Below are 121,423 nucleotides of genomic sequence, written 5' to 3' on the forward strand. Positions count from 1 at the left end.
GGGGTATTGATGGATTGATCCCTGGTGTACTCTCTCTCTCTCTCTCTCTCTCTCTCTCTCTCTCTCTCTCTCTCCCTCTCCCCTCTCTCTCTCTTCCCTCTCTCTCTCTCTCACACACACACACAAGAAATGTTGCAAATGTCACAGAGTCATCTGTTGGAATGCACAATTACATCTTCTTGTCATCAACTCCAATAACTTAAGTAAAAAAAAAAAAAGTTGGTATGGCAGCTCAAGCCTGTAACACTAGCTATTTAGTATGGTAAAGATGGAGGCTTAAGATTCAAGGCCAGCCCTGGGCAAAGGAAGTTCCACAGACTACCTCCACCAGTGGCTGGGCCTGGTGGCACGTGAGCCTATTGTTTCAGCACAGTGGCTGAGTGCAGCGGTGTGTGCCTGCATTCCCAGTGACATGGGGCGGCACAAGTACAAGGATACCGTCTCAGTCTGGCCTGGGCATAAAGCAAGAGCCTACCTCAGCAAACAGGACTGGGAGTGTGGCTCAAGTGGTGGAACACTTACCTTTAAGCATGAGGCTCTGAATTCAATCCCTATCACCACAAAAAAGAAGAAAGAAAAAGAAGGAAGGGAGGGAAGGAGGGAGGGGGGAAGGAAGGAGGGAAGGAAGGAAGAAAGGGAGGGAGGGAGGAAGGGAAGGATAAGGGAGGGAAAGAGGGAGGGAGGGAGGGATGAAGTAAGTGAGTAAGTAAGTAAGTGTTGGTAGCTCATGCCTATAATACTAGCTATTCAGGAGACTGAGATCTAAGGACCACAGTTTGAAGCCAGCCCAGGCAAGAAAGTCCTTGAGATGCTCAACTTCAATTAACCACCCAAAAGGCCAAATGTAGAGCCGTGGCACAAGTGGTTGAGTGCTAGCCTTGGGCCAAAAAAACTGAAGGACAGTGCCAAGGCCCTGAGTTGAAGCCTCAGTATCGACACAAGAAAAGTATATGTATTTTAGGTAAATGTGAAACAAAAAGAGGGGACCTATAGTTCCAAGGAATGGAGAGGCTGGAAAACCAGCCAGAAAGGTTGCGGAGCTGTGCTGTGTGGCTGTGCAGGCAAGGCGGGTATGAGGAGGGCTGTAGGTAAGAGGGCTTCATCTCTTCCTGGAGGACCTCTAGGCAGCTGAGCAGCAGGGATGCCCTCTTTGCTCTCCCACAAGCCTATCCTGGGAGACTGTGGGGCATGCTCTAATGCTTGCCCATACCAGTTCACACATGTACACACACACGTTTACATTAACACATGCAACCACGTATGCATGCACACACAAGAACACACACCCTCCAGCTGACATTCAAATGCAAATGTAAGATGTCATACATGTGCGTGCAGTCATATAACGCAGCTATACACATGTGCACATGCATGCATATATATATGCATGCTTAGGAGCAGCTGTGGCTCCTCATCAAGTTCCTGGGGGAAATGTCTTCCACTCCCTCCCTCCCTCCCACCCTCCCTTTTCTTTTCCCTCCCTCCCCCTCTCTTTCTTAGTTCCCACCTGCTCGCTTGAGCCACACCCCGGTCTTACTTCTTTTCTTCATCATTGAGAGTATGCACTAAGCTTGCCTCCTCCAAAATCAATCAGGCTTTTCGGAAGTGATGAGTTCATGAGCATGGAGCTTCATGAGTGGGATTATTGTCCTTGTGAAAAGAACAGAGAGCTCTGTGGCTCTCTTTCTGCCAATGAAGACACAAGATATTGGTCAAACGCACCCTGGCAGAGGGTCCTCAGCACAAGCTGGGGTGCTAGCAATGACAATGGCACCCTGGAACTGTTTCAGAAATAAGGGTGGAGACTGCAGGTGCAGAGCAGCCTCAGCCCGGCACCTGGGGCTCCTCCCTGTCTTCCTCCAGCTCAGTTCTCTGGCCCCTGGGCCATCCTCCCATGCCCTGCTCTGGCTAACGACTTCCCTGGCTCCCCTGGTGCTGGTAGTTGGGGAAGAGCTCTGTGGAAAAGATGCCCCAGAATATGGGCTGCAGGGCACTTGCCTCGGCTCCACCCGCCTCAGTGGGCGCCTGTGGGGAGAGCTGCGTGTCCCTTCAGACCTGGGCTTCTGGTGGCCCTGCTGCCAGCCCGCCCTCCACGTCAGATGCACATGTCCAGGTCCCTTGGCCTGACCAGTCTGGGTTTTCTCGGCGGCCGAGCCTTGTTTGAAGATGGCTGAGCACAGCGGGCAGGATCAGCGTGGCCCTGGTCACAGGTATGTTTAGGGTGCAGTAGGCAGGGTCCAGGGATCTGGGTGTGGCTCCTGGATACCCCCTCCTTCTGCTAGGTTCAGGTGACTGAGCAGCCACCCAGGTGTTCCAGGGCGTTTGGGGCTGGTCCTGGGCCCCTGGGTACCCTCCTCAAGGCTGTTCACTTGACCCCTCAGAGTCATTCTGAGCCCCACGCTCCTTCCCCGACCTGGCCCGAGGTGGACAGGCTCAGCTGCGCACACCCCCAACCCCAGCCCCACAGGAGGCCGCAGGCGTCTTCCTGTCCCTGACCATCTGCCCTTTGCTTCCCTGGGGCCGAGGGTGAAATCAAATCCTGGTGACACCCAGGCTATTTTGGAGATGGGCTGGGCTGGCCAGCGGTGGGGGTGGGGCGGGGCCAGCCTTCCTCAGCCGAGGGTGTTTGCCTGTCCTTTCGTCCCTGTCCAGTCTGAGGACCAGCCGGAGTGTGGGCTGCCGGGGGGAACCACACCGTCCTGGGCCCTAGAAGGGAGGTGCGACCCGGCAGCCCCTCATCTGCCATCAGTGGCCCAGCCTGGGCGCTGCCTGAGCCCCCGCAGAGACAGGTGAGGGGCAGAGCTGCAGTGTGTTGTGGGGGTCAGGCTGGGCGCGTGGGGAGGAGCTGAGCTGAAGGTCATGGTCATTCCGCGGAACTATGGAGCTTTTAGGGGTCCACCCCCTGGGCAAAGAGGGGGCCAGGTTCCCACTTCTCATCCAGGGATGAAGAGTTGGGAAGGGACAGTCTGTCCTGCTGGGGTCTGGAAAGGCTGGGACTGCCATCTGTACCCACCGCGTCACTGGGCTGTCCCTCACTCTGAGAGTGGCTTGGGGGTCTTGCCAGCCCTGCCCCCAGCTCAGATAGATGCCTGCTGACAGCTGGGGCTATTTTGGGCCTGTTGGCTCAGTGGAGGGGACAGCCAGAGGGGCACTGACACTTGACTCCAGGAAAGAATTTCCTCTGGAGTGGGGGAAGCCGCAGGCCCAGGGGTCTAAGGTGAGGGGCAGATTGCCCTTGGAAATCCCTTCTGGAAGGGCATTGGGGGCACAGGCCTGTGAGGATGTCGTTGGGTTGGTGGCAGCAGGAGAGGGAGGGCTGGTAAGGTGGACATCACTCTCAGGCTGGGCTCCTCCTGAAAGCGTTTCACCCTAGGAGGAGCCAAGACGGTGAAGTTCTGTTAAAGCTGGTGGAGGGGCGGAGGGGTGGAGGGGTGAGGCGGGTGGAGTGGTAGGTGTGCATTGGTAGAGTAAGTCCGGGTCCTGATCCTGCTAGGCTAGACAAGGCCTCCAAAGGGCAGAGGACCCAAGCGTGGCAAGAGGCAGACCTCTCCCCAGGTAGACATCTGCAGGAGAAGGGAGCTTCTGGACAGCTTGAGGGGTGGGGCCTCAGTTTCCCTTGGTGGGAGAGCTTACCATCCAGAATGCATATCTAGAAGCCTCCGAAGGGAGAGCAAGAAGCTTCTGAAGTTATCCTTGTCTGGTTTTCTGGAAGCCGCTGAGGTAGCCTTTCTTTCCTTGTTTGTAGCGGAGTACCCAGGCAGGAGGGCAGCTCTCCAGTCGTGAAATGTGTGTTTCACGAGCCTCTATCCGGCCTGAAGCTGCGGAGTGGGGGTGCCTGTGTGGTGGGTGACTGAGAGGCTCCAAGACACGGCCCCCTTAGGCTCCGTGAACAGTAGGCAGTGCCTGGGCATGCCACTGGCTGGCCAACGTGCTTGTGGTGGGCACACAGGCACAGAACCGGCAGCAGGGCCATGGTGACACTGTCCCTGAAGGCCCCATGAGGCCAGGGGCTTGGGTTGACTTATGTACCTGCCAAAGCCTGGAGCCAGCTTCTCTGAAACATATAGGCGTCATACTGTCTATACACTCTTGCTCCTGTGTCTGGCAGAGTCAGTGTAGGCTCTTCATGTGGTAACAGAGGAAGAAGAGAGTTAAAGTAGAGATGTCCTGTCCTGCCTCGGGGACCTCACAGACTGATGCGTTAATTGGGGGGTGCTGGAAAGACCTCAGTGCTCAGAGCTCCTGGATAGATGATCTCAAAGCAGCCTTCCATGGAACAGATGCCGAAAGCCCAGGAAATCTTGAGCCCTGGTCTGGGCTGCAGGTGGCTCCTGCCTAAGCTCTCCTGAAGCACAGGGAGATGTGGCCTGGCTGTGGAGAGAGTATGTTGCCCAGAGGAGAGGGTGCTGACTGCACAGTGAGTCAGCAAACCAGCGAGCGCAGCACAGCTTGGTCTAGGCTCAGCCTCCTGGAAGGGATTACAGGGATTAGGTACTTGACTCACCGGACCGAGAGCCGGAGGGCCGGCGGGACATGGACCCCACTCATCCCACGGAGGCCAGCTCAGGCCCAGAGACTGGGTGCTTCAGTGGGAGAGAGTGCTGTGGTGCAAGCCTCTTTTCACCAGGATGATCATGTCTGCACAGGAGTGGAGGGAGTTAAAGTACGTTGTGCCAGCAGCACAGGGTGCTCGTGTCCTTACATAAGGCTGTGCAGGCAGACAGTCTCATCTCATCCCATTCTAACAGGAGCTGGCGAGAGCTCAGCTCTGGGTGAGCCTTTGGAAGACAGAGACATGCAATCCCCGGCAGGGGGCAGAGCTAGCAAGGCCATGGAGTGCTGCGGATCAGGCCGCTCAGCCCCGGGCTCCCTCAGCCCAGCCGGTCTTGACCTGGAGCTCCTAGCTCTTCTCAGGAGGCTGAGATGTTGCTCAACTCCAGCGTACAGCATCCTCTAGCTGTCCTTCCCAGTCACTTCACTGTATGCACTGTCCCCCACCCCACTGGCCTAGGCCCACAGGGGGCAGAGCAGTAGGTGGGCGGCAGGGATGGGTAGGACATCAGAGTGAGTTGGGATGCCAGCCTATGGGCTGTTGGAGCCCCTGTGGTTGGAGATTGCCTTTCCTTTCCTTTCCTGCTGGTTAAGGAAGAACATACCCTCCCTGGGGGAGAGGGGAGGGGAGGGGCCCTATGGAAGAGGGGAGGCCTGCTCCGGTCCAGGGTGGCTGCAGGCAGGGTAACCTTCTTGGTGGGAGAGGGGGTCTGGGAAAGGAGGAGGAAGATGATGTGGCACACACTGAGGGAGGCGCAGAGAAGGGCAGGCTGCGGTAGAGAACCCCTCACCTACGGTGTACCATAGAGACAGGAAAAAGATGGCTGACCACTAGAACCTCAGTCCTGGTGGGTTCGGCACATCCCCACCTCTGCATGGCCAACACTTAGCCAAACACGCAGCTGCAGACGCTGTGGCACCATGGTGTGGGAGGAGGAGGCCAGGCACCCGCAGGAAGAGATGCAGAGCTGCGTGGGGAGTTGCATGGCGTGGGAGGAGGCGGCCGGGCACCCGCATGCAGAGCTGCGCGGGGAGGAGGCGGCGGGACACCCGCAGGCAGGGCTGCAGAGCTGCATCGCTTGGGAGGAGGCGGCGGGACACCCGCAGGCAGGGCTGCGGAGCTGCATCGCGTGGGAGGAGGCAGCCGGGCACCTGCAGGCAGAGCTGCAGAGCGCGGGGAGTTGCATGGTGTGGGAGGATGCGGCCACAGGCATTGCTGCATGGGGAGTTGCATGGCGTGGGAGGAGGCGGCCGCAGGCATTGCTGCGTGAGGAGTTGCATGGCGTGGGAGGAGGCGGCCGGGCACCCGCAGGCAGAGCTGCAGAGCTGCGTGAGGAGTTGCATGGTGTGGGAGGAGGCGGCCGCAGGCATTGCTGCGTGAGGAGTTGCATGGTGTGGGAGGAGGCGGCCGCAGGCATTGCTGCGTGAGGAGTTGCATGGTGTGGGAGGAGGCGGCCGGGCACCCGCAGGCAGGGCTGCAGAGCTCCATTGCGTGGGAGGAGGCGGCCGCAGGCATTGCTGTGTGGGGAGTTGCATGGTGTGGGAGGAGGCGGCCGGGCACCCGCATGCAGAGCTGCGCGGGGAGGAGGCGGCGGGACACCCGCAGGCAGGGCTGCAGAGCTGCATCGCTTGGGAGGAGGCGGCGGGACACCCGCAGGCAGGGCTGCGGAGCTGCATCGCGTGGGAGGAGGCAGCCGGGCACCTGCAGGCAGAGCTGCAGAGCGCGGGGAGTTGCATGGTGTGGGAGGATGCGGCCACAGGCATTGCTGCATGGGGAGTTGCATGGCGTGGGAGGAGGCGGCCGCAGGCATTGCTGCGTGAGGAGTTGCATGGCGTGGGAGGAGGCGGCCGGGCACCCGCAGGCAGAGCTGCAGAGCTGCGTGAGGAGTTGCATGGTGTGGGAGGAGGCGGCCGCAGGCATTGCTGCGTGAGGAGTTGCATGGTGTGGGAGGAGGCGGCCGCAGGCATTGCTGCGTGAGGAGTTGCATGGTGTGGGAGGAGGCGGCCGGGCACCCGCAGGCAGGGCTGCAGAGCTCCATTGCGTGGGAGGAGGCGGCCGCAGGCATTGCTGTGTGGGGAGTTGCATGGTGTGGGAGGAGGCGGCCGGGCACCCGCAGGAAAAGATGCAGAGCTGCGCGGGGAGTTGCATGGCGTGGGAGGAGGCGGCCGGGCACCCGCAGGCAGAGCTGCGGAGCTGCGCGGGGAGTTGCATGGCGTGGGAGGAGGCGGCGGGACACCCGCAGGCAGGGCTGCGCGGGGAGGAGGCGGCGGGACACCCGCAGGCAGAGCTGCGGAGCTGCGCGGGGGCTGCCAATGGACGGGAGGAGGCGTCCGACAGGAGGGCGCCCTTCGGCCAAAGGGGCGCACCTGGCTGCCGGAGGGCGCCGGGGCGGGCGGGGTCCCAAGAGGGATTTTCGCGGGCGGTGAGGCCGCCTGGGCGCGGGGTGGGCGCCGTCCTGGCTGGAGGGCTCGCTGAGGGGTGGGACCGCGCCCCGCGGGCCGCGGCGCTGGCGGTGCTGCGGTGGCGGCGTGGGGAGGCTCTGAGGCGCGCCGAGGCCTCGCCCGCGGACGGGAGTCCACGCGGGAGCGGCGGGCGGCGGGCACAGGCCGGCTCCTCCTTCCCTCCGCAGGTGCCCAGCCCCGCCGGCGCCATGGAGCGCGCCTCCAGCGGCGCGCCCCGCTTCCTGACCAGGCCCAAGGCCTTCGTGGTGTCCGTGGGCAAGGACGCCACGCTGAGCTGCCAGATCGTGGGCAACCCCGCGCCGCACGTGAGCTGGGAGAAGGACCGGCGGCCGGTGGAGGCGGGCGCGCGCTTCCGGCTGGCGCAGGACGGCGACGTGTACCGGCTCACCATCCTGGACCTGGCGCTGGGCGACGGCGGGCAGTACGTGTGCCGCGCGCGCAACGCCGTGGGCGAGGCCTTCGCGGCCGTGGGGCTGCGCGTGGACGCCGAGGCGGCCGGCGCCGAGCAGGCGCCCCACTTCCTGCTGCGCCCCACCTCCATCCGCGTGCGCGAGGGCGCCGACGCCACCTTCCGCTGCCGCGTGCAGGGCTCGCCGCGGCCGGCCGTGACCTGGTCCAAGGACGGGCGGCGCCTGGGCGCCCCCGACGCGCCCCGCGTGCGCGTGGAGGAGCGCGGCGAGGCCAGCGCGCTGTGCATCCGCTCGGCGCGGCCGCGCGACGGCGGCACCTACGAGGTGCGCGCCGAGAACCGGCTGGGCGAGGCGCGCGCGGCCGCGGCGCTGGCGGTGGACGCCGAGCCCGAGGCCGCGGGCCCGCCGGGCGCCTCCACCGCCGCGCTGCTGGAGCACCTGCAGCGGCGGCGCGAGGCCATGCGCGCCCCCGGCGCCCCGCCCGACCCCGCGTCGCCGCCCGGCGCCGGCACGCGCACCTGCACCGTGACCGAGGGCAAGCACGCGCGCCTCAGCTGCTTCGTGACCGGCGAGCCCAAGCCGCAGACGGTGTGGAAGAAGGACGGGCGGCCGCTGGCCGAGGGCCGGCGGCACGTGGTGTACGAGGACGCGCAGGAGAACTTCGTGCTGAAGATCCTGTTCTGCCGGCCGTCCGACCGCGGGCTCTACACCTGCACGGCCTCCAACCTGGTGGGCCAGACCTACAGCTCCGTGCTGGTCGTCGTGCGCGGTGAGCCGGCGGGCGGGGCCGCGGGGCGGGCCGCGGGGTGCGGGCGGGGGGGGGGGTGCGGGCCGGAGGAGGAGGGTGCGGGCCGCGGGGTGCGGGCCGGAGGGTGTGGTCAGTGAAGGGTCGAGGCGGGGAGGTGGGCGCGGCCCGCGGCGGAGGGGAGCGGGCGCGGAGGGCCCGGGCGGGCGGGCGGGGGCGAGGCCGGGCGTCCGGGCGGAGCGGCTGCGGCCCCGGCGGCCCTCGGCCCTGGCCAGGCCGGGCGCTCCGGCCGCCGCGGCGAAGTTGGAGGGCGCGCGGTGGTCCCGGGGCTCCACACAGTGCGGCGCCGCCGCGGCCTTGTTCCGGGGCCACTCGACGTCGTTCTCGGTGAACCCCCGCGCTGCCTCCCCACGCCCGCCCGGCCCAGGGCGCCGCGCTCTCCTCATGCTCCCCCCGTCTGCCTCTCCCCCTCTATCTCCCCCTCGCCATCTCTCCCCCTCTCCATCTCTCCCCCTCTCCATCTCTCCATCTCCCTCTCTACCTCTTCATCTCTCCATCTCTCCATCTCTCCCCCTCTCCATCTCTCCATCTCTCCCCCTCTCCCCCTCTCCATCTCTCCATCTCTCTCCATCTCTCCCCCTCTCCATCTCTCTATCTCTCCATCTCTCCTCCCCCTCTCCATCTCTCCTCCCCCTCTCCATCTCTCTGCTCCCCCTCTCCATCTCTCTCCATCTCTCCATCTCTCTATCTCTCCATCTCTCTCCATCTCTCCATCTCTCCCCCTCTCTATCTCTCCATCTCTCTGCTCCCCCTCTCCATCTCTCCATCTCTCCCCCTCTCCATCTCTCCCCCTCTCCATCTCTCTGCTCCCCCTCTCCATCTCTCTCCTCCCCCTCTCCATCTCTCTGCTCCCCCTCTCCATCTCTGAGGACTCCAGCCGGGCCGCCGCTTCTGCGCTTCACCCCGCAGCCGCCTCAGCTCTTGTGCGCGGCCAGGCAGGGGCCGTGCCGTCGCCTCCCCGGCGCCTCGCCCACCCCCCTCCCCTCCCTGTCCTACCAGCGGCTCCTCCGTGTCCTCCCCCACCTCCTCCCCTCCCCAGCTGCACGCCTACCGCCCGGGGGTCCTTCCCACCTACCCTTCCTGCCCCTCACTTCCCAGCCCCATCCCAGCCCTGCCCCCAGCCCAGCCCTGTCCCCAGCCCCGCCCTCCCCCAGCCCCCATCCTAGCCCTGCCCCCAGCCCCTCCCTCCCCCTGCCCCCAGCCCTGCCCCCAGCCCCTCACTCCCTCTGTCCCCAGCCCTGCCCCTAGCCCCGCCCTCCCCCAGCCCCCATCCTAGCCCTGCCCCCAGCCCCTCCCTCCCCCTGCCCCCAGCCCTGCCCCCAGCCCCTCACTCCCTCTGTCCCCAGCCCTGCCCCCAGCCCTGCCCCCAGCCCCTCCCTCCCCCTGCCCCCAGCCCCTCCCTCCCCCTGCCCCCAGCCCCTCCCTCCCTCTGTCCCCAGCCCCTCCCTCCCTCTGTCCCCAGCCCCTCCCTCCCCCTGCCCCCAGCCCCTCCCTCCCCCTGCCCTCATCCCAGCCCTGCCCCCAGCCCCTCCCTCCCCCTGCCCCCAGCCCCTCCCTCCCCCTGCCCCCAGCCCTACCCCCAGCCCCTCCCTCCCCCCTGCCCCCAGCCCCTCCCTCCCCCTGCCCCCAGCCCCTCCCTCCCCCTGCCCCCAGCCCCTCCCTCCCCCTGCCCCCAGCCCCTCCCTCCCCCTGCCCCCAGCCCTGCCCCCAGCCCCTCCCTCCCCCCTGCCCCCAGCCCCTCCCTCCCCCTGCCCCCAGCCCCTCCCTCCCCCTGCCCCCAGCCCCGCCCTCCCCCTGCCCCCAGCCCCTCCCTCCCCCTGCCCCCAGCCCCTCCCTCCCCCTGTCCCCAGCCCCTCCCTCCCCCTGCCCCCAGCCCCTCCCTCCCCCTGCCCCCAGCCCTGCCCCCAGTCCTGTCCCCAGCCCCGCCCTCCCCCTGTCCCCACCCAGCCCTGCCCCCAGCCCCTCCCTCCCCCTGTCCCCACCCAGCCCTGCCCCCAGCCCCTCCCTCCCCCTGCCCCCAGCCCCTCCCTCCCCCTGCCCCCAGCCCCTCCCTCCCCCTGTCCCCACCCAGCCCTGCCCCCAGCCCCTCCCTCCCCCTGTCCCCACCCAGCCCTGCCCCCAGCCCCTCCCTCCCCCTGCCCTCATCCCAGCCCTGCCCCCAGCCCCTCCCTCCCCCTGCCCCCAGCCCTGCCCCCAGCCCCTCCCTCCCCTGCCCCCAGCCCCTCCCTCCCCCTGCCCCCAGCCCTGCCCCCAGCCCCTCCCTCCCCCTGCCCCCAGCCCTGCCCCCAGCCCCTCCCTCCCCCTGCCCCCAGCCCTGCCCCCAGCCCCTCACTCCCCCTGTCCCCGCAGAGCCTGCTGTGCCCTTCAGAACGCGGCTGCAGGACGTGGAGGTGCGGGAGAAGGAGTCGGCCACGTTCCGGTGCGAGGTAGCGGAGCCAGCGGTGGAGGCCGCGTGGTTCAAGGAGGAGACGCGGCTGTGGGCGAGCGACAAGTACGGCATCGAGGCGGAGGGCGCCGAGCGCCGGCTGACCGTGCGCCACGTCTGTGCCGACGACGACGCCGTGTATGTCTGCGAGACCGCCGAGGGCAGCCGCACCGTGGCCGAGCTCGCCGTCCAAGGCATGCGGGCGAGGGTGTCCTGTGTGTGTGTGTGTGTGTTTGGGACGGGGTGGGGGTGCTGGTGGGGGAGCAGAAGGATGGAGGTGAGGGAGGAGTGTCAGGGGAGGGTGGAGGAGGGAGGAGTGAGAGTTGTTGGGGGGGGAGGGTGGAGTGGGGAAGGTGGTGCGGGGAGGAGCAGGTTGCTGGAAACTTGGTGCTGAGGCCTTTGGAGGCCTGGGCAGGGAGATGGGGCAGACAGGAGTTGGCAGGAGGGAGGTGGGACCCAGTGCAGGGGAGGGCAGGCCGGGGCCGGGGAGGTGAGGCAGGAGGTGGGACAGGGATGAGGGAGGGGAGCAGTGAGGCGTGCATGTGAGACCAAGTCTGATGGGCTCTGGGGTCCCTCCACCCCAGGGAACTTGACCCGAAAGCTACCTCGGAAGACAGCGGTGCGAGTGGGGGACACAGCCGTGTTCTGGGTGGAGCTGGCGGTCCCGGAGGGTCCTGTCCGTTGGCTTCGAAACCAAGAAGAGATGGCGGCCGGGGGCCGGGTGGCCATCACCGCGGAAGGCACCTGCCACACGCTGACCATCTTCCAGTGCAGTCTGGAGGATGCTGGGGAGGTGGCCTTCGTGGCTGGCCACTGCCGAACGTCTACCCAGTTCTGTGTGTCTGGTAAGGGCCTCAGGAGCAGTCTTCAGGCGGATCTCTCCCCTAGGGCGCCACCTTTCAGTCCATGGGCAAGGCCGGCCTTGTCCTCCACAAGGGCTGTGGGCTCCAGCCTGTGGCGGGGTGGGTGGCAGGAAGACACAGATGGCTCATCATCTCTGAACTCCTCTGTCAGGCTGGGGCATTTCCACATCAGCCAATTGTCTATAAGTCTGGGGTGGGGGCTGCTGAGCCCACAGTCTCTCTGATGCCACTAGAGCAGTATCCCCAGGAAGGAAGAGGTTCTGTGACTCACTTTCAGTCTAGGGCTTGGGCGGGGATGCTCAGTGATTTCCACCCATTGCCTTTCTTGGTGATCTCTATCCATCCTCCTTCCAGCCCCCAGAAGGCCACCCTTGTACCCCCCTGCTGACCCTGTGGTGAAGGCCAGGACGGAGAGTTCTGTGACCCTCAGCTGGTCCCCGCCATCCCAGGGGGACCGCCCTGTCACCATCGATGGTTACCTGGTGGAGAAGAGGCGGCTTGGTGCTTATGCCTGGAGTCGATGCCACCAGACCGAGTGGGTGGCCCTGCTGGAGTTTACTGTCACTGGTGTGGCTGAAGAGGGGGACTTCCAGTTCCGAGTGTCAGCCATCAACAACTTTGGCCAGAGTCCCTACCTGGAGTTTCCAGGGACCATCCACCTGGGTGAGCAGGGCTGCCTGATAATTCCACAGGTGTTGTCGCCATGCACAGAAGCAAGGCCTGACCGCCAGCGAGGCCAGGATGATCTTACATGACTTTTTTGGGGTGGCGCACTGGGACCGCCCCAGTCAGAAAGATAATTTTAAGACAGGATCAAGTCCCTCTGAAGCTGTTTCTCTCCATAAGCCCTACGGGGTGGGTAAGGCTTCGGCTGCCTCACCCAGGAAGTGGTGGGACTGGCAGGGGCTGTGCAGTAGCTGACCCTGTCTGTCATGAGCCTGACTTGTGCTCATGGTCCTTGTGTGCATGCGGGCGGGGCTTTTTGGAGTAGGGGACATTTGGGTTCCATAGGAAGAGGACAAAAAGGCAGAGACTGCCCCGTGTCCTGGCCCCGTTCTTAAAGCCACCCACCTTACAGTCCCTCATCTGGCTGTGAGGACACCGCTGAAGGCCCTGGAAGCAGTGGAGGGTGGCGAGGTCACCTTCTCCGTGGACCTCACAGTGGCCTCTTCCGGTGAGTGGTTCCTGGATGGGAAGGCCGTGAAGGCCAGTAGCGTGTACGTTATCCGCCGTGACCGCACCCAGCACACGCTGACCATCCGAGAGGTGCCTGCCAGCCTGCATGGGGCGCAGCTGAAGTTTGTGGCCGATGGCATTGAGAGCAGCGTTCGGATGGAGGTCCGAGGTAGGCCGCGACCCCGAGCACCCCTTCCTCTGAAGGGGGTGGAGATCTGGTGGGTGTCTTGGGGGAGGGTTGGGCCTCCAGTGGAAGGATAAAGGGGCAGGATGATGGCAGGGTGCTGGAGGCTCACCCAGGCTGCCGGTGTGGTCAGGCAGGGGGAGGGTGAACAAGGAGCCCTGTGGCTGGGCCCTCATCTCTCTTTTTCCCCTCCTTTTTCTGTCTCCCCACCATGATTCTTCATGCCCATCTTTCCCCATCTGTTTCTTTCTGTCTCTTTCCATTCTCCTTTGTTTTCCTGATGTATTGTTTCTTCCTCACTTCCCCTACTTGTCTCTCCCTGTGATCTCTCCTTTCCTCTTGGGGTCTCTCCATGCCTTTGTGTTCTTCTTCCATCCTGCATCTCCATCTCTGCATTTGTCTCCTCCACTCTACCCCTCACTCCTCCATCTCCCTGTCCTGGTTCCTCTGCACCTCTTGTGTCTCACCACTTCGGGGCTGCAGCTGCCTCAGGACTGACCGCAAGCAAGCCACCAGCCTCAGCTGCCCGGGAGGTGCTAGCCCGGCTGCATGAGGAGGCACAGCTGCTGGCGGAGCTATCGGACCAGGCTGCGGCTGTGACCTGGCTGAAAGATGGCCGTGTGCTGCCCCTAGGCCCCAAGTATGAGGTGCAGGCATCTGCTGGGCAGCGGGCACTGTTGGTACGAGATGTGGTGCAGGCTGATGCTGGCCTCTACGAGTGCATTAGCCGAGGAAGCCATATTACCTACCAGTTGTTGGTTCAAGGTGAGAGCTACGGGCAGGAAAGAGGGATTGTAGGTTCAGTATTGGGGAGTAGTGGCCTCCGTCTCAGAGAGGACAAGGCCCCTGCTTCTGTCATCCAGGTGAGCTCTGGACTTCCAGCTTCGGGATTCCTATGAGTGTGTTTGTGTGCCTGGGCTCTTGGAGGGTGGAGAGCAGGTCTAGCTGTATCTAGCAAAACATAGTGACTTTCTAGATTCTTTTTTTCAGTGAACATTTGGGCAGGAAATAGTTAAAACTAATGTTTAGGTAGGTAAAAGATAGTAAAGGAAATCAGATAATAAAGAAATTTAGGACCATTGAATAGTCAGTTTTAGCCAATTTGGGGAGCATATTTTCTCTATTTCTGTCCATTCTTTTTTTTTTTTTTAATTTATTTTGTGTTTCATCCCTGCAACTGGGTTATTTATTTATTTATTTTTTGCTGGTCATGGGGCCTGAACTCTGGTTTGGGCGCTGTCCCTCAGCTCTTCAGCTCAAGGCTAGCGCTCTACCACTGGAGCCACAGCGCCACTTCCGGCTTTTTCTGTTTTATGTGGTGCTGAGGAATCGAACCCAGGGCCTCATGCTTGCAAGGCATGCACTCTACCACTGAGCCACCTTCCCAGCCCGCAACTGGGTTATTTTACAGTGCTGAGAACCTTCCTGTTTACTATATGTTTGTGGCGAGGCTCAGGGTCAGGAAAAAAAGCTCTTCTTTGTCTTTGAAAGTTGAGGGAACTCAGGTGGAGAGGAGGTGTACATTGTTTGAAGTATCTTAAGATGGTTGAGATTGGAAGTGGTGCTGTGGCTCAAGCGATAGAGTGCTTGCCTTGAGCTGAAGAGCACAGGGATAGCGCCCAGACCCAGAGTTCAAGCCCCACGACCGACAAAAAAAAAAAAAAAGATGGTTGAGATTTGAGCCTAGGTGAGTCTGGCCAAATGACTGGTCTTTCTATAGGTCTAGGGCTCAGACATATTACTACATGGGGGTTAGTGAGGAGGGAGTATTCTCCTAGGAGCATGGCTCCAGCTCACAGGCCTAAGGATGGGAAGGCTCCGTTCTGCCAGGATGCATGGAAAACTTGTATGAAGACATTATACCCACGAACAACACACTTTCACCAGCAGAGCATGAATATTAGTTGATGGTTTCAAAGCTTCTTGGTATATCAGAAGTGGGGCAGGCTGGGGCTATGTTCAGGAGTCTAAGCTTCTCCCACTTTATAGATAGATGGGAGGGAATGCCCCCTACATCTGCCAGAGGTGCCATAGCAATTTCTAGAATGTCTGTCAAGCTGCTCTGCTGGTGTCAGCAGACATCAGGGCAGGCGTCACATCTCTTGAACCCAGAAAGAGCCACATCAGACCCTTTGGGCCATGGGGAAGGAAGGATCAGGGTCAGGAAAAAAGCCCTTCTTTTCCTTTGAAAGTTGTGGAAACTCAGGTGGAGAGGAGGTATACATTGTTTGAAGTATCTTTTTTTTTTTTTTTTTTTTTGGGTCCGGTCATGGGGCCTGAACTCTGGGCCTGGGCGCTGTCCTTCAGCTCAAGGCTAGTGCATTACCACTTGAGTCACAGTGCCACTTCTGGCTTTTTTTTCTTTTTGCTTATGTGCTGGGGAATCGAACCCAGGGCCTCATGCATGCAAGGCAAGTGCTCTACCACTGAGCCACCTTCCCAGCCCCTGTTTGAAGTATCTTAAGATGGTTGAGATTTAAGCCTAGGAGAGTCTGGACAAATGACTGGTCTTTCTAGAGTTCTAGGACTCAGACACAGGGACCCCCGTAGAAGGAACCAGAACCCGTTAAACAGAAACCCAGGTGTGGTACTTGACTTCGGTGGACCATTTTACTGTGTTCCTCCCATGTGTCCCCAGAGCCCAAGGTGGTGTTTGCCAAGGAGCAGCAGGCAAAAAGCGAGGTGAAGGCCGAGGCAGGGGCCAGCGCCACACTGAGCTGTGAGGTGGCCCAGGCGCAGACGGAGGTGACCTGGTACAAGGACGGGAAGAAGCTGAGCTCCAGCTCGAAGGTGCGCGTGGAGGCGTCGGGCTGCACGCGGAGGCTGGTGGTGCAGCAGGCGGGCAAGGCGGATGCCGGGGAGTACAGCTGCGAGGCCGGGGGCCAGAAGGTCTCCTTCCACCTGGATGTCACAGGTGGGTGTCTTGAGATTTTTTAATTTTCCTTAGGATAAGGAACTGGTAATTGTTTATATTATTATTATATTTGAATTGCTTAGATTTTGTAAAGTGCTTCTAGTCTTTTTACTTAACCTTTGGTAACCTGCCAGGATTTGACTCAGCCAGGAAGTTGTAGAGGCAGCCAGGGTTTGGGCTCAGTATTGCTGCTGCCTCCTCTGCTCCTGCTCTGCTCCTGCTCTGCTCCTGCTCTGCTCCTCCTCTGCTCCTCCTCCTCCCCTCTGCTCCTCCTCTCCTCCTCTACTCTTCTTCTCCTCTTCCTCCTCTTCTCTTCTTCCTCCTCTCCTCCTCCTCTCTTCATTTCCTCTTCCTCCTCTCCTCTTCCTCCTCTCCTCTTCCTCCTCTTCCTTGTACTCCTCTTCCTCCTCCTCTTCCTCCTCTTCCCTCTCCTCCTCTTCCTCCTCCTCCCTCTCCTCTTCCCTATCCTCTCTTCCTTTTCCTTCTCCTCTCCTTCTCCTTCTTTTCCTTCCCTCTTTCTCCCTTTTTCCCCCTCCTCCTCCTTCTCCTCCTCCTCCTCCTCTCTTCTTTCTCTTCCCTCTCTTCCTCCTCTCCTCCTCTTCCTCCTTGTGTTCCTCTTCCTCCCCCTCTCTCCTCTTCCCTCTCTTCCTCTTCCTCCTTCTCCTCTTCCCCCTCCTCTCCTCCTTTTCCTTCTCTCCTCCTTCTTTCCTCCTCTTCCTCCCTTTCTCCTCCTCCTCCTTTCCTCTTCCTCCTCTCCTCCTCCTTTCCTCTTCCTCCTCTCCTCCTCCTTTCCTCTTCCTCCTCTCTTCCTGCTCCTCTTCCTCTCCCTTTCTCCCCTCCCCCTCCTCTCTCTTCCTCCTCCTCCCCTTCTTCTTTCTCCTCCTCACCTTCCTATTTCTCCTTACCCCTCTTCCCCCTTCTTACTCCCCCTTTTCTATTTGAAGATCACTGGCTTCAGTATTTTAGCAGTTCTGCTACTGGTCCACATCCTCTTGATTTCTGCTTGTTTGAAAACATTTATCTCATTTTTAATGTCAAGTGCTATTTTCTCTAGGAATTAACTTATAGTTTAGCAGCTTTAATTTTATATTTTGAAATATCAACTATTGACTTGTTATGGTTCCTTTAAGAGTTACATCTTTTCTTCATCATGTTGCTTTTAACTGTTTTCCCTAAAGTTGGCTTTCAGCAGTGCTACTGTGGTGACTTTGTGTGGCTTGTTTCATGTTCATTCTGGTTGGAGTCTAGAGCATCTTGAGTTGTTGTGATTATGACATTTTATTAGTTGTGGACAGTCTTGACTTTTGTTTCTTCTGTCTGGTCAATCTTCTTTTGGGACTTCCATTGCGCTGTTAGACATTTTCATATTTTCTCACCTGTATTATATAGCCCTTTTTCTGCTTCAGAATCCTTTTTCTCTCTGCTTTAATTTTGTATTTTCTTTTGACCTGTCTTCCAGTTCATCAGTCTTATGTTCTACTACATCTAATACAATGCTAATCTCCTTGAAGTTGGGTTTAATTTCAGTTACTGCATTTTCAAGTTAAAATTTCTGATTTTATACTTTATACTGAGAATGACACTGCTCATTCAATGGATATCCTGACTCTAGCCATTGCATTTAATTCTGATCACAGTCCTCCAGGGATTGGTTCTGACCACAGCCCTCCAAGGATCCCTCAGAGCCTTGGGGTGTTGTGTGGCTCCTTCTTAGACAGCCTTCACCTTTCTTGTCTCTTCAGTCATGTGAGGTTTGCTTGACTTCTGCTGTGGTTTGGTTTGGATGAGTGTCCCCGTTGAGGTTTATATGGTTGAGCTTGGTCCCTGGTGTTTTTTTTTTTTGTTGGTTGTAGGGCTTGAGGGTCAGTGTGCTGTCCCTCAGCTCTTCAGCTCAAGGTGAGCACTCTACCCCTTGAGCCACAGCGCCAGTCCCAGTTTTCTGGTGGTTTATTGGGGATAAGAGTTCTGCAGACTTTCCTGCCTGGGCTGGCTTTGAACCATGATCCTCAGATCTCATCTCCTGAGTAGCTAGGACTACAGAGGTGAGCCACCAGCGCCCAGCTTGGCGGGGTGGTTTTGGGGAATGGGAACTCTACCTCATGAGTAGATTAATAGGGGGGATTAGCTCTTGAGGGACTAAATTGGTTCCCAAGACACTGGGTTGTCATTAGTAAGTCTGGCACCTCTGGAGCCTCTCTTCCACACATGTTCTTCCCACTGTGGTGCCACTTGCTGTGGCATCCTTGCCGGAGCTGAGCCTCTGTGAGGGCTGTCCTCTTCAACTTCTGAAACGGTGAGCTAAATGTATACATTTTCTGAGGTGCTCAGCCTCAGGGACTTTATTACAATAACACAAAACAGACATAGACATCTTTGTAGCCTCCTGCCCCATGCAGCTTCACAGCCCATCAAAGGTCTGGGAAGGGAAATGCCCACGCTTGGGATTCAGTGTCACACTATCCCAGTCCATTGGTGATTTGGCTCCTCAATCTCAACTTTCATCTCTGTCTACAGCATAGTGTCAACAGTGATCTGTGTGTAACACCGTTTCCCTTGTTTCTATGTCTGGATCTCACTGTCCTGCCATATTCAGCAAAGATGAGAAGATGCCTGGTGTGGGCCCCACCTGTGAGTGGCCCTTAGCTGTGACTTTCCCTCCTTGAAGCCAGGAAGTCTGACATTCTTCCAGAAATCTTTCTGCTGCGAGGCACATGGCTCTTCCCCAGGCCTGTCCATACAGGAGACCCTTGTCTCTGTTAGACTTTCCTTCGGTGTTTATCACACTGACTGTTTCTTTACCATCACCCATGCTCTCCCTGTCCACTGAGTCTAAGGTGCCAGTCGACTCCTCATGCTGCTCTGCATTCTGTCTTGAAAGCATTGCTTTCTCATTTTCATTGTACACACATGTTGGCTTGTAGCTACCAGCTTCAGCCGTGGTTGTCTGTACCTAGGAGGCCCTTCATTGATGTTGGTTGTTAGACTTAGAATCTGTCATTGACTGGCATATCACTATGCAATGTGTGACTAGTTTCATTTATGTGAAGTCATAAGACCAAGCAAAAGTGGTTGTGGATGATAGAGGTCAGAATAGTGGCTGCTTTGGGGGCTGTTCCATATGGGCAGGACCTAGGGATATTCTTTTTGTTGACACATTTTGTTTAATTAAAGAGGTTCATGGACTGTGCATTTGCATACTTTATGTGCTAGTTATACCAAGGTAATACATAGGATACTGTGTGGAATCTATATTGTGTGCCAGCTGTAGAGAAACAGTTTTACATAACTAGGACCTGACATGCAGAGCTGACAGTCATGTGGCAGAAACAGAAAACTCATAGGTACAGTTGCTAGGCTATCACTAGGCTCCTCCCGCCAGCCTCCGAATTCTTCTCAAGTCAGAATATCCTCAAGATATACACCTGAGTCTCTGAGACAGGAAACACTGTGTTTGTGAACACACATCCATGTCTGTGAACACAAACTGGGGCACACAATGTCATTGACCTCAGGGATACAATTTATGGGACCCTGAAGTTTCGATCTCTGTTGATACCAACGTTGTGTCTGATAATATGACCCTCCTATCCCCAGAGCCCAAGGTGATATTCACCAAGCAGCAGCAGGCACATAATGAGGTGAAGGCTGAGGTGGGGGCCAGCGCCACACTGAGCTGCGAGGTGGCCCAGGCGCAGACGGAGGTGACCTGGTACAAGGACGGGAAGAAGCTGAGCTCCAGCTCGAAGGTGCGCGTGGAGGCGTCGGGCTGCACGCGGAGGCTGGTGGTGCAGCAGGCGGGCAAGGCGGACGCCGGGGAGTACAGCTGCGAGGCCGGGGGCCAGAAGGTCTCCTTCCATCTGGATGTTGCAGGTGAGTTCCTTGTGGCATTTTTTTGAAGGTGATAAAGATGTGGACTGATTGCCATGATGATAGGCTTTCTGCTCTTTCTGTTAGACTTCATCTCTAATCTCCTAGTTTCCAACTCTCATTTTCCTGATGTGTTAGACCAAGGGAAACTGATGGGAGAGGGAGAAAAACATTTTTTTTTGGTTGGTAATAGGTTTTGAACTCAGGGGCTGGGCACTGCCCCTGAGATGTTTTTTTTCCCCCCTTAAGTCTAGCACTCTACCACTTTGAGCCACAGCTCCACATTTTGGGTGGTTAATTGGAGAGAAGAGTCTCACAGACTTTCCTGCCTGGGCTGGCTTTGAACCTCAATCCTTAGATTTCAGCCTTCTGAATAGCTAGGATGACAGGCATGAGCCATTGGTGCCCTGTGAGAAAGACTCGTTCTGTTCTGTGGACCCCAGTGGTGTTTGCAGTCACACAATCTCACCAGCTGCCCAGCATCTTTCTGGTTTGACTGTCTGTGTCTAACTCTGACTCCTTCAGACTCTGTGGTGTGAGGTGGCCTGGCCGTCTCACCTCGTGGAGGTCAGTTTCTTTCTGCTGGAGGCTGGTGTCATCCTCTTCCCCTTGCACAGCTCTACCCGGCTCTACCTCACTTGTGGGAGATGTTTGAATTTCATTTGATTGGGATTAAGGAAGATTTCAGCCACCAAATACATGGAGTTGCCTCAAGACTTATCTATGGATTTTTAGGGTTGTCGGTCTTCTTCAGTATTCTTCCCTTCTCTTGGGTGGGTATAGATGTTTTCTAGACCCATGCTTGTGTTATGTCAGTGCTCAGTAAACTAACAGCAGAAATGTTTAGTTTTGAGGCTTAGAATTGTCCTTTTAAGGAAGGTCTTACTTTTCTTTTTTAACTTCAGTTAGAATGTTTTGTGTTGGAATTTCCCTGGACATTTGATTTATAAACTTACTCCTAGGAAGGAATCAGCAGGTTAGTGCTGGTAGTAGGGCTTTAACTCAGGGCCTGGATGCTACCCTTAGATAGTTCACTCAAAGATGGCTCAAAGATGCTGTTTCTTTCTTTTCTTTTTCTTTTTTTTTTTTTTTGTCTGTCTTAGGGCTTGAACTCTGAGCACTTGAGCTACAGTGCCACTTCTGGTTTTCTGGTGGTTTATTGGACATAAGAGTTTCACAGACTTTCCTGTCCAGGCTGGCTTTGAACTGTGATCCTCAGATCTCAACCTGCTGAGTAGCTAGGATTATAGGCATGAGCCACCAGCACCCAGCTATATGATGCTGGTTCTTTGGAGAAAAGAATTTCAGATGTTTCTACTTGGGCTAGCATCAAACCTTGGTGTTCAGATCTCAGTCTCTTGAGCAGCCAGGATTACAAGTATGAGCCACCAGCACTTAGTTTTTTATACTTTTTATTAGCAAGTGTGTGTGTGTGTGTGTGTGTGTGTGAGAGAGAGAGACAGAGAGAGAGGGAGGGAGGGGGGGAGAGAGAGAAAGAGAGAGAGAGAGAGAGAGAGAGAGAGAGAGAGAGAGAGAGAGAGAGAGAGAGAGAGAGAGATTTGGACATATCCATTTGTAAATGTACCTTGCCCAGTCTTACCTCTGTCATCTTCCCTCCAAGTCAATCTCAACATGCTGCTTCATTTTCACATGTGGATGTAAACTATTTTGATTATATTTACTCTCCTCTCATTATCCTCACCTTTCTTGTCCCTCTAACACCCTAAACTCCAAACATCTCCCCTTTTACATTTCTGCCATTTTTTAGTTCATGATATTCAAAGGAGTTTCATCTTGGGATTTCACACATACATATACTACCCTTTAATCAAACTGACTTCTTTTACACCTTCCCCTATTTTTCAACAGCTTTCAGTGAGTTTTATTTTAGTATCTGTATTAATAGATACAATGTATTTTGGTATTATTCACTCTACTGAATGTTAGAACATTTAGTATCCTAGCATTCTCTCCATGCTTGCCCTCCCCCCATACTGTATATAGTGCTAACATGGCAGTGTTTACTTTGTGACATTCCCCAGTAATTATTTGTGCCTGTACCTTCCTAGATGGTTCCTTGGGGAGTATGAAACTAAATGTATTTTTTAAAAGAGAGTCTTATTAGTTTGTTTTTCAAAATACTGGGCACTGAATACTTGATAAGGAAAAGATTTTTTTTTTTTTTTTTTTTGGGTCCGGTCATGGGGCCTGAACTCTGGGCCTGGGCGCTGTCCCTCAGTTCTTCAGCTCAAGGCTAGCGCTCTACCACTTGAGCCACAGCGCCACTTCCAGCTTTTTTCTTTTTGCTTATGTGGTGCTGAGGAATCGAACCCATGGCCTCAGGCATGCAAGGCAAGCGCTCTACCACTGAGCCACCTTCCCAGCCCCAGGAAAAGATGTTTTATTCAGCTCTAGATGCATGCTCTAGTTCTAGATGCTGAAAGCCCAAAGAATGTAGACTCGGTTCTGCCTGAACCACACCATGGCAGATGGCATTACATATGAGAGGAATTCAGATGGCATGCAAGGAACATATATATATATATATATAATATAAAATGTATGTAAATACATATATTTATAAAATATATAGTATATAAAAACATATATATGTTTACATTATTACATATGAGAGGAATTCAGATGGCATGCAAGGACCATATATATATAAAATCTATGTAAATACATATATTTATAAAATATATAGTATATAAAAACATATATATGTTTACATATATACACACACTGGAGCTTGAATTCTGGGCCTGGGCACTGTTCTTGAGCTTCTTTGGCTCAAGGCTAGTGATCTACCACTTGAGCCACAGTGCCACTTCTGCCTTTTTCTGAATAGTGTATTGGAGATAAGAGTCTCAAGGACTTTCCTGCCTGAGCTGGCTTTAAACTATGATCCTCAGATCTTAGCTTCCTGAGTAGCTAGGATTATAGCCGTGAGCTACTGGTACACAGCTTTAAAATATATTTTAAATGGACACATAGTAATTGTACATACTTTTGGAGTATCATGTGACATTCTAGTACATGTATACAGTACATAATGATCAGATCAGACAAGGAGTATTTCTATCACCCTCAGACATTTGTGATTTCTTTGAGTGGGGAATATTCAAAATCCTCTTCACTAGCTATTTTGAATATGCAATCAATTGTTGTTAATTGTAATTATCTTACTGTGCTATATATAGACTTTTAGAAGTTACTTTTTCCCACTCAATACAGGTTCCACCTTGTAAAAGTCCCATTATCTGGGAATATTCGTGCAGTGGGCCTTGAGCTTGCAGAGTGTGAATCTTGGTGCACAATCTACACCCACAGCAAGAGTCTTACATACACTCCTCATGCTAGCAGTAAATGCGCTGGTACTGTATCATTGCAATGAGGAGGTTTGCAGATGCTAAAATCCCATGTGTATTTTTAATTAAAATGTTTCATATGTGTGTGTGTGTGTGTGTGTGTGTGTGTGTGTGTGTGTGTTATTTAAAGAAAATGTGACAAATTATTTTATAGTGCTAGATATGAAAAGATTAGATTACTTAGTCAAGTTCTTCAAAGTGTTTGTAAAAAATAATACAAAGCCAGGCACTGGTGGCTCACACCTGTAATCCTAACTACTCAGGGGGTTGAGATCTAGAGAGTCATGGTTTAGGAGCAGCCTGGACAAGAGTTTGCTAAACAACTTTTCCAAAAATAACTTTCCTAATACAGAGCTGGAGATGTGGCTCAAGTGACATAGTGCTAGCCTAGCATTAGACCCTGAGTTTAAATCCCAGTATTGATTTTTTAAAAAGTACTGTTAAAAATTGAACCAAACGCCGGGCGCTGGTGGCTCACGCCTGTAATCCTAGCTACTCAGGAGGCTGAGATCTGAGGATCGCGGTTCAAAGCCAGCCCGGGCAGGAGAGACTGTGAGACTCCTATCTCCAATAAACCACAAGAAAACCGGAAGTGGCACTGTAGCTCAAGTGGTAGAGCGCTCGCCTTGAGCTGAAGAGCTGAGGGACAGCGCCCAGGCCCAGAGTTCAAGTCCCACTACCGACCAAAAAAAAAAAAAAAAAATTGAACCAAACTCTTGACTAGTAACATCAAAAAAGAACAAAGGAAAATGTCATAATGGAATCCGATATTTTTGTACATTCAATATAAGCTAATACAAAAAGAAAAAGAAAAAAAACTCCACCATGGAACGAACCATGGCAAGATGTGTTAGCAATCATGTTTACTGTCATCCTCCTTATTCAGTTTCATGTTCCATGGTTTGCTTCCATGCTAGAAATGATCCAAAAATATTTCATGGAAAATTCCAGAAATGAATAAGCAATTCATCAGTTCTAAATAGCATGTGGTTCTGAGTAGTGTGATAAACTCTCAGGCCATCTTGTTCCATCTGCCAGAGTAGCCACCTGCTCATATTTCATTACATAGTCATGCACTTCAGTGACTCACTCCAGGTAATCCTTTTTATTTTTCTTTCTTTCTTCTTTTTTCTTTTTTTTTTTTTTGTTGGTCATGGGGCTTGAACTTTGGGCATGAGTGCTATCCCTCAGCTCTTCAGCTCAAGGCAAGCATTCTACTGCTTGAGCCACAGGAGATAGGAGTCTCACGGACTTTCCTGCCTGGGCTGGCTTGAACCATGATCCTCAGCTCTCAGCCTGCTGAGTAGCTGGGATTATAGGCGTGAGCCACTGGCGCCTGGCTTATTTTTCTTTCTAAAATTTTTTCTTAATTTTTTAAGTTATTGCAAAGGTGATATATGGAGTAGTTACAGTTTAATAAATCAGGTAATAAGTATATTTCATTTTGGACAACATAACCCTTTCCCTCGCTCTCCTAGTTTTTCCTCTTGTCTCCACCCACAAGTTGTATAGTTCATTTTCAACATGGTGTCTAGTGTGTACCACTGCTACGTTTGTCTACCCTTTGTCCTTCCATTTTTGTGTTCCCCCTTACCCTCTCAAAGTTGGATAAATGAACAAGCAAGACAAAAAGAAAAGAAAACAAAAACAACAACAAAGAAAAAAACTTCTTGTTCTCATTTCCTAGAGTTTATTTTGATAAATATTATTTATCAGAGGCTCATGGGCATTGTGCCTCCCTAAGAGTATACTCCTGTGGGCCTTATTTTTTTTTTATTAAATTTAAATTTTTATTTTTTGTGAACATATTGTACAGAGGGGTTACAATTACATGGGCAAGATAAATTTTTTTGTAGACTTTCATTAATGAATACTGTTGTAATTGTTCTGTTCCAGTTGTAATTGTTCTACTCCTTATTATTGTTGTAATTCCTTACTGTGTCTGATTTATACATCAAACTTTATCATAGGTGTGTATATATAGGGAAAGACAGCATATATAGGGTTTGGGGTTACTTGCTTTTTAGGCATCTATTGGGGTCAGGGAATGTATATTATTAGGTGGATAAGGAAGGTGCTGAGCAGTATTAGGACTTAACCTGGGCACACAGCTGGTGCGGAGCTAGGTTCTATCTAGAGCCACAAGACTGTCCAAATATTTCCCCCCTCTACTTGGCCACCCTAATTTAAACTTACATGTCTCTAGAGCCCAAGGTGATGTTTGCCAAGGAGCAGCCAGCTCGAAGCCAGGTGAAGGCCGAGGCGGGGGCCAGCGCCACACTGAGCTGCGAGGTGGCCCAGGCGCAGACGGAGGTGACCTGGTACAAGGACGGGAAGAAGCTGAGCTCCAGCTCGAAGGTGTGCGTGGAGGCGTCGGGCTGCACACGGCGGCTGGTGGTGCAGCAGGTGGGCAAGGCGGACGCCGGGGAGTACAGCTGCGAGGCCGGGGGCCAGAAGGTCTCCTTCCACCTGGATGTTGCGGGTCAGTGTTTTGGATACAAGGTTAGCCTTGTTTGGAGATAATGACTTGCCTTCTACTCATTGGCTGATTTGTGGTCTTTCCATTAGGCTTTGTCTCTTAATCGCTCTCCTTCCCTCTCCTGCCCTTTCATACTGGCAGCTGGGTTCACTAAGGATAAGTGGCAGCGGCAGGTCCTCCAGTCCATCTTGGGTGTTGTTTCTTTCCTTTTCTGCTTCTGGGGCTTGAATTCAGGGCCTGGGCACTGTCCCTGAGATTTTTTTTTCATCCTCGAGGCTAGTACTTTACCACTTGAGCCACTTCTGGTTACGGTAACTGGAGATCAGAGTCTCACAGACTTCAAATCATGATAGTCAGATCTCAGCCTCCTAAGTTGCTAGGGTTACGGATGTGAGCCATGGATGCCGGCTAGGAGTAGTCCTTTTTACAGATCCTTAGTTATACGTTCCCAGAACCTGCGTGTTGCACTGTGTTGTTGGGCTCTGGGTTCTAAAGTAGCCCTGAGACTCTCGCCTGGGTGATGTGCTCACGCTCCCAGGTTCTCTCTCAGAGCCACACCCAGTCCTTACAGTTATTTATTTCTTTGGGTCCAGTCGTGGGGCCTGAACTCTGGGCCTGGGCGCTGTCCCTCAGCTCTTCAGCTCAAGGCTAGCGCTCTACCACTTGAGCCACAGCGCCACTTCCGGCTTTTTTCTTTTTGCTTATGTGGTGCTGAGGAATCGAACCCAGGGCCTCATGCATGCAAAGCAAGCGCTCTACCACTGAGCCACCTTCCCAGCCCACAGCTATTGATGAGAAATTTCAACTATTTAGTCACGCTTTTAAGTATGTCAGTCAGCCCTTGTGTGCTTTTTTTTTTTTTTTTTTTTTTTTTACAGCTTTAGGTGTACTAGGATCCATTTCTTACCTTTCCGGTGTAGTGGACAGAAGTTACCTGCATGTCCAACTGTAAAAAAGTCCTACCTCTGCTTCGTTGCAGTGTCTGTGCAAAGTGTATAGAGCAGAGATTGGTTAATATGTGATATGTGATATACACTTGTGAGAGTGGAAAGATCTTTTTAAAGCGCATCATGTGTTCCTTTTGTCTTCCAACATTCTCTGTCAGAAGTGCCCTTGGAGACTGATGTATAAAATCAGAGTGAAGGCAGCTGAAGATAGTGAGCCAGTGCTGAGTGAAGGCGGTTGCTGTGGGGTAGGCGTTGGCTGCTGGACAGCACATACCACTTGGCATTTCCCTTGTGATTAGGCGTTCTTTTGGCTGGCTTCTAAAGAAAGCCAAGAAATTCATGAATTTTCCTTTTGCTAAAAGAGATTTAGCATGGCTATGTACCCATGTTTTACTGTTAGGTAGCACCACAAGTCAGTTGGATGTTGTGTATGTAAACACTTGTCTCTTTCTGTCTTTGGGAGATTGGTTTCAAGACCCTGTGGATCACAAAATTTAATCTTTAGGGAACAATTTCAAGAAAAGAGGTACTGTGGAGATGCTGGTGGATGGATCTATGGGATATAGAAGGCTCGCTGTATAATCAGTTATGAATTTGGTTCCCCAAAGAACTGCTATTGTTTTTGTGAAACATTATTTGGAGAAGATGTGTAACAAACCATTTTATAGCAAAAATTGACAAGTTATGTCAATTCCTATGTAATTATGCCAACACTGACAAAGAAGTGATAGAAAACTTGAACTGTTGTCCCATAACCTTCAAATAAGTGGAAGCAGTATTTTAGAAAATGCTTTTCATAGAGAAAAGATAAGCACAGTGATTCTGCTGGTAAATTATTCCAAAAGTCCCATGCGGATGGTGAATAAGACAAAGGAGATATGGTTTCCAATTCATCTTATGTAGACAGTATGGGATGATTTTCAAAATCTTACCAAGAATTAGGCAGAACTAAAGTTACAGGCTAAGCTAGAATACAGGCTAAGCACAATGTTGACACTTAACACATAAGGACCATATACTACAGTGAAAGCCATAGCTTATGAAGGTGTAGTTGACTTAACATTAGAAACACAGAAGATCACAGTGATGTCTGTTGATGGATTATAAGAGAAGTACACAGCTATTTCAATAAAGGCAGGAAAAGGCTTGATATAATTTAAGATTAGTATCCTGGAAAATATCTGACAAAATTTAGCATCAATTCATGACACACTAAAAAGCTTTGCAAAGTATCAACAGTGGTTGCTATTTTGGGAAACTGGTTGACAGTCTGCCTTACATGAGGGATTTGCCTCAGATAGGGACAGGAAGAGGAGCCCTCTGTCACTGCCCCTGCCTGGTGTACAACACAGTTATATGAGTAACATAGAGGTGTAAGATTGAGAATACCAAGAGTGAGGTTTATAGATCATAAGTTTAACAGTTTAAAAATCCAAAAGATTACTTATTAAACTTGAAGGTCTCAGGAAAGATCACCTTATATATAAATCTCACCTAGAGTTTCAGATATGAGCTACCTACCCCTAGCCTATACTATGACATTTTATATGAAGAAATTGAGAACCCAAAGTGGCTTCTGAGGGTGCATTGGAGCCCATCTTCCTCCCCTTTAGATACTGAGGGCTGACTATATACCTAGTAGGGGCGTTGATGGATTGACTCATTGGTATGACTCACTGTATGACTCACACTCACACACACACACTCACACACTCACACACACACACACACACTCACACTCACACACACTCACACACACACTCACACTCACACACACACTCACACACACTCACACACACTCACTCACACACACACTCACACTCCACACACACACACACTCTCTCACACACACACACACACTCACACACACTCACACACACACTCCCCACACCCACACACACACTCACACATACACACACACACACTCACACACTCACACACACACACACTCACACTCACTCCCACACACACTCACACTCACACACACACACACTCACACACACACACTCACACACACACTCACACACACACACACACTCACACACACACACACAATATGTTTATCCATATACTAACAGTAAACACTGAAAAATAAAAATTTTAAAGATTTACAGAAGCTTGAAAAGCATTGTTTTTCATATTCTAGGTCCAACAAATGATAGCCCAGTGGAGGAAATTATTAAAATGTTTTGAGATAAATGGATGGAAGTTTGAAGGAATTAGAAACCATAGAAGATTTAATTTTATCCCAAGTCAGAATTAAAACATACGATTTTGGATCAGTGTGTGGCTATGGGAGGAAAAAGAGGGTGGTCTTCATTGAGCAGTGCTAAGGTCATCACTGATATGTAAAAAAAAATAGCCTTCTATATCTTTCTTAGGCCCTAGGTGAGAGTCAGTAACACTTGCATCAGCCACTTCAGTAAAGAAAGTAGGTCTTAACTAGTTATACAGATTATTTAGGCACTTCCTTATAATGAATGGTTTCATAACCAGAACAAAAAGGCACTGCTCACCCTGAATCAGTTAATATGATTTCCTAAGTAAAAAACCAAAAATACCTCCCTCCTCAAATTTATTTCATCAAAGACACCATAACAGAGTAAAAGATTAAGGCACATAGAGAGGGAGAGTGTTAAATGCATGTAACTGGCAAGACGCTGGTATTGAAATGAAGAAGGACCTAAAACCCAGACATTACTAGTGAAATGAAGGTCATCTTGAACAGTGATATATGAGGAGTAAACACTATGGCAATAAATGGCCGAAGTTCTCAACCCTGTGCATCATCAAGACAGATCACTGGAGAGCCACTGTAGGCATCAGTGCACAGACATGGTGTCACAGTGTTCCCCAGCACAGAGCCACTGAGCAGGGACAGGATATGTGGATAAACTGTGGAGGCTTGTGCCAAGGAGCACTGGGGCATACAGCAGATGCAGGACCTGGAGAAAGCCTGAGCTACTCAGCATCTCTGACCATGTGTTTCTCCCATGTGTCCCCAGAGCCCAAGGTGGTGTTTGCCAAGGAGCAGCAGGCAAAAAGCGAGGTGAAGGCCGAGGCGGGGGCCAGCGCCACACTGAGCTGCGAGGTGGCCCAGGCGCAGACGGAGGTGACCTGGTACAAGGACGGGAAGAAGCTGAGCTCCAGCTCGAAGGTGCGCGTGGAGGCGTCGGGCTGCACGCGGAGGCTGGTGGTGCAGCAGGCGGGCAAGGCGGATGCCGGGGAGTACAGCTGTGAGGCCGGGGGCCAGAAGGTCTCCTTCCATCTGGCTGTCACAGGTCAGTGTTTGGCACACAAAGTTCACTTTGTTTCAAGGTGATGTGAGCCTGGGTGATGGTCCAGATAGACGAGTATGCTTTACGTTAGACTTCCTTTTATAGTCTCCTTTCCTTTGTCTCTCATTTTTATTCCTGTGGCTGATCCCAGGGAGGCTCTTCTCATGCAGTTGGAGTGATGTTTCTATGTAATTGTGATTAGCCATTCATCATGAACACCTGCTGAGAACCCTCCTAGTGTTAATTTGTTGTCTAAGACTTCTGCTGCTTTTGGCCTTGTGACCTAAGTGTCCCAGAACCACATGGGATGCTCATTTGAGGAAGATCCTTGAATTTGTTTCAGTCAGAGGAGGAAGACATTTTGGCCTCATAATCATCCTTGGAATTATACAAAGGATGAACTGTGGGTTGTCAAAGTTAAGGTTTTGGGCTGTTCTTCTGTCTTTTCCTGGAGAGATGGAAGTTCTCTCAGTGCATTCACTACATAGAGAAAAATCTAGATCCATGATTTCTTTGATGTTTGTGCAAAGCAAACCAAGAGTTGGTATGATGTGTACCTGTGCTCACCTGGGGATTGGAAACTGTAGCTTTAAGGAAAATCTCATTTTTCTTTTGCCTTTAGTTAAAGCATAGTCAGAAATTCCTCAAATAAGTTTATACATTTTGAGCTGGAAAGAAGTAAGTAGTTCAAACTCTTCAAGATGAGTTAGTACAGTAGTAGCCGTTAACTGGTCAAACCATCCATTCATAAAGATTCCTAGTTAGTTGTGTGTGTCTGTGCATCTGATGTGATTCACAGAGCCCGAGGTCTGAGAACTAAATTTGGAGAGTATATATATGTAATATGTGGAGACAGAGAGAGAGAGAGAGAGAGAGAGAGAGAGAGAGAGAGAGAGAGAGAGAGAGGCGCCTCCCAAGTACCAGCACAGAGCTAGGTGTGGCATCTATATGAATGGTGTGTGGTTGTGTAGGATTCCAGCCTACTAGGCATCTTTCTAAAATGTTATTTTGAGATTGACAAAATTTTTGACAAATTGAGCAGTTTCTTAAACTAAGAAGAAATAGACAAATAGTCCTATAACATCTAAAGAAATGTAACCAGAAATTAAAAAAGAAAACCTTCTTTATAGAGAAAGTTCAGTGGCTCTATTGATAAGTTACACCAAATATACTGGAAAGAAAGTACCCACATTGGTGGAAATACTAAGAGTAGAACAAAAAGATACACTCACAAATATGTTTTATGTGGAGAGTACACAACATGGATACAACATGGAAACAAAAAGCTATATATAGAGGTTAATTCCAGGTGAATTAGAGATCTCAGCACCCCAGGTACACCATAATACTCTTAGTTGATGACATGGGTTGCTGAATAAGGCAAGATTTCTTATGGGGAACAAGCAGACTAATTACAGTGTATCCAGAGTACACGTCTGACTACATTATAATGAATAGCAGCTAAATTAGAAGACATGTGTTTTAATCTGCTTTGTGTTGCAATAACAAAAGGCTGGCTGAATGAGAAAGAAGTAAATTTGGCTAATTGTTCTGGTGACTGGAAGATTGTAGGTAGCATGGTGCTGGGGTGCTGGTGGGGATCTTAGCTCCACACCATGGTGAAAAAGCAGAGAGGGAGCCTGCCAAATGCATGGAAGTTTATAGCAATCTGCTCTTGAAAGAACACATTACTCCTGCAAGGCCCAGTGCACTCTGCAAGACCCAGTCCACTTTTGGGGACCGGCGTTAACTCACGAGGGCAGAGCCCCAGTTGGTGTTCGATGGCTGTGGAGCCTTGGGTGGTCTAGGCTTTCCCCAGAGACAGCAGCTGATGGTGCCTAGAGCATCAGTGTGGGGCCTTGGAGACTGTGAGCCCTGTAGTGAGGATGTGCCTCTGGGAGACTCTACGTTGCTGTGGAGGGACAAGAACACATGCATCCTGACCTTAGTGTCTCATTGGAGGAGCCTGTGTACAGAGACTGGGCCAGTGTTCTCTCTGAACAGCCCCACAGAACAGTGGCAAGATATATGGATATACTATACACTTTGCACTGAGAGGTGTTGGCACTTGTCTGACCACAACAGCTGGTGCAGTACCTAGAAAATATTCTGTCCCCTAGCCATGGTCATACATAGTCAGTATCTCTGACCATGTGTTCCTCCTGTGTGTCCTCAGAGCCCAAGGTGGTGTTTGTCAAGGAGCAGCAGGCAAAAAGCGAGGTGAAGGCCAAGGCGGGGGCCAGCGCCACACTGAGCTGCGAGGTGGCCCAGGCACAGACAGAGGTGACCTGGTACAAGGACGGGAAGAAGCTGAGCTCCAGCTCGAAGATGCGCGTGGAGGCGTCGGGCTGCACGCGGAGGCTGGTGGTGCAGCAGGCGGGCAAGGCGGACGCTGGGGAGTACAGCTGCGAGGCCGGGGGCCAGAAGGTCTCCTTCCATCTGGATGTCACAGGTAGGTGTCAGGGTTGGATTGAATAAGGGGGCACCCTCAGTGGCAGGTACAAAAAACTAAGGGCATGCCAGGCAGCTTGGGCAGCCAAAAGGTCCCAGTGTTCCTGGGTCTTAGCATCCATGCCTCCAGCACTGCTTAGAGGCTTCCTGGCCTGGACCATTGTCAGTAGACCAGAGCAAGTGAACAGGCTGAGCTCACTGTGGTGTGCACTCTGATAACACCAATGTGGTGGTCATGTGGATTGTATGATAACCACAGGCAGTTTTGAGGCTTGGTCCCCAGAGTTCTATAAGCCCCAGTTTGAGCCTGTGGTGTTCCTACAAGACCACCTGTGTGCACCTGCCATTCTACCCTATCCCTTGGCCTGGGGAAAGGAGCCACCAGGGCTTAGCCAACTGTCTCCTGACCAGGGGTGGCATTCTGTTCCCTTGATCCCTCTCTGTAGCTTTGATCAAGAAAGATATATGCTGCTGGTTTGTGCTGAGGGTAGTCGTCCCTCCCAACTTGAGTCCTGCTGTCTGTGGCCTTAAGTGGTGGGATAGAGGAGGGGGGCAGTGGTGGTCTGGTGGGGAGGGTCAGGATCCTGTTCATACAGATCAGGAAGCTGGTGTTCTCAGGAGGCTGGACTGCTGCAGTGTGCTCTCATGCTGTAACAGCTTACATGCACAGGCTTGGGTGGGCTTGGGATTCTCAAGGTTGTCTTGAGGACTGGCTATCTCCACCTTGTCTGTACACGGATGCAGAGCGTACAGCATGGGTCATATAGAGTTTGGAATTCTGTGTACTCTCACAAAACAATTCTGTGTACTCTCACAAAACACTCTGCAAATCATGGATAGTGCTGCCTTGGCTAGGTCTAGTGTGTATTCTCTGATGCTCTTGTCTATGTCCAGAGCCCAAGGTGGTGTTTGCCAAGGAGCAGCAGGCAAAAAGTGAGGTGAAGGCCGAGGCGGGGGCCAGCGCCACACTGAGCTGTGAGGTGGCCCAGGCGCAGACGGAGGTGACCTGGTACAAGGACGGGAAGAAGCTGAGCTCCAGCTCGAAGGTGCGCGTGGAGGCGTCGGGCTGCACGCGGAGGCTGGTGGTGCAGCAGGCGGGCAAGGCGGATGCCGGGGAGTACAGCTGCGAGGCCGGGGGCCAGAAGGTCTCCTTCCATCTGGGTGTCACAGGTGGGTGACAGGGTAAGGTTGAATGGGGAGGAGCTCTTAGTGCTGGGTATAAAATAGGCCATGTTAGGCAGCAAAGGCCACTTAGGTCCTTGGGTCTCATCATCCATGTCTTCAGCTTTGCTCAGTGGCTCCAGGCCATTGTGCCATTGTCAGGAAACCAGAGCAGGCTGATGGTCCAAGCTCACCATGGTATGCACCTTGTTGTCTCTAACGCTGAGGTCATGGGGCATTGTGTAGTGGGGTGACATGCAGGTGGCCAAAGCTCACTATGCCCTTTTACCCCAGCTCCAGATATCTGCAAGCCTTTGCTTGGGTCTGTGTTGTTCCCACACATCCATCTCTGTATGTCTGCCTCCTCTACCTCCTCTCTGCCTGGGGAAAGGAGCCACCATAGTTCAGTCTTCTTCCCTCTTGGCCCAGGATGGGTCTCTGCTCTCTGATATTCCTTTTATAGCCTTGGCCAAGAAAGATATGTGCTGCTTGTTGGTGCTGAGGATAGACATTCCTTTATCCTTTTGCCGGGGCCCCTGAATGGTGGGAAAGAGTTGGTAGGTCATTGGTGGTCTGTGGGCTGTGGGAAATCTGAGGCAAGGAAGAGTCAGGATCCTGTCTGCAAAGATCAGGAAGGTGGCATTGTCAGGGGCAGGCCAGGCTTCAGTGACCACCCAGGCAGCAGCAGGTCGTCTGGGCTGGGGAGTCTGGGGTGCTCGGGGGTAATGAGGGCTGAGTACCCCAGGCCTCTCCATACACAGCTATGAAACATCACAGTGGGCCACACATAGCTTAGAACCATGTGCATTGTCATGCAGTGCTCTGCTAATCAGGACTAGCCTGATTGGGCTCAGGTGAGTGCTAGACACTGAAGAATTTGGATCTATTCTATAGTTTCTCTCTGATATCTCTGTCTCTGTTTCTTTCTTGTCTCTGTGCCAGTACTGGGGCTTGAGCTTTGGGTCTGAGAACCGTCTTTGAGTTGTTTTTGTTCAAGGCTCGAGCCAGTTGTACTTCTGGATTTTTGTGGGTAATTGGAGTTAAACATCTCATAGACTGGGGCTAGGAAGGTGGCTCAGTGTTAGAGTGCTTGCCTTGCATGCATGAGGCTCTGGGTTCGATTCCTCAGCACCACATAAGCAAAAAGAAAAGCTGGAAGTGGCACTGTGGTTCAAGTGGTAGAGCGCTAGCCTTGAGCTGAAGAGCTGAAGGACAGCGCCCAGGCCCAGAGTCCAGGCCCCATGACCAGACCCCCCCAAAAAAATAAAAAAATAAATCTCATAGACTTTTGCTATCCAAGCTGGCCTTGAATTATTATCCTCATTTCTCAGCCACCTGAGTAGCTAGGATTACTGCCTTGTTCTCTTGTCTGTATCCAGAGCCCAAGATGGTGTTTGCTAAGGAGCAGCAGGCAAAAAGCGAGGTGAAGGCCGAGGCGGGGGCCAGCGCCACACTGAGCTGCGAGGTGGCCCAGGCGCAGACGGAGGTGACCTGGTACAAGGATGGGAAGAAGCTGAGCTCCAGCTCGAAGGTGCGCGTGGAGGCGTCGGGCTGCAAGCGGCGGCTGGTGGTGCAGCAGGCGGGCAAGGCGGATGCTGGGGAGTACAGCTGCGAGGCCGGAGGCCAGAAGGTCTCCTTCCACCTGGGTGTCACAGGTCAGTTTTTTTTTTCCACAAAGGAAAGGCCCTGTTGGCTTTGTGACATCTCATCTTTCACACTGTGTTGCTTGACTGAGCACTGGAGTGGGAAGGGTGTAAGTAGGAGGGGCCATCACTCTGCACCTGGAACACTGCTTCCTTGTGGTAATGCCTTGTTATGCATTTCCAGCAGTCCTGGCAGCCTTGTGCTGGTTCTTGCTTTCCAGAGATGTATGTGGCTCTGTCTAGTGCATGGGACTCGGGCCAAGTGTGCCTGGGTACGAGAATGTTCTGTTGCGTGTCTGGCAGCACCTGCATTCTCTGATTAGGCAACACACGAAGTTTCCTGCTAGGGCCACTTGTTTCATTTCAATGAAATTAAATGAGGGGAGTTTTGGCTATACCATTGTACTTAAATTACCTTGAGACAAAAATTTGGCTTAGTAATAGTTTCATGTGTCTGGATTCTTCCTTCCTTTCCATGCATAGACGCTGACGTGCCATGGCATTGACGTCCTATTGTCGGCTCTGTGTGTAGGCTGTGCACTGTCAGAGTGCTGGTGGGACTGCTCCGAGGGGATTGCAGTGCTCTCTGATTTCCAAAGGCAATTTAGAACATTCTCTGCTAGTATTCTCTTTGGAGTTTGATTTATAATAGCCAAAGTGCAAGTGGCTTTGTGAGCTTTCTCCATCCTTGAAAAATGAGGTGACTTCCTTTAGAGGCAGCAGTTGTCCACAAGGTAGCGTTTATGTTACAGAATTCCTATTGTTCATCTCAGCTGTCATACAGCAGTCCCCGAAATACATTCCCTTCCCTTCACTAAGCCACCTAATGTCAGGTTGCAGTAGTTGTGACTTTCTATTGACCTGAGTGTCAATGGATGACATTTTTTTTTCCTTTTTTTTTTTTTTTTTGGTCGGTCCTGGGGCTTGAACTCTTCTGTGCCTGGGCGCTGTCCCTCAGCTCTTCAGCTCAAGGCGAGTGCTCTACCACTTGAGCTACAGCACCACTTCCATGGATGACATTTTCATATAGCTCCATTCTGCATTGAAATGTGAGAGCGTGTAGATTTTAAAAAATGTTTGCCGACTTTTAAGAGAATATGGCTAATTATTTTATGATAATAAGTTTGCAAAATTATGAACATTTTGCATTTCCTAGATAGTTATCAAAATGACACAGGGGAAAGAGGAAATTGAACGGCCTTCTTGAAGGAAATTATTAGTGTTTTATTGCATAGTAAGATGACATAATTGATAATGTGTAGTATAGTTCAAAGTAGTTATGAAGAATATATAAAATATAGTATTTAATAGTATACAAAGAATATATGAAATATTCTCACCATCTAGAAATAATAACTATTTTAGGTAATAATCTAACTATCCTGATTTGATCATTCTATGTACATATGTATGGGAATGTCTCGTTTGCCCTATAAATACATGTGATTATTTGTTGGTAAAAATAAAAATATTTCAAGGGCTGGGAAGGTGGCTGAGTGGTAGAGCGCTTGCCTTGCATGCCTGAGGCCTCAGCACCACATAAGCAAAAGAAAAAAGCCAGAGGTGGCGCTGTGGCTCCAGTGGTAGAGCGCTAGCCTTGAGCTGAAGAGCTGAGGGACAATGCCCAGGCCCAGAGTTCAGGCCCCACGACCGGACCCAAAAAAAAAAAAAACAACAACATTCCACATTCATGTATATTATTCTAACCAGGAGAGGAAAATAAATACACTCTCTAAATTATTTTCTGTTGCACACAATCTGTCCAGTGACTCAAATACAAATTATAATCCTGTTTTTAATATCAAAGGATAAAAAAGCAAACAGAACTCACTATGCCTGCAGAGGAATACATTGTGCCACAGGTCATAGATTGCATGTACATGATATCTTTAGGTTCAGACACACAAGCACATCTACAGAAAGAATGACATGGTTAGAATGAGTGAGTGAATCATGGGATTGTCTCAACTGATACAGAATAACAATTTTCAATTACATTTAACATTATGAAACCGGTTAGGTTTGATAAAATTTAGCCTCAGTTTATCCCGCACAGTTCTCAAGACATTGTATATATTTTGTTAATTGCTATGGAAAGCATCAAGTAATACCACATTTGAGAGAACCATGAAAGATTTGTCACTGAGATGAGAGAACAGCACATAAAGCCTGTTGTCATCTTCCCTCCAACACTGGATTGTAAATGAGGAGGCACAAAAAGGTGTATGGGTTGGAAGAAACATACATAGACTCACACATCAATCGAAGACTATTTGAGAATCTAAAATAGTAATATTAGGCTTAGCAAGATAAATGAGAAAGATGATTGGACTTGGCATATTTCACTTAGTCTTATATCCTTCAGGCTCATCTGAGTTGAAAACATGGCACTGCACCAGGGACTCCAGTGAGGAGCTTATGTTGCATAGTGACAACATCACAACGGAAGACCTGTAGAAGTAGTAGAAGTGCAGTGGGAGTGACAGCATGATGAGACAGCAGCCTAGTCTTGCTGCTTTATAATATTAGCTGAATATTAGCTAAGTGCAGATAAGAACTCAGACTTGGAGATGAGATTGAGGACTCAGAAACTTTCAGCTTTGTAGTGAGGATGTGTCCCATACTGTTATGTGAGAGACTTTTATTTTATTCTAGAGGCAGGGGCACATATATCATAAAGCTAATGGCTCCTTAGAGGAGTCTGTGCACAGAGACTGTGTCACAGTGTCCTCTCTGGAACAACCCCATCATGCAGGAAAGGTGGGTGAACTGTGGTATGCCAAGAGAGACTTGTTCTGGGCATACAGAAAGTTCTGCCCAGGGTGGCTCAGTGGAAGAGTGCTTGCCTAGCATGAATGAGGCCCTGGTTTCAATTCCTCAGCATTCCATAAGCAGAAAAGCTGGAAGTGGCGCTGTGGCACAAGTGGTAGAGCGCTAGCCTTGAGCTGAAGAGCTGAGGGACAGTGCCCAGGCCAGGCCCCAAAACTGACCAAAAAAAAAAAATAAAGAAAGTAAGTTCGACCCTCCAACTACCAGGTCTAGGTCTTCTTCTACTGTGGGCTTCCTGACCTTGATGTATGTAACTTTGTGTATTCAGAGCCCAAGCTGATGTTTGCCAAGGAGCAGCAGGCAAAAAGTGAGGTGAAGGCTGAGGTGGGAGCCAGCGCCACACTGAGCTGCGAGGTGGCCCAGGCGCAGACAGAGGTGACCTGGTACAAGGACGGGAAGAAGCTGAGCTCCAGCTCGAAGATGCGCGTGGAGGCGTCGGGCTGCACGCGGCGGCTGGTGGTGCAGCAGGCGGGCAAGGCGGACGCTGGGGAGTTCAGCTGCGAGGCCGGGGGCCAGAAGGTCTCCTTCTGCCTGGATGTTGCAGGTCAGTCCTTTGGGGGGATTACCAAGTTGCCTTTGTTTTGAGGGAATGTAAACATTGCTAATAAGCAGGACAGACCCTGGAGCTCTTTCCTAGGTTTCATTTCTGCAAAACTTTTATCCCCCCTCTGCACATCTTCATTCTCATGGTTGAGCCAATAGGCTTGGTGTGTGTATGTGTTTAGTAGAGTCTAGGCTCTTAGATTTCTCAGGCAGAATCTATACACTGTAATGTTCAATCTTATATCCCCTGAATTTGTCCAGAATGTACCGCTGTTTCTTAGTGTTCTGGAATCTAATCATACCTGATTCATATTGCTGAGGTAGACTAGATGTCTACCTCAGGGCTTCTCCCCATAACTCCCATGAATTCTGCTAGACCTACACAAAACTATTTCCAAACTAGTGAGGTTGAAGATATCTAATTTTTAGCACAGAGTAAGGGTAAATTCATCATATCTAGAATGATGCTGACACTAAATATGGGAGTGTCAATGTTAAGTGTTGCAGAATACTCTTCCCCTCTTTCTCATGGATACAGAGCCCTGTTTTATGGCGTACTCTACATCCATGTTTGGTGGCATGTCTATGCAGATCAGAAGAAGCAGTGGAGCGGTAGACATTCCTGTGCTACCATTGTGGGAATTTGCAGCTCTGTTTTAAAAAAACATAGAGATACACTTTTTAATTCTGTATACACACACATACACACAGAGCATAAAATCAATGCTAAAATCTTAAAAGAAAATAAGAATTCGTATTTTAGGCCAATCTGTAATAGTATCAAGATTAATTTGAGACACAAAATACATTTTCCCTATTTTTTCTTACTATCTTTAAATACTTGTACAAAGTGTTTTCAATTTCATATGACCATTTATGTGTGCATCTTAATCTGTGTCAGCCCTTCCATCATTTACAAGTCCCTCCCATCCATCTCATTTCTACCTTTATTCTCAAGCTTCCTAGAAGTTCTACTTATTCATTAAATATTATGACTTATTTTCTCACCATTCCTCTATCCATTCATCCACTGGTTTTCCCTTAACTTTCTTTCTCTTCCCCAGACAAGACATGTTTCAGTTCCCTGGTTTTCATTTTGGTAAACTGTTAGTTGTTCAAATGGGTTACACTTTGAAAACCTGTTTCTGTGTATACCATATTTCAATCAGCCCCTGGGTGGCCTCTGTGATTTAGTATTTCTGACCATGTATTCTTCTCTGTGTGTCCTCAGAGCCCAAGGTGGTGTTTGCCAAGGAGCAGCAGGCAAAAAGCGAGGTGAAGGCTGAGATGGGGGCCAGCGCCACACTGAGCTGCGAGGTGGCCCAGGCGCAGACGGAGGTGACCTGGTACAAGGACGGGAAGAAGCTGAGCTCCAGCTCGAAGGTGCGCGTGGAGGCGTCGGGCTGCATGCGGAGGCTGGTGGTGCAGCAGGCGGGCAAGGCGGACGCTGGGGAGTACAGCTGCGAGGCCGGGGGCCAGAAGGTCTCCTTCCACCTGGCTGTCACAGGTAGGTGTCAGGGTTGGATTGAATAAGGGGGCACCCTCAGTGGCAGGTACAAAAAAACTAAGGGCATGCCAGGCAGCTTGGGCAGCCAAAAGGTCCCAGTGTTCCTGGGTCTTAGCATCCATGCCTCCAGCTCTGCTTAGAGGCTTCCTGGCCTGGACCATTGTCAGTAGACCAGAGCAAGTAGACAGGCTGAGCTCACTGTGGTGTGTACTTTGGTAACACCAATGTGGTGGTCATGTGGATTGTATGATAACCACAGGCAGTTTTGAGGCTTGGTCCCCAGAGTTCTATAAGCCCCTGTTTGAGCCTGTGGTGTTCCTACAAGACCACCTGTGTGCACCTGCCTCTCTACCCTATCCCTTGGCCTGGGGAAAGGAGCCACCAGGGCTTAGCCAACTGTCTCCTGACCAGGGGTGGCATTCTGTTCCCTTGATCCCTCTCTGTAGCTTTGATCAAGAAAGATATATGCTGCTGGTTTGTGCTGAGGGTAGTCGTCCCTCCCAACTTGAGTCCTGCTGTCTGTGGCCTTAAGTGGTGGGATAGAGGAGGGGGCAGTGGTGTTCTGGTGGGGAGGGTCAGGATCCTGTTCATACAGATCAGGAAGCTGGTGTTCTCAGGAGGCTGGACTGCTGCAGTGTGCTCTCATGCTGTAACAGCTTACATGCACAGGCTTGGGTGGGCTTGGGATTCTCAAGGTTGTCTTGAGGACTGGCTATCTCCACCTTGTCTGTACACAGATGCAGAGCGTACAGCATGGGTCATATAGAGTTTGGAATTCTGTGTACTCTCACAAAACACTCTGCAAATCATGGATAGTGCTGCCTTGGCTAGGTCTAGTGTGTATTCTCTGATGCTCTTGTCTATGTCCAGAGCCCAAGGTGGTGTTTGCCAAGGAGCAGCAGGCAAAAAGTGAGGTGAAGGCCGAGGCGGGGGCCAGCGCCACACTGAGCTGCGAGGTGGCCCAGGCGCAGACGGAGGTGACCTGGTACAAGGACGGGAAGAAGCTGAGCTCCAGCTCGAAGGTGCGCGTGGAGGCGTTGGGCTGCACGCGGAGGCTGGTGGTGCAGCAGGCGGGCAAGGCGGATGCCGGGGAGTACAGCTGTGAGGCCGGGGGCCAGAAGGTCTCCTTCCATCTGGGTGTCACAGGTGGGTGACAGGGTAAGGTTGAATGGGGAGGAGCTCTTAGTGCTGGGTATAAAATAGGCCATGTTAGGCAGCAAAGGCCACTTAGGTCCTTGGGTCTCATCATCCATGTCTTCAGCTTTGCTCAGTGGCTCCAGGCCATTGTGCCATTGTCAGGAAACCAGAGCAGGCTGATGGTCCAAGCTCACCATGGTATGCACCTTGTTGTCTCTAACGCTGAGGTCATGGGGCATTGTGTAGTGGGGTGACATGCAGGTGGCCAAAGCTCACTATGCCCTTTTACCCCAGCTCCAGATATCTGCAAGCCTTTGCTTGGGTCTGTGTTGTTCCCGCACATCCATCTCTGTATGTCTGCCTCCTCTACCTCCTCTCTGCCTGGGGAAAGGAGCCACCATAGTTCAGTCTTCTTCCCTCTTGGCCCAGGATGGGTCTCTGCTCTCTGATATTCCTTTTATAGCCTTGGCCAAGAAAGATATGTGCTGCTTGTTGGTGCTGAGGATAGACATTCCTTTATCCTTTTGCCGGGGCCCCTGAATGGTGGGAAAGAGTTGGTAGGTCATTGGTGGTCTGTGGGCTGTGGGAAATCTGAGGCAAGGAAGAGTCAGGATCCTGTCTGCAAAGATCAGGAAGGTGGCATTGTCAGGGGCAGGCCAGGCTTCAGTGACCACCCAGGCAGCAGCAGGTCGTCTGGGCTGGGGAGTCTGGGGTGCTCGGGGGTAATGAGGGCTGAGTACCCCAGGCCTCTCCATACACAGCTATGAAACATCACAGTGGGCCACACATAGCTTAGAACCATGTGCATTGTCATGCAGTGCTCTGCTAATCAGGACTAGCCTGATTGGGCTCAGGTGAGTGCTAGACACTGAAGAATTTGGATCTATTCTATAGTTTCTCTCTGATATCTCTGTCTCTGTTTCTTTCTTGTCTCTGTGCCAGTACTGGGGCTTGAGCTTTGGGTCTGAGAACCATCTTTGAGTTGTTTTTGTTCAAGGCTCGAGCCAGTTGTACTTCTGGATTTTTGTGGGTAATTGGAGTTAAACATCTCATAGACTGGGGCTAGGAAGGTGGCTCAGTGTTAGAGTGCTTGCCTTGCATGCATGAGGCTCTGGGTTCGATTCCTCAGCACCACATAAGCAAAAAGAAAAAAGCCGGAAGTGGCACAGTGGCTAAAGTGGTAGAGTGCTAGCCTTGAGCTGAAGAGCTGAAGGACAGCGCCCAGGCCCAGAGTCCAGGCCCCATGACCGGACCCCCCCCAAAAAATAAAAAATAAATCTCATAGACTTTTGCTATCCAATCTGGCTTTGAATCATTATCCTCATTTCTCAGCCACCTGAGTAGCTAGGATTACTGCCTTGTTCTCTTGTCTGTGTCCAGAGCCCAAGATGGTGTTTGCTAAGGAGCAGCAGGCAAAAAGCGAGGTGAAGGCCGAGGCGGGGGCCAGTGCCACACTGAGCTGCGAGGTGGCCCAGGCGCAGACGGAGGTGACCTGGTACAAGGACGGGAAGAAGCTGAGCTCCAGCTCGAAGGTGCGCGTGGAGGCGTCGGGCTGCACGCGGAGGCTGGTGGTGCAGCAGGCGGGCAAGGCAGATGCTGGGGAGTACAGCTGCGAGGCCGGAGGCCAGAAGGTCTCCTTCCACCTGGGTGTCACAGGTCAGTGTTGGGAATCTGTTCTCTTCTTTTGTAGCCTTTTAGTCATTAGATATCATCTCTTCAGGTCATCCATCTCTCACCTCCTGTCTGTATGCCCATGCTGAACCAGGGAACAGGAAACGGGAAGCACGTGGTTGGGAGGTCTGGTGCCTTACCTGTGCACCTGAAGAAGTGTTCTAGAAAGGAGAACTCAGTCCTCATCAGTTGCCTGTCTCTGCCTAATTAGTCCTGATGTTCCTCAGACTCAGCACTCTAGCTTTATCTTGCCATCTGAGCTAGGTCATATATCCTCACCTGGGATCTGTTTCTTTGGTGCTTTTGGGCAACTCCCAATGCACTCATCTAGAATCCCACAAAGGCTGTCCAAAGTCAGAGGTCTTTTATTTTTCCTGAAACTAATAAGAGGAAGTTCCTGCTTCCCAGGGTTAAATATCAGATCATCAAATTCATTCTTGCCTTTCACACTAAGCACTGTGTGCTCCTCACTGGGGCACAGTCTAAAACCATGTTTTGGTGGCAATGCCTGAGCAATCAAGACCAAGAGTCCAGGGTAGGTTGTAGATATGATCCTGTGATACAACGTCTCTGTATTTTGGAGTTCTCTTTTTAAAGCAAATCTTGTTCTTTTGTCTTCAGTTAGAACATTTTGCATTAGCAAACCTCCAGGAGTTTGAGTTATACATATAGAAGTGAAAAGGACTCTAACCTCATGGCACATCATACACTCCGTTAATGATGTGTGGCAGCCTGTATTGGCAAGATGGATTACTTCTGTAGAATTTCCCAAGTGATTTGAGTGCATATGTGACACCCAGCCAGGGCCATAAGGCGTCTGTGAGGTAACACAACCTTCCGTGTGGTGGGTCATGGTTTTACATGACCCCTAAGTGCTCACTTACATGGCAGTTTGGTATTGCATCTGGACACGACAGTTCGTTGATAGATGTACCAAAGAAAAAACCCACCAGGTACCTTTCTGACAAAGTAGGGAATAAAGCATGATATTGTTTTATGCCTGTAAATTGAAGAAGTTTCAACAATTTTACCAATTTGTGGAAAGCTACATCAAAATGTATATAAAAATAGTGCAATAACCAGCGTGGCCCTGTGGCCAAGCCCGCTGGAGGGGCAGGCATCAAGAGGCTGAAGTTACCACCCCAAGGAATGTGCAACCCAGGGCCGTGCCATGCTGCCGAAGGGGTGGGCCAAGCCGCAGAAAGGAGAGGGGCACAGATTATGTGAAGGCTGCATGTTCCAAGTCCTGAGGGGAGTCCAGAGGAGACCAGGAATCCTGAGGGTTGTCCTGAGGAGAGTCTGGATGAGAGAAGAGCATGGGAAAGACTGGGAGTCCTGAGGAGAGTCCTGAGGGGTCCTGAGGAGAGACCTGAGGAGAGTCCTGAGGGGAGTCCTGATGAGTCCTGAGGGGAGTCCTGAGGGGAGTCCTGAGGAGAGTCCTGAGGAGTCCTGAGGAGAGTCCTGAGGGGAGTCCTGAGGAGTCCTGAGGGGAGTCCTGAGGGGAGTCCTGAGGGGAGTCCTGAGGAGAGTCCTGAGGGGAGTCCTGAGGGGAGTCCTGAGGGGTCCTGAGGGGAGTCCTGAGGAGAGTCCTGAGGGTTGTCCTGAGGAGAGTCTGGATGAGAGAAGAGCATGGGAAAGACTGGGAGTCCTGAGGAGAGTCCTGAGGAGAGTCCTGAGGAGAGTCCTGAGGGGAGTCCTGAGGGGAGTCCTGAGGAGAGTCCTGAGGGGAGTCCTGAGGAGAGTCCTGAGGGGAGTCCTGAGGGGAGTCCTGAGGAGAGTCCTGAGGGGAGTCCTGAGGAGAGTCCTGAGGAGAGTCCTGAGGGGAGTCCTGAGGGGAGTCCTGAGGAGAGTCCTGATGAGTCCTGAGGGGAGTCCTGAGGGGAGTCCTGAGGAGTCCTGAGGGGAGTCCTGAGGAGAGTCCTGAGGAGAGTCCTGAGGGGAGTCCTGAGGGGAGTCCTGAGGAGAGTCCTGAGGGGAGTCCTGAGGGGAGTCCTGAGGGGAGTCCTGAGGGGAGTCCTGAGGAGTCCTGAGGAGAGTCCTGAGGAGAGTCCTGAGGGGAGTCCTGAGGGGAGTCCTGAGGAGAGTCCTGAGGAGTCCTGAGGGGAGTCCTGAGGGGAGTCCTGAGGAGAGTCCTGAGGGGAGTCCTGAGGGGAGAGAGCAACAAAGAAGTAGAGCTACAGACAGGGGAGACAGAGTGGGGAGAGAAACAGCAAGAGGGGAAAGCCTACTGGAGTAGAGCAGGACAGGCCTGAGGAGGGAAGGGCAGGCCTCCAGAGGTCATTTGGGGCTTCCTCAAGAAGCTATTTGGGGCCTCCTCGAGGGGCCATTTGGGACCTTTTCCAGAGGTCAGTTGGGGCCTCCTCAAGAGGAGGACCTCCTCCAGAGATCATTTGGGGACTCCTCGAGGGGCCATTTGGGACCTCCCCCTAGAGAGGCCTCTGGAGAGATGCCTCCCGGAGCAGAGCAGAGCAGGCCTGTGAAGAGTGGAGAGGCGTGCAGAGAAGGAGGAAGGGAAGAAAGGAAAAGCCTTCCCTTTCGGAGGTTTGGAGCTTTGGAGCTTTGGAGGTCTGAGCTTTGGAGATTTGCAGGCTGACTAATTTCAGATCAACTAATAAAGGTCGGGGCTGCCCATTGGAGGCTTGGAGGTTTGGTGGTCGAGGCTGCTCTGGGTTCTGGGTATCTAGCCCAGGACAAGGTAGTTGTAGGCCCCCTTTAGTGTAAATAAATTTGTTATCTTTAACCATAACTCAGTGGATTGACTCACTCTTCTGAGGTCATAAGTATAGGATACTCATATCATTTGATAACTTTTAAAGAAACAGAACCAAGGTACTAAGGATCCTGAGATCTGAGGATCCCAGTTCATATCCAGCCTGGGTAGACAAGTCTGAGAGACTCCTACCTCCAGTTAACCAGCAGAAAAGTGGAAGTAGACATATGTCTCAAGTGAGAGCACTGTCCTTGAGCAAAAAAGCTAAGTATGAGTGTAAGGCCCTGAGTTCCTCCCCAGTGCTGACACAGTAAAATAAAATAAGATAGAGGAACCATACTTAACAAAAACTCACATAAGAAGGGTTAAATCCAGTTGTTTGGGAGACTGCTAAGAGCAGGAGAGAGCCTACCCCTAGGATGAGATTTGAATTTCCGGGACTCTCGTTCCTGTGGTGAGGACATGCTCTTTATGGTCCTGCGGGAGACAATCTCTATGTCACTCGCATCACCACTTCAGCACCTCCCTGAAGAAGCTTGTGCACAGAGGCTGTGCAGAGAGCCCCTGGAACTGCGCAGTGGGGCACTTGCAGGATGTGTGTATAAACCTGGATTATACCGACCAGAACTGGGACTTGTCCTGGCCACACAGAGCCCAGAGAGGCTAGCCCCTAGCTTGGCACCTCATCCAGATTTTCTTTCCCCTGGGTGGCCACCCTGGTCTAGATCTAGTGTGTCTCTTCCTATGTGTTCTCAGAGCCCAAGGTGGTGTTTGCCAAGGAGCAGCAGGCAAAAAGCGAGGTGAAGGCCAAGGCGGGGGCCAGTGCCACACTGAGCTGCGAGGTGGCTCAGGCGCAGACGGAGGTGACCTGGTACAAGGACGGGAAGAAGCTGGGCTCCAGCTCGAAGGTGCGCGTGGAGATGTCTGGCTGCACACGGCGGCTGGTGGTGCAGCAGGCGGGCAAGGCGGATGCTGGGGAGTACAGCTGCGAGGCCGGGGGCCAGAAGGTCTCCTTCCATTTGGATGTCACAGGTCAGTGTTAGGATAGTTCAGGGTTGGGCTATGGGTCTTGTCATGGGAATGCAAGGCTGGGACGGGCCTGGGTTTGGGTCAGTGCTGGGTTCCTTTCTGTGCTCCTGGGCTGCTGGACTCTCTCCTCTGCTACCCAAGGTACATGATGAGAATGTAGCACTCCTTTCCTTATTCCAGGCAACTTCTGCCCAACCTTGCCTGTCATGAGTTCTGGTGTTGTGTCTTCCTATGGTGGAGCTTTTAAAGTTCCAGGACTGTGGAAAGAGCCACAATCTTGCTGGTGTTTGGCCCTTTCTGTTATTCTTAGGCAGAATGGTCTGTTCTAGGCAAGCTCTGAACTCAAAGCCCTTAGTCTGAGGGGCCCTTCCCTTGGATGTTCTTCCCTGTGTAGGTGTGGGATCCCTAAGTTGGCCTTAGGGTTCTGACAGTCAGCTCTGGGTTGGCACTGTGGGACGACTCCGTTCAGGCCTGCCTCGGAGCCAAGCTGGCCTGCCGCTCACTTCTCTCTCCCACTCTCCCTCCCAACCCTCCCCTCCACAGCTGTCCCTGTGCCCTCTCAGCACTCCTGTGGGTGCAGCCCCACTCCCAGGAAAGTTATTGGGAGAGCCCTGGCAGCCTTACAGTTGAACACCATCCAGTAAAATCAGATGGCATCCTCCAGTGTCTTGCTGGAGACATCGATCCTGAGCTGGCTGATGCTGTGCTTTTCTAGCTATCCCTATCCTTACCTGGACCCCTTAACCACTGATCTGCCATTTCCCCCTCATCGCCCACTGCTCAGTCAGTGTGGTCTAAGGGTCCTGCTGGATGAGGCAGGCACCACCCTTCTTGGCCCTCTCCCGCTCAACCTTTGCTTCCCATGTTTAACTCTCAGCTTTTGCTTAGTGGGGTTTGCACACGCATGCTGTCTTTCCTGGCTGTCCCCATGGACTGCCAGCCTCAGCCCCTCGTGGCAAGATTTTACTGTGGTACTATATCTGGCACCACATTTGTCTGTGGAGTCAACCTTCTTTGGAAGACAAGGCCCTGGGCTTCAGCAATTGGTTGAGAAGAGCTGGTGATCCTCAAGCCTGATGTCCTTTGTAGCCATCTTTCACGGCTCCTGGGTACCTAAATGGTGGCCAATAGGTGGCACCTGTCCCTCTGGCTCCACAGAGAGGCAGCAGTGAGGGCTGTGGTTGGAAAATGATATACTCAGGTCCCCACCCTCATGCCAGTTTTCCTCCTCTCCCCCAGAGCCAGAGCTTGAGCCTCTGGTCCCAGAGAGACCCAGCCGCAGGGAGCCTCTGGTGGTCAGGGAACATGAAGACATCGTCCTGACTGCTACGATTACTGCATCCTCCGTGGCCACAGTGACCTGGCTCAAGGATGGAGTTGAGATCCGTCGCAGCAAGCGGCATGAGACCACTAGCTCAGGGGTCTCGCACACCTTGACTGTGCGTGGGGCCCAGGTGCTAGACAGTGCCGTGTACAGCTGCCGTGTGGGCACTGAGGTTCAGGACTTCCCTGTGCAGGTGGAAGGTAAGCAGGTGGAAGGGTCTCCTCGGCTCCCCCCCCCCCCCGTCTGCCATGAAGACTAGCAGGTGTGGGGATTACAGGGGATCCATGCAGGGCGCAGACTGATATCCCCATTGTGCCTGCAGAGGTGGTTACCAAGTTCTCCAGGCCCCTGGAACCTGTCACCGGGGAGTTAGGGGGCACGGTGAGGCTGGTCTGTGAGCTGATCCCGGAGCAGGCGGAGGTGGTGTGGCGCTGTGGGAGCACACAGCTGCGGGCAGGCAAGCGCTTCCAGATGGCTGCGGAGGGGCCCCTGCGCTCGCTGACAGTGTCAGGCCTGCGTGAAGAGGATGCAGGAGAGTATGTGTGTGAGAGCCGCAATGACCGCACCAGCACACAGCTCACCGTTAATGGTATGTGTGGGACAGTGGGGGAAGCAGGCGGCTCCTTAGGGGAGGTGACCCTACTCCTGACTACAAGAGGGATCTTGGCAGAGCCCTTCCCGTGGTCTCTCAAGCAGAGCTTTCCTCTGCAGTTCCCAGAGTAGTCAAGTTCACATCAGGGCTGAGTGCTGTGGTTGCAGAAGAAGGCCGTGAGGCTACCTTCCAGTGCGTGGTGTCCCCCAGTGATGTGGCAGTCATCTGGTTTCGGGATGGTTCCCAGCTGCAGCCAAGCGAGAAGTTTCTGATATCCCAGAGTGGTGCCAGCCACAGCCTGACCATCTCAGCCCTGGCGCTGGAGGATGCTGGCCAGATCACAGTGGAGGCTGAGGGTATCTCCTCTTCTGCAGCCCTGCGAGTCAGAGGTGAGGCCGGGGGTGAGCAGGGCTTTCAGGGTGGACTAATGGCTGATGGCACAGCATTGCCTACCTGTGTCCTGCTGGTCTGGCTGACCTTTACGTGACATGAAAACTGTCAGCTACAGAAAGATGACCCAGGACCTGAGGGAATGGATTCCTAGTCTGTAGGATAGAAGATGCAATTCTGCAGTTGTGCCTAGTAGGGAATGGTCTTAGGTTGAAGCACTTTAGGAGACTTCTGGAAGAGGTGGGCGTCTGATTCATCTGATGAAGAGAATAAGCATGTCAGCCTGCGTGCCCAGAAGCATGAAGTGTGTCTGAGCTTATCAAGGCCCAGATTTCATTTGAAAGAAAGTGGTAGCCAAAACGAATTCATGTGAGGATGCGATCTGGACATGTGCACCTCCTGAGGAGATCCTGGGGCAGTAGTCTAAAGCCTGTTTGTTTCTTTTGGTTCAGATACTAGGGCTTGGGTGCTGCTGTCCCTTTGTTTTTTTTTTTTTTTGTTTTGTTTTTTGTTTTGTTTTTTTTGCTTAAGGCTAGAGCTCTACCATTTGAGCCACAGTTCTACTTCTGGCTTTTTGGTGGTTGATTGGAGTCTCCTGGACTTGCCTGCCCAGTTGGCTTTGAACCTCAATCTTCAGCTCTCAGTCTCTCCAGTAGCTAGAATTACAGGTGTGAGCCAATAGTGACACTACTTTTTAATTTTTTTCCCCCTTAACATGAGCAAGCAAGCATCCTTGCACCTTGTTACGCACAAATGATGGTGCGGCTGTTCTGGGGGCTGCAAACTCAGCCCACTCAGTCCCTAGAAGTACGATGCTGCTGGCTGCAGTAGACATTTCAGGCACTGGGGCATGGCACAATTTTTTTAGAAGAGGGGAGCAGACTTGGGAGGAGCAGTGGAAGGAGCAACTGATCTTACTTCATAAAATGTGCAAATGTGTAGCTGAGGCCTTGAAATGGAATTTTGGGACCCTGGTTCCCAAGCATGGAGGTTGGGAGTGAATCCCCCACTCCAGGGAGATCCTTGCCTTCCTGTCCCCCAGAGGCTCCAGTGCTCTTTAAAAAGAAGCTGGAACCACAGACGGTGGAGGAGCAGAGTTCTGTAACACTGGAGGTGGAGCTGACAAGGCCATGGCCCGAGGTGAAGTGGACACGGAATGCTGTGGCCCTGGTACCCGGTGAGAACGTGGAGATCTGTGCTGAGGGCACGCGGCACCGCCTGGTGCTGCGCAGTGTGGGCTTCGTGGACAGAGGCTTCTTCGGCTGTGAGACGCCAGATGACAAGACACAGGCCAAGCTCAATGTGGAGAGTGAGCCTGGGGCCCTGGGGCTGGGGGGAAGAGAGATCGGTGGGTCTCTCTCTGGGGTGGGGGGCCTGGAAGGGTGGGCCGGAGGGAGAGCTCCAGGAGTGAGGGTAGCCACCAGAGCTAGGAATGTTGCCTTAAATTGGGGTGAGGATTAATGAGCAGGTTTTTCTCTTGGAGGGTTCTGAGGAAATTGGATTGGGAGAGAAGGGAAGGGGAGCAAGTTGCAGACCTGAGTCTGCAAATCCTGGGGTGGGCAGGTGGAGGGAAGGTGCTGACACAGAGTCAGAGTTCTGGTTGGTGGGATGGGAGGGCTTCACTGCAGCATCTAATCAGTGCTCCCCACCATGTACCCCAGTGCGCCAGGTCCGGCTGGCCAGAGGCTTGCAAGCTGTGGAGGTGAAGGAGCAGGGCACTGCCACCATGGAGGTGGAATTGTCACACGCAGACGTGGAAGGCAGCTGGACCAAGGATGGCCTGCGGCTCCAACCCGGGCCCACATGCCACCTGGCAGTGCAGGGCCCCGTCCACATGCTAAAGCTCTCTGAACTACGGCCACAGGACAGTGGGCTGGTGGCCTTCAGGGCTGAGGGTGTGCATACATCAGCCCGGCTGGTAGTCACCGGTGAGTGGACTCTAGAATCTAGAGCCTGCCATCTCCTTTCCCCGCGTGGCCTAGGCAAGCGTACAGCCATAATTGGGGACAGGCTGTGTAATCTGCCTTGTGTAATCTGCCACCCCAACACCACCCTAGCCTAGAAGTTAGTTACCGCATAGCTTTTTGTCTTCCCTCACCTTCCTCCTCCTGTCTTCCCAGAGCTGCCTGTGCACTTCAGCCGCCCACTGCAAGATGTAGTCACCACCCAGAAAGAGAAAGTGACTCTGGAGTGTGAGCTCTCAAGACCCAACGTCAACGTCCGCTGGCTTAAGGTGCCTTTGTCCCTTCCTCATCTCGAGTCATGAGCAGGCAGGCAGGAGGGAGACCTCTGGGTTGAGCCACCCCAGCACCTGACGTGGCCTCTTTCTTCTACAGGATGGTGTAGAGCTACGGGCTGGCAAAGCAGTAGGCATAGTGGCCCAGGGCACCTGCAGAAGTCTCACTATTTACCGGTGTGAGATTGGGGACCAGGGCATCTATGTGTGTGATGCCCACGATGCTCAAACTTCCGCATCCCTGAAGGTGCAGGGTGAGTCTTGGGCAAGGTGTTTGGGATACAGCCAGTGAATGTGAGGATCTCCTTGTGTCCCTCCGTGAGGTGCCTGGCCACTTTGCCATCCCTTAGTAAGCGGGAGGGTGGCCCTGCTGGGAGTGCTGCATGCTTGGGAGCGTGGTAGAGCTACCCTTGTTTCCTCAGGGCGCAATGTCCAGATCGTGAGGCCCTTGGAGGATGTGGAGGTGATGGAGAAGGAGGGCGCCACCTTTTCCTGTGAAGTGTCCCATGACGAGGTTCCTGGACAGTGGTTCCGAGAGGCCAGCAAGCTGCGGCCCAGTGACAATGTGCGCATTCGCCAGGAAGGTGAGAGGGCAAAGCAGGCCGCAGGTAGGCAAGGGCCTTGCCCCCATGCTCGGTGCCGCCATCCAGTTCTGACTGGCCTTTGTCCCCAGGAAGGATATACACTCTGATCTACCGGAGAGTCCTGGCAGAAGATGCAGGGGAGATAAAATTTGTAGCTGAAAATGCAGAATCTCGAGCCCATCTTCGAGTGAAAGGTGAGTGGGGGTCTCAGGGGAGGGGGGACTGGAGGAAGGACTGGTAGTTATTGGTCATGAGCACAAGGCCTCAGAGGCAAGTTGCTCAAACAGGACTTGAAGTGTCTAGCATCTTCTGAATCAGTGACTCAGGAGAGTAAGCAGAACAGTAGGGCCGGGATGTGGGACACCTGGGGAGATGGGAGGACTAGGCCCCGTCCTGTGTGTAAAGGGGGAGTTCATGGTGAATTCTCCTTCCTGAGGCTGCAGTCCACACTGGAGACAAGTGGTATGGATTTCTGACAAGCAGGATGCCTTTCCTGGTACCCTTGATAGCAATTGAGGGACCAAGAGGAGGGAGGGAGGGACAACCTTCAGGCAGGCAGGTGAGGGCAAGCTGGGGTGTGTGAGGGGATGGGAGCTCCTGAGGGAGGAATTGGCAAGGCCCTGCCCGTGGATGAGCTCCAGGCTGGGTATGGATGCCGCCGAGGAGAGAGTGGGCAGGGCTGCATGGGTCAGGGAGGCCTTTCATGGGCAAAAAGAAGTTGTAGAGTGGGATGCGCTTTCAGCAGAGGTGCAGCCACCCACCTTGCTGGTGACCCACACCATCCCTGAGAGGGACACTTGACTTGGCTACCTCTTGGTGCAAGCAGAGACGTTGGCTTTAAAGAATTGAGCGAAGGTCAAGCCATTGGGTACCTAAGGCCAGGAACAGTGCCTGTTGATGCCCATGCAGATAAAGTGCCTAGTCCAGCTATTCTGATTCCACCTGGCTATGCCCACAGAGCTGCCCGTGACCCTCTTACGGCCACTGCGGGACAAGATTGCCATGGAGAAGCACCGTGGTGTACTTGAGTGCCAGGTGTCCCGAGCCAGCGCCCAGGTGCGATGGTTCAAGGGTGGCGTGGAGATTGAGCCCGGGCCCAAGTATGATATGGTCAGTGACGGCCTTTACCGGAAGCTGGTTATCAACGATGTGCAGCCTGGAGATGAGGACACCTATACCTGTGATGCTGGAGACATTAAGACCAGTGCCCAGTTCTTTGTGGAAGGTGCGTGGGGCTAGATGCACGGTCTTCTGGATTTCCTGGGAGAGTGTCTGTATGTGTATGTGTATGGCTTGCCCAGGCATCCTCCCAGATGCTAGCTCTCTGGGAAGTGAGAGGGTTTACCCCCAGGAAGGAACATGGAAGTCGCCCTGGGACACTGGTCCTCTCTGCAGTATCCCGCTGATGACCAGTCCTTCACCCACAGAGCAATCCATCACCATTGTGCGGGGCCTGCAGGATGTGACAGTGATGGAGCCTGCCCCCGCCTGGTTTGAGTGTGAGACCTCCATCCCTTCCGTGCGACCACCCAAGTGGCTCCTGGGTAAGACTGTGCTGCAGGCAGGAGCAAGTGTGGGGCTGGAGCAGGAAGGCACCGTGCACCGGCTGACGCTGAGGAAGACCTGCTCTACCATGACTGGGCCTGTGCACTTCACCATCGGCAAGTCTCGCTCTTCTGCCCGCCTCGTTGTCTCAGGTGAGTTAGGTGGGGGTAAACACAGGCAGTACCATGAGCAGACATGGCCGAAGGCCACGGATGCCTCTGGCTCAAGGCCTGGAGTGGAAAGACTCGGGCCTGTGGGGTAGGGATGTGTGTCAGGGCTAGAATTCAGTGGACTTGAGCCCTGGACCATAGGTGATCTGTGTTGGACCATAGCCGGCATAGGGGGCATGGGAGAGCTTGAGTGAAGGAAGCAGGGAAAGTTTGATCTGATCAGAGGTCTGTGCGGCCATGCCTGGGTTCAGGACAGGGTGGACACTGCTCAGTGGCTTTGGGGAGGGGGAGTTGGGCAGAACACGGCCACAGGATAGGAGGTGGAGGGCCCAGAGGGAGCTTGCAGAGGGTGGTGAGCTAGTCATCAGAGGTCTGCTGAGCAGGATAGATGCTCAGGTGCTTGTTGAGCATGTAGGGCTGGAGCACATGTCGGGCAGGGTATGTGGGGCGGGCTGTGGGCATGTGGGGACAAGGAGGAGGCATGCAAAGAAGGGTGGGAGGGGAGGAACCGCGTGTGAATATGGACATGGCTCAGAGCACGGGCAGCTTGATTTGGTTTCTTGTGACCCCACAGCTCTGCCTTCTTCCCACTCTCTGTAGACATCCCAGTGATGCTCACTCGGCCGCTGGAGCCCAAGGCAGCACGTGAGCAGCAGTCAGTGGTCTTGTCCTGTGACTTCAAACCTGCTCCTAAGGCTGTGCAGTGGTACAAGGAGGACACGCCCCTGGCCCCATCGGACAAGTTCAAAATTACATTGGAGGGCCAGATGGCAGAGCTGCGCATCCTCCGACTTACTCCAGATGATGCTGGTACCTACCGGTGCCAGGCAGGCAATGCCCAGAGCAGCACCAAGGTTACCGTGGAAGGTAGGGAGATGTGGAGAGGGTAGTGAACCACTAGGAGTGTATTAGCTCAGCTGGCAATGCAGTGCTGAGACCCTGACTTGTTCCTTTAGCTCGGGAGGTAAAGGTGACACAGCCACTGCAGGATGCTGAAGCCACAGAAGAGGGCCGGGTCTGCTTCTCGTGTGACCTGTCCCACGAGGATGAGGACATTGAATGGTCACTCAACGGGACACCCCTGTACAATGACAGCTACCATGAGATCAGCCATGAGGGCTGTCGTCATACACTAGTGCTGAAGAGTGTCCGACAGGCTGACGCAGGCGTGGTGCGCGCCACCTCTCCCAAGGTGTCAACCTCGGCCCGCCTGGTGGTGAGAGGTGAGCCATTGTTGTGGGGGTCTTGGGGTCATGCCCTCTGGATGGGCCCAAATCCTCTAACCAAGCCATATGTTTCCTTCAGCAAAGCCAGTGGTGTTCCTGAAAGCCCTGGATGATACATCTGTGGAGGAACGTGGCACGCTGGCTCTGCAGTGTGAGATCTCGGACCCCAAAGCCCAGGTGGTTTGGCGCAAAGATGGTGTGCAGCTGGGTCCTAGTGACAAGTATGACTTCCTGAACACAGTTGGCATGCGGGGGCTGGTGGTGCATGACCTGAGCCATGAGGACGCCGGCCTGTACACCTGCCATGTGGGCGGCGAGGAGACCTGTGCCCGGGTCAGCGTGCACGGTGCGTGGGCAGGGTCTGGCCAGACATCGGGGTGGGTGACCCTGGGGAGTGGTCTTCCTCCGACCTGGGTGGCCCGTGGCACTCTATGAGACTGAAGGGCTGCTTAGAGGGGGCGAGGAGATGTCTGTGCAGATCCCTGTGGGAGCCGGGCTTAGTGCCCTCTAGAGGTCCAGGTGGAGGTAGGTGGGCCAGGGGACAATAGGCCATAGAACCAAGAGTAGGCAGCTATTCTGGATATACTTGATGGCCCCAGTGGGCCGGAGACACTTGCTCTGTACCACAGGATACAGACTGAGTATCAGAGTAGCTGATTTCTGAGCAGAAACTGGCTGTGTGGGTGTGAGGTGCTGAGGGATATGGGCAGGAGGCTGCCTGGGAAAGACTCCAGGACAAGGGCCTGGTAATGACTGACCCAGTTCTCATTAATTATAGAGCCACAGGAGGTTTCTCAGTTCATAGTCAGCACCCAGGTCTGGCCCTGCCACCTTGAACTTGTGGGTTTTGAGCATGTCCCTCTCAGCTTGTTTGGGTTTCTAACTACAGGGCTGGTGCCCACTGCCCTAATTCAGGTTTTGATATCCTGATCTCAGCCCCCAAAGCTGCTTATTTAGAAGACACATGTTCACAGGCTTGCTGGTTCCTCATTTCATGGCAGCTGTGTGATAGCCTGGCTTGTGGTCTAAAGGGGAATAGTGAATTTGTCCAAGCCCTTTGAAGGAGCTCTCTTTTGGGGACTCCAGTTCCTCCTCCCTGAGATGTTCCAAGCTGGTGAGAAGTGCACCGTCCTTGCTGTCTTGGCCACCTTGATCATAGCTCATAGCCACTGGCCATGCAAGCTATGGTGTTGATCATGGGGGTGAGGAAGGAAAGGAGAGCAAGTAGGAACACACGCCATGAAATGTGATCTGACACTTTCTGGGGCAGTGCTGTGTTCTTGGTCCTCTGTCTCTGGGCCGTCTGCCATGACAAGTTTCCCATCGCTCTCAGATCTGCACGTGGGCATTACCAAGAGGCTGAAGACAGTGGAAGTGCTGGAGGGGGAGAGCTGCAGCTTCGAGTGTGTTCTGTCTCATGAGAGTTCGGGTGACCCAGCGGTGTGGACGGTTGGTGGGAAGACAGTGGGCAGCTCTGGCCACTTCCGGGCCACATGCCAGGGCCGCAGATACACGCTGACCGTCCTCGACGCTGCACCCAGTGACGCTGGGGAGGTGGTCTTCTCCATACGAAACCTCACCTCCAAGGCATCACTCATCGTCAGAGGTGGGCACACAGGCTGGAGCGGGCTTATCTCCGTGGCTGGTGGGGGCGGGGCTACCACACCTACAAGCTTTAGGTCCTGTCTTCCCAGCCTCCCACCTTCATTTGAAAGGATGTAGTGATTTGGAGAACCTGCTAAGATGTGAAGGGGTTTAATCATACAAGGGGCTTAATCGATGCATTTCTGAACATTCAGAGCTCACCTCCTAGGAGTTTGGTCTCCAGTCTGTGGTCTGACTATCCTGTTTGGCTGGTAGCTCCTATTCACACGTGGCCCATCTGTCCAGTCTGACACTTGAGCTTGTGTCCAGGTGCTTGGCTGGGAAATCACCATTGGTGTTTATTAGAGCTTGTGTTTCTGACTTTCATACTTGGTGTACTTTGTGAAGCTCTATGAACAAGGGCCAGCCTTGTGAGCCCTGAATGGCACTAAGAATACAAGGTCCTATGGCTTCATAGCTCCTGATTCTGGGTTGCCCCTGACTTCCAGGTCTCCCCTTTTCTGACAGGGCTTCTACTTCAAGGCCTTGCTATCCCTGGGGTCCAAAGTCGCAGGGTTTTAGGGCTATAGGTTCTGCGTTCTTGGTCTCCAGACACTCAATGTTTCAAAATGCTTCTCCTGGCCCACATTCTGGCCGGGGCTGAGGTTGAGGCCAAGGCTGCAGCTGTGGTGATGGTTAAGTGGCTGTGTAGCCATGGCTATGGTCATGGGTGTAACTGAGGTGGTGGTTGGCACTGTGGCAGTGGCTGTGATTCATGGGTGGCCACTTTCACTCTCTTTAGAGAGGCCAGTGGACATCACAAAGCCCCTGGAAGACCAACGAGCCACACCGGGCGAGGATGCAATGCTGAGTTGTGAACTGTCAAAGGCAGGAGCCTCTGTCCGCTGGCTGAAAGACGGGAAGGCCATCCGCAAGAGTCAGAAGTATGACATGATGAGCGAAGGCGCACGGGCTGTGCTTGTCATCCGAGGGGCCACACTCAAGGACTCCGGCAAGTACACATGTGAGACAGAAGCGTCCAAGAGCACCGCCAGCCTCCGTGTGGAAGGTAAGTGCCTTGGGAGACCCAGCTTCTGGTCATGAAGTGATCTCTGTCCTGAGACATTACTCAGAGTCTCAGGGAGAACTCAGGTTTGCCAAGGAAGAGAACAGGGCTGGTATGGCGTGTAACCTGTAACCTGTACCCTTTACCTGTTCTGTCCCTCTCCTAGAAAAGACCAATCAGTTCACCGAGTTGCTGGTTGACCTGAAGGCAGAGGAAAAAGGCACAGCTGTGTTTGCATGCAAGACGGAATACCCAGCACCTGCTGTGACCTGGCGCAAGGGCCTCATGGAACTGCGGGCCTCAGAAAAACACATCCTCAGCCAGGAGGGCTTGACCCTGAGGCTCACAATCAATGCCCTAGAAAAGGCAGACAGCGACACCTACACCTGTGACATTGGCCAAGCCCAGTCCCAGGCCCGGCTCTCAGTGCATGGTGAGGCAGGCGGGATACTCACTGCATTGTTTACTGGGATGCTGGCCTTGGGGACCGCAGGGAGCTTAGATAGAGGCTTTACATAGACCCTAGCGACTCAGAGGTTATCAGCGATCTGGGCTCAGCTTGGCCCATCTCTGAGGTAGGATTCATCACCTAGGTGGTCTTGGAGGGCATTCCAATACAACCTTCTATAAATCAATGCGTGGCCTTCTTTGACTTACGTGTTTATTGCTCAAGGTATGTTTCTCTGATGTCCAGACATGGGCGGCATCAGAGGCATGTGTTCTGCAGGTATTGTTCTGCACATGATGTACCACTGCCAGGTTTGCCAGTGGCCAGGGAGCCTTAGGTAGTCCCAGAGGAAAAGGGATGGTCAGTATGACCATTGTTTTGGTAGCACTGATTTAAAAGGTCAGGGTGAGATTCTCTGAAGAATAATGTGTTGCCATGGGAACACATGTGCTGTGGTAAAGGAAAGGTGTATCCAAGGAAGGAAGGGGAAGGTTGAAAACCAGAGGTGTAGACATTTACCTATGCTGCTTGGGTACAGAGTTCATTGGTCTTGGAAACCTGGAGAGGGGGTCGAGGGAGAGGGGGAGTGTTAGTGTCTGCTCATTGGTGGCGTGCCCCGACAGTCAGGGCATCTTTTGCTGACGTCTTAGAGAAGATAAGTTTTTTTTTTTTTTTTTTCAAACTCTGTGTGCTTGGATAGGCAAGGTATGCAAAGCATTGGTATAAGTGAAATTAGAAGGAGTTTCTTTGGGAACTTGAGAAAGTGTCTATTTCAGAGAAGCAGAACCACCGTTGTAACCCACCTTTGTAACAGCCCTTTGTGATTTTGTCTGGGTCTGACAAGAACAGTTTCATCCTCAGCTCAGGAGCTTTCAAAATAGTGATGGCGACTTTTTGCTGTCATTGTTTGTCTCCAGGTGTCAGTGGTTGTTTGTGTCAGCATGCAGGGTAGCAGCTGTCATTCTCCCTGCTTTGTAGAGAAGGAAGTGGTCTTGAAGTGGTGTGGAGGTGCCTGGCACAAGAGCAGGAGTAACCCTGCAGGAAGGGTCTCCTGACCACAGCCTTGGGAAGAGCCATATTTCTCTAGCTCTAGACAGTGGGGGGCTGACACTCCTTCCTGTGACCTTTCAGGCCGGAGAGTGCTTATCACCGAGGACCTGGAGGACACGGATGTTCAGGAGGGCGCCTCCGCTACCTTCTGCTGCCGTGTTTCCCCCGCCGACTATGGACCCGTGCACTGGTTTTTGGACAAGACCCCACTGCATGCCAATGAGCTCAATGAGATCGAGGCCCGGCCTGGGGGCTACCACGTGCTCACCCTGCGGCAGCTGGCGCTCAAGGACTCGGGCACCGTCTACTTGGAGGCGGGTGACCAGCGCACCTCAGCCACCCTGAGAGTCACCGGTTGGTTTTGTGCTGAAAGGCCAGAGCAAGCCGTGACAGGGCACCCAGTGTAGTCTGTGGAGAGCCTTGAAAAGGCTCAGACAACATCTCAGATAGAAGGTCTCAAGCATGCTTCTGGGGCTCACAGAAAAGGCACAATTAGCTGCCAGTGGTATGGGGACTCCAGTCCCAGGAACACCACTCGGGAGGCTGACCTGGGCTATTCTAGGCTGAATTCCTCCTACGTGATCTTTGGCATAGCTCATGTCTATCCCTGGAGGCCACGTAGAGTACACCATGTCAGGGATAGCAGTTGTGGACCACGGCTGCACTGTACACCGAAGCAACCTTGACTGTGTTCTCTGTTCCCTAGAAAAACCAAGCATCTTCTCCCGCCCTCTCACGGATGTCACAGTTACAGAAGGCGAGGACCTTAGCCTTGAATGTGAGACTTCCACTCTGGATATCCCTGTGCGCTGGACCAAGGATGGAAAGACAGTGCGGTCATCTGCACGGTGCCAAATGAGCTATGAAGGCTGCCGGGCCCAGCTGGTTATCACCGGCACCACCCTGCAGGATGGTGGACGGTACAAATGTGAAGCTGGCGGGGCCTGGAGCAGCTCCATTGTCAGGATCCACGGTAAGTTCCAGGGTGTCTGCCGCAGTTGCCTTCCTGAGGCACTCATGGTTAAGGTGAGCAGATGTCCACCAGGAGCATGACGTAGTGAGGATCCCAGGATGCCTTCTAGTTCTTTCTTTGTTCATTTCTGTTCTCTGTGTGGGCACTTGCAGGCCTTGCTTGGCTCCTTCCTCTATATCTCATCTCTCCTCCCCCTCCCTAACCCCTACCCTTGACCCCAGACTCCCCACCTTCTGTCTCCTGACCTCTGTCTGTGGCCAATAAGGTCTTTTTTTTATGGTACCTCCAGGCACCCTCTTCCCACCTTTGGTTTGCTTCTCTGTTTTATTACTTGTACTCTCCTAACCGAGTGCCATAGTTAGGGTGGCCTAAACACCAGGAGTTGTTTTGTCTGACAGTTGTGGAGAATACAAGTCCCAGGTCCAAGTGTCAGTCTTTACGAAGCACTCTGGAGGCGTCTCTCCTCCACTTGAAGACACTGTCTTCTCCGTTGTCCTCATATTGTTGTGCTCTGTGTATGTCTGTGGCCTGAGCTTTTACAAGGACACCAGTCCTGTGTAACTAACGGCCCATTCTAATGATCTTATTTTACGTTTTCATTTATTATTTCGCTGATGGTGGTACTGGGATTTGAACCTCAGGGCCTAACCCTCACTAGGCAGGCATTCTCCACTGAGCTAAACCTCCAGCACTTTTTTTGCACTAGTTATTTTGAAATAGAGTCTTGACTTTTGCCTGGACCTGGGCCTCCACCACAATATGACTGTTTTATACTTCCTATCATATCTTTGATAATAGGTGAGTGAACTAAACCCAGCTTTTATATTAATAAGGATCTTAAGAAACTGCAATCCTCCTGATCTCATTCTGCTAACTAGCTTGGATTATAGGTGTGAGCCTCTGGAGCCTAGCTAATTCTTTCTTTAAAGTTCAGGGTGTGGTGACACAGACTTTCTCTCAGTTACTTCTAATCCCAGGCAGAGACCGGAAGACCATGGTCTAGGCCAGCCCAGGCAAAAAGCACAAGATCCTATCTGAAAAAAACCTCAATGGAGCAGAAAGGGCTAGGGAAAAGTGGCAGAGTGGAAGAGTGCCTGCCTACCAAGCTCAAGGCCCTGAGCACCACCAAAATCAAATAAAGGAATCAATGAGTGCCTATTACCAATTAGTCTTCTTCTGAGTCAGGAATTGGTGCTTTCGCACTGAATTTTGGAGGACACAATTCAGTCTGTAATCCCTGCCACTTTTCATTCCCCTACTCCCTGGCTCACCATTCCACTCACATATCTTCTACCTTTCCCTAGAGGACGTGGGGGTCCCTGCCTCTGGCCCCCTGTGTGTGAACTGCCTATGTACTGTTGCTGCTTCCACAGGTGGGCTCTTGCTTAGGGAGGGTGACCTGAGTCTGTACTGTTTACAGCACGGCCAGTACGGTTCCGGGAGGCCCTGAAGGACATGGAGGTACCAGAGGGTGGAGCTGCCACGTTGCGCTGTGTGCTCTCATCTGTGGCTGCACCTGTGGAGTGGCGCCATGGAGAGGATGTTCTGAAATCTGGTGGGAAGTACAGCCTGCGCCAAGAGGGTGCCATGCTCGAGCTGGTGGTCCGAGACCTGCAACCCAAGGACGGTGGGCAGTACTCGTGTTCCTTTGGGGACCAGGTGACCTTGGCCACACTCACTGTGAAGGGTAAGTGCTCCTGTCCACTCTGCCCATTTGGACCTCTTCGTTTAGTATAGGAGAATGAAGATGATGATGTTCTCTGTCTCTGTCTGACCCTGCTGTAGCCCTGCCTGCCCAGTTCATAGGAAAACTGAGAAGCAAGGAGGCCACAGAAGGGACCACAGCCACTCTGCGGTGTGAACTGAGCAAAGAGGCCCTGGTGGAGTGGAGAAAGGGAGCAGAGATCCTCAGAGATGGGGACAGACACAGCGTGAGGCAGGATGGCACTGTGTGTGAGCTGCAGATCCAGAGCCTGGCTGAAACAGACGCTGGGGAGTACTCGTGCGTGTGTGGGCAGGAGAAGACTTCAGCCACACTGACTGTCAGGGGTAAAGACCACAGCAGCCAAATTGATTTGCGTTCTGATGCTCAAACATTGCCTATATGTTCAGTGTTCCCTCTTCCTGTCTGTGCCACTTCATCTTGTATACCACAGAATCCTTCTCTGCTTCTGGGCTGTTGTATGAACCGGGAGACTGTGTCTTCAGCCAGCTTCCCACCCATGGGCCATGGGTTCTTTCCTATTATCCTGTTCAGTTCTGTGTCTTGTCCTTCCCCTGTCCCATGCTACTCCCCAGTGGATTGCAGCAAGTCTGATATTTCTAATATCTGACTTTCCCCAGCCCTACCTGCCCACTTCATTGGAAGACTGAGAAGCAGAGAGGCCACAGAAGGAGATACAGCCACGTTTCATTGTGAGCTGAGCAAGGCAGCCCCAGTGGAGTGGAGAAAGGGAACAGAGACTCTGAGAAACAGGGACAGACACAGCCTGAGGCAGACTGGGGCTGTGTGTGAGCTGCAGATCCGTGGCCTGGCTGTGGCAGACGCGGGGGAGTACTCCTGCGTGTGTGGGAAGGAGAGGACCTCAGCCACGCTGACTGTCAAGGGTAAAGACCATGTGTGCTCACGTGCATGGCTGGCTCTGTGTTTGAACATTTTCTCACAGCCTGTGTTTGCCTCCGTCTGTGCTGTGGTTTTTGTGGTTTTCTATGTGTCTTCATTCCTTAGTAGGTATTTCCCACACCTACTGTGTAGGACCCATCTTGGAAGCCAGAAAACAGTCAAGAATGGGTGGCTCTTTCCCTCCCCATGCAGGTCATGGTTTGGGACAGAAGACAGAGGGAAAGGCAGGCAATTAGAAAGATGTAATTATAGGTCCGGCTTGGGGGAGGCACAGGGAGGGGGAGGACAGAGCGGGGGCGGTGGTCACAGCACATCAAGAAAGCAGAGTTAGCCAGGCAGCTCACACCTGTAATCCTAACTACTCTGGAGGCTGAGATCTGAGGATCGCGGTTCAAAGCCAACCTGGGCAGGAAAGTCTGTGAGACTCTTACCTCCAATTAGCCACCAGAAAACTGGAAGAGCTGTGGTTCAATGTGGTAGAGCACTAGCCTTGAGCAGAAAAGCTCAGGGATAGCGCCCAGGCCCTGAGTTCAAGCCCCACAATTGACAAAAAGGAAAAGAAAAAGAATAGAGGGTTGGAAGAAGATGGAGGGATGATACACAAGGCAAGGATGCAAGAGGGAGGGAATCCTTGATGCGTGCTTCTAACCACCAGGGTGAGTCGGTCCTGTGGGTGTTGAGGTTTGAGATGAGGGTCCATCCTTGGGTGTGAGGAGGAGGTAAGGGCCTGTCCTTGGGTGTCAGGTGGGTGACAGGGCCTGTTCTGTGAGCGTGAGGCAGAAGTGAAGGCCTACCCCATGGAGTAAGATGTATGAGTGTGTGGGTATATCCCCCGTGTGTCAGGGTGGTGGGTGAGGGCAGGGGGAAGGTTAGTCCACTGGAGTTAGGCAGGGGTGGTCCCTGTTCCTTCTTGCCAGTTCCCCTGTGAGAAAGGGCACTACAGAGTCCCTTTGGAAGCTTCTGCTTCTGTCCTGTTGCCCACAGAGTGGGTGTCAGTGCCCCACTTCCTGTCTGCAAACTACGGAGTTCAATGATCTTCATGTCTACGTGACCGCACATGGTTAGGACATAGATGCCACAGTGCAGTCTGAGTGGTTCCTCTCCCTCAGATGGAGGAAGAGGCTTGGGGCCTTAGACAGATACAGCTAGCAGGGAACAGGGAGACTCACAGCTAGCTATGGCAGGTCCAGGGGCTTTTTATACACATGGGAAGCAAATCAGACCTTAGACAGAGCCAGCCTACTACACTCGACTTCTGATCCCGTGGTATCCCTGTGTCCAGAGAGCTGGAACCTTTGTCCTGGTGTGGCTGGTGTTCCCATGATGGGTCAGCTCCCCATCAGAAATCCAGGAGTGCAGGGAAGATTGATGAAGATGGATGACATTTATGAAGAGCTTGGGTATCACGGATGTTCGGGGAGGCCTGGGTATCTTAGCGTGGATGGAGTGAGACTCCTTTGTCTGGAGAGCTCTGTCTCACCTCCAGGATGGACTTCTCAGAGTGGGTGTGTGACGCTGCATGGCCACCTGTTGTCCAGGCCTTTGCTTGGCAGCTCTTGCACAAGTGTTGGAGACAGTTGCAGAAAGGTCAGACTGTCACTACACATCACAGAGTCAGAGCATGGAGGACTGGTGTCAACGAGTCCTCAGACCCACCAGGAGACAATAGGGTTGTCGCCTCCAAAGCTGCAGAGAGCTCATGAGGTAGCCTGCTTCATCAAGACATGCTGTCAATCTCTAATAGAGTCCCAGTGGGCCAGCTACTGTCCACCTAAGGGAGCTGCTTCCAGAGTTGAGCATGTCCCAAGAAGGGCTGGGCATGGTGGGCAGCCTGCCAGGATCCTCCTAGAAAGTGCTGCATTTTCAGAGGTTACCACTGGACTAAATCCAGATGATGCCCCAAGCCACTGTGTGCTTAAAGACCTCCAGGCAAAGAGTCCCCAATCTCAAGCAGATGGCCAGGAGCTCTGCCCACAGCTCTGTCTTCTGCTTCCCTGTGGCTGTCTGGATGATGCTCCAGGGTGGTCTCGGCATCCGTCTATACAGGAGTTCAGTGCACCGAGGAGTGTGCTTGCCCCCTAATGACAAGGGGGTGCAGCTTTGCGACTGCCTGCTCCAGGACCAACGTGGAGACTGCTTCTAGCCCAGTCAGGGTGCTCCTCCTTTCTTGTGTTTCCTGGGAAATGGCGTCAGGCGTAGCTTTCTATGACAGTTTCAAGTAGCCTCTATGGGGTCTCCTTCCTCTGTCCATTCACCAAGATAATGAACAACTGTGAAAAAAGGAAATACAGAATGGGCCTCTGACTCTGGTGTGATATAATCGGTGCATCCTGGCCAGACTGGGCCTTTCAGATTGGAGTTACAATGCAAGGCAAGACCGTTACAAAGATGGCTGGGGCAGGGGTTGTCCCTAATGGCTGGTGGTTCTGTTATCCTCTACGGGTCCTGTGGCTCTTCTGTGATTTGTGCTTGTTCTGACGCCCTCTTCTGTCTCTCCTTGGCCTCTACCTGGGTAGGCTTGGCCAGTCTGTTCTATGCCCTCACTGTGCTCTTTCCTTGCTGTGTGCCATGTGCTCCTTTCTTGTTACTTCCAGCATGTTTTTCATGACCCCAGCGTTCTCCTAAGATCCTGATATTCTTTGTGGTGGTTATTCTCAGCCCTGCTAGTCTTGCAGCCATAGAATGTGCCCTAGGCAGGTGGAACACAGGCTAGACCGTAGGGAGGCACATGCTCGTAAGCAGTGGCCCAGCACAGGCCTATGTGTAGTTGGGTTTTGTGTTTTCCCAGTCTGTTCGGGTCTTATTCTCTTTTCCATGTGCTTAGAAAGCATGATTATGTCCATGCTTTCTGACATCCCCAGGCCTGCCTGCCAGGTTTACAGAAGGTCTGAAGAATGAAGAGGCCACAGAAGGGGCCACAGCTACTCTGCAATGTAAGCTGAGCAAAGAGGCCCCCGTGGAGTGGAAAAAGGGAACGAAGTCTCTTATAGCTGGGGACAGATACAGCCCCAGACAGGAAGGGGCCATGTGTGAGCTACAGATCCGTGGCCTGGCTGTGGCAGATGCTGGAGAGTATTCCTGTGTGTGTGGTCAGGAGAGGACCTCAGCCACGCTCACCATCAGGGGTAAAGATTATCTATGTGTTCATGAACCTGTGGCTTGATGTCTTCACATTGACCCCATCACTGTCTCCCACCTTCACATGTAGTACAGCTCCTGTGGAGATCTGTGATCGACTATCTCTCCTCACTTCTAGTGTTTTCTGGGCATCTCTCACCTCTTGTATTCCTCATCCTAATGTCCTCATTCTCATGTTGTTCCACCGCTGCATCTTTCTTCCAGCTACTTGCTTTCTTCACTGTCTGTATGGTAGTTCATTGGGTTATGTTGTGATGTTTAGCAGTATGTGTGGCTCTTTGTGAATTCGTTTCTATGCAGAGACCTCCAATAGCTTCATGTTTTCAGTGACTGTTTGCCTTTCCCAGCATTGCCTGCCAGATTCCTAGAAGACTTGAAAAGCCAAGCCATCATTGAAGGTGCCACAGCCATGCTGCGGTGTGAACTGTCCAAGGGGGCTCCTGTGAAGTGGAAGAAGGGGTCTGAAACCCTCCAAGATGGGGGCAGATACAGCCTGAGGCAGGATGGGGCCGTGTGTGAGCTGCAGATCCGTGGCCTGGACATGACAGATGCCGGGGAGTACTCCTGTGTGTGTGGGCAGGAGCGGACCTCGGCCATGCTGACTGTCCAGGGTAAAGACATGTGGCCAAGTAGATCCATGCTGTGGCCTTTATGTTGAAGGATTTACATGCTGCTCAGTCCATGTTTTCTTCCATTGTCTGTGTCAACGTCTTTCCAAAACTGTGAGTCCCGATTTCCTGGGCCGTTGTATGAACCAGGAGAAATCACATCCGTAGCGAGCTTTCTACCCCTGTGCACCATGGTTTTCTGCTATTGTCTTGGTAGAGTCTATGTCTTGCTCTCATACTTACCATGTCCTGCCTGCCAGAGATCAACAGAGAATCTGTCCTACATATCAGACTCATATCCTTTACGAGGACTGAAAAGGACACAGGTACCTGGACATAATATTAAGAGAAGACAAAATCTGTATCAAGTTCTCAGCATACCTAGCACCTGACTGACACCTACTGGATTTTGTGTCTGCTCTGTACTGTTGATATATTCATTTGCTCAGAGTATGTTTACAGCTATGTCTTTCTGACTCCCCCAGCTCTGCCCACCAAGTTCACAGAGGATCTGAAGAATGAAGAGGCCACAGAAGGGGCTACAGCCACACTCCTGTGTGTGCTGAACAAAGAAGCCCCAGTGGAGTGGAAGAAGGGAACAAAGACCCTCAGAGATGGGGAGAGATACAGCCTGAGGCAGGCTGGGGCTGTGTGTGAGCTGCAGATCCGTAGCCTGGCTGAAACAGATGCCGGGGAGTATTCCTGTGTGTGTGGGCAGGAGAGGACCACAGCCACACTGACCATCAGGGGTAAAGACCGTCCACGTGTGGCCACATGAGCCTGTGATTGTCATCTACACGTTGTGTCTCAGCACTCCTTTCTGCCTGTACGTGTCACAGCTGTGGTGACCCTGTGACCATCTGTCCTGTAACCAGGATTGTCTCACCTCCTTTTCTTCTTACTCAGAACATGTTCTCATGCTCCTGTCCTCCTAACACCCTCTCTCTATGACGCCTCCTTGGATGTGTGTCTCCTGACCATCTGCACTTTCAGTCCTATGTTCCCATGGTGGTCCTTCTACCGTGATGTGTGTGGCTCCTTGTGTAGTCCGTGTTCTGTGGAAGTCCTTCTGGGAGTTCCATGTCCTCAGTGGCTGTTTGGCCTTTCCAGCCCTGCCTGCCAAATTCATAGAAGACTTGAGAAGTCAAGAGGCCACAGAAGGGGCCACGGCCACACTGCGCTGTGTCTTGACCAAGGCGGCGCCTGTGGAGTGGAGGAAGGGGTCTGAGACCCTGAGAGATGGGGACAGGCACAGGCTGAGGCGGGAAGGAGCTGTGTGTGAGCTGCAGATCTGTGGCCTGGCTGTGGCAGATGCCGGGGAGTACTCCTGTGTGTGTGGGCAGGAGAAGACTTCAGCCACGCTGACCATCAGGGGTAAAGACCGTCCATGTGTGACCACATGAGCCTGTGGCTTGTCCATGTGTTGTGTCTCAGCACTACTGTTTGCCTGTACTTGTGTCACAGCTGTGGTGACCCTGTGACCATCTGTCTTGTCACCAGAGTCCTCTCAGTGTCTCTTACCTCCCTTTCCCTTGCCCAGGAGATGTTCTCGTGTTAATGTCTGTTACCTGAGCTTTCCCTGTTCCTCCAGAAACATTGCCTCCTTGGCCCTCTGTCCTTCATTTTCAGTTCATGACAAGGTTCTTTGTCAGTTTGTGTGACTCAGTGGATCCCAGGCATGGGTGGCACAGAGCCTTCCAGATTGCCCCATGGTTTCTGTTTGCCCTTCCTAGCCCTGCCTGCCAGATTCACAGAAGACATGAGAAGCCAGGAGGCCGTGGAAGGGTCCACTGCCACGCTGAGCTGTGAGCTGAGCAAGGTGTCTGCTGTGCAGTGGAGGAAGGGAAAAGAGATCCTAGAAGATGGAGGAAGATACAGCCTGAGGCAGAACGGAGCTGTGTGTGAGCTGCAGATCCGTGACTTGGCTGTGGCAGATGCCGGGGAGTACTCGTGTGTGTGTGGGAAGGAGAAGACCTCAGCCATGCTGACTGTCCAGGGTAAATGCCATGTGTGGCCACATGAGCCTGTGGCTGTTGTCTGTATGTGGTGTTTCAACGTTCCTCCCTGCCTGAACATTTGGCTCTGCGGTCGTCACCTGTGCCTCTCTGTCTTAAATCATGGTCCTCTTGGTATTGTGCTTCCCTTTCTCTCCTCTTCCAGATGTTCATTACCTTGGGCCTCTCGGGACATTTGCCTGCCTCACCATCTCTTCTGCCGTTGTTTTTGGGCTGTTTGTGTGTGTGTCCTTGTGTCCTATGCACTGTGTTCTTCCCCATGTTCTGAGTGCCTCCTTGGCCTTTCCTTACCCTGCCTGCCAGATTCATGGAAGACCTGAAAAGCCATGAGATCTGAAGGGGCTGCGTTCATGCAGCAGTGTGAACTGTGCAAGGCAGATCCTTGGAGTGGCGGAGTGGTGCAAGGGGAAAGAAGTCTGGAGAGATGGAGGCAGATGCAGCCTGAGACATCATGGGGCTTTGTGTGAGCTGTGGATCATAGGCTCTCAGTGCAGGATGCGGCGGTGTCCTCCTGCGTGTGTGGGCAAGAGGGGACTTATGCCATCCTGACCATGGATGGCAGTTACCATGTGTGGTCATTCTTCTCCCTCCTGACCATGTGTGGTTTGTACCCTCCTTATGTCTAGATGCCATGATCTCATTCCAAGTCACTGGTCTCTGTGATCCATCCACATGTGCTCCTGAGGACACGTTCTGTTAGCCAGGTCTAGGGACAGGAGAGAGCCTAGAGGAGCATGAGTAGAGGAGCATCGGTGACCCGGAGACCTGCGAGGGCCATCGGCATCTTGCCAGGGCTCTCGAGGAACCCCGGCGTTTTGGGCTTGGGCATGGCGCTGAGGGCATGTGTGTCATCACTGTGTTGAAGGTGGGGTGCTGGGAAAAATAGAATCAGGAATTCTTGAATTTGGCTAGATCACTTAACCGAGTCTTGCAAGGAACATCAGGCCTCTGAAGTTTGCTGCCGTAGGCTGTTCAAGCACTAAGCGCTACAGACCGGGAAACTAAAAAACCAGAAATTTAAATGAAAAAAAACCCAGAAATTTATTTTCCTATAAATTCTAGATAGTAGAATTCCAACAGCAAGTGTGGACGGGTTTTCCCGAGGCCTCTCACTCTGGCTGGTGAGTGTTCCTCTTTTCCATGTGTTCTCACGTGGTCACCCTTCTATATGTCTTTTTGTCCCAAACTTATAGTAACTAGTCATATTTTAGATTGGAGCCCAACCTAATGACTTCATTTTAACTTAATTCCTTCTTTCAGTGCCCTACCAGAAATAGAGTTATATTCTGAGGTACTAGTTGTGGGTGTCAGTGTATGAAGTAGGAGCAAAGAACACATAGCCATTCAGCTGGTAACACTCTACTCTTATAAAACTCATGTTCTTTTCACATGCAAGATACATTAAGACTATCCCAATATTCCAAAGCCTTAACTCATTTGAGCATCAAATCTAATTCCAAAATCATCTCTAAATGTCATCTAAGTGTGAGCCTGAAGGTATGATTCCCTCTGAGGTCAAGTACCTTCCTAGCTGTGAACCCATGAAACCTGGCAGAGTATTCACTTCCAGATCACAGGAGGACAGGTGTAGGATAAGGATTCTTACTGAAAAAGTGGTCAGTTAGAATGAAAAAGGCCCCAAGCCAGTCTGAAACGTAACCACTAGGTTTATGTCTAGACAAGAGTCCTCTTTGTCTCAGTGCCCTGTCTTCTGGCCCCACCCATGTGGCCATGAATGGAGGTACCCTAGCCCTGGAGAACTGAGGAGGAGATAGCCTGTGGTCTTGGGATCCCATGTCATCCTCTGTGCCTCAGGCCCTGACCTACCTTCACAGTATAGTAGTAGTTGTTGTTCTTTCTTCTTTCCTCTCCCTCCTCCTCCTCCTCCTCCTCCTCCTCCTCCTCCTCCTCCTCCTCCTCCTCCTCCTCCTCCTCCTCCTCCTCCTCCTTCTCCTCCTCTTCCTCCTCTTCCTGCTACCCCCCTCCTCCTCCTTCCTTCTTACTTCTGGACCTGGGCATTATTGCTCAAGGCTATGCACTACTTAAGCAACACTTTTACTTCCAGGTTCTTGGTGGTGGGTTTGGATATCAGAGTCTTGCAGACATTACTGCTTGGGCTGGCTTTGAATCACAATCCTCAGATCTCAGCCTCCTAAGTAGCTAGGATTACAGGCATGAGCCACCAGTGCCTGGGTAACACAGTCAGACTTGGAGGGTAACAGATGTGTAGCTTAGGGGCTCTGTTGGCTCACCCCCAGAAGTCTGACAGCATTCCTTCATTCTATCATTATTAGGAGGTCTAGGCAGATGTGTGCCTCCCCAACCTAGGCTTTCGGTCATATGTTTACAACATGGTCCTTTACAACGGAGCGTGCGGCTCTTCGTGTTCCATGTTCTATGCACAGTCCTTCGGGGAGTCCCATGTTCTCCTTTGCTATTGGGCCCTTTCCAGCCCTGCCTGCCAAGTTCATAGAAGACTGGAGAAACCCGCAGTTACTCACCCTGTCTCTGTCCTTTTTATTCTAGGCTGGCAGCTTCTCTACTGCTATAAAGTTCTCATAAACCACATCCTTCTGTGCAGCTTTTCAGGTTCCAAGCCATTGCCTATGATCCTTCTCAGGTCCTTCCTGGATAATCTCATCTCTACTTTTTGGCTTCAGCTGAGCTGAGGTGACTAGCCCCTTCCTAATGTTCTCTCCAGATAATACTTTCTGGGTTTTGCTTTATGGCCAGGTTGTAAGTGTTCTAAATCGTGAGGTTCAGGTTTCTTCTTTCTTTAGCTTATCTATCTCTCCTCACATTTTATTGTGGGTGACAAGAAACCAGGCTACATCTTCACCATTTACCTAAGAATCTCCTCAGCTCAACATCCAATTTTATTGTTTCTAAAGTCTACCTTCTATAGAGTACTACAGCACATTGTAGAGTACTACAATGCATATAGAGTGCAAAATGCATTGTAGGTCCCACCTGAGACCTATCTTCCTAATGTGTACCTCTAAAATCTCCTAACCTCTAGCCTTTATACAGTTCGGAAGCCACCTCTATTTGTTACAGAAGTGCCCAGTCTATATTCTTTAGGCTGTCATACAAAGCATCATAGACCAGGGTGCTGAGTGAGAAATTCATTTCCTTGTAGTTCTGGGGTCAGACTGGAATAAGGTTTGTTCAGTCTGAATCCATTGCTTGGCTTCCAGACAGCTGTCTTCTACATGACTTCCTACGGTCCTCCTCCTGTGTTTATGTTTGAACTGCTTATAAAGATACTAGTCCTGTCATTGCCTTTTTTTTTTTTTTACCTTAACCACCTGTGCAAAGACCCCAACTGCAAATAATTAGTCCAGATGCAGCCAGGGTGAGGGATCCCTGGTCACTGGTAACTTGTACAGTGCACACTCTGGAATCAGGAGGGAGGGCTGCAGGACAGGTCAGAGGCCAAGGGTACAACGGGATAACCACAGCTACAGTCAATGGGAGTGCAGTAGGCATGAGTCAGCACGTGGCACTAGTGGGTAGGGTGTGGTTGCAGTAGTGTCAGGACAAGAACGTGTAACAGAGGAGAGGGGGCTCATGATCTGGAGGGTGTACTGGAGCCCAAGTGTGTTCAGGTTGGACAGAACTGGATGGATCCCCTGCCTGCGATAGATAGGCTGTCCATGAGACAAAACAGTGTCTGCCGTGGAAGTTACATGAGAGACATTCATCATCACATCACTGCATGTCTAGGCAGCAAGCTGGCCAGGCCTGGTATGCTTCCCAGACATAGGAGATCACAAAGAGGACAAGATGTCTGCTGAGAAGATCTGGAATGGAGCTCATCTCTCATCCAAACTGTACTTCAGCAGATACAACACAGGATCCTGGAAAATAGTTATTGACCTGCCCTTTCCCATGACCCTCCAGTTTTCCTTTTTCATTCAGATCATGACCTCCAGAAGTTTGAAGGCTTCTATCTGTGTGATCCTTGCTAGTCCACACAGTTCATCAAAGATCTGAAGTTCCAGGAGTGCATGGAAAGGGCCCTGACTACTGCACAGGATCAGCAGAAGCCCCTGTGGGGTAGAGGGAGGGCACAGAGACCTTAGAGATGGGACAGATACGGGCTATGGAGGACAGGGCCGTATGTGAGCTACAGATACATAGCCTTGCCCTGGAAGATTCTGGCAAGTATTGATGTATTTGTGGGAAGACAGGGAATGGCCACTCTGACTGTCGGGGGTGAAGACCACAAGTGACGAAGTAGATCCAAAGGGTGCCAAGTACTGGCCTCATGCCATCCGTCCACACTCACCCCATGGCCCTCCCTGCTGTACCCTCTCCCCTGTGCTGCAGCCCTCGCTCACTGCTTTATTTGTTCTGAGAATCAGGAGATCGCAAGGCCTGCAGCCAGTTTTCTGCCCTTTGTAGCACTGTGGATTCTATCATTGGGTTTTGTCTTTGTATTGTCATGCCCTATTCTCAGGGTTCTCAAGGAAGTTTGACATTGTATATTTGTTTCTGACTCTTTCTCTGCACTTCCCTGAAAAATTCATATAAAGTATAAGGCCTGAGGAAGCGATCGAAAGAGCTGTGACTTCCATGTGCAGTCTGGCATGAGGAGATCCCGTTCTACAGTGTGTTCAGCATGCCCAACACCTGACCTTGGTCCTGTCAGGTTTTCTGTCTTCCCTGTGCCACCCACATCCTCTCTTCTTCCTGCTTGTGAGCATGACGGTGGCTATGTCTTTCTGACTCCCCCAGCTCTGCCCACCAAGTTCACAGAGGGTCTGAAGAATGAAGAGGCCACAGAAGGGGCCACGGCCACACTCCAATGTGTGCTGAACAAAGAAGCCCCAGTGGAGTGGAAGAAGGGAACAAAGACCCTCAGAGATGGGGAGAGATACAGCCTGAGGCAGGCTGGGGCTGTGTGTGAGCTGCAGATCCGTAGCCTGGCTGAAACAGATGCCGGGGAGTATTCCTGTGTGTGTGGGCAGGAGAGGACCACAGCCACACTGACCATCAGGGGTAAAGACCGTCCACGTGTGGCCACATGAGCCTGTGATTGTCATCTACACGTTGTGTCTCAGCACTCCTTTCTGCCTGTACGTGTCACAGCTGTGGTGACCCTGTGACCATCTGTCCTGTAACCAGGATTGTCTCAACTCCTTTTCTTCTTACTCAGAACATGTTCTCATGCTCCTGTCCTCCTAACACCCTCTCTCTATGACGCCTCCTTGGATGTGTGTCTCCTGACCATCTGCACTTTCAGTCCTATGTTCCCATGGTGGTCCTTCTGCCGTGATGTGTGTGGCTCCTTGTGTAGTCCGTGTTCTGTGGAAGTCCTTCTGGGAGTTCCATGTCCTCAGTGGCTGTTTGGCCTTTCCAGCCCTGCCTGCCAAATTCATAGAAGACTTGAGAAGTCAAGAGGCCACAGAAGGGGCCACGGCCACACTGCGCTGTGTCTTGACCAAGGCGGCGCCTGTGGAGTGGAGGAAGGGGTCTGAGACCCTGAGAGATGGGGACAGGCACAGGCTGAGGCGGGAAGGAGCTGTGTGTGAGCTGCAGATCTGTGGCCTGGCTGTGGCAGATGCCGGGGAGTACTCCTGTGTGTGTGGGCAGGAGAAGACTTCAGCCACGCTGACCATCAGGGGTAAAGACCGTCCATGTGTGACCACATGAGCCTGTGGCTTGTTGTCCATGTGTTGTGTCTCAGCACTACTGTTTGCCTGTACTTGTGTCACAGCTGTGGTGACCCTGTGACCATCTGTCTTGTCACCAGAGTCCTCTCAGTGTCTCTTACCTCCCTTTCCCTTGCCCAGGAGATGTTCTCGTGTTAATGTCTGTTACCTGAGCTTTCCCTGTTCCTCCAGGAACATTGCCTCCTTGGCCCTCTGTCCTTCATTTTCAGTTCATGACAAGGTTCTTTGTCAGTTTGTGTGACTCAGTGGATCCCAAGCATGGGTGGCACAGAACCTTCCAGACAGCCCCATGGTTTCTGTTTGCCCTTCCTAGCCCTGCCTGCCAGATTCACAGAAGACATGAGAAGCCAGGAGGCCGTGGAAGGGTCCACTGCCACGCTGAGCTGTGAGCTGAGCAAGGTGTCTGCTGTGCAGTGGAGGAAGGGAAAAGAGATCCTAGAAGATGGAGGAAGATACAGCCTGAGGCAGAACGGAGCTGTGTGTGAGCTGCAGATCCGTGACTTGGCTGTGGCAGATGCCGGGGAGTACTCGTGTGTGTGTGGGAAGGAGAGGACTTCAGCCATGCTGACTGTCCAGGGTAAAGTTTTTTTTGTTAGTTTTTTATTGTGAAAATACTGTACAGAGGTGTTACAGTTCATGAGTAAGGTAATGAGTACATTTCTTAGGAAGCATTGTTGCCTCCTCCTTTGTTTTTCCCCTACCATCCCTTCCCTCCCACTTCCACAACTACACTCTCCCTCCCCCATGCCTAAATTGTAAAGTTTGTTGTTCAACAGTGTTTTGTACATCTCATTGTTACAATGTGTCAACCTGTATCCCTATTTAAACATTTTGTTTTTTCCCTTTCCCTCCCCAAACTATACTAACATCAACTCCAGTGAAAACAGGTTATACAGTGTGGGAGGAACATACAAAGCAACAAAAAAAATCATATGAGTTGGCACCTGGGGCTCAGGACTGTAATACTAGCTACTCAGGAGGCTAAGATCTGAGGATGGTGGTTCAAAGCCAGCCTGAGCAGGAAAGTCCATGAGACTCTTATCTCCAATAAAGCACTAGAAAACCAGAAGTGACTCTAGCTCCAGTGGTAGAGCTCTCGCTTTGAGCTGAAGAGCTGAGTGATAGTGCTCAAGCCCAGAGTTCAAGCCCCACACCTGACCAAAAAAAAAAAAAAATCACATGGTAGAGGGTAAAGATCTGTGAACACGTGACTTGTTTGGGTTTTTGTTCTTATTGTCTGCTCCCAGCCAATGCTGAACCTGTTCCCCAGAGTTGCCTCTCAGCCTTCTGCCCATTTCTCTATTCTGTCTGGTCCCAGTCAGTGTTAGACCTGTTCCTCAGGGCTGTCTAAGCCTTCTCTCCATTTCCCTATTCTGTCTGACTATTTTCACAGCGCTGGCCCGTGTCAACCTTCATCTGAGTCTTGGCACATTCTCCTCTCCTCTCCTCTCGTCTCCTCTCTTATTTTCTCCTCTCTCATCCTTCCTCTTCCCTTCCCTCCTCTCCTTTTCCTTCCTCTCATCTCCCCCCTTCTCTCTCTGATGCTCACATGGGGGAAGTGATTTTCCTTTGTGAGTCTTTTTTCTGTCTCTCATTCCCAGTGTGTCCACGGAGCATGCTTGCCATACCTCAGAGTCTTAGGTGCATGGGGAACAGAGATCTCCCTGAGTCTGTGGGACACAGCTCTCTCTTCAAGTCTGAGGGAGATGCAGCCCTGTCATAGGATCAAAAGGAGAAGTTCTTGGCCTCGGGCCTAGGAAGAACAGTGCCACAGACCAAGGGTCCGACAATAACTACATATCGAACTTGCATGTCTTCTGGGTAGACTATAGAGAACACCACTCCCTTCCCCTTTACTGCCAAGATCCTGAGGACATAGCTCTGTGGCAGGGCTGCCGTGTGAGGCAAACATCAGGAAGCCAGAGTCAGATCTTATGCCCCCTGCTAGCATCCCTACTCTCTTCCTTATTCTTGAAACCACCCAGGTCCTTATCCTCCACCCTTCCCCAGCCAGTCCTGATACATTCGATCCTATAGAGGTAGGCCATGGGACTGCAGGGGTGCCTGGCCCTCGTCCTGGTCACCTGTGTGTTGAGGCTCTCAGGTGTACGTCCTGAGCTGACTCTGCCTCATGTGATACACCCTGCGTTCCCGCAGTCCCACAGGTGGTGTTCCAGGAGCCACTGCAAAACCTGCAGGTGGAAGAGGGTTCTAAAACCAGCCTGCGGTGCAAGCTGTCGACACCTGACACTGGTGTGGTCTGGAGCAAGGGTGGACTGGAGCTGCAGGCGGACGAGCGCCGGGAGCCCCGGCAGCAGGGCTGCGTTGTGGAGTTGGTGCTTTGGGATGTGCGCCGTGAGGATGCGGGCGAGTACAGCTGCACCTGTGGCTCCCAGACCACGAGTGCCACGCTCGTAGTCACAGGTGGGTATCCACCTCTCCGTGTGGCTGGGGTAGGGTGAGTTCGGTCTGCATGCTGACCCTCGCGGCCACAGCCCCATGTCTGGGGTTCCAGTAGAGAAAATGGAGCTCAGCGAAGCAGTCCTGCAGCTCAGCCTTGTCTTCTAGGTTCCTCCTCTGAGCATCTCCGTGGGTTCCCTCATTTTGTACTTGCTTAAGGTCCTAATTTTTGTGTGCTCCCTGTTCCCTTGGACTCTGTGTGGTTCTCCGATTTCTCCCCGTGGTCAAGCCTCCCCACTCCCAGTGCTTTCTGTGTCAGTATCTGCAGCTCCAGGGCCCCCTCTGTGTCCCACCGCCATTCCTGTGCACTCTTCTCCATGGGCCTTCAGACCCTCTTGTAGCTGAGCTGGCGAGCTGTGAGGCAGCTTCTCCAGCTGTCACTTCCGTTTTGGTTCTTTCCCAGGACTGTGCCTGCCTCTCACTATGGATCTGCCTGATGTGGGTTCTGGGCTGCATCTCTTGGTCCTTTGTGTTGTAAAGGCTCAGGGCCTACTTTCATGCTGTCTCTCCAACCTTGCAGCTGCACCCGTGAGGTTCCTCCAGGAGCTGCAGGCCCAGGAGGTGGACGAGGGGACCACGGCGCACCTGTGCTGCGAGCTGAGCATGGCAGGCGGGAGTGTGGAATGGCGCAAGGGGTCCCTGCAGCTCTTCCCCTGCGCCAAGTACCAGATGGTGCAGGAGGGCAGGGTGGTTGAGCTGCGGGTGTCTGAGGTGGAACAGGAGGATGCAGGGGACTACACCTGTGACGCCGGCCATACGCAGAGTACAGCCAGGCTCTCCGTCCTAGGTGAGTGGTCTGTGGTCCCAAGTACCCCAGCTCTTCCTACCACATGGGGGTCGGGGGGCCTTGCTCTGCAGAAAGCAGGGTGGCCCAGAGCCTGTGGCTCTAAGTGTCCTTTTCTGGCCTGCCAGCCCCCAAGCCCACGTTCAAGACTAGCTTGCAGAGTGCAGAGCAGGAGGCAGGTGGTGTGGCCCGGCTGTCTTGCCAGCTGAATGAGGTTGATTCTGGGGCACCAGTGCAATGGCTGAAGGAGGGCATGGAGCTTCGCGTTGGTCCCAAGTATGAGATGAGGTGCCGAGGGGCCACTTGTGAACTGCTGATCCATGGGCTGGAAGCAAAAGACACTGGCGAGTATGCCTGTGTGGTGGGTGGCCAGAAAACTGTGGCCTCTCTCAGAGTCAAAGGTAAGCCAACCGACCTCCCAGGAGGGAGGCTGAGCCCTCTGCTGCACCCTCTCCCCTGAGGCTGCTTGGGAAGGATTCGTGGGCAGACCAGTTCAAAGGGCTGCCCAAGCCTCTCTTGGGTCACAGCTCTCTCCATTCTTGCACCGCCTCCTATGCCAGTCTTCCAAGAGAAGAGGGACCCTGCTTCCTGCCCCCCATCTGGCAGGTGGGGTAGCCCAGTCCGACCTGGGCAGCCTTCTCTGAGTCCCTCAGATCCTCTAGAAAGAAACTCTTGCTTCCCTGTTCCTCTAGGTCTAGTCGGGACAGGCCCGGCTGCAAACAGAGCTGCCCCTGCATGGTCTGTGGGGAGGCAGGTGCTCCAAGCCCAGTCCCTGTGTTTGTGAGCCTACTCAGTGCCTCGCCACACGAAGAGTGGCCAGGGAGGCTTCCTGGGGTGGAGGTGGGGGGGAGCGTCTCCAGGCTGGGTAAGGTGCTTCTTTCACCCTGCCCTCAGAGCCCGAGGTGACCATTGTGCGGGGCCTGGTGGATGCTGAGGTGCAGGCTGATGAAGACGCGGAGTTCAGCTGTGAAGTATCACAGGCTGGAGCCCCGGATGTGCAGTGGCGCCTGCAGGGCCTGCCCCTGCAGAGCAATGAGGTCACTGAGGTGGCTGTTGTGGATGGTCGCATCCACACGCTCCAGCTGAAGGGCGTGACACCCGAAGATGCCGGGACTGTCTCCTTCCATGTGGGGAACCATTCATCCTCTGCTCAGCTCACTGTCCGAGGTAGCTGACTTGGGTGGGCCTGTCAGACTGCACAGATGGACAACAAGCTTCCTTTGGGGGCTAGGATGCTGGCAGGGAGATAGAACTTAGGTGCTGGTGGTTTCTAGGTGCTCCTTGGCTGTGTGGGTGACTCAGGCCGGTGGGAGGTGTTTGGGGGCTCACACAGTATTAAAGCTCAAGGCCCTGCCTCATGGCCTTCAGGAGGTGGTACAGACCGTGACACTGCAGCCTTTGATTATCTCCAGCATCTCCACGGGTTAGAACCCAGATCGTTCTCTCTGCCTAGAGTTGGATCAGGGAGCTGATAACATGCCACCACATGTTTGTCTTCAGAAATTGGGGGATATACATATGTGTGCCAGGAGAGGACCCTTGAGTCATAGAAGCCATACTGAATGAGGACGTATGTCAGACCCAGGCTGATGCAATGCCTCTCCCATACCCAGCTCCTGAAGTGACCATCCTGGAGCCCCTACAGGACCTGCAGCTCAGCGAAGGCCAGGATGCCCACTTCTGCTGCCGGCTGTCCAGGGCCCTGGGCCAGGAGGCCCGCTGGGCCTTAGGAGGAGTACCCTTACAGGCCAATGAGATGAATGACATCACTGTGGAGCAGGGCACGTTGCACTTACTCACCCTGCACAAGGTGGGCATCCGTGACTGCTCTCCACCTAGACTTGGAAGGCTCCAAGTCCATTCCTCTACCAGGGATCAGGTTGGGGAGGTGATAAGCCCCTGTCACTGGGGGTAGTAAGATGAATCTACCCTTCCTGGTCAGGATGGGGCTGCCAGCACTGAGCATCTTCCTACCTGTATCCTCAGGTAACCTTGGAGGATGCGGGGACCATCACTTTCCAAGTGGGCTCATGTAGCTCAGAAGCACAGCTGAAGGTCACAGGTAAGCAGCTCCTCCCCACGCCCTACCCTCTACCTATGGACGCCTGTGGATGCAGGCTCCCCTACACCGTCGCACCTACCCACTGGCAAAAACCCAAGACTTGGAATAGTGATTTTGCCTTGGAATTGGACTTTTCTAAGTTCCATTCACTGAGGTCATGGACTACAGAGGACTCTGGGGTGGGCTGGCAGACTTTTCCATGAGAATGTGGGATCTCAGGCTAAAATTAATAGACACTTGCACAATCAAAGATGTGGATGAAACGGTGTATATGTGACACTGTATGTATGTGGGTGTAGTAAACATAGCCCCAGCACACAAGCGGGTTTCTAGAAAAATTCATCTTGAATTGTGTCTTGCCCCAGAACTAATCAGTCCTGAGGATTTGGTTTTGATTACTCATCCCTTGTATCTTCCTTTTCATTCTCATACTGGTCTTGTCAATCCACCCATTATTCATCTACCACTTAATCACTACCACCATTCCTCTGCTATCCGTTACCAACCCATTATCCATCCATTATTTAGTCCATCTATCTGTCCATATACCACTATTCTGCATCCATCCATCCATCCATCCATCCATCCATCCATCCACCCATCAGATGGTCTAGATCTGTTCATTTACCCATTCAGCATCAGGTATCCATTCATCCATTCACCTACCCACTCACTTATTTACCAGTCCATTTGTCCATTAATTCAAATACCCATCTGCTATTCAGTCATTCACCATCAAATCTTCCAGCCCTTGGAGGGATCTCAAGATAGGCCATGTTCATCTCTGTTCTCAACTAGACATGGTCACTCCTGTGGCCTGTGGGAAAGGCTGCCAAATACAAATGCCCTTAAAAGTTGATTAATGACAAGGGAGAGTTTAGGAGTGGATGAATGGGAAGAGACAGAACCTTTGTTCACTGGGGGATGTAACAGAGATGTGTGGTGTGCTTCAGTGGTGTTCTAGGCTAGGTGTCCCCAGCCTGAGAGAGTTGGTTCATGTACCAACACCTCCCTGTGGCCTTGGGGGGTCCTGGGCAAGGATGTGTAAACGGGTGTCCAGATATGATGGCCACACTTGGAAACTGGTGCTGGAGAAGAGAATGAACTGATACTGACAGCAAGAAGGGGAGGTGGTTAGATGAGTTTGGGGAAGCCAGTCAAGGGGCACTTTGAAGGCTTATATGGGGTATAAATGTGGGGGAGAACATGGAAAGGCTCCTAAAAGAGGGCTTACTTGGGTGGGCTTGCGGGCTTCTCTGCCCACCATTTTCTGATGGATACTGTTACCCCTGAAAAAGGTCCCTGCCCATGCCTCTGCTCTCGCCCATGGGACAGACACATCTGGACTTTGCCAGTGTCCTAGGATGGCATATGAGAAGTGCTGAGAGAAGAGCACAGGTCCGGGGAGGGCATACCTTCCTTGCCGGGCCCCAGGAAGCAGGTGGCGAAAGAGACCTGGGGTCTTGTCCTTCTCTCTGGGGAATGGGAGGGAGGGGCCCACTATGTGGTCACTGGTGGTCTGGGAGGGCTCTCAGCTTCTCCACTAGCTGTGGTTACCCCGACTGGCATCCAAGAAGCAGGTAGAAGAGGACAGAATGGAGAGCACAGGCAGGCAGCTCCACACATGCACACCTGAAGCTCCTGAGCTTGGACTCCACCAGGTGACATCCATCCCTGGGGCCCCAGAGGCCTAAGGCTGAAGGGACAGAGTGTCCTTCTGGAAGAAGCATCTGCCTCAACACCTCCAGAGAAGTAGGGTGAGGCTGACTCGCACCCTCTTGGAGCAGCAGGCTCTGGGGTACCTCTCTATTATTCACACTGAGTCAAAAGAGACAGCCTCGACCATGGTCTGAGCACGTCCCTTCTGCTTTCTGAGAAGGTGTGCGGATGTTATTGACCTCCGGTGGGTGATGCTAGGTATGCTCTGAAGGGTGTGTGGGAAGCGTATCGGTGAGCAGAAGTCATGCCTGGGCCTGAGCCACTTTTCAGAGGATCACTGAGGGTGATGTTTGTATTCTCCACTGTGGTCAGAGCCATGTAGCCAGCCTGGGTGGATTTCTAGACCCCAGGAAGAGACTATCTTTCTGATTGGGCTGGTGCCTGATACAGAAGACCTCTAGGCCCATGAATCTCAAGACCGTTCTAGCGTATGTCACTTGGAACACCAATTCTAGAGAAAACATCTTTGTTGCTTTTCTCCTATCCTCTCACAGGACAAAACAATTGCTTTGAACGCTGATTTTGTGTTAACGTGTGTGTGTGTTCTTCCTCACACATGGAGCGATATAACTTAATTCAGTGTTGGAACTATCTAGAGTTGGCAGACTGTAAGTTAAGACTGCTCCCCAACTTCAGGTGCCAATTTCAAGTGTCAAATTGACAGACACCTGCCCTTCTGGCTCTCACTAACCCTCAAGGTTGATGGTTTTTCTAGGACAGCTTATCGACATTAGTGAACTAGTATTGCAAGTTTATTACAGAAGAGCCCATCCAGGAATAGCCATAGGGAAGAGTGACATAAGACAAGACCGGGGAGAGTGAGTTTGGCAACCCCTCCCTGACTCCCTCCCTGGGTGTATCACCCTCCAGCACCTCAAGACCCACTAATCTTGATCTCATCAGATCTATTTAAGAGAGTTTACTTTATGGAGATTAATCTATGGCTTTCCAGCTTTCCCAAAAGTTGATGAATGGTGATAGATGTTTTAGACTTCCTACAACTTGGTGACCACCCGAAGCTTACCTAGTGTGACCAGAGTCCCTCATTAGTATTACTTTGTATATGGTCAAAGGAGCTTGTTACAAATAACAACAGTTCAGTCATTCAGGAAATTCTGAGGGTATTAGGAGTCCTGCGGGAACAAAAAACAAACTTGTTATTAGAACACACTCATGCACCAATGATCTCCGGAGTAGTTCCCACCGGATAGGCTGTAGGGCGCCCAGCCTGGCACTCCTTCTCGCCCTCTTATGCAGAGGCAGCACTATGCCTGGTACGTGGCTTGCAGAATGTGGATGTCTTCGCTGGGGAGGTGGCCACGTTCTCCTGTGAGGTGTCTCGTGTGGCTGGGCCAGAGGCCCGCTGGTGGCTGGATGGCACCCTGCTTCAGGACACTCCCCAGAGTGCCATCGCCGTGCACAGGGGGACCCTTCACTCTCTCACCCTCTCGGGCCTAGGGGCGGCCGACTCAGGCACCATCACCTTCCGCATGGGGCCTCTGGTCTCCACAGCCAAGTTGTTGGTCAAAGGTATTGGCCACGGGGGACCACCTGTGCTGGTGCTTCTGACTTTGCTGTGCCCGCACGCTTCCTGCAGGCTCCTGGGGAGCAGAGGAGGGTCGGATACAGCCTTCTAGGGCACATTTCTCCATGCCCGCTATCTTCCCAGGGCAGCCCCAGGTGGGCATACTTCCTGAATGGGAAATTCAGGCTAGGGAGCCAGGCAGTTGAAGGCGGCCCCATACCCATGTACTGAGTTCAGCCTGTGCAGGCTACTCACCTGGCCGCCACCTTAGCCAGAGGCTAGTTCCTTGAGGGAGCTTTCCTGGGCTCCTGGGTTCCTGTCCACACTTGTATCAACTTGCTCTCTGGACAGGAAGGGCAGCAAAATGTCATGGACTCCTCTAGCTCCTTCATTTGATGCCTTTGCTGACTGGCCTCCTATAAGCGCCCATAGAAAAAGTGGGTCACAGAGGTAACAGTGATTTATCAAGTAGATTTTCAGCAAAGGGAAATGGGTGTTTCGATGGGAGGCAATCCAAACTATGGCTCTGGACTTTGAGCCAGGGACCCGGAGCCCAGCAAAGGTGTTGGAGGTGGGGTGTGGATGCTGCCCCTGGGCCAGAAGAGCCCAGTCTGGACAGATACCCAGCTCAACAGCACCATCAACCATGAATGGGCGCAGGGGGTATCTGATGTGGCGCTCTCTGAGCTGCCATGGTGGGTCCCACTTCCTGGCTGTGCCAGTAGCTGTGGCTGAGTCATTGCCTACCAAAGCTAAGCTTGCAGCTGCTAAAGCCACTAACATGGACGGCAGAGCGTGGGTGGGTATGGTGGTGTGTCCCAGGGGCTGATGCGTGTCCGGCATGTTGGCCGACAGATCCCACGGTGGAGGTGGTCAGTGCCATGCAAGACCTGGCGGTGGAGGAGGGTGGCTCAGCCGAGCTCCTTTGCCAGTACTCACGGCCTGTACAGGCCACATGGAAGATGGACGAGCGGGAGGTTCATGCAGATGGGCACCGTGTCATCATAGAGCAGGACTGGACCGTGGCCAGGCTGACCTTCAGGCCAGCCCTGCCCAGTGACAGTGGCATCTATTCTTGTGAGGCTGCGGGCACCCGTGTGGTGGCGCTGCTCCAAGTGCAAGGTGAGGCTACCTGGCAGGCAGCCCCAGGCCCAGCACACCTATGGTGTGCCTTGGTTCACCGAGCCATAGAGAAGGGCATGCTGTAGCATCCATCCTGGTCATAGAGGTGCTCTGTACAGGGGAATGATCCTGGGCGTGGCAAAACTACCCCACAATGCACTTAGGTTAGAGCACAACCAGTTACATGCTTACGGCTTCTGTGAGAAACTGACCACTAACCAAGAGGCATGGATTCTGAAGGTTCCTAATCATGTGTGTGAGGAGAGTTCCAGAAACCATCACAGGTCTAGTTGTGCTGTTTGGGATGTGAGGAAGGGGTGTGGAGTCCAAACCCTGATGCTTCAGATACTTTGGCAAGTAAGGGCACCGCATCCAGCGTCCATGTGGGGCTCCATGTTTGGGTAGCTTGTGAGTGTTGAAGTCTTGCGATCACCTGTGAGGTTCTCATCTGTGAAACAGGGAGCCCAGAGTGATTACCCTGTCTCCATGCGATCACTGGGGTGGCGTTTTGTTTGACTCTTTGTAGTTGCAGGACTCTGTAGTTGCAGGTGAGCTTCTAGGCTCACAAGCACCTGAGCCCCTCCCTGGCTTCTCCCCACAGCCAAGAACACAGTGGTTCAGGGCTTGGAGAATGTGGATGCCCTTGAGGGCGGTGAGGCGCTGTTTGAGTGCCGTTTGTCTCAGCCTGAGGTGGCTGCGCACACCTGGCTGCTGGATGATGAGCCTGTGCACACCTCAGAAAATGTGGAAGTGGTCTACTTTGAGAACGGCTTGCGACACCTGCTGCTGCTCAAGAACCTGCGGCCACAGGATAGTTGCCGGGTGACCTTCCTGGCTGGGGACGTGGTCACATCTGCATTCCTCACTGTCAGAGGTAACCGTGCTTCTCTGGTGCAGGATGGAGGGGTAGGGTGAGCCCCTCCCACCAGAGGCCTGGGTCCTAGCAAGGGAGGCTGAGGAGGGGGTGGCCTCTGAGATCTTTTCCACCCGATGCTCTACAGGGTGAAAAGATGTTGATCTCTGAGATCTCTTGTCCCCACCCCAAGCTGGAGGCTGTGCAGCCAGCTCAGTGAGACAGAGAGAGATCTGGGATGGGAGTGGCATCTGGTTGAGAACCATTCACCCTGCAGAGAGACAAGATCACGCGGGCTGGTGCAGGGCTGGGGTGCCAGTGGGTGAGACCCCTTCCCAAAGATCTTCCAGCCTGGGAGAGTTGTGGAGTGGGGTGTCAGACGTTGATACTGCTCACACAGGTGGCTCGACCCCTTCAAGTCTGTGGGGGATCTGCAAGAGCCCCTCCTGCTGGCAGTTCCATCTGGGATGAGGAGTAGGGGGTCCTTGGTTTCCGAGGAGCCTCCCACTAGAAGTCTGGCTGCTTTGAAGGAGGGGATGAGTGTCTTCTAAGCCCTTCAGTGTGAGGCTTCACCGGGTGGGGAGAATTGGCTGAGAGGTGGTGTTTTGAGACCTCTCCAACTGGAGGCAGCATGGAGGGGAGGCACAGTAGAGGCCAAGGGTCTCATGCTTTGCCTCCAGAACCTTCCCCTTGCGTTTATTCACCCGTCCACCCTCACAGGATGGCGTTTAGAGGTCATGGAACCACCAAAAGATGTGACGGTACGAGCTGGCGCCCAGGCCAACTTCACCTGCAAGCTCAGTGAGGCGGTGCCTGTGGGAGAGGCAACCTGGTATATCAATGGTGCTGTGGTCCAGCCAGACAACGCGGCCTGGAAGGTCACTGCTGACGGCAGCCAGCACTCCCTGCTGCTACGGAGTGCTCAGCCCCACCACGCTGGGGAGGTGACCTTTGCTGCCCGTGACGCAGTGGCTTCGGCAAGGCTTTCTGTGCTGAGTGAGTTGCAGGCTCCTCCCCGCAGGACGGGCGGGACAGGTCTGTAGACCACTGGGGTGGGTGACCATCCAGAACTGCATCCTGGGTGGAGTGGTTGGACGCCCAGAGTGGAGGTGGTGGTGTGTGTCCTTCTCAGTAGCTCCTCCTGCTGGTCTAAGGGGGTTGCTGAGTAAAGCTTTCTGTCAGATCAGGGCACTGAGGCTAGGGGCCCAAGTCCCGGTGAGGGCAGAAGTCAGAAGGAATGAGGCTCTCCAGTCCTTAGACTGCTGAGAGCTCTCAGAGGACCCCATCTTGAGTGGGCTGTGGGTATACAGTCTACTGAGACACATAGACCCGCTAGTTCACAGGTGGGGGGCTCTGTATCGTCTCTTCCTCCCTGAGACAGGCTGGGCCGCTGGGTATAGTGGCACACAAAACTTGGGGAAAGTGGCCTGCCCCAGGGCCTGTTCCACGTCCAGGGCCTGACCCTAGTGGCTGTTGGAAGGGCTGCAGGCCACAGTGGGTGTGCTGACCTTTCAGGCCTCCCTGACCCCCCAGAGGATGCCGAGGTGGTGGGTCGAAGTGGCCGCTCTGTGACCTTGTCCTGGATGGCTCCCACAAGTGACGGCGGTGGCGGTCTGTGTGGCTATCGGGTGGAGATGAAGGAGGGTTCCACAGGCCAGTGGCGTTTATGCCACGAGCTGGTGCCTGGGCCAGAATGTGTGGTAGATGGCCTGGCCCTTGGGGAGACCTATCGCTTCCGAGTGGCAGCTGTGGGACCAGCAGGTGCCGGGGAACCTGTGCACCTGCCCCAAATGGTCAAGCTGGGTGAGTCACTGCTCTGGGGCCGGGTCTGGGAGAGGAGCCACCTACCTAAGCTGGAGGGAGGGAGCCTGTGTGCTGGGGTCTGGACTGCAAAGCCCACCCTGCCTGATGAGGCCTGTCTGCTGTCTATGGGTGCTGTTTCCCAGCAGAACCTACGGAACCTGCGCCTCCCCCGCTCCCAGTCCCAGAGCGACGCCAGGCGGTGGCTGGCGAGGACGTCTGTCTGGAGTTGGAGGTGGCGACCGAAGCTGGGGAAGTTGTCTGGCACAAGGGGACAGAGCGCATCCAGCCGGGCGGGCACTTCCAGGTGCTCTCTCAGGGCCGGCGGCAGATGTTAGTGATCAAGGGATTCAAGTCAGAAGACCAGGGCCAGTACCATTGTGGTCCTGCCCAAGGCTCCATTCCCACCAAGGCTGCCACATTCCAGGGTATGTTCTGGGCTGGGGTGGAAAGCCCTGGGGTATGGGAACATGGCTGGCCTGGCCTTCCTCCTCATCAGTTCTCTGGAGGAAGGGCCGAGGGTACTCTGACACCCGGAGTAGGACATGATGGAAGACTAAGGCTGGGTCAGGAGATGAAACAGCTCTCACATTATTGCCTAAGGCCATGCCCTAGGCCAGCCCACCCATCCCTGAACAGGGTGCAGCCCTCAGCTTTCTAGTGCTGGTCCTCTTGAGTCTGGAACCTCGAGCACCTGCAGCTCTCTTCCCAAGACTTTTCCTGAGCTTTGAACCTCCTTCCCTCTGAGCATTCCTGTTCTCTTAGTGACTCTGCTCTGAGGTGCTCCCGCATGCTTATGCCCTGCTTGCTCTGTAATGGTGCCCCCTGCACCCTCAGCACCCTGGTACTTTGCCTGCATGCTCTGAGCCCTCTTCCCGGCTCCATTCACACTGAATACCTTAGGCACCCCATGCTCTTACCCCTCACCCCCCATGCCCTCTCAGCTCCCTCATGCTCAGTCCTTCTTCCACTCAGTCCCCTGCTCCGAATGCTATGAATCCCTCCTCTACTCTAGCTTCATTCTGTACTCTGAATACCTTCCTTTCCCGAGTCCTTTCTGTGTTCTGAGCTCCTTCCCCCTTTCTGAGTGGCAGCCTACCTTTAAGCACCACCCTGCACCAGTCTGTCTTTCCCCTGTTGTCTGCACCTGGCCCTAGTGCATTCACACACATGAATCTCCTCCTTGTGTTGCTCCTTGAATTAATATGGGCTACTATATCAGCAGCAAGGGCCAGGAAGGAATGAAATAATCCCAGTTTGACTTTGCAGTCATGTCTTCTCTGGCCACCATGTGCCCTGTGCAGGTGGTCTGAGGGGAAGCTGATGTGGGCTTAGGCTCAGAGCTTCTAAAACCTGGTAGAATGATGTGGTACCCGGCGGGGAGTCGCGGTCCAGTAAGGTGACACACCGGTTGTCAGTGAGGGTGAGTGTGATCTCACGTCTCAGCCCTATCCTGCTGACCCATCTTCTGCTTTCTTCAGTGGTGCTGACCACAGGTTCTGGGGACGAGGCCCCCGTGCAGCCTAGCCTGCCCCCTGAGGCAGCCCAGGAGGGTGACCTGCACCTGCTCTGGGAAGCCCTTGCCCGGAAGCGCCGCATGAGCCGTGAGCCCACCCTGGACTCCATCAGTGAGCTGCCTGAGGAAGACGGCCGTGTGCAGCACCTGCGGCAGGAGGCAGAGGAACTGGCTCCTGAGCTCTCCGAGGGGTATTCCACAGCCGATGAGCTGGCACGCACTGGAGAGGCTGACCTGTCACATACCAGCTCTGATGATGAGTCCCGAGCGGGCACCCCTTCCCTCATTACCTACCTCAAGAAAGCTGGAAAGCCTGGGGCACCACTCTTAGCCAGCAAGGTGAGTGCCCTGCCTGCCAAGCCCCTTTCAGCGAGCAGAGAGGAGCCTGGGCATCTTAGACTTTCTTCATTCATGCACCCGTCTTTAATCTGTCGATTAATCTGTCTATACATCTACCATTCACCTGCCCATCTATGCATCATCTTTCCTTCCTGCTATTCACGGGTCCATCTACCATGTTCCCAGGCATCCATATATCCATTCTTTCTTGCATTCACTGGTCCATTATATCTACTTACCATATTTCCATCTGTACCTGCACCTGTTTATCCATCTGCACATCTAATATCTATTCATTTGTCCATTATCTACCATCTTTCGATTCATCCACCATCTCTTCTGCACCTGTTCACCTATTTGACCACTTATCCATTGACCTATTCACCCACCTATACCCATTCACTGATCCATCAGTCTACTATTCTATGCTTATGTGCCAGTTTGTTTACTTATCTTCTATTTGCCAAGTCATACAGCCAGCCCTTTGTGCCCCACACATCTGTCCCTACTATCATCCATCCATTCGTCATCCATCACCCACCTATCCACTACCTTACCCATAATTTATCCACCATTCCTCAATCCATCACTCCTGTACTTGCTCACCTATTCATCTGTTCTTACTCATCTGTCCACCTATCTACACCTTTGCCACCCACCTATCCATATATCCACCATTAGCCATCCATCCACCTTCCCTTCATCCATCCAGCCTGCCTTCCATCTACCCATTCATTCTCCATCCATCTCCACTCACATAGCTGTGAAATTTTTCTTGGTCTTCCTGCTATTCCTTATAAGGCAGCTAATCCTCATGTGTGTGAATGTATAAAGCTATTTCAGGGAGGAGGTGGTCTTGTTTTGGGGTAGCAGTAGAAGCCAGTAGGCACCTAGCTCAAGCTAGTGTGGTTGCCAGTAGGTGGAAGGAAGAATAGAATGCTAGAGCAAAACATGGCCCTGGGGCCTTGATCCTGTGTGCTCCTGACTTCAGCTTTCATGCTCCACCATGACATCACATCCTGTGCCTGCAGATTGGGGTTCCAGCAGTCCCCTCTACGAAGACACAGAAACATCAGGAGCAACCAGCCACAGTGTGCCCACCCCAGGGAGAGGTGAGGGCTGAGGACCTGAGCGATCCCTCCATGGACAAGGCTGCCGTGAAGATCCAAGCTGCTTTTAAGGGCTACAAGGTGCGGAAGGAGATGAAGCAGCAGGAAGGGCCGGTGTTCTCCCGCACGTTTGGGGACACTGAGGCACAGGTGGGGGATGTCCTGAGGCTGGAATGTGTGGTGGCCAGTAAAGCAGACGTGCGGGCCTGCTGGCTGAAGGATGGCGTGGAGCTGACTGATGGGCGACACCACCATATCGATCAGCTTGGGGATGGCACCTGCTCTCTGCTGGTCACTGGTCTGGGCCCTGCTGACACTGGCCGCTACACCTGTCGGGTGAGCAACAAGTTTGGCCATGTGAGCCACAGTGCCTGTGTGGTGGTCAGCGGGACGGAGAGTGAAGCCGAGAGCTCCTCCGGGGGAGAGCTGGACGATGCCTTCCGGCGAGCCGCCAGGCGCCTCCACCGGCTCTTCCGCACCAAGGGCCCCTCGGAGGTGTCCGATGAGGAGCTCTTCCTCAGCGCCGACGAGGGCACCGCAGAGCCGGAGGAGCCTGCAGACTGGCAGACGTATCGTGAAGATGAACATTTTGTCTGCATCCGTTTCGAGGCACTCTCTGAGGCCCGCCAGGCAGTCACCCGCTTCCAGGAGATGTTTGCTACCATGGGCATCGGAGTAGAAATTGGGCTTGTGGAGCAAGGGCCCAAGGGAGTGGAGATGAGAATCAGCAAGGTGGCTCCTCTGCCTACCCCCGCAGTGCCTCCAGGGCCTGTGCCCAGCCTGCTGGCTTCTGATGCTGGTGAGTTCACACACTGCCTTGGTCGGGCTGCACGAGGATCCAGGGTGGACTGGAGGAGGCGTGGCAGCATCAGCTGGGTCACCTGCACTCCAGCATCAGCTGTTTGCAGATGTGGCCTACTGAGCCATGGTACACCCTGGCTCTGAGGTTAAACAGAGCTGAGTATAAACCCAGCTCTGCCTCTTACTAGCCGTGTGCCTCAGAGATGCTATTTGGCCTCTTTGACTTTCAGTTTTCACATCTGCAAATGGGGATGAGAATACCTACTTTCTGTTGTTTTTTTCTTTAAGGAGAGACTCGGAGATGGAACTCATAACATAGAGGGGTTCTGGGGTCTACTATGCACAGTATATTCTATTTCATCAAGTAAATAATTAAAAGTCCATTTCATTGCTTGCTTCTGTCTCTCCAGAACATTAGGAGGTTATCGTAAATGTCTCAAATCATGTCTTGAAACTTCTGTCCAGTTTGGGGCAATTGTGTCCCTAAAAGGTCATTTGTCTGTTCTTCCAGGACTCCTAGATCACACAGCCTAACCTCTTTTCCCCCTATTCTTTCTGTTTCTCCATCCTTCTTGCTTAGTGGCTTGGGAAGCAAGCTTAGAGAATGGGAATAGGGCAGACTTAGCCGGCAAGATTCAGGGTGGGGTTATTAGACAGGGCCTCAACACTCAAATGAACAGTTGCACCAGACTTCCGGTCTGGTGGAAGCTTTTGATTGTAGGTGTGATTGGCATGATCAAGGCTAACGTGGCATGCCCTGCCTGTCTGTTCCAGCCCCAGTGTTCCTGACCCAGCTGCAGAACCAAGAAGTACAGGATGGCTACCCTGTGAGCTTCGACTGTATGGTCACAGGCCAGCCGGTGCCTAGTGTGCGCTGGTTCAAGGATGGGAAATTGCTGGAGGAGGATGACCACTATATGATCAACGAGGACCAGCAGGGTGGTCATCAGCTGATCATCACAGCTGTGGTGCCCTCAGACATGGGTGTCTACCGCTGCCTGGCTGAGAACAGTGTGGGGGTCTCTTCTACCAAGGCTGAGCTCCGTGTGGACTGTGAGTACTGCTCTCCTGAGCTGGGCTAGAGGTTGGTGGCAAGGGAGATAGGGAGCCTTGATGTCTTGTGGCCGGTGAAGAGGAGACTTTTCTGGGAGCAAGGGCCAGGACGAGAGTCTCAAGAGCGGTTAGGGTGAAGTGGTACAAGGACCTCATGTCTGTCTGTCAGAGGTGTATCAGCTGGAGAGAGGCCCAGAAGGTTTTGAAGGGGAGGTGACCCAGCCTTCCCCAGCCACTCCATTGAAACTTTTCTTGGGAGACCTCCAGTGGCTTCACTGGAAAATCTCTCAATAGAAGTGTAGAGGTAATGATTGACTGATGCTATGGTCTTTAAAAAATCTATGTGATCTTTACTCCTGATTGCTCGTACAGAGATTCTAAGTCCTTGGGATGCCCAGGTACAGGGCATAGCTTCTGTTCTCATGAGGTGACTCTTGAAGGTTTCCAAAGTAGCTTCAGGGTGGTGACTGCTAGCCAATCAGATCAAACCTTGATAAGGAGTCAGAGCTTTCAAACCTCAGGATCTATGCATACCAAGCAGGCATTTTACCACTGAGCTGTATACCCAGTACTCTTTTTTAAATTTCTTTTTCCTTTCTTTATATTTTATCCTTATTTACTATGTTCTTAGGTACACTACTTTGTAATATCTAACTTTGTTATTAATCCCACCTATCTTATTTATTATTTATTTATTTTTGGTCAGTCATGGGGCTTGAACTCTGGGCTTGGGCGCTGTCCCTCAGCTCTTCAGCTCAAGCACTCTACCGCTTGAGCCACAGCGCCACTTCTGGGTTTTTTGTGTTTTTTTGAGTGGTTTATTGGAGATAAGAGTCTCATGGACTTTGCTGCCCGAGATGGCTTTGAACCATGATCCTCAGATCTCAGCCTCCTGAGTAGCTAGGATTATAGGCGTGAGCCACCGGCGCCGGCTATCTTATTTTTTTAATCTCTAGAAGTTCTTAAGTCTTGGTAATATAGATCATCTACTTTTTGAACATATAGAATACAGTTTTAATAACTGTTTTTATGTCCTCCTCTGCAAGTTCTACCGTCATGGTCAGTTGTGGGTTGGTTTTGATTGATTGATTCTTTTCTACCATGTGCGTCTTGTTTTCTTGCCTCTTTGCATGGCTGATGATCTTAGTTTGTGTTCTACAGATCTTCAGCTGTGTTCTGGGATGCAGTTAGTTCCTAGGAAACAATTTGAGCCTTTATGATTTGTTTGGTGAGTCTAGAGTAGGGCTCAGTCTAGGGCTAATTATTCCCCGCTTCTGAGGCACAGAGTTCTGAGAAACTAGAACCATGTGTGCTGAGTTTTTCTACAGTGACTGGAGAAAACAGGCATTGTTCCTGGCACTGTTGCCTTCTGACCATTCAGATGTGTCTTCTCTCATGAATCTGCTAATCACTACCTGCTAAATGATGGCGAGTCCCGCCTGCACAGTTTTCTCTTCTCTGGCACTGTCCTGTGAACGCTGCTGCTGAGGTCTCCCAGGACTCAGAACTCATGGAATTCCCCTGATTTTGCCTCCATTTTCCCTGCCTAGACCTGGAAACAGTACAGAAAGCTGGAGAAACAAAAGATTTTGCTTGTCATTAAAGCTAGATAAATGATAGGTTTTGCTTATAGTCCCTATAATTAAACCATTATTGTCCTCCATTTGCCTAATGACAAGACTTAAAAAAACACTTTTATATTTATCTAGGTTCTTGTGGTAGTGTTTTTGTTCTTGTTGTTGCTTCAGGTGGGAGTGGTCTTGGTTCAGGCTGTTACAACATAACATGGATTGGGTGCCTTGTAAAGAACTAACTTTCTCACTGTTCTGGTGGCTAGAATTCTGCGCTCAGAGAGCCACTGTGCATATGGGATCTGGTCCTGACAGTCTTATTATTGTATGTCTTATAAATATTTTGTATTTTAGAAGTATCACAAATCAGCTGGGCACTGGTAGCTCACGCCTGTAATCCTAGCTACTAAGGAAGCTGAGATCTTAGGATTGTGGTTCAAAGCCAGCACAAGAAAACCCGGGAGACTCTTATCTCCAGTAAACCACTCAGGGAAAAACCGGAAGTGGCGCTGTGGCTCAAGGGGTAGAGCGCTAAACCTGAGCTGAAAAGCTGAGGGACAGTGCCCAGGCCCAGAGTTCAAGCCCCACGACCTACCAAAAGAAAGAAAGAAAGAAAGAAAGAGAGAGAAAGAGAGAGAAAGAAAGAGAGAAAGGGGCTGGGAAGGTGGCTCAATGGTAAGCGCTTGCCTTGCATGCCTGAGGCCCTGGGTTCAATTCCTCAGCACCACATAAGCAAAAAGAAAAAAGCCGGAAGTGGCACTGTGGCTCAAGTGGTAGCCTTGAGCTGAAGAGCTGAGGGACAGCACCCAGGCCCAGAGTTCAGGCCCCATGACTGGACCAAAAAGAGAGAGAGAGAGAGAGAGAGAGAGAGAGAGAGAGAGAGAGAGAGAGAGAGAGAGAGAGAGAAAGAAAGAAAGATCACATACCTAGCTTCCCACAAGGTAAAATCCACAATGTCAAGATAGTTAACCAAAAATACACAGGCTTGTAAAGAGACAGGAAAAAATAACCTGTAATGTGTAGATTAATCTACTCAATCAATCTACACCTACTCAAATGTTAGAACTAGCAAAGACAGTAAAACTCTATTCTGTGGATTTAAACATTTTAGCTTTTTTTGTATTTAAGTAGTACAAGAGGTGAGAAACAGTGAATGAGACTGATAGTAGGTTAGGTAGTCTATAGGAAAGAATATAGTGTCATGTGAGAACAGGGAAGAAAGACTATAGTAGACAGGTTCCCTTTTATAAGGACACCGATCCATTCATGAGACTCCGCCATGTGATGTGATCACCTCCCAAAGCCCAAACTCTTTTGGGTTGATATTTTGACATATGAGTTTTTGTGGGGAGCACATTCAGTCATTTGACAGCGGATAAATTCAATCTCTCTTGCTCTATCTTGGCTAGAAATCCAAGTCTCTATCACATACCCATATTGGGACTTCAACTTAGGGTCTGAGTACTGTCCCTTAGTTGATTTTTTTTAGTTTACTTTTATTGTCAAGGTGATGTACAGAGGGGTTACAGTTACATACATAAGGCAGTAAGTCATTTCTTGTTGAACTTGTTACCCCCTCCCTCATTTTCTCCCATTTCCCTCCCCACATCCTCCTCCCAAGTTGTACAGTTCGTTTCCAACGTATTGTCTTGTATCACTGTTGCATTGGTTTGCACTTTGTCCTTTGTCTCACCCTTCCCTTCCCTAATTCATATACAATACCCAGGGCACCAAAATCAAATACAAAGGACAATATAAACCATAGGGGGGAAAAGACAAAAGAAAAAAGAAATCATGTGTACATTAAAACAAGAACAACAATGAAAAACCTCTTGTGTCCATATCTTAGAGTTTATTTCAGTTAGCCTCATCTTATGTGGTCATATGTACATATCAATTGAGCTATTCTGCTCATCTGCTAGGACTATCCTAGACATATATTAAAGCTACTACTTGAGCCATAGCTCCACTTCTTTTTTGAAGTTGGTAGTTAGAGTTAAGAGTTTCATGGACTTTCCTGCCCAAGTTGGTTTCAAACCTAGATCCTCAGATCTTAGCGTCTTGAGTAGTTAGTATTACAGGTAGGTGTGAGCCATTGGTGCCAGGCATAGCTGTTGGTCTAGAGGCCAATATCTATTTTATTCCTCATGGTTCTGTAGGATAAACCATAATATTTTTCCACTGTCATTGCCATTTACGAAGACTCCAAATCATGTGCTATTTACGATGCTTTAAGTCAGAGAGGCTTTTGGTTTATTACAGGCCTAGAAATATGGGGCCAGTAAACAGCCCCAAGTCCAGCAGGGTACAGTACAGCTGTTGCCCTCCTGACTTTCGAGTGTAAGTGATGCCCAGTAAGGCTGGACAGTCAGAACCTTGTCAAGGGCTGAGGTGGTCCTGGTTCAAGGTCAGCGCCTAGGCAGAGGAGCGGCAGGCCTTGCTCCAGCGTATCCTCCCTTCCCCAGTGACAAGCACAGACTATGACACTGCAGCAGATGCTACAGAGACCTCATCGTACTTCAGCGCCCAGGGATACCTGTCCAGGTAGGACCCCCTTAGCAACAGCAGAGCTCAGTGACTGGTAATCCCAACACTCTGGGGAAGCGGCCATGCTGGGCTGATGGGGTGGGCTTTGGACGGATGAGCCAGTTCTTGGAGCTTCTACCAAGCCCTGGAACTTTGTCTCTGTACCCTTCAGTTTAGCAGACAGGAAACCTCAAAATCAATCCATGTCTGACATGTACTCCAGAAGAGCCCTCCTACCCTTGCCCTGTTACTGGTCCCCTAATAGCTGCCCCATGATTTGTCTTTCTTGCCAGCCGGGAACAAGAGGGAACTGAGTCGGATGAGGGGCAGCTCCCCCAGGTGACAGAGGAGCTGAGAGACGTCCAGGTGGCTCCTGGCACACGCCTGGCCAAGTTCCAACTCAAAGTGAAAGGTAAGGGGTTGGTTGTGGGCCAGCCGCCATGATGGGACAGAGACCTAGAGCCTCCATAAGCCACAGTTAGGAGGGTACCCTAACCAGCAGCAAGTTGGGGGTCACATGTGCCTACTGCCTGGGTGAGCACCCTGTGGTCTTCTTTGGACTTTTGTCTCCCACTGAGTGAGAGCTCTGGTCTGACCATTTTCCTTTGTGGCCGCAGGCTACCCAGCCCCAAGACTGTACTGGTTCAAAGACGGCCAGCCCCTCACAACATCCGCCCACATCCGCATGACTGACAAGAAGTCCTTGCATACACTGGAGATCGTCTCAGTTACTCGGGAGGACGCCGGCCAATACTCGGCTTACATCAGCAATGCTGTGGGTGCAGCCTACTCATCTGCCCAGCTGCTGGTCCAAGGTGAGTGCTCACAGGGAGCAGGCAGAGCAGTACACCCCAGATAGTGTCCACTGGGGCTGACTGTCCGGCCCTGCCCCATCAGACCTGGGGTCAGAATCCCTTGGTCATTACCCCAGTGGACTGTCACAGGTGTCCAGAAGTTTACCCTTCAAGGTTAGGAGCTTAGGGTTCCTAGACCCAAGGGATCAAGTGTGCACATCTCTATAGAAGCACACTGCGCAGAAGCTGACTTGGGGAGACAAGTCCACATTTTCTTTTATTTTCCAAAAAATCTTGAACACTGAAAGCCAATGCTAAGCTTGACCCAAACCTGCCCCGTCATCAGAGCAAGGCTCCAGAGTCCCAGTGGGGATGGGGGAGGGGGAGGTGACGAGTTGTCACATTGTGTCTGGCCCGTGTGGCCACATGCCTATTGCGTTCTGAGTGTGTGATACCACTGCTGCTTGCATGAGAGCTCAATCAAATATCTGGAGGCCTTGCCCATGGATGGAGCAGCCTCAGCCCCATGCTCAGTGGGCAGGGCCATTAGGACGGACATGGCACTGTGTATGGAACCTAGGAGAGGGACACCTGTGCGTGCACCTCTTCTACCGGGTGCTTCACTCCTCCTGTTTCTTTCAGGCCCCGATGAGCCAGACGAGAAATCAGCATCAGGTAATACAGACCCAGATGGCAAGAGAGGGCAGCAAACCATAGGTGCCGAGGGCAGGGTGGATGTCCCTGGGGCTGGCAGTGGTGGTATGGGCAGGAGGCTGCCGGTCAGAGGGGCGACATGAGGCGTCCTGAGCCTGCAGGATGCAGAAGTCCTCCTGAGGGTCTCCCAGGAGCTGTAGAGGGCTGTGGGTAGTTCCAGCGGGTACCCACAGGCTATGCCTTCCAGATGCACATGAACAACTGGTGCCACCCCGGATCCTGGAACGGTTCACCCCCAAGAAAGTGAAGAGGGGTTCCAGTATCACATTTTCAGTGAAGGTAGAAGGTAAGGCCATTACCTCACAGAGAGTGGTAGGCAGCACCTCACCCCTGGAGCCCCTGCTCCTGACGAAGGATAGGACCTGTCCGTCCTTGGTGAGGACATGCCCACTGGATCCTCTCATCCACAGGCCACCCAGCTCCAGCTGTTCACTGGCTCAAGGAGGAGGCGGAGAGAGGTGTGCTGTGGATTAGCCCCAGCACACCAGGCTACACCATGGCCAGTTCTTCCCAGCAGCACAGCCTGGTGCTGTTGGATGTGGGCCGGCAGCACCAGGGCACCTACACGTGCATTGCCACCAACGCCGCTGGCCAGGCACTCTGCTCTGCCAGTCTGCATGTCTCGGGCTGTGAGTAAGGTGGCTGGGGGTGGGTGACTGCATTGGTCTTGGGGCATGGAATTAGACATGGAACAGCTTTGAAGACTCCTTCACCAGCTCCTGGGATGGGACCTCCTGCAGACCCCTCTCCCAGCTCCTCTCATCCTCTCCCAGTGCTGGCAAAACCCACAGAACAAGCCAGAGCCGTTAGTCCTGCAGGACCTTGTGTTCACCCTGCCTGTGCTGCTGACTGAGGGCCCTCTGCTCACGAGCCTCGCTCAGTCCCTCTGAAGGCTGCCCTTCAAGGCTACACTCCCATTCCTCATCCTATCTAGTGGCTGCCCCGTGAGCCGAGAGTGGGGCAGGGTGGTGGCGTGGCTCAGGCACAGTGTCTTTGGAGAGTCAGAGGGAATGGGTATGTTCAGGACCCCACAGCAGCCCACACAACCCAGGTAGGGTCTGGACCTAGAATCTAGTGCATGAGGTCCAGGACCTCATCCTGATGGTTCACCCACTCTCCTGATAGTGCCCAAGGAAGAGGAGCAAGAGAAAGTGAAGGAAGCTCTCATTTCCACTTTCCTGCAGGGGTGAGTGGAGGATGCCCCCCCAGGCCCCCCAGGCAGGGACACCCATGGAGGAGGCCCAGGAGCGGGGCACAGGGCAGCCATACTCCCGAGGGAGCACCCTGTCCTACAGTACAGCCAGATCTTCCCCTCAGATACCATGGAGTTTGTGCATACTGCCTTCCTCTCCATGACTCGGTTTCCCTGTTGTAAAATGAAGGCTTTCCCAGAATCCTTCCAGTATGGAGCCTGTGGTGTGAGACCCTCAGACTCTTTCACTCTCAGGCGCTCCCACTCAAGCCTCTCAGAACCCCTCTTTTCCCCTCAGGACAACCCATGCTATCTCGGCCCACATGTCAGAGTCTGCAGGTTTCACTGAGCTGGCTGGGCAGAAAAAAGGTACGGAGAATACAGGTGCTCTGAGCACTCCCGCGAGTCTGAATGGGGTTTGGAGAAGGCTGCTCAGAGCAGTGCTGGGTAGACAAACTCTGAGCTTCAGAGGGAATTGGAGGTTCTGTTGACCTCTGGGGTCTGAGGGCCTGTGGGGCCCTGAGGGGCAGCCCAGGCCTTGGCACGGTGTCTGTCCGGTGGGCTGTGGGGGCTGGGTCATCAGGCATCTTGCGATGAGGAGGCACAAACTTACCTTGGGCCCCATGCTTCAGGCTTCTCCCACAGTGGGAGAACTGAGTCTGACTCCTACTCAGCTCCCCAGAAATCAACCCTCTTCCCTGTAGCCATGCCGGCCTCCTGCCAGCCTTGGGCTGTGTCCACTCTCTTCTGGCTACCTCTTGTCCCGAGAATGTAGCCCCTTGGCTACTCCTGCGATTGTTGCCTAGTCACCTACTGGGTGCTCCACTGTCCCTCATCTGTGTCTCCTGTGCTCTGGTCATCTACTTCTCTCTCTATCCAGACCTGCTTCCTCTTGTTCTCAGTCCCATTGGCTCATGGGCTCAGACCCCCCACGAGACAATGTGATTTTTTCATCTGGCTAGACCTTGCTGGCCCCCTACCTAGCCAGCAACTCAGTCTTCTGGTCTCCGTGTCAGGTGGCATCCCATGGGGGAAGCCAGGTCTCCGTGCTGCCTTTGAGGCCCCCAGAACCAGGGATGCGCCTGCAGCATGGGGGACACCCAGCAAACACCCTAAGAATGCACAGACGCTTATGTGTTGCTTTTGCTCCCTCAGGAGATCTGGCAGCAGAGGAGGCCCGGGGTCACCTGTCTCTTGCTGAGGTGGGCACAGAGGAGTTCCTACAGAAATTGACTTCCCAGATTACAGAGATGGTGTCTGCCAAAATCACACAGGGTGAGGGCCAGTGTGTGCGTGTGTGTGTGTGTGTGTGTGTGTGTGTGTGTGTGTGTGTGTGTGTGTGTGTGTGTGTGTGTGTGTGTGTGTGTGTGTGTGTGTGTGTGTGTGTGTCTGTTTCTGTGTCTGTGTATATGTCTGTGTGTTTGTGTGTGTGTGTGTGTGTGTCTGTGTCTGTGTCTGTGTATATGTCTGTGTGTTTGTGTGTGTCTGTGTATGTCTGTGTGTCTGTGTGTGTTTGTGAGAGAGAGGTGTATGTGTGTGTGTGTGCGTGTGTGTGTATGTGCGTGTGTGTGCCTGTCTGTCTGTGTCTGTGTCTGTGTGTGTCTGTGTGTCTGTGTGTGTCTGTGTGTGTTTGTGAGAGAGAGAGGTGTGTGTGTGTGTGAGAGAGAGAGAGAGAGAGGTGGGGGAGGGAGGGAGGGAGGGAGAGGAGAGAGAGAAGCAGGTGGCTGGGTGATGGAGCACCCTCATTCATGCTGGGGGTTGGGCCTGGGTCCCCCTGGCTCCTTCACCCTGGGAACTGGAGAACAGCAGGGCAGCACCCTGGGTGTCACAACCCCGCTCTCACAGCCAAGCTCCAGGTGCCTGGGGGTGACAGTGACGAGGAGTCCAAGACCCCATCCGCCTCCCCACGGCACGGCCGGTCCAGGCCCTCCTCCAGCGTCCAGGAGTCTTCTTCCGAGTCAGAGGACGGAGACTCCCGTGGCGAGGTGAGTGAGGGGCACCCTCGGGGGTCAGGGTGGGAGTGGGCCCTGACCCCCTGGAAGAGATGGTGTGGGGTGAGAGAGGCAGGGGCAGGTCTTCTATGGGGCGCTCCGGCAGGACCTCTGTGAGCAGGTGGCCCCGTGGGGCCCTTGGGAGGTGGGAAGAAGAATTCACATTCCGCTGGGAACACAGAGACCCCCACCCACGGCACACGGAAGCCAGGAGCCAGAGAACCCGTCATCTGTGCATGGGTTCCTGCAGAAGCATGCTTTGTGGCAGAATCATTCCTCCCCCGTTCCTCCCTCCACTTGTGCCTCCAGTGTGCCAGGCTCCTTGTTAGAGCTCAAAGTGGCAGGTAGGCAGGTAATGAGCTACCAACAGAGGGTAAGTATAGGTAGCCCCAATTGGGAGACCTAGGAGGGAGCAGTCATCTCTTGGGGTGATTGATAGAGGGCAGGTCTTCCACATCTCTTCCACAATGCATGGGGTAGACCATGTGCAGACTGACCTGCACTTCCCTCCTGCAGGCTGAGGTTGGCAGGTCTGGCTAGCACTTCCCTGGGTCTCCTGACTTGGCTTCCCCTCCTCTGTGGGCTCTTGGGGGGACTGTTGGGGAATTTGGGAGACCCCTAGAATCATTGGAGACTGCTAGAGACTGGCAACTGTCCATTCTTACTCTGTCAGATCTTTGACATCTACGTGGTAACGGCTGACTACCTGCCCCTGGGGGCCGAGCAGGGGGCCATCACACTTCGGGAAGGCCAGTATGTGGAGGTCCTCGACTCAGCCCATCCCCTGCGCTGGCTCGTGCGCACCAAGCCCACCAAATCCAGCCCCTCGAGGCAGGGCTGGGTGTCACCCGCCTACCTGGACAAGAGGCTCAAGGTATCCTGGTGGCTGGGGTTGCAGAGAATTGAACCTTGGGTACTTTGCCCCTTGTTCACTGACCTAGAAGACTCTGAAATCGCTGTCCCTGTTTGAGAGATGCGAGTCTGATCTTGGCAGGGGCAGCACTCAGGCTATCTGTGACAAGTTCCTATTTCTGACCAGCTGTCACCTGAATGGGGGCCCGCTGAAGCCCCTGAGTTCCCTGGAGAGGCCGTGTCTGAAGATGAATACAAGACCAGGCTAAGGTGAGTGTCTGGTGGGACTTCCCACTGGCTGGCCCTGGCCCATCACTCACAGAAAACCACTGCTTACCCGAGTCTAGTTGGAATGCTAGACTGCTTCCTTTATGGGGGCCTGTGACTCATTCTACATGAGCCTCTGTCAGGGATAGAGTTGAGCTCACCCCAGTTCCTTGTTGGGAACATACCAGGTCACTTCCTGGTAAAGAGAGCAGTTTTATGGAGGACAAAGGAATATCTCTCTCTTGACTCCTTACCCCCTTTCTGAAAGTTGGTGGTAGGCTGCAGATAGCAAGAGGTGCTCTGATTTGGCAGCTGAGAGATGTGGGCCACAAGGGAGCCAGCTCTGCTGGAGCAATGCTGAGGGCCTGCTGTTTGAGCTCCCAGGTCCCACTCATGGTTGCCTCTCCTGCCAGCTCTGTCATCCAGGAGCTGCTGAGTTCAGAGCAGGCCTTTGTTGGTGAGCTACAGTTTCTGCAGAGCCACCACATGCAGCATCTGGACCGCAGTCCACACGTGCCTGCTGCTGTGGCCAGCCAGAAGACCGTCATCTTCAGAAATGTGCAGGACATCAGCCACTTCCACAGCAGGTAGGTGTGTGGGCTGCATGAGGAGAGGGGGAAATGTGGTCAAGAACTCACCGTATAGCCTACACAGTTAAAAGCACAAGGGAAGGAGGTGGTAGGGGACAGACGTGTGGATGTTGAAAGGGGTGACATTGAGCAAGATGCATAGAATTCACAGATTGTTACATGGAAACTCCTTAAAGATGATAAAAAATAAAGAGGTGCCCAGATTAAAAAAATAACATGTACATGAACATACATACGCAGGCTGCAGGTCAGGCCTAATGGATAGGTGTGCAGGAGTTAAGAGGCAACTTTTATATCATGTCTCTGCACAAGGCAGACCCCCCCACCAGGACACACAGATTGTACCTGCCTCCGGCACGGGAAGGCCTGGAGTACCCCTCTGCTGATTAGCATGTGCACAACCCACACGTATGTCTACTGCATGTGGGCCTACATGCATGTGGGTATATGTGTACATGTGCTGCCACCACATTACCACCAATATACTCAACAGCATGCACACCCATGCACAAGGCTTACCTGTGGATATACAGTGTATACATTGTACACACAAGCATATTTACCTGGACATGTGTGCAGGCCTCCATGCACCTGTATGCTATTGCACACTCACACAAGGCATGCAAATGCTCACACAAACACCCACATAGATACCTGTCCCATGCACGCCCAAAGGTGTATAGATGACACACATGCACATAATGCACATAATAATACATGCTGTGCTTGTATGTTTGTTCATATCTGTACATCCTTATGTACACATCCACACAGCATACATCTGCCTGTATGTGCACCCACACATGCATGTACATGTGTGTAGAAGTGTACTTACCACACATGTCTGAACTCACGTAGAAGTGTACACACATATCCATACACACATTCAGGACACAGTGTACTTCACGCTCCCAGGGCCTAGCTCCTCCCAAAGGAGAGGACCTAGAGCCAGTCTGGGTGGATGCCCTGACCCCATCCCCTTCACAACAGCTTTTTACAGGAACTGACGCATTGTGACACAGATGATGATGTGGCCATGTGCTTCATCAAGAACCAAGAGGCCTTTGAGAAATACCTTGAGTTCCTGGTGGGCCGTGTGCAAGCCGAGTCTGTGGTCGTCAGCTCACCAGTCCAGGAATTCTATAAGGTGCCTGGGACCTGGCTTACTGGCTATTTGCCCTGCCCTGCCTGCTCCCAGGCCTTAGTGCTGCCCTCAGCCCCTCTGAGAAGGTCCCTTTGCCTGAAGGCCATCTGAGGTTGGAGCCAAACCTGAAGTCCGTCTTCCCTCACCTTCTCCATCACCTGGCCCTGCCCACCCCTCCTTGGGCTCTAACTTAATGAGAAATGCAGCCAGTGCTCTGTGCTCTTCAGCTGCACACTTAAGTTGCCTAAGCCCTGTGCTACACCTGTCAGATATGATGGCAGCTATCACCTCAGTGCAGGGGTGTCTGTGAGGTCCCTGGAGCCTGTCCTCCAGCTCAGGGTGATTCCTGCCTAAGCCCCACCCTCGTGACCCCCACAGAAATACACAGAGGAGACACTGTCAGCCAAGGACCCCTCCCAGCCACCCCCACCCCCACTTCAGCACTACCTGGAGCAACCAGTGGAGCGGATACAGAAATACCAGGCCCTGCTGAAGGTAGGCACAGCCATGTCTGGTCTGTCCAGGCTGGGCCAGAGGACAGATCTGGACTTGGAGTCAGCTGGTGTCCTGCCCCTCTGCCCCTCTGCCCCTCATATCAGGAGCTGATCCGGAACAAGGCCCGGAACAGACAGAACTGCGCGTTGCTGGAGCAGGCCTATGCGGTGGTGTCAGCCCTGCCCCAGCGCGCTGAGAACAAGCTGCATGTGTCCCTCATGGAGAACTACCCTGGCACCCTAGAAGCCCTGGGAGAGCCCATCCGCCAGGTCAGGCTCGGGGGTGCAGCGGGGTATATGTGTGGGGCTGCAGGGCGGGTGGCATGTGATGGGCATGACTTCGGAAGGGTGCTGGCTTAGGTGATGGTAGGTCTTGCACTGTGGACGGGTCCCCGCCAGCCACAGGCCAACCCCTGCCCACTCACGCCCCTAGGGCCACTTCATCGTGTGGGAGGGGGCACCAGGGGCCCGGATGCCCTGGAAGGGCCACAACCGCCACGTGTTCCTCTTCCGCAACCACCTGGTGATCTGCAAGCCCCGGCGAGACTCTCGCACGGACACCTTCAGCTATGTGTTCCGGAACATGATGAAGGTCTGTGGGAGCCGGAAGCTGCTGTGGGCTCTGACGGGCAGATGGGTGGATGAGGGAAGGTCTGTCTGTCCCTTGGTCTCCAAGATGGATGCTAGGGACCAGTCCTGTAGTCTGCGCCTGGGTGGTCTGGGCACGGCCATCGAGACCTGGCATGCCCAGGAGATGGTCAGTCCTCGTTTCCCGTACCCACAGCTGAGCAGCATCGACCTGAATGACCAGGTAGAGGGGGATGACCGTGCCTTTGAGGTGTGGCATGAGCGGGAGGACTCCGTGCGCAAATACCTGCTGCAAGCACGGACTGTCATCATCAAAAATTCCTGGGTGAAGGAGATCTCTGGCATCCAGCAGCGCTTGGCCCTGCCAGTGTGGCGTGAGTGTTGGGGGTTTTTTTTGGGGGGGAGGCCTGGTGGCTGGGGAAGGACATGTGGCTTTCACCCCATCTGTCTCTGGGTGGCACCCAGGTCATAGGACCCCCCAAGACTGAGTGTTCAGGTAACACAGTCTTTGGCCCAGTACCCCAGTGGGCTTGTAGGGATGGCAGGGTTTCTAGGACGGATGGTTCTGTTCCCTCCGTGGTCAGTTCTGGGTGGAGGACAGAGCTGGGGGCCTCACAGGATGGGAGTTGAACAGCATGTGGATGTCCCTGGCCCAGGTAGGGAGCACTTGGGCAACACAGTGAAGACATAACACATCGGGGCTCCATGACAGGAGAGTGAGGAATCTGGCCTCTGAATTTACTGCCTCAACCAAAACAGGATCTTCTTCATGATCTCCACCATCCCCAATACATACCTAGCTACCCTCACTCACCCTTGATCCTGGAGGGAAGCAGCCATATCCAGCCTGTCAGGGTATATTCAAGGGGACACCTCACACAAAGACCATTCAGAGGCCTCCTGTGTGGTCCTCAGGTTCTCCAGACTTTGAAGAGGAGCTGGCTGATTGCACAGCTGAGCTGGGTGAGACAGTCAAGTTGGCCTGTCGTGTGACCGGCACACCTAAACCAATCATCAGCTGGTATAAAGGTACACCCCTGGGGCCAAGGGAGTTCCTAGCCTCACCCTCAAGGGTGCTGGCCCTGAAATTGGGAGGAGGGGCTGGAGAGAAACAGGCTGTGTATGGGATGAGGATAGAGTGAGGGCCGATAAGCAGGGGTCTGGGATGTGAGTTGGGGACAGGCCAGGCCTAGTCCGGGAGCTGGAGCTGACAAGGTTGGGTGGGGGACAGGTGGTGGACAGATGAGCTCATGATGTAAGGTCAGGTACCCAGGGAAATGAGAAAGGCAAGGGAAGAGAGTGGTGGATAAGGACAGGCTCTGAGGTGGTGAGTCTGAAGAGCTGCCAGGCAGCCACGAGCCTGGGTGGAGCAAAGATGGAGACACCAACCGCTCACTCCTAAGTGGGAACAGTACCCTGGACAGGTTAACAGGCCGACCTGGGGAGTAACCATGAGGTTCAATCATCCACTCTAAGGGCTGAGAACTCTGAAAAGCTGTTATAAAGATCATTTATTGCAACAGAAAGACCCAGATTAAAGTCACTGAGAGGAAAGAAGGCTCCTGGGCAGGGTCCACACATCCCCAAGTCTAAGCTTCCAATTTCTCCTCCCAGCTGAGTCCTGAAACTGGCACCTCCCACCCTCGTAACAGCATGTGACACACATGAAGGGTTGCCACCTACGTAGCTCACCAAGCCTTACTTTCAGTCTTTTACTTGGGGGCTAGCTGTGTGTATGTGTGCCGGCAGCCCTTCCTAAAGTCAAGCCGTTACACACGGCCCAGAGGCCCTGCCACAAATACTGTTAAATATGAAGACATTTTAAAGTTGATAAAGTAATATGAAGTTGATACTGCATGAGCCTGAGACCCTTCCGCAAATCTGTGGTCCAAGCCCCCTAGAAAAATCAAGAGACAGCTAGGTGCTGGTGGCTCATGCCTGTAATCCTAGCTACACAGGAGGCTGAGATCTGAGGATTGTGATTCAAAGCCAGCCCGCTCAGGAAAGTCTGTGAAACTCTTGTGTTTTTTTTTTTTTGGGTCTGGTTGTGGGGCCTGAACTCTGGGCCTGGGCGCTGTCCCTCAGCTCTTCAGCTCAAGGCGAGCGCTCTATCACTTGAGCCACAGCGCCACTTTCGGCTTTTTTCTTTTTGCTTATGTGGTGCTGAGGAATCGAACCCAGGACCTCAGGCATGCAAGGCAAGCGCTCTACCACTGAGCCACCTTCCCAGCCCAGTCTGTGAAACTCTTATTTCCAATAAACCACCAGAAAACTGGAAGTGGTGCTGTGGCTCAAGTGGTAGAGTGCTAGCCTGAGCTGAAGAGCTGAGGGATAGCACTTAGGCCCAGAGTTCAGGCCCCATGACTGGCAAAATAAATAAATAAATAAAAAATCAAGAGACTCTTGCCAGCCAGGATATTCTAAGGCTTGAGGTCATCCAAGGAGCCGTGGGCCAAAGTTACATACTGTTTTTCTTTTGGGCTGTACTGAGTCTTTACTATACTTGAGTGGCTCCACACAGGAACAATGGTGGTACAAGCAGGCGGCTGTGAGAGTATGGGGGAGCAGTTGTGTCCCCCATCAGCATCCTGAGCCCAACGAGGCATGGAGTTATCTTGTCGGTTAATAGCAACCAGCTTAAGTAGCAAACCTAATGTCTGAGCTATTTATACCAGGTCAAGTGAGCAAGAATATAACACACAGCCGGGCGCTGGTGGCTCATGCCTGTAATCCTAGCTACTCAGGAGGCTGAGATCTGAGAATCGCAGTTCAAAGCCAGCCCAGGCAGGAAAGACCGTGAGACTCCTATCTCCAATAAACCACTAGAAAACCGGAAGTGGCGCTGTAGCTCAAGTGGTAGAGCGCTCGCCTTGAGCTGAAGAGCTGAGGGACAGCGCCCAGGCCCAGAGTTTAAGCCCCATGACCGACAAAAAAATATAACACACACACTTCACAATGGAGACTAACATGGCTCAGAGCTGTAAGAACTCCAGTGAGCTCACTGCTGAGCCCGGGACCCCACCTCTCCCCGGGTAGTGCTTTGCTTGGGTAGCTAGCAGCCCGTGTGTACCACTGGGTTTCAGCTTAACTGGATGATGCATGATCCAAGTCCACATGGTGGTAGAGCTGCAAGAATCTCCACTTGGAGCCAGCAGCTCTGCATCAAGGGTGGAAGGGAGAAGCCATTGGAACAAAGCCAGCTGGTCCCTTGCTCCCTTCCCTCAGAATGGAGCCCAGTGAGGGTCATGGGCCTCCGTGTATCAGGAGTCTTGTGTCACCCAAGTTCTGTTGCATGCAAAGGGCTGATTTTTCAAATATGACATGTCTGGTGGCTGCATCAAGGACAGGACAGGGCCTAAGTCCCATAGGATACCTCCTATTGCCAGAAGCTGCCATTGGTAGAACAGTCACAGAAATCTGGAATTTGCTAAAGACCATGAGAACTCCTGATAAAGCTGAAGATTCCATTTTTATGTTACTCTTACAAAATGCCTGAGTCTGGGTTCTTTCAAAAGTAAAGAGATTTCTTGCAGAGTTGAGAGGCTGAGAAATCTGGTGCTAATCTGGTGAAGTTGGCGTGGCCACATCACAGTGTGGTGCTCCAGAGTGTCACGTGGGAAAGTGTGAGGGAGAGAGCAGTCATAGCGAGACAGTAAGCAAGAGGAATTTGGGCTGTGCTGGCTCTTACAGCAACTTGCTTTTGTGAGCTGACTTACTCCTGGCAACCAGCATCGATCTCTTCCAAGAGGAGTGCCCCAGGGACCCCATCCACTTCCCCTTGTCCCCACCTCGTGAGATCCCACCACCTCACATTACATACAGAAAACTAAGTAAGCTCCACTGCACAGACCTTTAGGGGCTGCATTCACACCAGCTCTAAACCACAGCAGAGCTACAAGGAACTGTTACTATAGAGCCCAGAAATTGGCCTGGGCCCTACACAGAACTGCCTGATGGGTAGACCAAGTGAAAGACTCAGATGGGGCCATGTGGCCCCAGTACTCAAAGCGTCCTGTGAGATGTTCGTCCTCCTGTGGCTGGGAAGGGGACCTGAGGGACAAAGGTTATTATGACTTTGCCCACATAGGAGAACAGGGCCCTGAATCTTAGGCTTCTAAGCCATCCTTGCTGGTGGAGTGTGCAACATTTACATCAGAGCATTTGAGAAAGATGTTCCTCAGAAACTAGATGTCAGAAGGCATTGAAGCTCAGAGTTGCTGAGTCCTTAGAGATTCCTAGAACAGCCTCTTGAGCCTGTGCTGGCGTCTTTGTCATGTGAATGTGGTTTGGGTCTTTAGACCATTCATTCACCTCGGCACATAAAGGGCTCCCTGCTTATAACTACATTGTGTAGGTTGGTGGCTTGGACGCTGCTCTCCAGTAGAGCAGTTAAAGTGGGAGCTTTTGCTGGTGGTCTCTGCGTCGTGGATGGTTGTGAAAAGGCTTAATGTCCCTCTGGATTGGGGACCACAGCCAGAACCGTTAGAATATGTTTTACATTTCAGCATTTGGGGGTGGGGAAGGGGTCATCCACAGCGAGTGTCTGCCCCTCCCTCTGCATCTCCCAGGAAGGATGTGTGGTCAGTGATGTTTGGGGTGTTCATACCAGACAGAATTAGTGCAGAATTTTTCATCCATATTTTATTTATTATACTTTGTAATTTCGATCCTCAAATATATTTACATACCACTACCGATGTTTAAAGGATGGATGGCACCTGGTGCTCCTTGGTTGCTAGGGAAAAGGTGGTTGCTAGGGAGGGACGAGCAGAACGGTTCTGTGCCTCGGAGCAGGGGCTCCGTAGATGGAGAAGGTGAAGCACTGGCTACGGAGGAAGGGCTGATGAAGCCAGGACTCAAGCTGAGAGAGAGAGAAAGCAGGAGAGTGTGACTTGAGAGAGGGACCACAAGGCAGGTGGGCACTAAGGCTTGGACTGCGCTGTTAGCAAGCCTTACTTGTCTGGGGGGAGTCTGGGGTGCTGAGGCTAGCTGTAAAGGCTAGCTGGCAGCAGGATAGGCCGGGCATAGGTGAGGGGAGGCAGGAAGGACATGTGGTTCATGGAAGTTCTAGGCTGGGTAGGGAATGAGAGTAGCTGAGTCCATCCACAGCCTGTGAGCCAGGGACACGGTCTCTGGGAGTTGCCAAGGAGGCCAGGGTAGCTGCGTAGCTGACTGCACATGAAATGTTTCTGTGGGGTGAGGCCTGTCCGTCCAGCCTCTGCTTCTAGCCACTGTCAAACTGGACAAAGACATGTTTAGGCTGTGCCCTTTATGGAGAGACACAGAATGGCAGATACTCAGAGACAAAGACAACTAGAGACATAGAGACAGAAACCAGCATTCAGAGACATATTAAGGTAGCGTCAGAGATAGCCCAGGACAGACAAAGAAACAGAAGCTTGGGTGGAGAAATAGATAGCTAGAAACCAAAGGAGGGATCAGACATCTAGAGATAGTGCTACAGATGTTGAGAGATACAAGTTGTCCCTCAACAGACCAGCCTTGGACCAGACTCTTGTACTTGAAAAGGTCAGGCTCTAGGATTACTACTCTTGTGACAGCCCTCACTTTTCCTTTGCAGATGGGAAGCCAGTGGAGGTGGACCCTCACCACATCCTCATTGAAGACCCTGATGGCTCATGTGCCCTCATCTTGGATAACTTGACAGGCGTGGACTCTGGCCAGTACATGTGCTTCGCGGCCAGTGCCGCGGGCAGTGCCAGTACTCTGGGAAAGATCCTGGTGCAGGGTGAGCAAGGAGGCTGACTGGGCTTGGGACCACTCTGCTCAGCCTACAACAGCAGCCTCTGGAGAAGGGGGGGGGCTGCAGCCAAGGCTTGAGGCTGGGACAGGCGAGAGGGTGGTGTAGACAGCTGATCTGAGCCAGAGCCTGCCTGCAGGCTCGGGACAGGCATCTGTGAAGGAGGACCTCAACACTTCCTCCGCTCTACTCACAGAATCTCTGTCACTGTGCTGGTCTGTCTCTGGCTGTCTACATCTCTTTATGTTTCTTGGTCTTTCCCTCACCCTGCAGTTCCCCCACGGTTTGTGAACAAGGTCCGGGCCTCTCCCTTTGTGGAGGGAGAGGATGCACAGATCACTTGCACTGTGGAAGGTGCCCCATACCCTCAGATCAGGTGAGGCTTGGGACTGCAGCCTCTGTCCGAGGTGCAAGGGCTGGGTAGCACAGTCCCTTGGTCAGGCTCAGGCTGGGACAAAGAGAATGGACATTATGGGGCCAAGACTCATGCTAGACATGGGGTTCCCTGTACCCAGCAGGACACGGCCAGGCCGGGTCCTCTGACTTCCCAAGGGCGGGCGGGTTGAGGACAATGGAATCTGGGGATAGCACACTGGGGTGGGTTCCCAGCACAGGGTGCCGCAGATGAGCAAAGGCGCTGAGCACCTAGCAGAGGGTGGCCCAATCCCTGTCTCTCCGGCGCCTGTTCCAGGTGGTACAAGGACGGGGCCCCGCTGACCCCTGGCAGCAAGTACCGAATGCTGAGTGAGCCCCGTAGTGGTGTGCTGGTGCTGGTGATCCGGACAGCCACGAAGGAGGACCTGGGGCACTATGAGTGTGAGGTAAGGTGTGTGGGGAGGGACACTTCTCCTCACCAGCCATCCTCTGTGTCACCCTTCATCTTCAGCCACCCCACCCCCATGCACAGGCCTTGCCCATCTCTGCCTGTGGCTTCCTCTTCACATCAGGTCAGGTCCCCACCAACTGACCCCTTGCCACCATCTTGGGATTGCCACCTGGTCTTTACCTCCAGGGGAAGACCTGGTACTGACCTGGTCTTTCCTCACGTGTGTAGAGATGTAGTGATGTTGCCCAGCACAGGACTTTTGGCCTGACACATAGCAGTGTTACCCTCTGCTCCTAGAGTCTGCATCCACAAGTCTGTGGTTGGAGCCAGTCAGAGTCCTCTGGGCCTCCGAAGTCCTGCCTTTCCTTACAGTAATCCTAAGTAGGTCATGCTCACTATGGATGTCCCTAAAGCCCCTGACTCTGGCCTCTGTCTGGCTCTCCTGGGGTTCTTATTTGTGTGGCTTCTTCGTGAACTAAAGGAGCCTGCTCTACAGGGAAGCCTGCTAGGGAGCAGGAGCTCCAACATTAGCTCTGGATCTAACTGAAGATTTGGATGCACATCGCCACGTGCAATGCTTTCACTCCCAGTCAGATTCTCACTTTTAGCCAAGTACCAGTGGCTCACCCCTGTAATCCTAGCTATTCAGGAGGCTAAGATCTAAGGACCATAGTTCAAAGCCAACTCAGACAAGAATGTCCACAGGATTCTTATCTCCACTAAAACTACCAAAAAGGCCAGAAGTGGAGTTGTAGCTCAGGTGGTAGAGCACTAGCCTTGAGCACAAAAGCTCAGAGACAGCACCCAGGCCCAGACTTCAAGCCCCAGGACTGGTTTAAAATCAAAAAGATTCTCATTATGTACTCACGTGCTCTGCTCCCCAAGGCCAGTAACCAGATTGGGTGGGGCAGGCAGAGAGAAGCTCCATCATTATAGAGACCTTGTATGAATATCATAGCTGGGCAGAGAGCCCTTTGCCCTGCGGGAGACACAGTCAAGGTTGGGAACTCCATGCTCCTGGCCACCAGAGTGACCCCAGCAGGATAGCCAGACCCCTCTGGGGAGCCCTAGATTCTCAGAGGACCTCTGCCATTCCATTTTGCAGCTGGTAAATCGGCTGGGCTCAACACGTGGTGGCGGAGAGCTGTACATGCAGAGCCCTGCACTGAGGGCCCAAGACCAGCGCCACCGGGAGCAGCTCGTGGCTGCTGTGGAAGGTAGGTCCCGCCGTGCTGGGCTTACTAAGTCTTAGGCCTTGGGTTGCACTCTCCGTGGGCTTGAGCGGAGCCCAGTGAAGCTGAAACCATCACCCCTCCAAGCAGGATGTGCTGCCTTGATGAGGGGCCAGGGTTGGCATCTCAGGGAAGGAAGGGCGGTAGCTGGAAGGGAGGGGCCAGAGAAGGCAGCTGCAGGGCATTCTCAGTCCATGTGTAGTCTGGCGGAGCCCATGCCATGAGCCTGCTGTGAAGACTGGAGAAGCAGCCTTGGGTGGGCAGAGGATCTTAGAGCCCTGCTCAGTGCTCTGCACAGCAGGAAATGTGCACGAAGACCACATCTCAGCCTTACTGCTAGTGATCAGGGAGGCCCTGTGCAGGTGACAGGAGTAGTAAAAGACTGGAGGTTGGTGGCTCAGGTTGGAACCCTAGCTACTCAGGAGGCTGAGATCTGAGGATCACAATTCAAAGCCAGCCCAGGGAGAAAAGTCCATGAAACTTTTATCTCCAGTTAACTACCAAAAGCTGGACATGGAGGTAGTATAGTGCCAACTTGGAGTGAAAAAGCCAAGATCAAAAGGCCCTGAGTTTCAAGCCCCAGCACTGGCCCAAAAAAAGAGTGGGTGGCAGGAGACTTTCGTGGCGTGCAGCAGGTATTCCCGGTTCCCTGCTCCAGGCTGGGTGTGGCCCTGTAGAGGTCAGATCATTTGTTTAGTGTCCCTGGCCCGACTCGGGTCAATTGCTGGGTCCCTGAGAGGAAATAGGCTTCAGAATAAGCCACACTGGGGACAGAAGGGGACAGAGGTTATGACATGTTACTCCTGCAAGGTTCCAGCTGGCTCAGCCTGTCAGGACGGAGAGGAGGCAATGGGAGTCCTTCCTGTGCTTCCCAGTTGCAGCTGTGCACCTGGAAGGGGCTGCTGGAAAACTTCTCTTCTCTTGGGGTCTTGGAGCAGAGGCTGGGCCCACCCCTGGTGGGCCTGCAGCTCCCACAGTAGAATGGAGTTGAGTTGACACCCTCGAGGCCTGACACCTGGCCACTGTGGTGTTTGGCCACTGGAAACCATCCCTTTGAGGTTGAATCCCTGAGCTCTCTCCCTCTGAAGACCTTCCCAGAACTCAGGCCCTTGGACCCCGGAGCTCAGCCTTGGGACCTGGAATGCAGTCCATAGTTCTCACGGAGACTTGTTCTTCAACAGACAGAGGTCCTTTCGCCCTGTCCCTGACAGGGCCACAGATACTGGCCACGTCCCTTTCTACTGATAGTCTCCCGTGTCTGATTGGTGTCCCCGAAGGCCCCAGGGTACCCGTGGGCCCCACCGCTGGGTGACCATACACTATGTGCAGCTGCTTTTGCCGCCACCGGCACGTCCACATCTCATGGTTGGGGACAGAGCATCTTCTACTGTCGTTCACTTGGTTATCACAAGGAGTCTCTTTCTGGGCACAGAGGAGGGGGGCAGCGTTGGAGAGCAGGCCTTGGGGCCCACCAGTGCCAGCTGCGTCGTTGATACTCTGGTGAGGCAAGAGGCTGGTTCTTGAAGACCTGGAGTTGGAGCCCAATGCCTCCCCGCTTCCTAACTCCTGTCCTGCCGCTTCTTCTTAACCCTGTGGCTCTGCCGGCCCGGGCAGGCCTGGCTGGGAGGGCGTTGCCCTCTGGCTTGTGAATTGCACCAGGCAGGAGCCCTGCTTTGCACAGCTGCGCCCCTCCTGTACTTGCCAGTACTCACTCAGGCCCACAGCTGGTCATCAGCAGCTGAGGACCATGGATGAAGGTGCTAGGGATTTGGCAGCCCAGAGGGTCCTGTCTACCGTCCCCAAAGCTAGAAAGGGGGAGCCTGTTGGGAAGGACAGAGGAAGACGTCCTGAGCTTTCTCATCATCCTGTTTCTTGAAAGTGGTGAAAATGCGGGCTATCTCTGGGATCCATGGAGCTTTATGGCTGAGTGCCAGTCTTCCTCTCTCCATGGTCATCCCTCCCTAGAAGGAAGCCTGCACAAACACATATGCATGCACATGTGTGAGTACACACATGTGAGAAGCACATGTGCATATACCTACATATATACATGTATACACCTGCATGCACTTGCGTATAATTGCAAGATATATGCATGTATATGCACACACACAGGAATGGCATCTTCCAAATGCACAGGCACAGCAAGTACTTTAGTTCTTTAGTGCACTTCATCTGAGACATGTTGAAAATTCTACCTAAGAGAAAACCTATTTATGTGACGGTGTAGCAAAGCAGGAAATGACACAGGCGAAGTGCTGTGGGCCTCCAGCTCAGTTTTCCCCATAAGGTATGATACAAAGGGCCGATGAGATGTGAGGGTACGGGTAGAAGCTGCCTGCTGGCCTGCTGGCCAGGCAGGTGCTCCGCTCCCAGGTGAGCCCCATCCTGTCCACACCTCTGGTCCTCCCCCAGTGAGGTGGGTCCTGCTGGCTCTGGAGAGTAGGCAGCTGGGACAAGCAAGAGAGGCCACCGAGGTTGTGGGCTGTGAGTACTGTAGGAAGACAGCTTGCTCTTCTCATGCAGAGGTCAAGACCCTTCTCGGGTGCCCTGTGGGGGCTGCTTTTGGAAGGACAGCTGTGACCTCGTACCATGAGCTCAGACATGCATTTTTAGGCCTCCAGTGTCCCTCATCTTTTGGCTTTTAGGATTTGGGCTGAAAAAGACATCAGCATCCAGTTCCAGTGTGGCTGCTGGTGCTTAGGAAGTGTTTCTGTGTCTGAGATGGGGACCAGATGCTTGACAAGTTTCCAGGGCAAGCCGACCCATGAGCTGAGGGAGGACCTGTGCTCCCAACAGGCATCCTGGGTCTTCTCCTGTGTGATGCATTATTGCCACACACAGACTTCGTCACCTCCTTTTCAAAGATGAAGGAGGCCTAGCACTCCAAGCTGAGCGGGACTGCCAGAGAAACACTTCCAGGCAGAACTTAGCCAGACTCCTAAGCTGAGCAGATTTCCACACTGCCATGCCACTCAGGTGGTCAGTCTCCCCCTACCCCACCCTGGCACTGGCTGGAAGGTAACCCTTGCTGTTCCGACTGTTTTCTTTGTAGTCACTGAGCAGGAGACTAAAGTCCCCAAGAAAACCGTCATCATGTAAGTGCAGGCGTGTTTCTAACCTTCCTTCTGACTGCAGTGTGCCCGCATGCCGCTAACTTGGACCTGCCGAGCTCTTGCCTGTGTCTCCTGGCCACCTGCTTGCTTGGCTGCCTGCACACGTGGCCTTTGCATGCCCCTTGCAGATTCTTGCAGACACCTGGGCAGCCACTTTTCCTATGCCACTGGCTTCCCACACTTCACATCTTTTCTAGGGTCTCCATGCCTTACCCATAGCTCCCTTTCCCCAGTAGAGCAACTTTGTTCTGCTCGGTCAGGGCCTGGATGCCAATTGCCACAAGTTAGGCTGAGAATGTCTCCTCCATAGGCCGGAGACATAACTCTGCCCCTGTCTGCCCGGAGCATCTGGGGCCGTGTTATCCAGCAGAAGTTGTGGTGGTAGGAATAGCGTATCTTCACTGCCCTGTGTAGCAGACAGTAGCTACATGTTTGTTTTGAGCACTTGAAATGTGCTAGTGTAACTCCAGACTGAGTTTTGAGGAAACAGCATGGGGACAGACCACTCAGGAGCCCAGGGGGGTGACCCGTGTGTCCTCATGGACGCAGCAGAGGGAAGATGCTGGAGTGACCAGATGCCTAGCGCCACCCAGCCCTGCCCTCACAGCAGACTAGGGCATTAGGTAACAAGTGGCACCAGCGTTGGAGAAGGCTCTGACTTAGCTGCAGGCCCAGGTTGGAGGCCTGAGTTTCAATGTTAGGTGCAGTGGAACATTTCTTTTTTTACCAGATGAGGACAGAGATCTTGAGCATTCCAAAGGTCACATGTCTGTGACCTGTTCTTGGGAGCAACTGCTTCTGGATGAAGCCCCGATTTAGGCAAAAGAATAGACAAGAGAGAGGAATGTCTCAGGTGCAGTCCACACCTGGGGACAGCACCACACGGCCGCCATGTGTCTCCAGCCCCCTCTGCCTGACCCTGAGGGAAGGTTAGGACAGTGGAGCCTGTGTCTTGTCGGTTTGTTCTTACACCTGCTGGTCGCTTTCGAGGAGGACCTGGGTGGCTAATGTGTTTCTGACTTGGCCCCGAGGAAGTATAGAGCCATTCTCACCCCCTCTGCTCATATCTGTGAGAAAGGTAGAACACTCCAAGGCTGTCGGACGAGAAAGCTTGCAGAGTCTCTGGATATAACTAACATCCACCCTCACGTACCTGGCGCTGCATCCTGCTTCTTCCCAGACATTCTAGTCCTGTTTTGGAAGATGAAACCCAGAAAGGAAGGGCCTGTCTCAGTCACATGCCCTGTGACAGCCAGTCCAAGTCTGGAGCTAGCTGTCCAGCTTAGGTTTACCCTTCAGCCTGGCTGGGGCTTCACTAGCCTCATACCTTCCCCCCAGAGGCCAGGAGCAGAGGCTGCAGGTGAAACTGGCTCTGGCCTGCACTTAGCCTGTGCATGCTGCTGTTACAGCGCTGCAGCTGTCCTTAGCCGTACCCAGTGCACCCTCCCCCACAGAACACAGCACAAAGCCTGCTCGTGGGTTCGATGAGGAGAGACTGGCACAGGGAGACATCATATTCTGGACCTTACCTGGTTTTTGGAGATGCCTGTCTGTGTGATGTGGCATGGGCCTTCCAAATACTGGACTGTTCTTTTAAGATCCCGTGTAGAGTCTGAAGCTAGTCCTATGCAACTTTGTGCTTTGTTTCTTCAACTTTTGGATTGGAGGTGGTTAAAAACTGGGTTCGAGAGCATGTGTAGGAGTTGGTGCACTCTCATTCCCCCTCCTACTCACGCATACGCATTAACTGGCATATGCTGATGGCATGGTGAGGCTGCAGGTCTCTGTACCCACCTCCTCTTGGGCCCTCTCCCCCCACCAGAGAGGAGACCATCACCACCGTGGTGAAGAGTCCTCGTGGCCGACATCGGTCCCCTGGCAAATCCCCCTCCTGCTCACCTTCCCGCCGCTCTGCCAGCCCTCCACGGCCAGGACAGCTGGCTACCGAGCTGTTGTACCCACCGAGGTCCAGCCAGCCCCGCACACTCAAAGTGGAGCCCGACCGGAAGCCTGCTGTACCTACACTGTTTGTGACGGAGGCTGAGGCCCTCTCTCCAGCTCATCCCAGCGGTGCTGGGCCCCGGCCTGAGTGGCTGGAGGTTGAGGAGACCATTGAAGTCCGAGTGAAGAAGACAGGATCACCGGGCGTGTCTCCTGTCAGAGAGAGCCCTGGCAGCTTAGGGGAGCTGCTCTTCACACTACCTAGAGGGACCCCTAGGGAGGATCCCAACACCAATAACTCCAACAACAAGCGACTGGACCAGGAGTCTGGAGCTCAGGGCACAGCTGCGGCATGTGTCAGTGAGCCTCTGTTTTTCTGTGTGCACACTGGGAGCTCTGCCAGCCCTGAGCCAGAGGAGGTGAGCGCCGAGGAGACGGCGGGGGAGAGTGATGGGGACGGAAGCACCGTTGTGACAGAAGAACCCCAGGACACCGGCGGCCTTGGGAGCCGTGACCCCAAAATTCTCACACATAATGGCCGTGTGCTAACCCTGGCTGATCTAGAAGATTATGTGCCCCAGGAAGGGGAGAATTTTGGCTGTGAGGACTCTGTGCCCCACATTCCTGACGATCCACCCTGCGAGGTCTCCGTGCTCCAGAGAGAGATTAGTGAGCCGACGGTGGGGCAGCCCGTCCTGCTCAGTGTGGGGCATCCACGTCCACGGGGCCATCAGGGCCCACCTGGCTTCTTCAGGTTGGGACGCCAGGTTTGCAGCCCAGAGGGTGCCTCCTTCCTTGTGCGGGAGGCCCAAGAGCCTGTGAGCAGCACCCCCTGGACCGCGTCCTTCTGTGCCCAGCTCCAGCGCTCTGCAGACAGTGGCCAGAGTAGCTTCAAAACGGAGGTTTCCACCCAGATGGTTGGCTTTGGGACTGTGGGAGAGACAGTCACTCTGCACATCTGCCCAGATGAGGATGAGGCTCCTGGCCCCTCCCAGAGCTGAGGCTGCACCAGCTGGTGAGACGCTCAGAGCCAGATACTCTCCATGTGCTGCCATTGTGACGTGGGGACAGCAGGGAGGGAAGCTGCTTGTAGCCCTGCTGGGCACTCTCATCTGACCTCAGGAAACTCCCAGCTCACCTTGGAATGTGCGCTAGGACTGCTGACACCCTTGCTGATCAAGTATGAGCATGAGCCAGCCCACCGCCTGTCCTGGCCCTTCTACCTCACTGGATCTGATCTTCAGCGGGGAGGACTGGACAGAGCCCCATAACGTTGGAAAGTGTTCAGTCACCTCAAACGAGCCTTGGCAAGGAGCAGCTTCTTCCTGGCTTGTCAGGGCCACACACAACACAAATCAGGGCATCTGTCTTCTCACTGTGGGTCCCAGCTGCCAGGCCTGTCCTGCAGGCTGGGAGACTGTGACCCAAGACTCGTCTCTTGAGGGATTTTCCTTGGACCACATCCAAGGCGTGTGTGGCCCCCATCACCAGCTCTGAAGATCTTCTGGCATCTTCTCTGCAAGGTGGACAAAGGCTCTGCAATTGGGAAGACACCCCATCTCTTGCTCTGATAGAAACAATAAAAATCTCCCTGCTGCTCTTCTCTGTTCCTTCTTGCTTTTGCAACTGGCTTCCCAGGGTCTCCTCCAGCTGTAGCCCTGGGTGGGCTTTAGCCAGCCACCCCCATTCCTTGATTCCAAGGTCACACTGGGGCCATGTAGGCCCACTCACCTTCCCCAGTAAAGCACCCATATGTCCCATCCCAGCCTTTCTGAGGCTCTGGGTAAACTTGTGGCCGCACATGGACCTAATTTGTCCACATACAAGTTGTGGGAGCAGACCCCAGGGACACATGGGTTGGCCAAGATAGTCACTAATAGTCATTCTGGACTTCCAGGGGCCTGAGCAGCTCTTTCTGAGCCCTGGACAGTTTGCTGTAGACCAGGTGGGCTTTGGGGAGTCACACGTGTGACCGGCCGGAGCACCTGGCACCCAGAGATTGGCTTCTACAGCAGAGATGCCCCAGGCAATTCCATGGTCCCTGCTGCTGCTGGGGACAGGGCTCCGCTGACCTCCAGCACAAGGCTTGCCTTGGGATACTGCTGACATCTTAGGGTGGGAAAGGAAGGATGGCTGCCTATCCAGTTTGGGGCAGGAGATTATTACCAGCAGGGCCTGCGGAGGGTTGGAGTGGGGAAGGTTCTGGAAAGGAACTTAATGATGATGGATTGGTCATGTTGCCACATTCTGGGACGCTTAGGTGAGACAGCTCAGGGGTCAGTAAGCAGGTCTGGAAGAGCCTGCCTGAGACAAGGGCAGGAGCCATGCTTAGGAGGAACCTGGAAGGCATGGGGGGGGGGCAGGTGGAGGCTGAGAGAAGGGCCAGGGGAAGGCTGCTGGGCCTGGCTGGACTGCGGGTGGACAGTAGGGTGTTTCTGCTTAGGTAGGGGTGGGTGGGCACTGGGGCTGTCTGGGAGGTGGACCTGTCCTTAGGAAAGGCCATGGCTGTGGCCACCGGGACACCCTAGCCCTTGATATTGTGCAGTTCAGCACCCTAGGGTCTAGAGTCAGCCTTGAGGAAAACCAGCCTGGGGATGGAGGGTGCACACAGCGTGGCAGTGGAGGTGCTGTCTCTGAAGTGTCAGGGGGTGGGGTTGGGCCTGAGCTCTCCTCCAGGTAGAGGAAGCAGCTGCCCCAGCATGGGTCTTGGGGCATAGTCTCCTGAGTGAGGAGCAGATGGGTGGGTGAAATAGCTAGGGGTGTCAGCAGGATCAGCACACGCAGGCAATCTTCCCCCCGCCCCCCCCCCATCGGTCATGGGTCTTGAACTCGGCTCCAGGCAAGCACTCTACCACTTGAGCCACAGCACCACTTCTGGTTTTCTGGTGGTTAATTGGAGATAAGAGTCTCATAGATGTTCCTGCCCAGGCTGGCCTTGAACCGTGATCCTCAGATCTCAGCCTCCTGATTAGCTAGGATTATACCTAGGCAATCTTTGAGGACGGGGATGGGGATCCCTGCCTTGACACGCTCTTTCAGAACCCCCTCCCTCCCTGCCTTACCCTATTTGTGCTAACCCACCTCTTCACAGACACCGCCCTGGAGGAGTCTGCCCAGCCTGCCCTGGATGGAGTAGACCAGAAAGTCCTATCTGTCCTTCAGAAACTGCTGGGCCCTGAGTCTCTGGGCCCCTCAGCGGAAGACCTCGCTGGCACCCTTTCAGGAGGGTCCACCGCGCTCCAGGGGGCCACTCCCCCACCCCCGGGCACCGCGCTCCAGGGGGCCACCCCCCCACCCCCGGGCACCGCAACCTCAGCTGCAGCCGGTGAGGCATGAAAAGAGCCGATGCATCCCACGCGAGCGGGCATGAGCACACATCCCACGCGAGCGGGCGTGAGCACACATCCCACGCGAGCGGGCGTGAGCACACATCCCACGCGAGCGGGCGCGAGCACACATCCCACGCGAGCGGGCGTGAGCTCTAAGCACACTGGGACCTCGATTTGGAGTCTTGATGGCTCATGAACTGTGCACCCTGGGGGGAACCCACCCCCCATTTGGCCTCAACATCCCATGTGTGGATTTAGGACAGGATGGGCTCTGGAAGGATCTTCCCACTATAGGTCTTTCTCAAGATCCAGGAGCCTCCTATGTTGGTCCTTGGCCAGCTTGGTTACCCCATTCTTCTCAATGGAGGGAGAAAGAAAGAAGCGAGAGTGGAGGAGGAAGGAGAAGAAGTGGAGGACAGGTGGAAGGAAGAGTGGAGGAAGATGGGAAGGAGGATGGAGAGGGAGGGGGAGGGATAGAGTAAGAGGATTGAATTAGGATGCTTCTCCCCATAGGATACTCCACTGTGACCTAAGACTCTTCCTTTAGGTGGGTAAGGTGCTCCTAATGTGGAGTACTGAGTGAATTTCTCCCTAAGGACAGAGGGTGCATTTGGGGGAAACTGAGGCTCCAGGTAGGGGACAGCTCCTCTGGGTCCTGCTGCCTAATGCAGATTCAGTTGCAAGGATTGCAGCTATGCGTCCAGACCCTTCCTGCAGACCAGGGTGGGCACCTGAGAGGTACCCCTGCTCCCCACCTGGTGGTCCAGGAATGGTTAACTCTCTGAGCCCTCAGCGGACAGGGCCAGAGTGAGCACTGGGAGGAGCCGTGTCCTGCAACACAGGTGCTGAGACAGGCAGGGCTGGGTAGTGAGGCCAACAGAGGCTGCAGGCAACAAGACTCTTAAGTGAGACAGGGTGAGCAAAGGCAAACAGCTGACGCTGCCGTGCAAGGTCTTGAGGGCTTCAGTCGATGAGGCAGGCCAGCCACATGGAGCTTGTCTGCTCAGCCACTGCAGTGACTGGACTGTAGCCAAGCAAGGGTAAAAATGAGGGCCTACTTATGTCCTTCCACGCCCTGCGGGCATGAGCTTTCTGGCACTGCCTGTGATGACAGACAAGGGCAGACTGCCATGTTTGGGGCCCAAGCCTCGTGTTCCCCCAGCCCCGTGATGAGGAGACTAGGCAATCATGGGCAAAGTCAGAGCCAGAGGACATTCCTGTGCCCCCAAACCAGACCCAGATGGAGAGAAACCTGCGTCTGCCAGGGCTTTTGAGCTTCTGTGCATGTAGGCATGGGGAACAAACCCTGCAGGAGGAAAGGGGCCCGCTACCCATTTCCCCAAACACTGTGGCCTGGGGTGGGGGGTGGCGGAGGGCCCCATGTCGGTCCGTACTTGGGGCTCACAGTGGCGGAGGCCCTTCGAGTCTTCGGGGAGAACATTGCAGCCCCAGGTCCACCCTCACCTGATGTCCTGAGGCATGAGGGTAGCGAAGGAAGATCAGTCAGGAGAGCCTCTTTATGGTGGTGTGGAGACACCAGGGAACAGCACAGTATGACGTTCCTTTAGGAAAGGTGACCAAAGCAGGGAGGACAAGAATCTAAGAGACCCCAGGAGGGCAGGGTGCAGACAATGTGGGAGACAGTGGACTGTATGCTGTGGATGGGGCTGGGGAAGAACACAGGGACC

At 53.1% G+C, this 121,423-nt stretch overlaps 1 protein-coding gene across 1 annotated transcript; it reads left to right on the forward strand.

Moving 5' to 3' along the window:
- Positions 1-2,669: 2,669 nt before the first annotated feature.
- LOC138810737 (obscurin-like) lies at positions 2,670-118,006 on the forward strand. Its single transcript, XM_069997934.1, has 87 exons — positions 2,670-2,789; positions 7,182-8,193; positions 10,579-10,848; positions 11,239-11,499; positions 11,872-12,180; positions 12,596-12,862; positions 13,361-13,642; positions 15,516-15,791; positions 19,386-19,661; positions 25,236-25,511; positions 29,461-29,736; positions 31,910-32,185; positions 33,079-33,354; positions 34,725-35,000; positions 38,086-38,361; positions 39,592-39,867; positions 40,738-41,013; positions 42,385-42,660; positions 46,142-46,417; positions 47,654-47,938; positions 48,061-48,327; positions 48,450-48,719; positions 49,763-50,029; positions 50,382-50,648; positions 50,841-50,953; positions 51,057-51,210; positions 51,379-51,540; positions 51,630-51,734; positions 52,499-52,765; positions 52,968-53,237; positions 53,856-54,122; positions 54,212-54,478; positions 54,561-54,827; positions 55,815-56,087; positions 56,868-57,134; positions 57,298-57,564; positions 58,711-58,983; positions 59,336-59,602; positions 61,023-61,289; positions 61,388-61,651; positions 61,946-62,209; positions 65,087-65,350; positions 65,711-65,974; positions 66,457-66,720; positions 67,082-67,345; positions 67,705-67,968; positions 72,727-72,990; positions 73,352-73,615; positions 73,978-74,241; positions 75,822-76,088; positions 76,645-76,911; positions 77,037-77,309; positions 77,803-78,075; positions 78,522-78,718; positions 78,895-78,970; positions 83,938-84,210; positions 84,910-85,185; positions 85,705-85,992; positions 86,136-86,417; positions 87,471-87,844; positions 88,876-89,752; positions 90,529-90,807; positions 94,844-94,922; positions 95,198-95,316; positions 95,522-95,719; positions 96,341-96,373; positions 96,600-96,698; positions 96,823-97,041; positions 97,538-97,598; positions 97,903-97,973; positions 98,760-98,879; positions 99,450-99,589; positions 100,269-100,469; positions 100,635-100,717; positions 101,128-101,301; positions 102,295-102,451; positions 102,827-102,943; positions 103,048-103,212; positions 103,376-103,534; positions 103,727-103,904; positions 104,446-104,559; positions 109,112-109,279; positions 109,565-109,667; positions 109,983-110,112; positions 111,223-111,334; positions 114,405-114,447; positions 116,288-118,006. Exons 2-87 carry the CDS (start codon positions 7,203-7,205, stop codon positions 117,405-117,407), a joined length of 21,339 nt encoding a protein of 7,112 aa, XP_069854035.1. The 5' UTR covers positions 2,670-2,789; positions 7,182-7,202; the 3' UTR covers positions 117,408-118,006.
- Positions 118,007-121,423: the final 3,417 nt, after the last annotated feature.

Source organism: Dipodomys merriami, unplaced genomic scaffold (assembly GCF_024711535.1).
Source record: "Dipodomys merriami isolate MVZ:Mamm:240054 unplaced genomic scaffold, mDipMer1.0.p SCAF_508, whole genome shotgun sequence".
Classification (NCBI taxonomy): domain Eukaryota; kingdom Metazoa; phylum Chordata; class Mammalia; order Rodentia; family Heteromyidae; genus Dipodomys; species Dipodomys merriami.

Coding starts and splice junctions, on each gene's coding strand:
- LOC138810737 (XM_069997934.1), top strand. CDS start 7,203: ATGGAGCGCGCCTCCAGCGGCGCGCCCCGCTTCCTGACCAGGCCCAAG. Junction 65,975..66,456: donor GGCCATGCTGACTGTCCAGG/GTAAAGACATGT, acceptor TGACTCCCCCAG/CTCTGCCCACCAAGTTCACA. Junction 78,076..78,521: donor TGCTCAGCTCACTGTCCGAG/GTAGCTGACTTG, acceptor TCCCATACCCAG/CTCCTGAAGTGACCATCCTG.